This window comes from Necator americanus, chromosome V, assembly GCF_031761385.1.
Source record: "Necator americanus strain Aroian chromosome V, whole genome shotgun sequence".
NCBI lineage: Eukaryota > Metazoa > Nematoda > Chromadorea > Rhabditida > Ancylostomatidae > Necator > Necator americanus.
The window spans coordinates 12576315-12688905 of record NC_087375.1 but is presented as its reverse complement, the minus strand read 5'-3'; the positions used below and the strand labels follow the sequence as shown (position 1 = coordinate 12688905).

Genomic DNA, 112591 nt, shown 5'->3' with positions numbered 1-112591 from the left:
CAATTTTATAATTCCCAGAGTGCTATGAAAGAAAAAAGCACTAGGATTTCTGAAGAATTGGCAAATATCACTTTAGAATAAAGTTGTTCAGAAAGAAAAACTGTGCTGCAACTTTTGGGTTGCAGATACAAATTCCTGGAAATTTCAGGATCAAGTGTCGAAACCGAATTAAACAATGCTTTCCCTCCCAGAATAAGAGGGGATACGAGGAAGCGGGTGTGAGAGTGGGAAGAAGGACGCTCAAAGAAGTTGATGTTTGGTTAGGTTTGTATTTGCGGCACAATTTGTTCGTGGGCATACATCAAAGGAACCAGTTGCAGGGCATCGCCATGTGAGGACACACTTTGCCCCGAACCGAGGCTAATTTGATCGTCGAACGATTGAACCACTATGTCGCATGTTGTGTTTCCCATTCATGTGCACGTTATTCCTCACCTAATGGTTTCCGGCAAATAAAAACCCGTTAAGTAGTTGAATTCGCAAATATCTATCAGAAAATCACCAAACTTTTGATAAATAAAACACAGCGTTAGCAAGTTTGAACGGCGATGATCTGACTCCTTGATCTACTCGAAAACCCATCTCGATTTCTGGATCTCTTCCTGGCCGTCGATGAAGTTTGGATATGAAATTAGATATCGGCATCTTATTCCTGCGATTTCTCTTCAACTTCCTCATACCCTACCAGCATCTACTTGTTTACACCTTTCGTCGGGAAAACCGCCATTGACGACCTTCGTGCTAGGACCCATACCGTTAATTGTCTCGCGATTATCTTCTGCCCTATCGTCTACATGAGGTAGCAGTGTTCGTTTTTTTTTACGGCTACGGAGAAATTCATATAATTGGATGAGTTTTTCTCCTGTATGAACACAACGTTTTTATCGTACCGATTCCAGTTTGTGGTAGGATCATCGGAGTTGCGGTGCAGAAATGACGCCTAAAATGGGAATGAGGGAAAGGAATGGTGGGTGATTGACGTTAAAAGATTTAGGAGGTGAATATAAATTGCTTTGACCTATGATGACTGGCAGGTAATGACTTTCTAATTCGTTTTCCTAACATCTGTAATGCACAAATTGACAGGACACTTATAAAGAAATCTTTTGTCGTTCACTTGAATAGTCTCTGTAGGCTGGTTTCGGCACTTCCATTCACAGAGAGAAATTTTGGCAGTAATGAGCAGAACGACTGGATGAATGGCGATGACATTCTTATGGAAATTTCTCCTGTGACTCTAATTAGGTTTGCAATTTCGGTCGTTGCAGGTTTCCTCCATGAATTATAAAGCAGTTGGTCTTCTTCTGTTTCCTTTTTTTTCGTCTCTCTAACTATTATACTGTTGTCTAGGATAAGAGAACAAAATACTTTTTCATGGATTTGCTGTAATCGGTTCGTATTTCGTTTGTAATTCGTCTTGCTCTTTTCTTATTCTGTTCTCTTTTCTTTTCCTTTTTTTTCTTCTTTCTTTCCTATTGATTTTTAGAGACTTGGATTAGATTAGATTTTTATTAGATTGTTCTTCATTTCTAATCGTCACGGAATACAGCAGACATTTTTCTCTTCTAGAATTTTCTTCCCTCTCTTTTTCCTTAAGAGCTGCCTTCTTGATTGCATGAATGTTCTTTGTGTTTGTTGAGGATAGATCTCAGCGGTCCGAATGAGTCTTTTAATAGTTTGGAGGCAGCTGCTGCTCTGCAGCATTTCCATTTCAGAAAAAAGAAATTGGTCATAATTATTTCTACGTTCTGTGGCTAGCACTGAAGCCCCAAATTTATCAAAATTCTTGTTAATTCGATAATTTCTGTATTCTCTGAGATTCTGGTGGAAAGCTAAAGAAAAATTGTTTGGCTTGCGATATGTGCTCGTCAATGCCTCTGCCGCAGGTCGCAACAAGAAAACATCGGAAATCGAATCACGGCCCTCCTTGTGTGCGTATTTCTCAGTTCTGATTTGCTTGGACACCTTTCTTCGATGGAATTTATCTGTATATAAGGCAATTTATACATAAGGTTTGGGGAATTTCACTCCGTAGCTGGTAGAGATCGAGATCTATTGTGTAACGAGCACAGCGGAGATGAGAAGCCTGCACCTACGGACCCAGTGTAAACAGAATCTCGACATCCTGAAGGTTGCGTAAAAACCCGTCTTCTGATCGATTAACACCGTGCTCAACGAACTTACCATAGAAACTGTTGAGATTGTAAACTCGTCTTCTCCAACACTGCTGATGTCACGGACGAGTTGTTGCATTTGACGGAGTTCTCTGGTTCCTATGGTAGGCAATAATCCAGTATAGGAGTACTTGGGAGGATAGTCGCAATGGAAACGAAGTGAACTCTTGCCCAATTTTCCTAGCCGCGTTGTCCACTATGACTTGGAGGACGACCTTCGACACAAACTTGATGCAATACTACTTAGTGGCGGGACTTAGCCTGCGCTTTGGATAGAGGTATCGAATATTGGTGCGGTCGATTGGATGGGTTCTTCTATATCTGCCGTGTGGGGCATATGTCCGTTATTAAGAGAGGTAACGCGCTCAATGGGATTAACCAATCTGTGTGGGATACGTCAAAGCCATACTCAATCGTCAATTCAGAATCGTTTTCGCATTAGTGCATCTGTGCACAATGTGTTAGGTAACGAAGGTAACGAAACAGTGTTTTTGTCCACCCAAACAACTTTGGTACTAATTTATCGAGCCCGGAGGAATGAACGGTTCGGTCGGCCTTGGTTTCGAACAATCGACCGTGCAGTCGCAGCGGAATCTTTGACCATTGTGCTACAATGGTCTGTGTTTCATGGACATATTTTTGTTGAATACCTATGTATCCTCCACATTTCGTCTATTTAGCTAAATAAATTATACTGGGTTTGAGCTAATAGTGTGTAAAGAGGATTCCTCATCTTATAGTTACGTCAAAACCACCTGAAGCTCGATCAAGTGGCATGAGCAACTACATCTGAACGGCCGCTTTTGAGTTGGCGGTTGCGAACGACTGGGACTGTAGAGATGAAGAGTGGAACTAGTGAGGGTCCCACCTCAATCGCTAGCGCTAGCTTCGGAGCGCGGTCGCTTACGCAACTGCACCAGTTTCAGGTCGCCTTAAGGGCATCACTCCACGAATCTGAGGTGGTACGATTTTAGGCGGAGTATTCTTATAAGGGATAGTAGATTATGGAGAGGAAGGTGATTCCGTGCATTTCCTCCTAATTGCCTAAAAATGGCCCGCAAGATACGGCTTTGAGCGTTGCGGCGCGCTATTTTCCCCGGTGAGTTCGATTGGAGCGCACAAGCCGTGCACGGCCGTGCACGCCGCATCTTCCGGGCCGTTTTTTTACGCCAATTAACAAGAAATGGACGGAATCACCCACCTCTCCATAATCTACGATCCCGTATACGAATACTCCACCTGAAATCCGTACCACCTCAGATTCATGGGGTGATGCCGTTAACCCAACTATCTGTTCTTACTTCAATACTTATCCCGACCTCTGCAAGTGACTGAGAAGAACTTTCTTACTGAGGTAAGGACATGAACATCTATAAAACATCTCTGTTGTTCTTTTCAACTAATTCTGTGGGTTCTTCATTCCCCAATTTACTATGCATATCAAGTAATATAATTTATGTTCGCATATATTCACTCACTCTCACTTCAGCGACATCCATTTGGTGCTAGAAACAGGAAGAACATTGAACCAGTTGTTGTGAGCGGATTTTATTGTCATTTTCTTTACTTTTCTATTATTTCTAGTAACTTTATGACCAGTATGATGTAAACGTTGCCAATGTTTATATGGTCCGACTAATATCTTTATGGATTTATGTCATTTCTTACGTGTGCAGCAAACCTCTTAACGCACTTCATAAATAAACAACCGCCGACGTTTACGCTGGACTGCGTTAATTAGTTCGCGGCACGCAACAAACTGTGTGCGTAGACTCTATAACTCTTCGTAGCGGCATTCAGACAGCGCTGGCTGTCCAAATCACCACCTCTGGTCGTGGAATAAACGGTTTCCTGGGTTTGCTGCGGAATCAGCGGCAGCGCTGTTTACAGCTCCTCACGTAATTTCGTTATGAAACTACTAACAATCGCGGGATCGATGGCGAGTCATTCACGCCACGCCCCGCTTTTGTCCATAGAGCAAGCAGCGCATGGGGCAGCAGTGTTTTGTGCTCTGCTATGCAGTTTGACAGCTCGGTTTTTGCTTCAGTAGATCCGCGGCAGGGCGGGCGCTAGTAGCGATGAGACGCTGCGTTGCAACATCGTTAATATACTTGTTACTATGGACGACTGTGCCCATTTTTATGGTTGAGTGGTGAAATTTCTCTGCGGTTTCCCTGTGGAATACATTAAATTAGAGGTGATGAGGCTATTTAAAGTAATAAATCTGTTTTTTCTTCCGAATTCAAGTCGGAAGCGGATCTTGACTTCATTCTTCACTCTTTTATTTTCTCCTCATGCTTTTTAGAACATCAATAACAATTCTAAGAGACTAATTGGTGACCTGTGCATTTGCGAGGAATTGTGATTTTAAGCCGTGAATCACCAGTTGGGCACACAGTCATCCAGATGCCATAAAGGATTGCACATAACACCAACATATTTACATAGATGAGCGACAGCAGGTGACAGTCGAATTGTCTCTTTCTTTTTTTCTCAACGGAATGATGTACTACTTATTCAAACTACTCTAGATGCAGTATGTTTTGCTTGTTTAACTTCATAACATTGCTATAAAATGTAAGTAGCTAATCAATATATATTGTGAGATGAACAACATTGTGAGTAGCTGGTTCCACTTCGTTATAATTTCACCGAATGCCAGCGTACGATTCGTAACATTTGTCGCTTCATATGCACTTACTCGCTCTTGTTGTTTACGCCAAAAATAGAGCATTTCTTCGCAGCTCATTTCTATTTTCTCGACGACGCTGATGCTCCTTCGTATAGTTTTTCTCCACATAATTTCGTATCACTTCACTCCCACGCAAATTCATATGTCGTCCGTATGCGCTGTCGCTAAGGTCATTATTTGTGAATGCCCAATATTCAAATTGTGTCTGTGCATTTTCCTTGTCTCTTTCATTTTTCTTTTCTTTTGTGCATTAGAACTGAATTACTGTAGTGTATGTAAAATGCATGGATATCTAGGGGGAAAAAAACGAGCTGCGGTTGATGTCGGGAATCGAGAGAACTAATCCAAAACAGTTCCGATGGCAGGATTTTTCTTTCCCATAACTTCACTCGTAATCATTCAATTTTCCTTGCTATCTCCTAGTATTCCTTGAAGTACACGTAAAATTCCTGCAGTTCTCGTGGCTGAACATTCTGGATTCAACATTCTTGTGTCCTCGGCTGTACTGTTGTAGACGTTTATTCATTCAAATGCAGATAGAAGACGGGGACATACATAGTTCCCACAGTACGTGACGATTGTTGACGCATGCTAACAACGCCACACTTTCGAATGCTCCCTCTTACATTTGTGCAAACACAGACTTTTTTCTTCATATTCGTGGATGTTGTTGAACGTCAAAACAGCTCCATGCGTTTCTATAAATTCATTTCCATTTAAATCATGATAACGGCCTCCTCTGGTTGCAGCAGTGCTGTCGTGTGTTGGTTCGCGCCAGCACCTAACAAACCGAGTTAGGAGCTGTTCCCTCACCTATTATTTGTTGTTTTGTTTGCTAGCTACCCAGATTCTTAGTGTAGTTTTAATTCTTTGAATGGAATGTTCTCTCTTTTTGAAACACACTGAAAAGTGTTCTTTCCCTCTAAAGTTCAGCACAGGCTTTGCTGTCTACATTTCATGTTTCCTGTTAATTGTTCACTGCACTCTTGTGAAGACCGTCCTCTTACGGTTCCGTTGCTGAAGTATGTCACAAAAAAGCCAGTAAATTTCGACAACAAAGTTAATTGTTCGTTTTTACTAGTATGGAGCAGGTTCTCACTCTGATTGTGATTGTGCAGCAATTCCGTAGGTACTTCTTCGGCCATACATACATATATTCAAGGACAATGAACTTTCTCAGTATGCTTGTAGAGCTTCTGCAGGTAACATTCTCAATCATAAATGTTTTCGAACTGTTCCCGAGAACAGTTTGTTGCGAAAAATCATCCAGCTTTTTTTGAGCTCGTCCTGTTTTTTCGATGTCAAACATTGATATCGGTGAAGTGCACTTTCTGTTTCATACATATTGACCCTATGAGTCAGTGTTTTTCTTTTCGAATTCCACTGTGTTTTTTTTTCTTGGAAATAGATCCAGTCTCGAAGAAAGACAAGTCGAAAATCATCAAAAATGTATACTTATTGGGTTATTTTTTCAGTCAGTGAGCTCTATAAAGTTGAGTTATTCAATAAATTGACTAAGGAAACGGTACCCGCAACTGTTCATTATTCGTACAGGTCCGGTCCCATGGGCGGGGTACGCGTTCGCTCGAGGAAGGGCGGAACATGAGAATGGTAACCTCGTGACAAGTATAAACACAGCTGAGGTGGAATCAGTGTTCGAAAGGTCCTGAAGAGTTCTGGTAAACAATGGAAGCATTTGATTTAGTAGAACACATAAGCAAATAAAGCTCTTTTTGTCGTCTGACAGCAGTTTCTCTCGACGACTGCATGATTTACCTCGTCTGGAATAGTTAGCTGAGCCAAGCTCATCGATGGTATAGGAGCCTTCTATTTCACTTTCTCCTTCCTCCGAGAAATGTATTAATTTTTTCTCATCGCTTCATTACTTGACAGACATTTTGCTAATATATTCTGTCAGAAGCCAAAGGATTAAAAACTTTACTACATTTCGTAGGAGCAAATTGCAAAAAAAAATGCTCCACGTGCGAAGCGCATGCCTTATAAATTTTGAATTGTTTTATTGACAAGGAATGGTCGTATAGTGGAACTTTTCTAGGAATAAAACTTTATACGAGAAGAATTTTTTCTACTTCTTCTTCCTCTTTATGCTGTTGTTCCATCGTACATTTCTCTTAACTCGTGGGGCACTTCAAACCCTACCATTGAATTAGCTGTGTGAGAGCCCTATTCAATTGGGTTGTTTTCGAGTAAATGGTTGCCATTCTCCTTGTATGGGCGTAAGTTCCAATCCACATCCAAGCCAAAACTTTCTGGATGCAAAACTTCGGCGAATTTCTCCAGATTTTCATATGTCTAGCGTTACCATTGTGGGAAGTCGTATTTCGATAATTGTTTTGCAGATGAAAGCGCATTTATTTACGGCTTGACGCTGACGGCGGCAATTAGGATGTTTTGACGATAGGAGTGTGAATTTCCTGAGCTTTAGAAAGCTGAAGAGAAACATGGCAATGTAAAAAAAATCAATAAATTTAAACGCGATTCTCTAGGAGCTCTGCGTTCGTTGTCTCATCATTCTAACTTTTATTCTTTTTTATTTGTTTTATGGGAACGATTAGATCGAAAAGTTAAGTTTCAGCATGAATTGCAGTTTGCCAAACGGGCTACTCGCTTATTTCCTAGTTATCTTCGGACGAGGTGGACAAAGAGGCGGATCGTCATAACTCTGAATGGAACCAGTTATTCACCTTCATATGCTACTGAGCAGAACTTTATGGACTAAGAGTGGAAGCGGAAACCCTTTCCATTTCCGGGTGTACGTCAAGACCCGCCAAGATCCATAGAGTAAGCTCATTGGTAGTAGCTGTGCATCCGTCTATTCTGTTCTTTTTTCTAGGAAAAATTTGAGGAAGTTTCAGGAATCTCTTGCGTGAAGGGATTCTAATTTGGGAAAAGAAAATCTTGTCTGCGTTCGCACTAACACTCACTGGGAATTAATCGTTAACATCTTTTTTTTCTACATTAATTACGGATTTTTCCTATTAGTCATTCAGTTTTCGTGACCTTCATCAATCATTCGCACGTCAATCGTCATGGGCTCACTTATAATCCAGCCGTTTGTCCAAGTTTTAGGTCTGTGTTGGTTTCTTGCTGACGCCAATCTTTTACGATGTTTTCCATGGTTTAGTGGACCTGTAGGTCGTAAATAGAATGGGACCGAAAATACTGAGCATTTCTTTTTGTTGATGTTTCCAGCTTCATTTGCAGTGCAGCATGTTCTTTGAAGTGCTCATATGTTTTCAGCGGTTTCATTTGCTGTGGGGCATTTTCTTTGGAATTTTCATGCACTTGTGCAATATTGGGTTCTAGAAGGCTTGCAGTCCATGGCATCAAGTGCAGTTTTCCCGCTTCGCAGCTTCCGGGAAACTTACCCCAGTCTTCTTCTTCTAGCTCTAGTTTATTCAGAAGAAAACCATGATCTATCACCAAAATATCATCTCTGCTTCTTCACGAGCCCTTTAGAGGAAATCATAAAAACGGCAAGCAGTTCTTCCTTCCGTTCTTTCTTTAATTTGTTTTCGTTGGTACATGCATGCAAGGGATATATAATCTGCTCGAATTAATTGCTTGTCCTCGGTGTTGGTTGGCCCTCTTGTGTTTATTGTGTCTTGAGGCGCTCAACGCTGGATTAATTAGATGGATTCTCTCATGCTTCGTAGCTTTTACACAAATCACCACTGACTGTCCTCTATATAGCCTGCAGACTGTGTACAATAATTACTGTGGCGAAACGTATATACATTTAGATCTATAACTTTTCTCCTTCACGAATCCTGTCGTCGATGGAATCCAGGGAGCTTAAGTTGCCTAGAATTTAAATGTTTTGGTTGTTATTTTCATTTCGTAGAGTTCTTGACTTCCTTTTTTTTAATTATAAAATCTTTAAACTAACACCTACGTTGTTTTCTTCGGGGAATTACTATGACCTCTTCGTAGATGTGTTGTCCGGGAAATGCAGCTTTCGCTGCCATTTTTATTCACTGCCTGCGATAACGACTAATATTGCTTTCTTTCCATTTATCATAAATAAGAGGATCTCTTCTTTACTTCTGGTTACGGTCATGTGCTTGGCAAAGACGTTTCTATCTTCATATCTACTACAAAAAGTGAGTGATAAAGAGGTACTCAGGATTACTGCTCTCATCTCGGAGCTAACTCATTTTCTACTCTTTACCACATTCCATTTTCATGTCTCTCAACATTTTCGCCTTCAGTTGAATTTCTGAAAAGAGTCTTCATTAACTGCTAACAGGATTTTGTATTCCTATCCCTTGATATTTCTTTTATACATATATTTTTTTGATAACTCCACTGTATGTGCGGAATTGGTTTTCTTTTTTTTTCTTTTTTTTCTGCTATTTTTCATCAGTGGTTGTATATACTGTAGAAGACTATATGTGGTACTAGAAAGGAGTCTTTCTTGAAAAAAAAAACCCATCACCTCATCAATTTCTGGGCCGATGCGCACTAATCGAAAATGCTGCGAAGCGCCGCTCGGATACGTTTTCTCCTGAGCCGGACAATTGTTTCTTCGTAGGAAACGCTCAGCTGAACGTGGTTTTTTTTAGGCGAGAGTGGCATGTGTTTGGTTTTTGTTGGATTTGTGCACTTGTAGTTTCGAGAAGATTTAGTGTTTGTTTTTTTTCAGTCTCTTTCGCGAAAAAGGTATAGTGAACGTAATTCAGACTTTAACAGAAGTTTTCAAGAGCTCAGGGGATTTGGTTATTTTGATAGCTTGATTATGAAATATCTTTATCCGAATATATTTCATATTTCTTCGGATTTCTTGACAACACCTTGAAGATGCTTTGTTTCCTCGTTCCTCGCTATTGATTTCTCCCCTTTTTCCCCTAATATCTAGTAGATCTTTACTTACATGACTGATGAAATGTTTTTATGACACTAGATTGCGTGATTGTGTGGATTATTTCTATAGATTTGATGAGCTGTCTTTTATCCTCATACCTTAGAAGTCATTTCCAAGTTCAATTTATTGCCATAAAGACTAAATCGATGGAATTTTATTGTGAGCTGTAGATCTCCAGTTTCCAAAATCATTCTTTCGTAATCTCAGATCCTCAAGATCTAGCCGGCTCTCTTTCTTTTTCTCTCTCTCTCTCTCCCTCTCTCTAGTATTTCCCCGATTGTTAAGGGTCATTTCCGCTAAGCCTTTGAGAAAACCTGACTTGAACTGAGAATCCGGTTCTTTTTATGAATCAAAATTGCGCTAAATTCCATCTAACGGCAGAACGTCTCAAGGGATTTCAATACGTTTTCGTTGGAATTACTCTCCGGAATTTTCATAATTCATGATCAATTAATTTAACTTCATGATTTAATTCATAATTCAATAGATAATCTATTCTTCCATATGAACTCTGCCAATAACAACAATTCAATCTATAATCTCCGATAGTTATGCCAATTGCTTAGGTCCGAGTATGAGCAAGGCAACTTTTTTTCCTCCTTCTTGTCTTCAAGTAGGGTATGTTATATTATATAGTATATTTCTGGAAATCAGGAGATATACTTCCTTTTTTCCCGAATTTGTAGCCATCCAGCTATGCCTGTTGCTCATCCCATCCGATTTTTTGTTGTTATTTTTTGCAGCCGTCTCGAATTGCACGACTCTTAGTCATCTTCGAGGTGTTTCCGTCCGATGTCACAGCACAGCTGTCGTTTTGGCTCGACGCCTCGTTGCTTTGACGTCTCTGCCGTTGATCTGACGGATACGTCGTCGACGACGTGAAGATCTCTCTTAAGGATTCCCTGTCTGAATTGTTTGTTTTCGTCTTTTCAGTTCTGCACATAAATCTCTTGTTTTTTTTCTTCCTTTGTCGTTCACAGATTTTCAATGGCCCAATCCTAACGTCGTAAACAATTTTCTGGGAAATTCTACAATGTCTCCTGGTATTTTCGCAATTAATACTTGTAAGCGTGAAAAATCAGAAGTCAAGGGCCATTACGCGCTCACAAAACGTCTCAACTCCAACGCCTCGGGTCATTCATCATAATCTGAGCGTTGTGATGGAAATGTTACACTCTGGGGGGTGGGATGGAGTTGATTGAGTTTGTGCATGTGATCGAAGATTTCGTAGATAATCTCTGAGATGAGATCACTCGGCTGTTGTTGAGAGCTGACATGCTCGCCTCAGTTTTCTGTTCTTAAATCAGGTATTCCCAGGATGTACAAAGGCAGCTGCTCTACAAACATTTGAATTATTGATTTTTCCTCTTCCTTCCCAGAATTTTTCTTCTCCAATCTTCCATTTTTCAGCATTTCTTTTCCACTTTTCATTATATGCACCTTTGTTGATTTGCAGAGATCACTGTAGCGTTACATCATGAAATTGAAACAAAAGACCCACAAAAGCAGACTATTGAGTTATTTTGAATCAGTTTTTCAAAAGCAGTGCAAAATAAGTAAGTAACAGTCACAGCTTTTTTTCCACATGTCGCCACCGAGCTTATTTTCGCTGGATTGGAGGATAATAATACATGTGCATATACTTGTCAAAATCGAGAATAGTATAATAATCGAAATGTGAAAACTGCGTTAAAGGTGGTTACTATGTGCACTTTTTCAACACAAAAATTTGCAACCACATCGCAATGTGCCAGCTGTAATGTAGCTCCTTTCCTTGCCTCCAACACCTGTGTGTTCTGTGCAAGATGCAATCAAGTAATATGGAGTCGTATGGATAAACATAGTAGCAGTGCCTATAAGTTCACCCTCGGAAAACGGCCGTTTGCAGCTAGACATGTTGCTCGATAACATGCTGATAAGAGGCAAACTTGGTGGCTTATTCATAGGCTATTAGATTTGTTTACTTCTATTGTCAACTGACTTGGACTGCCTGTGCGTCGTTCTTCATTTTTGCAACAGAGAGCCTCATAACGGTTAATATGATGGTAAAAATGTTTGCGTGCTTAGCTACTTAGAGGTTTTATTGTAAATGTTTTTTGGTTACATTTTGGGATGATATTACATGCGATAATTCAAGAAAAACTCTCTCTGCAGCTTCTAGCAATCGAGTCTACGCCAAAAAACAATTTGGGAAACCCTTTAAAAAGTCGAGATCCTGCTCGACTCTTTAATTCACCTTCGCTATATTTTTTTCGACTTGAGAAGTTTTTCTCGTAATCACATTCCGCAAATTTTACGATCATATGTACGAGCGGGCTCACGGCCAAGCGCTGTGCTCATTGAGTTCTACGACTACCGCTTATTGAACTCATAACGACCAGCGGAAGCGTCCCGTGCACCTTTAGCTACTAAAACTAGTTGTTTCTGGAGTCAGCCGGATTTTCTATCTTTTTTGTGATTCTCTAAGAAAAAAGAGCCACGATTCTTTGTGTTTTGATTCTTTATGGATGGAAGAAATCCACAAATGATGTTTGATCCGTCATTCTGATGTGTTATTTGTTGTTGTGGTTCAGATGCTGTTTTCCAACTTACGAACATCGACTATTTTGAGTAAGGTTTGAACACTTCCATGCCCAAGCAAAGTGGTCTTGAATTGCATTTCTAGAGCTTTTTTTTTTTTGTTCTTCTTTATGATAAATAGTATTTGAGACTTATAAAACGATTGTCAGACTTCCCCCTCCTCTCCCGCTCCTCCCCTCTCTTCCCCTCTCCCCCCAGCTGATGGGTTTTCTTGTTTTTTTTTTTCTTTGCAAACACAAAAGAACATCTTATGATCCATCCGCAACTTTTAAATATGCTTGATTTTTCTTTGATTCGTCAGTGATTCAATAATTTCACAACATTAGTGCCCCTACCCACTGATGAGTTGTTTTCCGTGTCAATGATTCCCTGATCTCCAAGGATTATACACATATATTCCGCTATCTCATCCGTTCATCCAACGATCGGACTAACATAACTTTTTCTTTCGAAAATGTTTATTTGCAAGCTATGTCTATAGTCCTCTATACATTGGAACTTATGGAAACAAATTCCTGCTTTAAATAACTTGCAAACACCTTTTTTGTCGTAACTTCTCGAATTTCTTCGATAGCCCTTCGTGTTCCTCACGTTTTCGGTTTTGTTCGCTCATAAGAAATGTTCTTCTCAGAAGCAGTTGTAACGTACATACCAAGTAGAAGAGGCATTCTCGTTCGTATCGTTAATATCTTCTCGAATTCTCTGGAAAATACGGTGTACTTAATTTTTTGTTTAGTTTCTAGAAAATGTGCAAGCATTCACTCTTATTTTTTTCTTAACACAGTTTATTTATTTCTTGTTTTGCTCGTTCATACCTACTTCAAGCAGTTCCCACACTAATGGCTGTTTTGCTCTTTGCTTCTTTCCTTTTTCAATGGTCTTCACGACCAATCGAATGAATGTGCAATGTTCTTGCACAAAACATTTCCCTGCAGTTTTTCCTTTTTTTTATACAACGAATAACTGCCATGAAGAGGAGAACTCGACCATTCACCAAATTATTCTCTTTCATCCTGAATTAACTTCGTAAGAAACATAGATAAGGTTTTTCACTGCATGTGTTTATAAGAAAATATTAAGAAAGTAACACAAATACAATAAGAAACACAGAATTATTGCTTCTGCTTTCTTATTTCTCTCTCCCGTGCATTTTTAATTCTTTTAAATTTCTCTTCGTTTCAACTTTTTCTCTCTGTGGTTACTGGATTACAACAAAGCGTGAAGAACTCATAATTCCGAATCCGCAGCTGTAAAAAATTGCGTTCTCTTTTACATTTCAGCGTTGCCACATTTTTCCCTCTTCGAGAACTTTCACATTCATTTCTTATTAAGAGTAGTTCCCCTCTTTCTGGAAAGTGATTCAGTTGTCCTTTTTTCGGCAAAACGATGCGCACTTCCGTTGTTGCTTTTCCTTTGAAATTTCTCTGAAATTTTCTTGGATTTTACCTTTTTCATATATTGTTCTGTATGTTATACCTCTTTTTAATGTTTTTAAGCGTACAGCTGTTATTCTCGTCGCACCTTTCTCGCCTTTCGAGTTGTTTTCCAATTTCAACAGTTGCCGTGGAAACTGTTCAGCATGTTGTATTACAGGATTCTAATCATGTTTTCTCCGTCACATAATCTCCCACTTGTCACTTGCAGTTCTAAGAAATCCTAGTTAAGAAAAATCCATTAAACTGATTAAAACAGAAGAGAACGTCATGTGAAGCTCTTCTAAAGTGCACCCTTTCAAACACTAAGAATTTTCCCCCTTCTCTTTCTTTTTTCTCCTATCTCGGTACACCACTGAATCTGTGTTCTTTCTTCATACAACTTCCTCTACGTGAAAATTGCATTCTTGTCCTATCTCGGAAGCTGCGATTCTACGCGCCACTGAACTCTTACCACTAAGTCTCAGTTGTTTGCAGGTACTAATGCCCCCGTTACTAGGTTCAATATCACTACTACCACCGACACACGAGACCAAATATGAGGAATATTTTTTGCCGAAGGTGAGTATACGGAAGTATAAAGGGACTTGTGGCGGATAAAAAAAGTGGTAGGTCAAACCGTAGCGACCCAATGATTAGTCTGCAAAGTGGTAACGGTTGAGCATTTTTGTAAGCTACAGAACGAGGATCGCTATTAGCGGACCAGGAGTTTTTTTGTTATGTCTATGGCAGGACTTCTATATGGTAGGGTCAAAACGATATGACTTACGGCCCGGTTGCGTAAGCGAATGCGGTCGAAGCGGTGCATCCTGCGCAGTGGTTAGGATCGAGTAGGACCCATACTAGCACCTCTCATGGCTGCAGTTCGCGATGGTCCCACCTCAATTCGAACCGCTGTCTCCACCTCTTTCGAAGGCAGCCGCTTACGCAACTGCACTGTTCTTCATGTCATTTTAAGAGTACAATAATCATCACAGTTCGGCCATTCCTTACAACAAAATGTGAGGCTCCCTCTATTCTTGGTGCACCAGGAACTGTAGATTACAGTAACTAAGGGTTGTAAGACCTTAAATATCTTTTATTCTTCTCCCAGCTGGCTTCATTTCAGGCCGTGTCAAAAACATCACAAGTATCTCGGCGACAAATATGCTATTTACTCGTTTCCCTAGGGATCTTTGCCGTCTTGCTCAAGATATTGATATGGAATAGACCAACAACACATTATGACAGGTGAGGCACTCCAGAAGACAGGTCACAAGGAAGTGGTGAATGTGGTGTGAACACTTCTGTGAACTTTCAGTTGTGCTGAAAATTGAGGAAATCACTTTCATTTCAGAAACAGTGATCCCTTATTACTACAGTATGTCTACACGTCTCCAGCTGCACGGCGGTTGCCAAAATCTGGTCAATTGTTTTGTTGGGTTCAAACTGCCAAAATCTACCATGAAACTAGGGTGAGTCCCATCGAAAAAGCCTACTTTTCTTTCTGAAAATCAGAAAAGATCTCTTTGAAGAGTTATAAAATGAAATTATACTTAGAAATGAAGATGTGAAGAATCAGAGCCTTGTAGTTCTAACTTTAAAGCAGATCACTTATGTTCGAGACTTTTTAGCCATTTTGGCACTAAATTCTCCGTTTTAACTCGTTCTCAGCGTAATTCTCAACGCTGCACTCGGTTTCTCAGCGCTTGTCAGGATAACAAATATTCTCAACGCTTGTCAGGATAACAAATAATAGAAAACTTTGCGATCGAATCGAGCCAGCACCGGAAGGTGTTGTCGGAATCACGAATTTTTTTTTTAGCTATTCTCAAATGCAATCGGTTGATTTGTGTAGAAAGGTCAAAAAAAGTCAACCCCCTACTGACCAGTAGATAGGAGAGGTGGGTTTATTATGTGTTCACATAGCAAGCGTGTGAACAAAAGAAGAGTAGCGGCACTTTTTCTGAAAAATAAAAGGACAGCATGGAGTTACCTTGAGTTGTACGAGTTATGTTGAAGATGCTTCGCTTTTTCTCAAACGCAAAAGAAGGCAAAGTACCATGAAACTGACGTAAAAAAAAACTGTGGAAACTTGATGGGGAATATAGAGTTCGGGATGCAGATTGCTCCACTCAGTTCCCTCTAATCGTCCCCAAAAACAGCGTGGGAAGCGCCTTTCCGCAAGGTAGGTTAGAACGCCTCACCTCTGTACATGTTCCATTTTCCTTAGAAACCTATTGGTTGAATAGGCTGCTGATGATACCTCATTGATTCGCGACCGCTCGCTCGTGAATGCGGCGCGCTCACAAAGGTGTCGCGTTCCCACGTAGGAATAAACGCCTTTCCCATGCCATTTTTCAGGACGGTTTAAGGAAAATGAGCGGAGTCATGCTCATCTACATCCCAAATTCTACATTTTCCATCAGGTTCCTGCACTGTTTCAATTTCGTAGTACGCTGGTTTCGAGTCAAAACAAAAACAAAAAAACACAAAAACCAGCGCTAGAGAATGTTTTGCTTGGGAACAGTCATCCGTGTCCCTGGATATTTTCAGTTGTTTCAAGTAAACTGCAGTAATAGCCTTCACTTGATGATATTTCTCATTTTTATAGGCCCTGGCCATCAACGAAACCTGGTTGTCCAGATGTGACCATGGACAATTGTTCACGGGCGATTTCTTTTCTTCTAGTGATATACCGTATTCCACAATATTCGCCGGCATTCCTGATTCTTATTATAATCTTTTCTATAAGAGTCGTTATGCATTTTACTACATTTACCACTATATTTCGAAAAATTTCGACTGGTATATGAAGGTACGTATGCGCCACTTGTAGGTGTAGATACGGCAGCAACGTCTGCTGTTGTGCTGCAGTAGAAAGTTGCCTATGACAAGCTTGATGTGTTGCTACTTTCAGGCTGACGACGATACTTACGTTATTGTGGAACATCTTAGAGAATATTTGTCTACCCTTGATCCTAGTAAACCCTACTATCTCGGTTATATACTGAAACCATATTTGGTAAGAAGCTGACGTTTTCTGGGACAAGCTTTGATTTGGATGAATTTGAATTTTTCAGAAACACGGTTATAATGCTGGCGGGGCCGGGTACGTACTTTCACGGGCAGCTGTACAGATTTTCAACGAACTTCTCTATCATAATGAAACATTATGTCCTGATGATATTCACGAAGATGTTGGAATAGGGCGGTTAGTAGTTTTTAAGGTTCTTCTTTCTACCACAGTACGTACCCCTTTTGTCTTGTATGTTCCTTCACGTTTCATAGAATTTTCTCCCTTACAGTTGCCAATTGTGTTTCCAATCGCCTTTGAGACACTGTAGCTCTGCATGAATTTTGCTCTTTTAGCATTATGTTGTTGATGAGCGCTGCGCGGATCTGAGGGAATTTCCTGAATTATCAATAATAACCCATTACCTGCGAAGAGTGGTCTTTTTGCTGCGTTATGACATTTTTATCGACTTCACTCTCTATCGATTACGAAATCTTTAGAGAATTTAGTGAGCGCAATGTACTAGAGAGTAGCAACGTTAGGGAAGGCGCAGGAAAGAAGAGAGTATGTCTTTTTGCGGATTGCACGAAATACGTGTAGTAGGGTCAAAACGACGTGAAGCACGGTGCAGTTCCGTAAGCGGTTGCGCTCGAAGCATCGGGATGCGACCATCGCGAGGTCCAACGTAGATGGTACTGGCGAATTTCCTCCCTCGATTGTAACTGCTACGCTCCACCGCATCGCTCCGAGCCCAACCGCCTACGCAACTGCATCGTTCTTCACCTTTTTCTTGACACTACTATAATTTTAAAATATTCAGAGCGAATAGTTCCTTCTAGAGTTCCTTTTGCACTAATGGGAAAAGACAGCATACTACTGTATACTAGCATACTGTAATCAAAGATGTATTTCTTCATCGAAGTAATCATACGATAGTGAAGAAAATCGAATATTTCAAGGTGCTTAGCAAGCGTTGGAATTTTTCCGCACGACACAAGGAATGTGTATGGTCAGAACCGATTCAATACCTACACTCCAAGTGACATATTTCATGCGAAGAAGAATCATCCAAATTGGACCTACTTCAAAGAAAAGAAGGTAAAATTTTAGAAATCCAGACGGAACCAGGTCTGTACATCACAGGTCTACATTTTCAGGGATATGAAGCGTTTGCTAAGGATTCCATCAGCTTTCATCATTTAGCCCCGGATGATATCCGTTTGTTCGAGATACTTCTTTATAAAACGAAGCCGCCCACAAACAAAACATCCAGGAAGTTCTGATCAAAGGGAATTAGGACTCTGAACAAATCGTTTGAGAACCATCACTTTTTTCAAAACAAAGTGTATGAAATGTATAATGTATGAAAAAATTGTCTGTCGAATACGCTAGCTTTAATTCCTTATCGCAATTTTTACCCGTGAATGTCAAATATTGTTTTGGGTTAATTCGAGCCTTGTTCGACTCCTCATCTTTTTTTTCTTACCGTTACTAGCATATCTGCGAGCTTTTATAGGTGAGATCTAGCCACTCCCTGAATTCTTCAAAACGCTCTCGCTCAGGATACATAACCCCTATGCTCTTTCATTGATCTCGCAGTTCCTTGTATATTCTGTTCTTATGTTTTAAAAGAAACGGACACTTTCCATCATTGACGGGTAATTTCAATGAGATTAACAAACATATGTTTATGGATTGTTGTGTGGTCGCATCTGTGATACTTTTACTTTTTGTTGTTTCATTTCATTCCTTCTTGATTTTTTCGAAGAAAAGAATTTGATGAGAATGTCAGATGGTGTACGAGTTTTCATTATTTCTACTACTATATACACATAGAAGGTCGTTTTGTGGTAACTATTGGGGGAAAACAGGAGGAAAACCCAAACAAACCTCGAGCAATGTTTTCAAATTGGCTTGAAGCTGAAGTTTGAATGTTCTCCAAATGTAGAACTGACGCGTTTAGAAGGAAACCTCTGTAATCTTTCGTTTTAATTTATAATAAAAAAAAAGAAAGTGTTGTTAGGAAAACACAATTCTAATTTCACAGAAAACACCACTGCTATTAATTTTCATTAGTCAGTGAAGGCGAGCGAAGCGAACACCACAGAAAGTCTGAAGTCCGGTTTTAGCCGGACGTTCAGACTGGTATATACATATATCGTATACATGTCCATGAGTATGCGTATTGAATCATCGTGGAGTGCTAACTCGTCCACATAAGTTGAAATTGATCTACCTGATTCTAGTTTGAGAGTTTTTCTATTTTTGAGTGTTTCTGAGTATTCCATTCCACAGTGTTACTTGTTGTGGTTATGCTTAAAGGCATCACCCCACGAATCTGGGGTGGTGCTTGTTTCATGTGGGTTACGCCTATACGGAGAAGTGGATTATGGAAAGAAAGGTGATTTCGTCCATTTCTTCCTAATTACCAGAAAAATAAGGAATACGACCCAGAAGATACGGCTTCGAGCGTTCGAATTCGACTGGAGCGCGCCAGCCTTGTGCACGCACCGCATCTTCCGGGCCGTTTTTTTACGGCAGTTAGAAAGAAATGGACGGAATCACCCTTCTCTCCATAATCTATGACCCCGTATATGAGTACTCCACCTGAAATCCGTACCAGCTCAGATTCGTGGGGTGATGCCTTTGAGGTAGTATGTAATCATAAATAACAAGGAGTTTCGAATAATCTGGAAAAATCAAGAATAATAAGAATAGTGTTGAAAAATAAATTAATGATAATAAATATAGTAAAAAAGTGAAATGAATACAAGTACATGTAAATAAATAACAAATAATACAATAGTAGATTTTGATGTACATAGTCGATATTCGGAACCATGACTATTTAGCCAGTCAAACATGCGGCTACCTAGAATAACTCATCTAGCTATGGATTTCGAGAAAGACGACTGGTTGCGTTTTTCTACGATATGTTAAAGATTAAAATTTCATTTGTATCCCAAAATAAATGGACAGCGTGGAGGAGAGCTGGTCAAGCAAAGAAGAACGAGGAAAAGTTCAGTTGAAGGGCACTTCGGATCGGGATCGGACACTGATAAAAGAGTGAGTGAATACTACGTATGCAAACTTGTATCATTTTTTTTTGTCATTTTCTCATTTGCGCTTACTTATTTTGGTCCTATCCAAACAGAAGAATTATGTGACTATGGTTACCGGAGCGTGCGCCGAGAAACGAGTTCCTAGCGATGGGAAGTAGCGGTACGGGTTTCGCCTTCCCAAACATTATGCGCCTCGGAATCGAGTTCTCTTATAGCTTCTATAAGCGTTCCTCAGACAGTTCCTTCTAGGAAAGCGAGACCAAGGAGGATGGCTTGGAACTGTTCACTTCAAAATTCCTAGAAATTTCTGTAACAAAACTAGGCAGGGACAGCTACTCAACAATTCATACAGTGCATCATTTGGTTTTCCAGTATTAACTTCATAAACTGATAAAGTACCCTATTGAAGGAATAGAAAAACTACTAGGAAAACGTCAAAGAAGCTTAAGCACACCCCAAATGAGATCCGGTCCAGGATGAAGGAGCGATAATTGAACGCGAAGGCGTTACCGGTAATCGCCGCTGCACCTGATCGAGAAGCGGAACGGGTACGGTAACTGGGTCACATATAACTTGCTATAACTTATAAATCTCCCCAACGCCGACCTTTAGCTCATAATGTGTGTTTCGCGTAGACACGAGTAGCTCTGCTACACACACTTCAGAGATCACTTTTCAGGATCCAAGATTATAGAAAACGTTTGAGAATTCCTTCTTCTTTCTCGTTTACGCATATGCTCAGATACGTTATGAACCAGAAATTCTTGTCTGCGCCTTCTGAAAAAGTCCACCAGCGTGCACATAAAGTTCCCGTTCTTTTAGATATATTCACTTCGTTGACCCTAATTAAGTCAGTGATGCGACTAGACAGTCCTCGTCCCGCTTGTCTATGTTTTTGTTACGCTAGAATTTCCTACAGTTTCGTACAGGAGCATGTTCTACTAGGGGCCTCGTCGTTTCAGACTATGCTCTTAATCGCGGGGCTGATGCTGTTATTCACTGGAACACACGCGATCTTCTTCGGCGGCGGTGGTGGTGGAGGAGGAGGTTGTTGTTGCGGTTGTGGAACTCCTCAGCCGGCTAGTTGTGGATGTCAGCCGGCTGCGCAGGTAAATTTCAATTCGCTGAGTTTGTACAGACTGAATGTTCACTTCTGAAAACCAGAGCCCGATTTCTCTTCTAAACGGTTTGGAATATCTATTGTTTTCTAGTTTATTTGAATTAAATGTCAGTAATCCTATAATTTCAGTGTCCACCTCCAGCACCATGCCCCGTGTGTGTCCAACAATCGTGTCCACCACCACCTACGGCTTACTGTCCTCAAGTTCAACCCGTCTACGTACCTTGTAGTGGCGGTGGATGCGGTAGTGGAGGAGGAGGATGTTCGGGCGGTGGTTGTGGAGGAGGAGGAGGATGTTCAGGAGGTGGTTGTGGAGGTGGAGGAGGGGGATGTTCAGGAAGTGGTTGCGGAGGTGGAGGAGGATGCTCAGGAGGTGGTTGTGGAGGAGGAAGTTACTCAGGTATCGCATCCGTTGTGTTTTTTTCTCATTATGTTTCAATCGAAGAAAGTTACATTTCCGTATTTTTATAAGCCTAAAAATTCATTTCATTTCATTATAGGAGGAGGAGGATATGCAACAGGTCCAGCTTCGGGAGGAGGTGGATATGCAACAGCCCCAGCAGTTGGAAGTTACGGACTTGGAAACTTTGCAGCTCCGCCACTTCCAGCTGCCAATAGTTATCTTGCTGGTGAGATTTGTACCCTTTTCAAATTTCGTGAAAAACTAGTTTAGTTGAGCAATGGTTTATTGTTCAGGCCCCAGTCTAGCGGCCCCAGTCCCAGCACCCAGCGTAGCCAGTTACGCTACCGGTGGTGGTTACGGTGGTGGTGGATCCTATGTTACAGGAGGAGGAGGCGGAGGAGGTGGTGGTGGAGGTGGTGGTAGTGGCGGATCTTATAACACAGGCGGAGTCCAGTCGAGTGGGAGTGGAGCTCAGCAGTCCATTGCACCTAGCGCTGTCACCTCTGAGCGTAGGTCTAACGTTACAGATTTCAACAGCGACATTTCACATTACAATATTTTTCAGAATACTTACCACAATCCGATGAACCAAATGCAGAAGCTTCGCTTCCCGCTTCCTCTTCTTCGTCCTCATCAACGTCAAGTAACTATGCACCACCGCTGAATGCCAAGCTTCGATCTCCAGAGCTGCACGCTTGCGAACCGGCGAGAATCAAGTACATCATATTGAAATCGAAGAAGGCTCGTGATGCCGGAAACGAAGAAGTGATGGAAGAAGCTGAAGAGGTGCGATTCGGAAGATAAAATAAGCGTTCAGTGTTTATTTCGAGAAAAATTGGTAAATAAGGTGGACCATCCCGCACCAGTCGAGGCTACAGCATCGCCGTTGGAGGCAAGGGAGATTGCTGATGACATTTCACGAAATGTGGCCGCAGAAAATGAGGAAGAAGGTAAGCTTTACGATCAGCAAGAGTTTTTTTTCCCGCGAAAAAATTTTTAAATAAAAAAGGCTTGGCAATTTCAGAAACGCGAGCAGATGGAACGCCAACGTTCTCAGATGCGAAGTGTAACAGCAAACAGTTGCAACAACTGATTTTGGACGTGAGATTTCCTCTCTAACAAAGCTAATAACGATTCTGTTACAGTGTCGACAGCATAAAACTTCAAAAAAAAAAGATTCATTTGTAGAACATCGTGAGAGAAGATGCTCTGGCTTCAAAACGAGCTATACACGAATCATCGCTGAAGAGGTTCCCTGAAGCTACAGTAGATGTGATCTGCTCAGGGACAGGTAATACTGTTGAGGAGAAACTCTCCATTTAGTTTCCAGTAGTAGACTCAAGGGACCTTATTATTACCTTGTTGCTAAATTCCGCGTACGAAACTGAATAGTCACCGCCACTCCGACAAATTCTTACGATTATTCGAGAATTTGACTCATTTCTGTGTCACTGATAAGGTTTGCACGAAAAAAGACAAATATTCTTCATCCGAGTAAAAGCGGATGAGATGAAACGTGATCCCTAGAAATAGTACACTAAATAGACATGCTACCACCAAAATGTTTGCAATAAGACGGCATCTACCTTCTCCCCATTAGAAAATAGTCCAGCCGTAGTTGTTCCAACAAATAACTATGGTTGGATTCCAAAGAATATGGAACACATTATTTCTTTATGGTAATCTCTGGGTAACAGCAACATAAATAGAGGATTGAGAGGACAGACAGAGAATGCCAGGATAGTAAAAGATAAAGTTCCTGTGCGGATGCGCTTACAGTTGGGTTAAAGGCATCACCCCACGAATCTGACGTGGTGCAGATTTCAGGTGGAGTATTCGTATACAGTATGGGAGACTACGGAGAGGGGGGTGATTTCGTCCATTTCTTCCTAAATGCCGTAAAAAAACGGCCCGGAAGATACGGCTTCATTTGTTTTGGCGCACCATTTTGTACAAGAGGTTCGATTGGAGCGCGCCAGTCTTGTGCAGCGCCGCATCTTCCGGGCCGTTTTTAACGTCAATTAGCAAGAAATGGATGGAATCACCCCCTCTCCGTAGTCTCCCATCCCGTATACGAATACTCCACCTGAAATCTGCACCACCTCAGATTCGTGGGGTGATGCCTTTAAAAGCGGTTATAGTCGGGAGAGGACACTTACTAGCACCATTCTTCGCTGCAGTTTGCGATGGTCCCACCCGGACTGCAACCGCTTTCTTCAGCGCACTGCTTCGAGCGCAGCCGGTTACGGAACTGCACCGTGCATCATGTCGTTTTGACACGATTATGATCCGTTTGACTTCAATTCCGAATCATTTGGGGCGGATTAACGCGTTGCTGAATGACGATGATTTCGGGAAGCGAGCCGATGTGCCAAGCTAGTGTACACTACACTATGTCTGTTATGTTATACTCCTAGACAAATTGGATAGCAATTTATCGACCTTAGCAGGATGAAAGGCAGGCTTGGTTGACACTAAGTTCCGACATACAACGGCAGCCGAACCTCTCAACCATTGCTTCTGTCAGTCCCTTAGGACAGCAGAAGTAAAAAAGAGAGGAAGAGAAGACAGGGCAACGCTACAAATCTTTCTACAGATCTGTAGCGTTCATCTACATATCTACATCTATAGATCTTAATCATACTCAATTAATGTGCTTCAAAAATTTTGCTTGATGCCAGGAAAAGCAACAAGAAGGGGACAGTTCTCCTCGAATTTCATTCTTCTCGTTTGTACATAATTTTGCGGCATAACACACTATACGATTTCAGTGCCTTTTTAGGAACCAGTATACTAAACCACTGTATGTTGTAACGCTAATTTCTTTTGTTAACGCAAACTACAATCTTTTCCAGGATTTACGTACTTGGTTTCAACGACAGAGCACTGTGAAGCACAAAAAGACAGCGTGATTTGTTTCGTCTACAAACGACCTCTTCTACGACATTAGAGCAAGCACTTTATGCTTCAAATGTATATACCAGTAATAATAAGATTTGCGACATGACAGGAAATCTGATAAAGCTATATAAATACAAGTTTGATGTAATCCATCTCGTATTAATACAACAATGTTGCATGATACAGAAAATCAGAAGTTAACATACGAGTTATCTAACAACCTCTATAAGGAGAAGTAAGACAGTAGAAATGCATCACTTCATCGTACATTGCTCTCTTGTATTCGCTATTATATTACCGGTACTGTTTGATCCCTTCACGTCAGAGTGCCCCCAACTACATTTTACTCCAAATCTACCGCTTCGCAAGAATAGAACACGGTTTAAAGAAGGTTGCACATATTGCAGTTGAAGACTTACTAGAAGGGCAGAAATATAGCCGAAAAGGAATAGGAATAACTATGTTTCGCGATAAGCGAATTCTGTCAATAATCGTGCAAAAGTACTGAATCTCTAGCTATCGAATGTAACGTACAATGCTTGTGAGAAGTAAATCGTATTAAATGTGCAGTCCTTATACTAAGATAGGAATAAGGACCCAAAACAAGCACGAACAAGAGCCAGTTACCCGTAATTAGATAATAAAACTATTGTGAAGCAAAACAAAGATCCAAGTGCTCGTTAATATAAAATTCGATTACCCTATCACCACATGAAGGACAGTACACACATCGGTTCAGGTCTACCTGATCGATGTTGTCTCGATCAAAGGCATTAGCAGTAGAAGTACCCGGACAACTTGAGTCATCTTCAATTTCTATAGGGCTGTCAGCAGTGCCTAAGGCATTAGAAGATACACCACTAGATGATGGGGTCCTGGAAGATCCGGCAGATATCTTGATGCCGATTATTTTGACCGATGGCCATGAGATTGATTCTTTTTGAATGCTCGGCACTGTTTTGTTCTCGGCCTGTGTTGAAGCACTACCAGAAGCACCTGTAAGTGCAACGACTTCAGTAATCTTTCAGTAAAGGAGGCCTCAAAAATCTACATCCACTGCAGTACTACGAGAAGAGCACCACAGAAAGTGGAAATTGAACAGAATTAACGATAAACAAATCATAAGAAATCGAAACCGAACAGTATGAGAATCGCACCGCTACTTGCTGTAGAGCCGGAACCGGAATCGCTAGAGTAGAGCTCCAGCAGTCTAGAACTTTTTGGAGTGCTGGGGGTTTGACTGGTGGTCCCTAAAGTTTGTCCGCTTCCGACAACAGAGATCGAGAAATATCGATCAAGCGTATTTTTGGGTGAAAGTTTCTTCTCGGGCACAGCCTTCTAAATGCGATTACTTTCATAGAATCTTATGCCTTTGTGAATAAAAAATCTGAGCTGGTACAATCAGAAACTAGCCTCTCCGTTTGCTTTCCTCTTCCTTTGACCATAGCCTTCTGGTTCTTTGATCTTCTGGAAAGTTCCTGCAAGTCTCCAAAAAGTAGTAAATTCCTCTACAAAACAAAAATTATATATTACCATTGCAGCTTGACTTGTGTGAATTCCACCAAAGATCATTAGGACCTGGAGCACGATTCGAGGATCGTTTCACATACCCATAGAAAGGCTTCCGATCGCGACATGGGCCATCACATCTAAAGATCTAGCATGAACGCAACAGATTCATGAGAATGTCTATATCCAAAATCAGCTGCATACACATCATATACAATCGCCGACGGCTATCGCTGTCTGCTAATTCATGTGACTATGGTGGGGCCAAAGCGACGGTTGAGATTCAGGTGAGACCACCGCAAACTACAGCGGTGAGTGGTACTAGCAAAGATCCTCACCTATCCTAACCGCTACACTCAATCGCGCCGCCTCGAGCACAGCCGCTTACACAACTGTACTGAGCTTCATGACGTTTTGACCCAACTATAGCAAAGCACAGATCGACAAAAAAGAAATGGATGTCGAGGCCGCATCGCTATGAATAGTGTGATGCCCAAGAGTTAAACCTACTAAATATGCTTACATCTGCGATATACTGCCGTCAAATATCCTTTAAAATCGCTCGAAAAATGGGCATGAAATAAAAGCAGCATCTCGAAAAATTAAATCCATTGAAGATTGAAAATCCATTGAGACAAACAGCAAGTTGAAAACTTACCTCCAAACGTGTTGTTTGTACACGGCCACCTCATCATGGAAAGAGTGATAGATAGTAATCTTTGTATTCGCCATTTGATTGATTCTAAACAAAGATGAGAAGAACGATATTGAGCTAAGCTAAGCTTTGAAGTAATAGCACCTGTACATATGATATTGAAAATCCGGACCATGACCATCCCTATCGCGATTTCGTTTAGTGACAAATAAGAAGGCGTGGATCATTTCATGCTAAAGGAAGTCATTCTAACACGATGATTTGCACTATTTCAAACTATTGACTTCGTTTTCTCCGAAATTTGGTTGTTTATTACTTGTTATAAATCATAATTTTATTATGGATATTTGCGAGATTTTATTTATTTGAGGGGTAGCCATCAACATAGTCAGGTCAAATCGACACGAAGTGCCTTGGCGTAGACGGCTGCGCTCGAAGCGTCGCAGTGAAGCGTAGCGGTTAGGATCGAGGTGGAACCTGCTAGCATCACCCAGTTCTCGATTATGCAATTCGCGATGGTTCCATTTCAATTAGAACCGCTGTCTCCACCGCGCCTCTTCGAGCACAACCGTTCACGCGACTGCACCGTGCTTCGTGTCGTTTTGACCCGACAATATCTTGTCCGTTTTGCAGCGTAACCAAATTCTGGAAGGTTAACATACAATAAAATGATGGGAATTTCTTATCCCTTAGAAACCGCTCAGATCTTATATTGAGAAGAAATCCGTAATGCTAGTAACGAGTCCATTTCGCACCTAAACACCATTTTATACTCAGAATTTGCGTGAGTCAACGTTTCCAATTTCTAAAGTTTCAAAGTCTAATGACAAAATTAACCTCTTGCTGCAAAGAGATGTCATTTTAAAGAGAAGAAGAGAACAATGATGCAGCAGTTCTTTCCCAGAAGAACTTCATCTTCGTTAATGGACCTCCGCACATAAGTTCAGCGAAAACTTCAACCGTTGGGGAAATAAAAAAAGATTCCGGAAGCTAACACTTAGGCAACAGGCCTTTCCTTGAGATTTTCAGGTACTTTTCGTACGACGGTTTCGTCGTACAGAACTAGCAATCGTACTTTCGAGGTGCAGTCCTCGAGTGTTGAGCATAATCGTAAGCAAATAATAATTATTTATTGTTAGTTAGTACGAATTCCCACTCAAATTCCAAATAAGATTAATCTAGCCTTAAGACATGTAACTGGTAAGGGCAAGCATACGGTCATCTTTCTTGGGAAATGATAGTAATCAGCACAAACCCGTCGATATAATCGAAGTTCACTTACCAGCAAAGTTTCGATAAGATCTTTCCTTGGCCTAAGCTTCAAAAGTGGGAGACTTAATCGAATTGAACACAATCCACTGCGACCTTCATAGGAACACACTCCAGCACACCTAAAATGAGCTCCAAAATTCACTATAACAGCGATATGTTATAGTTAGGCTGAAGTGACTAACGAATACATCCTCGGGCTCCATTTGACCTCACATCCTGCCAGCGTTCCTTCAAAGAACCGGTCATTAAAATCTATGAAAAGCACGTGGATATCCGGACAAGGATCCGCCAACTCAAGCGCCGGATCCACAAGGTCGTATGACATTGCATGCGCAGTTCGAAGGCAAAATCACAGCGAGCCCTTAAAGGATTAAAGCGGCGGTCGTTTGCCATATATTTACTGATAGTGAACATTTCCAAAAGCCTACAAATCAAGAGCTATCAAATACCGAAATCAATACGGCAGCGAAAATGAGGAGGAATCGTCATCTCAACAAGTAAAAGTTGATTGAGCTCTAGCGGAAATATCTGCTCCAATGATGATTTGATTTGACTTTTTGAGGAATCAACTCAGTAGATGTTTTCCTTTTTCCTGCTCTAGAACTCCAATCAGCCGCTTAACTTCCGATTATTGTATTTCGTAGCTCATTTGACAATAAACACAGTAATGCTGGCGATAGGTGGTGTAGAACAGCGGTGAGAGGTCGTATAACGTGTGTCTGGACGGTCGTTGCTTTTGAAACCGCTCTAGGCCAACCAACCCATTCATCCCTCTGTGTTTCATAGATCGGTGGTAAGATGTAATTGGGGAGGGAGGATCCAACTGCGCTCTCATTTCTTGGGGCTACATCTTCCTTTTTCTCTTAGCAGCTTTAACCTACATGTCTTAGATCCTCCAGGACTAATTCTTAGGTTTTAGGACTGACTCCGACTGACTTAGTTATTCGCTTTCACAAATAAGAGAGCAGTTGAGTGCCCCTTAAACTCCACTTTACTCTAGACTCGTCTGGGACGAAAAAAAAAACAACAGATTGGTACGTCCCCCCACCCACAAAATATTTCGTGAGCTACACGTGCTCATGTGCACTCATCAACCTCAAACGATTCTGAGTCAGTGTCGAAGCCGATAGCGCATCACAAAAAGATTGATCAATGCCAAGAACCATCGATATTACGGTAGTAGGAGGGGAAAGGTGCACTTTGATTTTTTTTCAACTTTCGAGAACTCCGAACTGCCTTCGGAGTTCTACAATTTCAAGCATTGAGAACGAATATTGCATCCATTCGTATTATTATTAAATCCGGTTATGCACTGTCTTCGGAAGAAAATCTGAATAAGCCTAAGCTAACATAAGCCTTTGTTTCACGAAAGTTATACGAAAACAGCGTTCAAATTACCATCTTACAATTTTTAAGTGTTGTATTCATGTTCTAAGTGTATCTGAAATTATCTCGAGGGAAGCATCAGTTACTTTATGTGTGTCATCGTGTCCTGACCACAGTCCTCCACCCTCCCCCCTCCCAACTATCTTAGCATAGGATTTTGCCCACATCCTTTATATTAGTGAAATCGCACAAGAATATACGAAATGCTTTTAGAGATATCTTGAAGGCAGTACGAATCCTGGCTTCCTTTCATGGCGTCAGGAACAGCGAAATCGCTCGAAAATCATCCACTATTGGGAGCAGCGAAGCTACGACAATCACTTACAAAAACGAGGAAATTGAATACATTACTCAATGCTGTGAAGAAATTTCAAGATGAGAATGGCATCAAGGTAAGTGGTTCAATCCCTTGCTCTAATGTACATCCTCCAAATGCTTTGAGACAGGTGATTTTACTAGAAATCCGTAATATCGGTTGGATGCTTAAGTTTTCTTGCACCTTCAAATCTTTTTATCTTGAAGTTTTGTTGTGATGGCTGAAATGATTGCGCATATGTGGACGTTATTACCGCATTACTTTTAATATTATATGATAGGGGTTGTAAATCATACATATATAGGATGAAATTTACCTTCATTTTTTAATGTGTGCTTGTGTTTTGATTCAGGGATATACATTTAGATGGATACGCTACCACCAGCATTACAGCTGCTAGATCTACACAAAATAAAACGCCACGATTTGTACGAACAGGTAAATTAAAGCTCCACACCTTATTATTATTATATTTACTCAGAAATAGTAAAGTGGAATAAGCACTTAGTCTTATACTCATTTCTTGTTTCTACAGGACCTTAGGACTAAAACGGTATGCCAAGGCGATTTAACACCGGGTTAGAGAGTTTGAATTGGCACAAAAGTTCCAAAGAATTTGTCGCAATTTGTCATTGTTTCTGTCGCTCTCCATCGCACAGAATTACTACCAATGTAAAGAGTTATTCTAGGAGAATTGTTGACTCATTTTTAAAACAGAAAAGTTACTTATAAAGCGTAGTTTTTAATTTCAGGCTGCGATGGATATTTCTGAGCATGTAGTCGCTCGAATTCGTGAGCTAGGTGAAAATGGTTCATTTGAATCAGTCAAGAAACTTGAAGAACAGTTGGGAAAATGTTTCGACATGTTCCCACTTCCGCAGTTTCGTCCAATTGTGTTGGAAAATCTCAAACAGCTACCGAAAATACCAGACAAGTGCTCATTGATTCTTTTTTACCTCTAATTTTTGAAATGTGTTACCTTCCTTTATTCACGTCATACGATGATACTTCCGCCCTTCTCCAAAGTCTCGTTTTTAGTTATCTTAATACAATAATGGGCGACAGGGATTTCTATGATGCTTGTCCGCTAACAGTGCAGCAGCAGATTTGGCTGCGTAACAACGATCTATTCGTGGAAGCGTTTAGTCCTCTCATTGAGTGCTATTTGAAGTAAGTCTGAATAAAAATGTCTTTTTGTTTCTTCAGAACTCTTTGTATTCAAAAACAGCTGTAACCGCTTTCACTCGGAAACTGAAGACCTCTCACCGCTCACCACCATTCAGCCTTTTCTCTTTGTTTTCTTATCATGGTATTTGTTTCCCCTCATCTATCAGTGCCTGAATTCTGCCACATTCTGTAGTGGAGAAAACTCGTGGGTTATAAGCGTTCTGTTGTTTAGAAGAAAACAAGATCTCTTATTATCTGTGGAGCCATCAAATACTAACTTCTTTACGTTCGAAACAACCAAAGCACGTCGCCAATGGAGTGAGATCAAAGGTTCATATTTGAAGATATGAGCACAAACTTGCTTCTATAGATATCTAATTCAGTTCTCTCACGTTTCTCTTTTTCGCCTTGTTACATCACCCGCACAGTCGATTATCTTAAGCAGTATCTGGTTTGATTTAGATTTGATCAAGTTTTGTGGCAGTCACGAAGAACTGTTCAAGTCAATGACTTCATACATTCGAGATCTTTTTGCTGCAACTGGCGATGCAATGTTGTGTTCATTGAGGTCCGTTCTTAATCACTAGTGACTGGTGGGACAATTTTGCTCAACTGATTAACCCTAACGTTTAGGTACGAGTTGATCATGGCTGCACATGATGCTGGTATTGAATGTTTGGTGAAGTCGGGTCAGTTTGAGTTTCATCCGTATTTCACACTCTATCAGAAAACATCAAACTTTAGATCCATGCCATGATTTCGCTTGGTGTCTCGAAGCGTGCATACGAGACAAGCATTTAGAAAGCCACCAAACGACGCGACTGCGGCACATGCTGGACATGTTTCCAAAGTCTTACCATGAGGTGAAATTCTTGACATCAGATAGTGCATGTGAAATGGTGCTATTCTTCAGAGTGTAACTGACCTTGCAATGATAGCCGGTGACGTTCATGTCATTCACTTCCTGTGTTCTATGACTGTGAAAAAGTTGCGAGATTCGGTGAGGGCTGAGTATTTCTAAAATCGCAAGCATATTTGTGCTTTTTTGTTTCTTTTTCTTTGGAGTGTTGGTTTTCCAACTCTTGTTGTTTTTAACAGCATGTTTCTCGCAACAATGAGGCTAAGGGCATGCATTTAAAGGCATCACCCTACGAATCTGGGGTGGAACGGGTTTCAAGTGGATAATGTCTATACGGTGTCGCAGATTGTGGGCGAAGAATGTTCCATTTATCTCTCCCTCTATCAGTGTAATTGGAAGGTTCCGTTCGTCTCTCCCTGCATCGCTGTAAACAGACGGCTTGGGAACGCTGTTTCTTACGACGTCCTCTAGTGCAATGCGCCATCCTTGAGCTCCGCCGTCGCCTGTGATTCGTCGAATGGAATGAATTGCCCATCGTGGCGTCCGAATGAAATCAAGTGAACGAATCTTCCACGAATCGCAGTCGGGGGCGGGGCGCAGGAGTGGCGCGTTGCAATAAAATAAGTCGTAAGAAGCAGCATTCCGGAACCGTCTTCTTACAGGGATACAGGGAGAAAAGAGCGGAACCTCCTCTGTATACATACTCTGCGATCCGATATAGGTATACTCCAACGAAAATCCATCCCAGATTCGTGGGGTGATGCCTGTAAGGCATAGATGCGGAAGGGAGAAGCTTCGCCAACTGTCGAAAAGTGAGGGTGGAGGGTCACTTCGAAAAACGTCGAAAAGTGAAGGGGGTCCTTTCGCCTACTGTCCGAAAGCGAAAGGGGTCTGAGCACTGGCTTCGGCTATCGCATCTATGGCTTAGAGAGTTATCTCGCATTTGTAGCAGTAATTGAAGTTGATGAATTTTATCTTGTCAAAGGTTCTTGTACCATGTGATCTGGCCTATGTTGTCTAATATCTACGTTTATGCGATTTGTCAAGTGATGACATTAAAAGTTTCAAATTGACTTCAGGGAGGGACTCATTTACCCCGTGATATGCCGTCAGTCGTCGTTATGGTGAGGGTGTTGTCCTTCGGATGTGCTGCGAAAGTATGTTTTGCCTTTTGTATCTCTATCACAGTAACACTGTAATTGCTTCCCAGAAGGACTTTTTGTGGGTTTAATTGGTGATGACTGAATCTTCACCACGTGAATTGGCTTTTTTTAGGATTTGGTTTCTAAGAAAGTACAACCCGGTGAGGTTCTGGATTCAGTGTTTTTGAACCGCTTCTTGCCAGAGTTCCAAACGCTCATGGTTGAGGATTGCACTAGAGCCGAAATAATGCGCAACAAAAGTAATATTTGATGAGTTTGTGATAAAACTGATTTTAGCTTCCACTTTATTCCTCTCTTTGTTGACTTCACTTTTTTGTAGCACCCTTGTTTTTTATTACACCTTTTTTTCTTCAGAAGATCTTGAGGAAGAAGTGGATCTAAGCAATTTGCTGAGCAAGCCATCAGATCAAATGATAACTTTTCTAAAGGTTGGCTACAACTAAAACGTTTTTTTTTTTCATTTTAGTACTGTTGAAGTATTAAGGCAAGTCGACTGGCTGCTCTACTTTGGTATCACTGTTGTCTTGATATGCTGCCCAGCAAGAAAAGGATCGGTGATTTGCGCGGACTTGCTCGATATGTGGAAGTTCTTCCCTTGCTTAAAGATAATGTGAGCGCTTTAGTATACATTATAATGAATCGAAGGTTTCAGTAATTTAGCACTTGTTGTTGCAGATAGTTTGCTCCGGAGTTTGGTGTCACCTTATTTTTCATCGCCTTATTCATTCAAACCAGTACGAAGCCGCCCTAGCAGATCAGGCCATCTACGCCGCCTTAATCGACCAGCTTTTGCTGAAGAATCTGTTGGTGAGTTGTGCACCAGTAAGATATTTAGTGCTCTCCTGTGCAGAAATTGTATCTCTAAATTGTCTGAAACATAATTAAATTAATACTGTAACTCTTATGGTTGCGTTTTTTTACTTCTTTCATATTTTTCTACAAAGTTATCACAAGTGATAGATGTATGACTTCGACGTTTTGGTTTCAGACGGATCGCTGTGTGAAGTATCAGCTGTTCAAGCTAATCAGCCAGATTGGCTTTATTTGGGGACAGCCACACTGCATGACTATCATGAGGGATTTTGATGTTGAAGTGAGGTTCATTTATTTCCCAATGTACATTATTAGTATTTCTGCTCATTGTTATTATTCCTTTTTGTGTATGAAGTCCTTTTCAGTTCTTCAAGAGCTCTAATCACCCAGATATGGACTACTTCATAGAAGAATATAATAAATTGCGTGAAAGAATAATTCCAAAACCAATCGAAGGGATTTTAGAGGCGGACCTTGAACAGGTATGACAAAAATATCAGATGACGCACTTTGATTTTGAAGACGTTTTAATGTACTATTCCGGGTATTATTACTGTGGGTACATTTCTTATATCTATGATCTTGCTTCTTCACGATTCAGCCGTCTTCATCAAAGCCAACACCAACGGTACCACCGGTGGCGCCTATGGGATCTGCTTCACCAGCACCTGGCATTCACTACAATATGTTCGCTGGTAGTACTCCACATCATCCAATTTGAAAGATGTAAAATCTTTGACTACAATACTTCTCACTCCCTCTTGATATTCTCTTGATAGCGCATTTAATGACCTTTCCTTCTGCTGCTACCGGCATATCCAAAATCTTTAGACAAGGCAGACAGACTTGCATAAAAACTACATTTCTCGTACACAAGTCCTTAATGTTACCTGTTCTCCCCACGTGTAACTCCGTTTTTTTTTTTTTTTTTTGATTTTCCGGTTTCTTGTTTTTTTTTTGCAAAATATATCTTAATTTTTAAACGAATCAACGGGTACACTCATTACTATCGTTGTAATTGTGATGCACAATTTAAAATGTACATAGTTGTGGTTATCCTATTTCATGCACATCTTTAGCAAACATTTCTGGAAGTTCCAAATGTAGCTATTGCTATGAAATGAACTTTTTCTCTCAATAACCCATTCCACTGAATATACGATTGTACGTTTATATTTTTCTTCTGGTTTGTGTTTGCTACGTTATTCGCTGCATATATGGCGAAGTGACACTCTTCACTTTTGGAAGATTGTCGAAGGGATCTTCATCAGTTGACCTGCACCTCATGAGCCAAACCTCCTTCACCTTCAGGAGGGTCCGGCTCCTCACTATCGAACCTATGATTCTCTGTAGATATGCTTAAATTCAGTGCAAAAGTGTATGTCAAATTCAAATCTGGAGCCGTTGCCATACAGGAGACCTTTCGGAGGGCCTGGTTCTTCTAGTAGCCGTACACTTGCCGAATTGGCGGCATCGGTAACTACACCACATGATGAGGATGCTTTCATAGGTAAATGTAAACGTCTACCTTAAAAATTCTATCAAACGCAGCGAGGGAATATTATGGTCATAAATGATCTCGAATTTAAATGCAGATATGATGAATTCATTTTAAAAAAATGGGAGTTATACAAAACATTGGAATTTTGAGTGTCTTTAATCCATCAAGAAAAACTCCTATGAACATTTGTGCGTATTCTATGAAAATGTTTGATTAATCACATTTAGGAATATGTTTCTCTCGTTTTTTTTCTTTTGCATTTTCTCCGAAGTCCCACTTTTGGAAAGAGTCCGTACTCCATGGACATTTATTAGAATTTGCTCATATTTCAGATGTAACAGGTCTAGCTAAAGTCAGACAAGCAGTGACAGGCGCTTGCCGAAAATGTGGTTATCCAGGACATCTTCCATTTCAGGTAGCACTACTTAGCTAATGGCCTTTTTCTCATCAATCAACACATTTCTGAAAGTCTCAAAACAATTTAGTGTAGAAATTACATTCAATTGAAGCCTGGACAATCAACTGTCATTGACGTTAGCTCGACAAGTAGCGAAAGCAGTGATAAAGAAACTCCACTAGGTATGAGATTTATCCTCTGCTTATAAATCGGTCTTTAATAGCAATCACAGTCACTTTGAAGTGGAAAAGACCAGAAAGAAGCTAAGGAAAAAGGACAAAAAGGAGAAGAAGAAAAAGAAGAAGAAAAGACATAGGAAACACAGCAGGTGAGATCATATTTAAAAGCAGCATACCACGAATCTGGGGTGGTACGGATTTCAGGTGGAGTATCCGTATACGGGATCGTAGATTACGGACACCGGGGTGCTTCCGCTCATCTCTTCCTGACTCACTACAAGCAGCCGGCCCCTGAATGCTGTTTTGCACGATGCCTTCTATTGCAGCGCGCCACCCTTGTACGCGTAGCGTCCCTTACTACCTATGGGAGCAGCCCGAATTGATTTTCGACGAATCGCAGGGCGGAGGCGGCACAAGGGGTGGAGCGTTGCAATAGATGGCGTCGTACAAAACAGCATTCTGGAGGCGGTTGTTTGCAGTGATGCAGGGAGAGATGAAGCGGAACCACCCCCGTCTCCATAATCTACGACCAAGTATACGGATACTCCACCTGAAATCCGGCCACCTCAGATTCGTGGTAGGCTGCCTTTAACAGCAATTCCTACCATTGTAGAAGATAAAGCAATCGAAATTTCCAGCAGCTCTTCTGACTCTGATGGATCTAACCATGAAAAGAAAAGCAAAAAGAAGAGGAGACATTCAAGCAGTTCATCTGATGAGCATCGAAAATCTAAAAAGAAGAAAAAGCATCAAGAAGGACGTCAGAACAGGAAATAATTTTGTCAAAAATTCTTCAGCTATGCGACATTCATTCGTCTTTGTCTTCGGAAAATCTCGATTTGCATTGTTTTTCGACTGAAAAGCTCATTTTGTGATGTGATTGTAACACTCTAGGCGATGTAATGTTACCTTCAGTGTATATTTGTGGGTATGTTGTTGATAGATTGCTTTTGAGAAGTCGGATCTTCCTGAATATAAACTCGAGGTCTGTTTTCATCTGAAATTGCTTATATTCGATTATTTGGATTGAATTCCTTCAGAAATGGTCCTCCTTTAATAAAGCACCCGCAACCTTCCTTTGCCAAACAATTCAGCCTGTACAACCTGCATAATCGTCTCCTTATGTACGCTTGCGTCCTTCCGTGCTCTTTCAAGGCGTCGTTCACTCAGCTGAGTGCAGTTCGATAGCATTTCATTGGTTTTCTCAAATCGCCGAAGACTTAAAAGTGTTGTTTTAGCAGGATAACGAATATTAGTGAAAAGGTATGAATCTGTTTATTTTCTTGGTAGGAATTCCGAATTAAAACCAGTTTGTGAATGATTTATTATTTCTATGAGCGGTGAAAATGGAACCTCATAATGTTAGCGATTTAACATCACAATTTCGCTAAATCCTCATTGCTTTAAGTAGGCCTGGAAACATAGGAAGAATTCGAAACAGGAAGGAGATTGCGTTGTTTATTTATTTGCTTTACGCTGCAATCGAGGGCTTTAAATTTTGGTAAGGAGGAGTGAAAATAGGGCGATTGACAAGAATAGTAAAAGTGATTAATCAACAAGGATCTCGTTATTTGCTAGGAAATAATAGAGGGTGGGACTTTGAAAGAGTGCCGATATAATATCATGCAAGCACACCTTTGAACTATCTACACAGATCTAAATAGAATGGTAATCTTTCTGTCGAACAGACCTTTTCCTTTGCGTGTCGATTATGTTATTAACAGTTTGATGATCAACTTGCGATGAAATGGCGTCAATAAAGTGATCCTGGCCATTGTCATATTCTTGTGAAGGCTCTCGTCGGAACATCAGTGAAATCTGAAGCAGCATTTTTCTTTCATTCGGGAGAAAAGCATGAGGTAGGACGCAGCAAACTACAAACAAGATCAAAGAGACAACACAGGAGCTGCGATAGAAACGATCGCCGACTGGCGCGCTCCATTCCGAATTTCGCGGCAGAGTGGGAAGTGTCGGTGACGTTTGTGGCTGCATTTGCGGGATTCTCTCTGTGAGTCCTGTGGGATCGGATTGCATAGTTATTGGTTTTCAGTGTAAACAGGGGATGAAGGACGAGTTCTACTTACATGATATCTCTTACTACAGTAGACTAGTGATCCACGGAGGATGGAGTTTTTCTCCCGAGTCATACTAGGACTTTGTTGATGGCTACTCTTGTATCCAAATAGTGACATTCATTGGAAGCTTTCTCCGCATCCATCGTTCTCATCTTTACCTAATAGCCTACTTTTATTCGTTGCGTATAGGTTCCAATGAGCTCTCGGAGAGCTAGCTAGTAGTAACACAGTGCTTTGTCCTCACGTCACAGCAGCACATTTTTGCCGATATTTCAAAGGTTTTATACGTCATACAACACATGCGTTGACGAAAGTTATTATTTCTCTGCTTTAAAATCCCCAGACTTCGACATGTTGAAGTTAATGCGGTACAGGCTATTGTTCAGTTAGGATTCAATTAGTGGAACATGTCATAGATCCTTTAAGATTAATGCTTAGATCTTTGTATCCCGATTGATTCAGTTGTTTTCTTCGAGAAACAAGGACGCCACTGAGTTGACCCCCCCCCCCGGACTGCTCAGTTCCCAAAATAAGGATTCATTTCTCGCATCATGAATCAATTTCATTTCAGTGTTTATGAACGAAGGCACCAGTAGGAGGACTGCTGATATTCCTCAAATCAATTGTCTCTTCGTCCATGCTGAATTTTCCTATCAAGGTGAGTTGCAAAAGTCTTGAGTTCTTTCTTTGTGAGGTAGTTTTACCAACAGTTATTTTCTTGAAAAGGATGACAGAGCCAACACAAGTTATCATTCGCCTGCAGATGCACTCGCTGAACGTATGGAAACTGCAGCGATTTGCGAACGGAAACGCAAAGACGCTGCCACTGAAAGGGCCATTTCTTTGGTATACAATAATGATCTGCTTATGCGTCATATCATAAGCTTCGTAACGAATATGAACGTAAGTCACGTTTATTTCTATTTCCTTTTCCATTTTTCGTTTGACATGATATACGGATTTTCAATTTTTTTTAGGACAGAGTGAATGTAGAGCTAAGTTCGTCAAGACTTCGGAACATAAGCAGGACGGCCATGTGGAGGTTTAGGTCAGGAGGTCATACCCTCTCACTAACATATAAGGTGATGTCTAATTTCTTTCGGCTTCTATCAAGTACATGTAGAGTTGAAAGCTTTGTCGGTACAGACATTCCTTTTGTTGGTCACTGAAGGATTCCTAGCATGATTCTTTTTTAATTCGCAACTACTCACACCTTTATATTCCGTTAACTGGGGACCAACTCTAGAATTTGTATGGTTTAGCTGTAAGCGGAAAATGTCATTGGCATTTACTAGTGGTTAACGTTTCGGTGTCATCTCTTCCGTCAGAACTTGGGGAAAAGACAAAGCTAGGAGTTATTTATTTCGGTTACGCTTTGACCGTAAATCCGTTCACGTGCTTTGCCAACAAGAATTTCAACCTACTGGACACTCTAAGCGTGCTCATTTATTGTTATTTGACATCTAATAAGCTTTTGTTCGCACATCCTTGATTGAAAACTTAACGCTTTTCATCATTATGATGTTCAGGAGCCGCTACAGGTACAGTGAATATACGCATTTCTCATGTATTCAGATTTTCAGACTTTTAACGATTACGTCTCGGTTGAAATTGGTGACGTTTGGTTCGTATTACCATCCACTACCATGGAAAGTAGAACACAGGGAACCACCTGTAAGACAGCCCAGCCTCCGAAGTTAAGTGAGTTCTAATCAGTCCCTTTTTCTTCGAAAACCAAGAAAAACATGGAAAAAAACTATGAGCTCATTTCAGTAAACACGTTATATGGAATGGCCGAGAGGTTTGCACTAGAAATACGGAACATTATCTTGGGAGGTGTCGATATGGAAAGCCGAAGTAGAGGAGTTCAAAATCACCAGGTAGAATAGGTATTTTATTGCAGAGTATCACTAGTTTGCAAAACCCCTTTTTTGATTTATGAGCGTTTTGTTTAGCTGATTGTGACATCGGATTTGTTACGGTTTATCAACGACAGGCTCAAAAATCTAAAAACGATCTCATTTGCACATTGTGGTTTTGACGGCGGAGCTGTTGCATATCGTAACTCATTTTAAATATTTTTTTTTTCCGCAGCATGACGTGGAGAATCAGTTTGATTCAATCACAAATGTCGTGCTAAACTTTCTCACTTTTTTTTTATCAAAGACAATCTTCGGTAGCATATTACAATTTTCCCCTTTGACTGAATAGTTCAGTCCTTTTTCGTTTTCATTTTCTTTTTAGCTTCCACAATTTGCAGTGAGTTCCCATGCATGTTCCTTGCCTCTGCGTATCAGCGAGCTCATGTTGGATAGCATTTGGTTTGACTCCAGCAGGTTAATGAGAGAGTTCACGGTAAGTCTTTTAAACAGTACTTCAAACTTCCTGGATTCGTCCGCTACGGTTTTCAAAAAGGAGTGCTTTCTTACTATATTACTAGTCTATGCTCTAACTGGACTCTAGGTTTATATGGAAAAAAGGAAAAGAAGGTTCCAGTTAACAGCAACAAAGAATTCAACATTTGATCAGATAACGTCGGCTTTGTCTTTTATGAATTATCAAAACACTGCCTTTAAATTGGTGCTTGATAGGTGATCCTTTATTCTTTTTAGTTATTGCTGTCACCCAGTTTACGCGTACTACACCTGGAAGGATTTTCTATTCATAATCTTGGAGTTGAGCTTCTCAATCGAATACGGGAACTAAACACGATATTGGATGACTTTCACATACGGCTCAGTACATCGACTGTTCAGTGGGTTTTTCTTCGGTTATTTTTTGTACAGAAATGTGATTGGTTTGTTGTTTTTTTTTGTTTGAGTTCTCTATTTTTTTCAGTGGTTTAACATTGCAAGATATAAGATCGTTTCTGGATACATCTTCTGCCATCACGCACAAACTCGGCATTGACATACTGTGTTCACATAGCAAAAGAAGAGACAGATTTTTCCTTGCTCTTCGAATACTTCCGAAACTTTGTAATGTTAGTTTGGTTCCTTTTCTTTTTTAGTATTGCGACGATGATACATGCAGTGCGGTCAAAAATCCCTAGTTACCGTTCAGCATTCTGAATCTACAGTGGACTTTGGTGTCGTGGAAGCAGCGCATAACCTCGGTTAAAACCAGCCTGTTACAGCAGAAGGGTGGTATGCTCGCACCCACATGGGTTTAGTTTAAAACGGCACCGTCTTCTGCGCATCTTAAATGTTGACCATACGAGTGATTAAGCGTCTTGACCGAACTGTATTTGTCTGGAATAATAGTAAATAATAGTAATAGATTGATTTCCAGATATCTGAATTACAACTCTTGGTTCAGCCAACAAATCGTCGAGAACTGGAAGATTTGGCTCATATTCTCAGTAGTAGGTTGTTTAGCAGTTTCGTTATTTTCGGAGGTTTTTTCTACTATTGTTAGTACTACACTTATTCTAATATTTCATTCCGTATTCAAGATTGTTTAGAGAAAACATGTTCTTGTATGTAACTGCTAAAAGGCATGAAACATTGTTTTAAAATAGAACTTTTCTCTCATACAATTCAAGAATTTAATTGGATCGGATGAACTTCTGTTCTGACCAGTGTTTTTTTTAGACTTCTTTTAATTTCCGTCCATTTTCTTGAAGTCATCTTGACAGGTGCAATAATTTTGCATTTTGAAAATCCATCTTCTAGACCTCTGGAAACTTCCTCTTTTGCAAAAGATCTCCTGTGGTGACTGGAGAAGCTATGAAATGTCCATTGCGCTATACAACGGATTATTACATTGTGAATCACTCAAAGCAATTACTATAAGGTTGGTGTCACCAGTTGCAGATTTGAAAGGGGAACTGTAGAAGGTAAACATCAAGATCATATTTTGAAATTTTGAATTCCATATAACATATAATATAAATCGCCGACAGGTTTGAATACTTAGGACGGCTAGCGACATTCAGAAGGTGCGCTGGACTTCTTTCTCGTTGAGGTTTATGCATACGGAGGAGCAGCTGCTACATTTCGAACACCAGCCGGATGTACAGCATCGTTTGATTAAAAAGAGCAAGACAAGGGGTGATGGTGGGACCTCTCCTGTTCAGATTCGCTCTCGATGACATCGTTCGAAGAACAGTTGAATATTTTCTTGCCGATATCAGCATAGCATAAGGACGGCCCTTGACCAATCTCGAGTGCGCCGATGATGTTATTATATTCGCGAAAAGTACAAAGCTTCAACTTGTTGCCAACGTTGTATCGAAGGTCCTTGGTATGTGTGAGAAGATGTGGGTCTCTTCAAATCGCACACGAAGTCAAGCTGCGAGTCTGCCTGTCCGCCATTCGTCCTATCATGATGTTAGTTAGGATTGGAGACTTGGACAGTACCGTTCGCAATGATGGTGAAAATAGACTGCATGAAAAGGAAGCCGCTTGGGCAGTACATCCTTTCTTTCCTAGAGCATGCCACAATGAAGACCTTAGCGCGTAAGTGAATATACCTTACCTGTGTATGACACTTGGAAAGCGTCAATATCTAACACCAGAACCAGCAATTAGGCAGTTTAGGCGAGACATCAGGTTGCGCAGGATGTGAAATAGTGAGGTTGAGCAGAGCTATCCTTGAAAATGGCGCAACTCGGCAAAGATGCGGGCATTCGCTTCATGCGATAGTATCAGCCCCACAGCCAGGTACTCACTATCCGGTTGGGTAAGTATGAAAGTCGTTGCTAACCAATCCCCAACCTGCGCTAAGCGCCGCATGTGGCATCGAACATGAGGTGAAGCGAAAGATAGTAGGACTTGTGCGCGATCTCATTTAGTTCACCTTCTTGAGTACGTAGGAGACGTGCATGTCCATGCACTGTACAAATACCACAAGCGTTTTTTTTTCATTCGAAAATCTTTTAGAAATGCAAAATCGTAAACCTGCAACGATATTTTATGATCGTTCAGTATCTTTTCATATTGTATGACGGTAGCACTTTATTTAGTTGCAAGAGTTAAGACTAAGAAAAGTGAAAAGTCAAATTTCACCTTCTTTCGGTTTTTTCCATTCCAGTAACAAGATTACAGCAGAAGACATCTGTGTTCAGTTTGAGTTCTGCTCGAAAGCTTTGTCTTTCCTTGCTAAGTAAACATCGATTGGAGGCAACGCAACCTGCTGTGAGAAATAAGCTGGGAACATACCTTTGGCCGTTGTATCTTATCCAAGAGTAGACATTTGATAAGTAGGTATACGGTGCCCGAGGTTTTTCAGTCTCCTAGATTTGTGAGATGAGTGGATTTTGCTTTATGGAATATCGCAACAAAAATATCGCTTGCATAGTCTGTCCCATTCAAGAACCCCGCTTGAGGTTCCATTAATACTACTGCAAATACGTTCTACAGAACACGCTCAAGTGTCAATTCTCTCTTTATAGATACAAATGGAGTGCATTACTCAAGATAAGAGATTAAAATCTAGAGACGTCTTCAAACCCCTATCTTTAACATGCACTCCTATTTGTTAGACGATAGATGAAGTTCCCTTCAGTTATGCAGATGACAAAAGAAGATAAAAAAGGAAAAACCGAGCCGAACAGGATCAGATACCTCGAGGAGGCGGAATGCAAGAACCGACACAAGACGAGAATAGAACCAGTTCTGAAGACAGTCATTGCAGTCACGCCAGCTATTTCTGGATCAGGAGGAAACGAAAAGTCACAGACACGGTGCACTAACTGCTGCGGTGAGTGGCGTAGCATCCCAAATACGAGTTGCGTCTCAGAGGTAGCGCGCCAACGGCTGCGGGTAGCGATACAACGTCCCGTGCGCGGCTTGTGTCTTAGAGACGGTGCGTCATCGACTTTTATGCAATGCTTGTCATATCTCTTATATATCACAGGCAAGCTTTGCTATTCATGTCTTTGAAAAGTAGAGCATCACTACAAGGTTAACAACGTCTTACACTTTAGATGAGGCTTTGGATTTAGGTGAGTCTATAATCGCTTCTCAAATCCTCAAATTTTTTTTGAATGTTCCAAAGCGTTACCAGAATGTATAGAAGGTTACTATGTAACGCTCGCATGATGACAATTAAAGGCAGCATACCATGAAATTTGCTATCTAGGGATCTCAACACGAGTAGATATTGGTTGGTAGTGGTGTAGTTCAAGAATATAAGAAATATCACACTCAGTTCTCACCACAATTCAGGAAAAGTGTATATATTAGCTCTGTGTGCTTTCGCCTTCTCAACCTTGTTCTCAAATATATTGCGCGATAGAACGCGGCAGCAGTGTCATCGTCGAACATCCGTGACGCAGTCGATACAACCCAAATGAGCAACAGAAGCTGTTTTAGAAGCAAAATCGCTCACGCGTTGCGTATTGTCCGCGATCGTTCACATTTTGCATCGTTAGAAACAGGGGCCCAACCATAGCACTTCCTCATGCCTTCTTCTGTATTACTGAGAGGAGTTCAACGTGGTCATGCTTATACTCATGAACTACACCTCCACCACCATCTATTCGCTTTGGTATCCCAGTTTTGTCAGTTCTGCCATGTACAGCTGCCTTTAACTCGATGATTATACCACTTAGTACTGCTTGTGATTTCTGATTAATCAGATCTTTTTCCAGTAACATTGTGGAATGCAATCCTGATGAAATGGCGACATTGCTTTCTGGCATTCCGCGTCAAGTTCAATCACTCAGCCTCAAACATCTCTCCATAATAGACATGAATTTAGTAGACACTTGTGAGGTGCTTTTTTTTCTGAAAAAGTCATCTTTCCTCTTGGATTCGAATTCAAAAATCTCCTTCTGCCAGCACTAACAAATCACGGAATTCAAATGTACGAAAAGTTTGGGGTGCGTATCTTTAGGTACCCGGCGATCATTAATTATGCAGCGCAGCAGTTAAAAGCGTCTGCATCAAGTGATGGGCGGGGCATAAGGCAAACGCAGCGCAGTGCATCTGCGGGTACACCTAACGACCGTCCCCCGCCAAAGTTGTGGGACGCATTGTGGATCTTTATATTGGAAAAAGGACGTGTAGCATATTTTGTGCTGATGAGAGAGAGGTAAGGTGCTGTGCGCATAGAATACGCTGCTGAGCTATACTGAGATAGTCAGTATCACCTTGATCACCTTGACTTCCGTTCTCTCCGAAATGGTCGAGCGGGATCCAGTAATCCTTCCATTTGTCCTAATCGCGAGCCAGAGTCGCAAAATGGTTTCTCCTTTTACGTAGGACACGAAGAACACTGAATTTTTCTTTTAAGCACTTCGTGAAGAAGTCTGTGTCATCGGGTCGGCGGTCTTCCTGTAGTGCGCTTAATATCGCTTAGAATCCAGTCGCTCACGGCTCTGGTCCAAAGGTTGTGGTTGAAGCGCATCACGTGTCCGGCTCACCTAATCTTACTTTCGTTGGCATATGCGGCATCATTTATGATCTTCGATCGGTGACGTAGGAGTGAACTTCGAATCCCTTCTTTCACCCTAACATTACAATTTCCGCGTTCTATGACGCTGGTCGCATTTTCCTCCCGCTTTCACGTTTCTGAAGCGTAAGTCAAAGCAGGAAGTACGGTGGTGTTGGAGAGGTGAGCACAGAGCCGGATGTTCTTAGTCCTCTTCACTCATCCTCGATGCTCTTGTATGCTCTCCGAGCCGCTCGTTTCCTTCTGCCCAGCTCGGAAGTCAGGTCGTTCTTCATGTTTATTTCCCGACCTAGATAAACATAGCTACTGCATTCGGATATATTAGTTTCGTTGAGCATGAGTGGGGCATCCGAAACCGATCCGTTCCTCATAAATATCATCTTGTTTTGGTTCAGCTTAAGACCGTGTTTCATCTTTTCACGTGTTTCATCAAACTCTCCCAGCATCCGTTCCGCCTGGTTGATGGTTGATGTTATTAGAACGATGTCATCAGCGAAACAAAGATGATGTGAATGCCAGCCATCAACCTTCACTAAGACGTCGTCCCATTCCACCTTTTGCGTTCTCGAAAGTGGGCATGAATATTTTAGGTGAGATTGTATCATCCTGTCGGACCCCTCTCCATCAAATAACATCCGTCAATGATGATATTCTTGTAGACTGGTGGAATTCTTGTCGTGAAGTTACTGTGCAACTGAATTACCTTTATGTACTGAGTAGGGACACCTTTGGTTGTCCGCAGCTTCCAAGACCGTTTCCTTCTCATCCGAGCCTTCTTTGAGTCGACAAAGGTGAGAGACATAAGAATTTTGTGCTCTTGCGCTACCTCAATGAGTTTCTAAACAGTCTTGGTGGTTTTAGAACATTGAACACTCCTCGTGCAGTCGTAAAGATGTTCAACAAGCCGGTCGATGCTTGATGCGATGGTCGATTTCATTGCGGAGTCTTGCTAAGAGCCGACTAGCGTAGCGAAAAGATCCACTAATGATAGTTCTGGGAGTTCGCCTTATTAACTGCATGGCTCTTATCTTCACCGTGTGAAAGAAAATCTTCCTCGCAGAAGGTGGAGGTCCGATCCCCTGTAAAACTTTGGTACGACAGCTACATCCGTCGGACAAAACCTTTTACTGACGATGATCTGGTCAGTTTCATTATGATACCCTCCATCGGGTGACTCCCATTTCCAGCGTAGAAAGGAGGGCTCCTGGAATTGCAAGTTCCTATTGATGGTCTTAGTCGTCATGATAAACTCCGAAACTCTGGGGCCAATTTTGGCGTTGAAATCACCAATTATGACCATGTAGGAGATATGATCGTCTCTGTAGAACTTCTCCAAGTCCATACAGAAATCTTCGACTTTCTCCTCGTAGCTTGATGTTGGAGCGTAAGTGACGAAAATTGTCAAAGGCGGCGTTGGATCACATCTTCTCATCTGTACACCTCCGACTCCGGTTGTAAGTTGTTCGTTGGTTGGAAGTTCGTAATTAAACATCCTGGCTTGTATCATCAGATCTTCAAAGGCCGTTTCAAGTAAGTGTACGGGCAAGTGTACGGGCACTATAAGTACAGATCGTCATCCTAGCCCTACTCCGTTTCAGTAACCTACATGACGTCTTTTCTATTCAATCGTACTATAAAAATTGTCTTTATTCAATCGTAAAAATAAAACACTGGACATATATCTTGACAATGTTATGATATCATTTTTAGACATGTCTTTCCTGGCGCTACCGTACCAGACTTTCCTCCGGAATAAGGAGACTCTTTCTTATTACTGTGATATGCATATTGTTTTGAAACCCATGGGCAGGTTGCGGGCTTCTAGTCCCATGAGTTTTTGGGAGACGTTGCGTTCTCATGTAGTGGACAGGTGGAGATTGTTTGTTGACGACTCCAAACCGCTTCCTATGCAGCTCCCAGTCACTTGAATGCAGGCTTTTTGGCGGACCGACGTGCGGGTTACAAGGATGTTATGAGTCTGTCCTGGCACAGCAGAAAAAAACAGTCCGTCCCCTGAATCCACCTGCGTCTCGGTGCAGGTGCTTTTGGTCCGCGATTATCCATAGGTTTTAGTCTGTGCTAGGGCCTGAGATTGACTCTCCAACTTGATTCTGCGTACAGCGTTAGTACGAATAACGAATGGAGACACAGACGGAACGATTACAAAGCTGATTTCCTTTGAGCACATATTGAAGGTTTTCGAAATTATTCGAATACCTACTTGGTGACTTTCTGAAGTGTTTTTCTCACATAACTAGAGAAACTGTTTTTCGGTGACTTTTTTGACTGAGTGTTTGAAGACAGCATAACCCGAAATTGACGATGTTGGGATCTTCGGACAAGAAGATAAACATACATGAACACGTACGCGTGCGCAGACATACGCGCTTGTCTGTCAGGGAACGTAGGAGGCAGGATCAATAGTCAATTGGTGCTCAGTTTGTTCGCAGACGCGGCGCGTTTGCGTGCTCACGCATGCATGGCGCCCGCTTTTAGGTGCCCCGTAGACGCTAATTTTCACGACAGTTAGGAGGAAATGAGCGTGGTCGCACTCATACTCGTGATCTCACCCCTAATCCTATCTTTTTGTGGTGTGTTGCTAATATCGTCAGTTTCATGTTACGCTGCCTTTCGAATTGCGCATGCTTTCTTTTACCTTTGAGCGAAATCCGTATTGATCTAAATGTTTAGCGGCTAAGTTCGCTCCGAGATCTCAAATTAGTCAAACTTCCTAGGATCTCTTCTCGTGGCATTTTACAGGTGGGAATAGTTTTATTGCTGTTTTCATTCCTGCATGGTGGACTGTTGGCAAAGTTTGCAGGCGATTTCGCTTCTCCGTGGGCTCGAATTTTTTTATTGTTCGTGTCCTACAAGTGCGGTATTGTTGCGATCTATCATCAACAGCGGAAATTATGAACATTTGCGGAAAATTACCTTAGTTGTCACCTCAGGATACCCACAGGATTATGAGGAATTGGTAATTATTTTGTGAAATGATTCCCTGCTGTGCTACCTACCGATTATTCTAGTTATCGAAATATTTTTTCAATGTCTGCTGTTCAAAATATCGGTCCAAGCCTCGATGGTGCCATATTGAAGTCGAAGGGCGGCGCCTACGTCCTTAAATGCCAACAAGAATTGGATACCATTCCTGCCTGTGAATTTGATTTTTTGTGACAGGTAAGTCATTTGATGAAATCTACAAACCTAGAAGACACTCGTAATTCGTTTGTACTTATGTGTGCTTCAGGTTAGCAGATGAGTCCCGGACACGATTGTCCTGTGTGACTAAGCTTTCGTTTTTAAGTCTCTATTACAGCCTGGCCTGTCGGAGCCATATACATCATTAGCACAGATGTAGTAGCCATATCTTCGCTGGCCTCATCTTTAGATTCGTAGTATTGCCATTAATGATGTCCTATCTCATGAATCTAATTCTGAAATCAGTAGAGCGTAGTAAATGTGAAGAAATGAGCAGCATATAAAGTCTAGTAAAAACAAGCGCTGCAACTGCATGAGCCACTCTATTCGAACTAATGCGGATCATCGCTGAGCTCCACAGCCCGACAACAATTGACGAAAACAAATTCAAATGCTGGAAAAAGTAGCTTCACAAGATGCGACTGCGCAAAGTATTGAGTGCCGTAGTGAGGGTGAGACCAGTCGGGTGGACATTTAACAGAAAAGAGGGGTTTCAAGGGAAGGCAGTCGTAAGGGAGTGTGCGGCGGTCAGTAGTGAATGAAGGATAAGATGATAACTAGTAAAAATAAAATAAACAGTGCAATAATCAATAAATAACAACAATATAAAACAATAAATAGCATCAATGGTTACATAAAAAGAAACCATTATCTTTGGTTTCAGGAGCGGGACAATATGGAAGCTCTAACATTTTTTTTTTTGAAAATGTATGAGGTGACAGTATAACAGTGGGACGACCCAAGTTAGACACCCCACTGAGGCAAATTTTTGCAAGAGAGTTAGAAACTTGGAACTTCACCTAGAAGATGGAGAGTTCAATTGTAAGTAGTTTTTATAAGTCTAAAAGTGGATGTGATGGAATTTATTGGGAGTGTAAATAAGTTTATCCGTCCTGGTGCTCACCATGCCTTTCATCCCTCCGAGGTCGATAAATTGGTGCCCGACTTGTCTAGGAGAATAAAAACACTGACTTTGAGACATCGGCTAACCACCGCAAATCATTCCATAATCCAGTTACACCTTCGTCAACCTAGAAGGATTCTGAATTGAAGTGAACGTGGGACGCATCCCAAGCGGATTGATTAACGCCAGACACTTTATCCTTTATCCACTTTTACAAATATGTTTTGAGGGATTTAGAAAAGATGGCGTAACTAGCTTTAAATCGCATCGGACCATCTCGTAGCTATATTCATGTTAAGCCGTCATCATTTCCCTCAAAAAATCAGTGTATGCATGTTTGCTGAAGTGTAAATAATCTACTTTTCTTCTGCTCTAAAAATGTCAACGTTTGTGCAAGCAAAACACAATTTGCGGGAAACGCTGCTTTTTTTTAATTCGGAGAAAATACAGCTGATGGACATCAATTTCTGTGTGAAGAATATAGGAATATGCTTCATCAAGAAAACATGTGAGTAGCGATTCCGGACTTTTAAAGGTGATTTAGACACTAGCGACATAAAACAGAAAGGGAGCCTGTAACTTGTTTAAAGTTAAGTTTAAATTTTGTAGTTTAAAGGCGCTGAGATGGAGCCGTTATTAGACCAAGATTCAGGTCAAACTCAAGAGGAGCACGCTGAAACCTTGGGAATGAATCAGCAGGCAATTTCAGGCTTTCTCAAGGTCTTGGGTTTGGTGCAACAACAAGAAAGTTGGGTATCGTTGAACTCCAGCCACGAAACGTCGAACGCCGTTTCGTCACGTGCGAACAAATGCTCCAAAGGCAAAATCGAAAGGGTTTCTTTGCATCGAATCTTGACAGATGACGAAAAATGGATACACACCGACAACCCAAAGCGCAGGAAATTCTGGGGTCAGCCCAGCCATGCATCAATTTCAATGGCCATACTGAATATTCATGGCAAGAAGTTGATGGTGTGGATGTGGTGGGACCAGCTCGGAGTGATCTGCCATGAGGTATTCCAATCTGACGAAACCATCATTGACAAACGTTAGCAGCAACACATACAATTAACCCGAGCGTTAAAGCTCAAACGTCCATAATATGCCAAAAGGCATGACAAAGTGATATTACAGCACGACAATAATCGGCCATATATAGCAAAAATCGTCGAGGATACTATGGAGGCACTTCAATAGGATGTCCTATCCTGCCAGCTGTGTTCACCAGACATTGCTCCTTCTTCTGACTACCACTTGTTCCGGTTGATGACCAATGGCCTGGCTGAGCTGCACTTTACTTCTTACGAAGATGCCAAAAACTCGGAACCTAAATGCGGCCTGAAAGATGAAGAAAAGTCATAGCTAACTGTAGACAAATATTCGAATAAAATACATTGCATCAGCTTCCGTCAAAGCATCAAAGTTAAAAACCCCTCAAAACTTATTTGTGCCCCAATGATTATCAAAAAAGCTCAGATTCTCTGCGCATTGTTAAGTCTGGAAGATCGCCAATAACTTCATCTTAAGAGGACCAAAAGAAAAATCTTAGGTAGTCCTTCAGAGAAGAAGGTTTGCCCTAAAGACAGTCATGTCGTATTTTTCCTCACCTGCTAGTATTTTTGGAATTTCAATGGAAGGATGGCTTTTTTCCCACACTTATTGAACCAAAAATTTGGAAAAATGCGAGGCCCAAGAAATCGAATGATGTAGCACATGAAAAAATCTTTGGCTTCACAGAGAAAATATTCGGCTACAACATACTGGAATATCATATACTGTGCACTATGTTACTCTGAGTTATTGAATTTTTTTCCAAGACCACACATTTTTCGGCTCGCTAGCGAAAATTGAGATTTGGCAAGTTTTGCTATCCCAGGAGAATCGGACAGCGCTTTAAAAAATCACCCATGTACTTGAATAGAGAAGCTAAGAAAATGTGCAAAATTTTCCCTTCACGAACTGTCTGATTCCCTCAAAAATTATATGGTACAAATGCAAAAAAGTCGGAAAATGTTAAATTTTGTCCCATCAAAATTCTAAAAAGACTAGGACTTGGGGAAAACAGCGACATAACTGCTTTAAGTGCAAGCCTTCTTCTTTGAAAAAGAAGGTTTTTTTCCTTTTGGTCCTCTTATGACGAAGTTGTTTGCGATCTCCCAGACTTAGCAATGTGCACAGAATCTGAGCTTTTTTTTTGATAATTTAGCTCTATTAAATCCACTTTTAAACTCCTGAAAACTACGGTGTAATGTATTGTCCATCTTTTAGAAGTTGTTTCAAGTTTCTAACTCTTGCAAAAATTTGACTCTTCCTCTGCCGGATGTTATTCCTGGATGAATCGAAAATTGTCGCTTTTTCAATTGTCACTGTCATTGTCATTGTTACAGTCATACCATTGTTTTTGCAGGAGTTTGGATGGGGAAAATAGAATTTTTCGACTTTTTTTTAAAGATTTTTCTTTTCTAAAGTTTGAGTTAGGTTGAGTTCACTACTATTAATTTTCATTTATCAGCGAAGGCGAGCGAAGCGAACACCACAAAAAGGCTTTAGCCGGACGTTCAGGCTGGTATTAAAATATGCACCAAAAATTTAATCCGTGCAAACGAAGATGCTTCGTAAGAGGCGAAACAACCTATAGAAATAGTGGAAAAGGACTTTGACGTGATAAGACTACGTGGGCCCATCCAAGCAGCACATATATACGAAAAAATAGTGAACAAAGCATGAAAAGCAAAAAGAAAGGAAGTGCGAGAGTTTTTCGCGTAGTTGCATGAAGTCCAAGGCACACCTTCACTGAAAACGCTTCTGATCGTCGTTGTACAACACATTTTATCCTGACTCTGTATGTTATGCTAGTCCTTCACAGGTAATCAGTTTCTTTTCTGAAGATGTTACTGTCCCCAGCACAACAGTGACACTTTTCTCATCGGTGGAAAAATGTCTGTTTTTCAAATTGATGTTTTATTGTTTTCCTGTTCATCTGTCCGCTTGTTCTCATAAAAAAAGCTTAGTGGAAGGGGTTCGTATGTGTCAGGGCTTAATTTTTAGCTGGAATTCTGAACTTTTTTGTTTTTCGTCTTATAAATTGTTTTTAGGTGAACTGTAGAAAAGTTCAGCACTCAGGTGTTCAAGTTTGGGTCACTCGTCTCCAGTTTTTATGGAAAGCAGTCGAACGATTTATTAGAAAATTCTTTTCGTTTAGGAAAATATTTTTATTGATCATATTATGTTTTCTTTTTGTACTAATCGAGGTATCTTCTTGTGTCTTTTCTTGGACATCCTTTCACTGTTTGTTATAGCAATTTTTATGCTTTTGTCACTCCATTTTTGATAACGATTTTTTCAATGTAGTATTAGTATGCTCCGTGCGTTGTTGCGGTCATATATAATTTAGAGATTCTCGGTCAGGATTTGTTTATCTATCATAATGACGGGTTCTACGTTTCTTGCACGATTGAATTTCCCTCTTTTGCTTTAAGATTTTCCAGTTACGTCGTTCCTGGTTTTACCGCCAAAGATTGTTCTTGTTTAGCGTTTTTTTGGAACTCAGAGTGATCATATCTAGAAAACAGAGTTGTTTGTTCGTCCCATCGCAGTTGTAAAATTATCCTTGTTTAGAATATACACTCAGACTTGCTGCCGCTATTGAGGCGGCTGCCAGCAGAGTTCTTGAAACTTGCTGGCAGCCGAACACGCGAAAATTCATGTATACATTGTAAATATTCAGAAAAGTTTACGTCTTTTCAATATCAATGCTACACTTTGTGAGAAGTTAATTTAAGGATAGTGCAAATCGCCAGTCCGTTTTTGAAGAGAAGAGATTGGTTGCTCTAGAATTCGTCATCATTACAAGTTCTCAACTTTTATTCAACACAGCGCAGAAGGATTATCATGCTCTGATCAGGGACAGAATGAAGTCGTCATTGTATTCCCAACTAGAAAGGAAATTTAGAATATTTCTATAGACATAAACTCATATGATTGTGAATATTCACGGCTGAGTCGGACGGAAGTACAATATGAAACCAACCGTATGCTCTCTTCGTTCACTTCGAAATTTTAACCTTTCAAAATAACCCTTGTCGCGATTGATGACAGAAAATCCTCAGTCCATCGAAGTAGGAATCTTGTCTACTACATATGACAAATGAAGATTCGTTGAAATAGCTATAATATTGTGGATTGCAAGAACGTGAAGGCGTAATCATTCTACTTGCAATGGTACTGGTTGTGGTGATCGAATTTCGGAAATATAGGATCCAGAATCGATCCTTACCACAATGAATTGGCATTTGGTCTCTGACACTTTTGAGCGCCATTCACTAAAGATTTTTGATTTCCAGGGAGGTATAGTCATTGACGATCCGTAACGTCCGCTACATCTTTCCATTTGAGATTTGAGCAATCTGACAAGTGATTTAGTGTACAAGTGTTCGTTTGAGTGGTAGGGTCAAAACGACATGGAGCATAAGCACTTGGAAGCGGTGCCGTAGAGCAAGCGGTTCGGTTCTAGGAAGGATCCATGCCAACGCCGATCATCGTTGCAGTTCGCGATAGTTCACGTCATCTCCACTCCGCCGCTTCGATCCAGTCGCTTACGTCAGTGCACCGAGTTTCATGTCCTTTTAAAATGGATGAAGGATAAAGAGTGTGGCGTGAACGCATCCCCTTGGGATGCACCACCACGTTTACTTCAATTCAGAATCGTTTGAGTTTTACCAAACGTATATCTGTAAAAACGTGTATCTGGCATATACAATGACGGTGGCTAGCTGATGTGTCAATTCAGTGTTTTTATCCTCCCAGACAAGTCTGGTACCAATTTATCGACCTCGGAGGAATGAAAGGCGTTTAAGCACTAGGGCGAATTCGATCATCCGATCGATCGTACAGACAGTTTTCAGTTCGGATTGATGGTTAGGAGCAATCCAGACAATTCTAGCCGGGAATTTGTTTATAATGTCAACAAGAAAGCGTCCAGTTGCAGCCGCAATACTTGAAGTTTATACTGAAGTTACTTTTCTTTGAAAGCATCTTTGTTTCCAGCCGAAGGAAGAACCACAGTTCATCACCCCATCTTCGCAAGCCAAGAACTGTTGAAGGATAATTTTCGCTACAAGAACCTTAAAATGTGCAGTAACTTCCAACCAATGCAGGTTTTTCTTTTGAGCAAAGAAGTTAAACGATGCATCTTTAGTTGCATCGGATTGTTTTATTATGTTTTAAATAGTTCAAATTTGTTTTCGTGTTGTACCTACTATTGCTATAGGTGTGAAAACGACATGAAGTACGATGCAGTTGTGTAAGCGACTGCGCTAGAAGCGGTGCGGCGGAGCATGGGTGTTAGGACCGAGTGGAACCCATAGTAGCTCCACTCGTCGCTGCAGTTTGCAGTGCTTCCACATCCATTCCCACCGCGACCCTTCGAGCGCATCCGCTTACGCAACTGCACCGTGCTTGATGTCGTTTTGACCCATCCTTACCTCCAATCAGGCAGGAGCAGGTGGAGGAGGGAATGTCCCTAGCACAGAAAAGGCGTACGCTGTGAAGAAAGAAAAAACGCGCCACGCTCGCTTTCTTCAACGTTTTCGGCGCCGATAATATAACTATTTGCTTGTAAAGTATTTGGAATCAATATCATTTTCCCGGAGCGGGTGTAGTGTAGCGGTTAGAGGTTCCGCTTCCTGCTATCGTTCGATCGGAGGTTCGAATCCGCCCTAGTGCTCACCAAGCCTTTCATCCCTCCGATGTCGATAAATTGGTACCACACAAGTCTGGTAGTCTTACAATTTAACACTGACTTGACACATCGGCTAGTCACCGCAAGTCATTGTAAGGCCAGTTACACGTTCGTAAACCTCAAACGATTGTCAATTGAAGTGAGCATGAGGGCGCATCCAAAGCGGATTGATTAACGCCAGGAACTTTATCCTGCACCTTTTATCACTTTCCCAGGCAGAGTGATGGGATACTTGATGTTGAGTCATTTCTTGTTCCTGCCTCGGAATATAGTGAATTGTAGTGTTTATGTTATCATCTGTCCTCTCCTTGTTGGATCATATAACAAGGAGCCACTTTTGGCCGCAGTTGCTCTTTTGTATACGCCGGAGAAAGCCCACAATTGCAACATTTCTTTTTGTAGTTGGTACGAGTAATCGCAGAATTGTTCAATTAAATGCTTTTTTTTGTGGTTTCGCATGCTTTCTTGTTAACTTTTCCTTGCTTATTATCACTGGGCAGGTCTCATTTTCTTTCATTCATGATCCCTACCGCACACTTTATTCCATGTCTTCTCTTAATATTTAGCACTACCGTGGGCTCTCTCAAGTGTAATTATGTAAGCTTTTTCTGACAGTTTTGTCATACTTTCTTAGTAGCTACTTCTCGTAGTTCTCTTCGCTAAGTACTTATAACCAGGATCAAGCGTGCGTTGAGAATTTCTCAACATGAAGGTCGTAAGAAGGGAGTCAGAGCAGGAGGGGGGTCGTAAAGCTTGACAGAAAAGGAGAGAAAATGAAGAGAGCAAGGAGAAAGAGATGAGGGGATAGTCGGTTTTAAATACACATGTATTAAGGGATGCGAAATGTTAGAAAAATAGATGGCGTGAGGAATTTTTTAAAAGATTTTGTGGGTGTAATTCCACATGTTTTGGTTCGTGCCCATCCTTTAGTTTGAGAAAATACTAAACAAAGAAGGGCATTGAAATTAGGATAAATACGAGGGGTCGTGAGTGCGAACGCGATCTTGCCTTAAAGGCATCACCCCAGGAATCTGAGGTGACACGGATTTCAGGTGGAGTATTCGGATACGGGATCGTAGATTAAGGAAGGGGGTAGATTCCGTCCATTTCTTCCTAATTGCCGTAAAAAATGGACCGGAGGACGCGGCTTCGAGCGTTCCGGCGCGCTATTTTCTGCAAGTTTACAGTTTAGTTCGATTGGAGCGCGCCAGCCGTGCGCTCACGCCGCATCTTATAGGGCCGTTTTTTACGCCAATTAGCAAGAAATGGACGGAATCACCCACCACCCACTCAATCTCCATAATCTACGATCCCGTATACGAATACTCCACCTGAAATCCGCAACCCCTCAGATTCGTGGGGTGGTGTCTCTCAAGTGACTTGGTCAAGAAAATTTCGCCAAGAATTAAAAAATATTGAGAAAAAATATGAGAGGAGGAATCAAAACGAGTGAATATCTGATATCTACAGTCAGTTATCAATTTGAGGACAAACCGTCGAATAATGAATTAAATATATCGCATTATAAAAAATATAATAGAAGTTGTGAAAATAATGAAATAGAAAGTAAAGTGTTTTAATTGCACGTGGCTAAATAAAAACCTTGATCCTCTTAAGAATTTAGCATGCTTTCATAACCATCAAATCTAAGCATTACAAATTTCTGTGTTATTATTTTATTTCAAGAAATGGAACTAGCCAGAGATAACTTCGTATTGAGTACTAAGAGGCCGTAGGAGACAAACTTCATTTCTTTCATTGTTCAATTATTGCTTCGGAACTCCTTCGTTACAACCAATGAAATTTATTACATACTTTACGGAAAAGCGCATTGCACAGCGCCAGTATTAGAAGGTGCAATGTAACGTTTCGCTGTTCTTATTGCAGCGACCAGAAATCAATCCTCGAGAAAAATTGGATCTTTGCATTTAGTGTACGAAAGTTAAAAGAGCACATTTCTCATCTGACAGTGACGGATTTATTATTAAAGTTAAGTCAAAGTTTTTGGCGTTAATCAATCCGCTTGGGTTGCGCGCCCCCACGTTCACTTCAATTCAGAACCGTTTGAGGTTCACGAACGTGTAACTTGCCTACACAATCACTTGTGGTGGCTAGCCGATGTGCCAAGTCAGCGTTTTTATCCTCCCAGACAAGCCAAATTTATCGACCCCCGGAGGGACGAAAGACTTGGTGAGCACTAGGGCGGATTCGAACCTCCAATCGATCGTGCAGGAAGCGGAACCTCTAACCGCTACACTACACCCGCCCTGAGTTTATTATTATCATTTGAAAAAACGATTTCGATACTGTTACTGAGGGAAAAAAGACATCTACAGGCAAAACTAGAGATAAAATTAGCACAAAGTAGGCTCAATGAGTTGAAAAAAAAACGCTCAAAGTAAATTTCAACCAATATAGCTGGCTGCGATTTGTAGAAAGTGATTTCTTTTATAATTTTACAAAGTTGATGTTTCTCTAGCTTCCCTAGTTTTTTTTTTGAAACCTACTTGAGAAAAATTCTAAATTTTGCCTTAAATTTTTGAGTTTCTCTCAATTGGCTTTTGAGAGAACTATAACATCTACAGAGACCAAGATTTGCAGTTAAGAGTTCTCTTTGATGCTCTATCAAAATATCGCATCGGATTTTTCAGCCGCGCTGCCGTAATTTCGCAACGGAAAAAAGTGGGAAATCTCAGATTTTCGGCAACGTGTCAAAATCTGCGCGACTTCCAACAAAGTCCAGTAAATCAGCTCGTAGTTAATAGAGACAAATTTGTTTTGAAGTATGTTGTAAAGGAAGATTTTTTCAATCAAAATCCTCTAAATTTTTACTCTCTTCCAAACAGTTTTTGTTCTCCCGAAAGCTAGTTGAAAAAAGTTGAGAAAAATGCTAAATTTCTCAACTTTCTCTCAATTAGCCTTCAAAAAAACCAGAGGTTCCTTGAAAAAGATATTTCAGCACCTTCATAGTGCAAATCTTCCTTTCCAGAGAGCAGCCACCTTTGTCTTCCTCTGCCTTTTCTGTAGTCTGTTATTCATATTTATTTCAAGCTACTAAATTCCGTCCAGTCAAGCAGTAATTTCCGAACAGACCCTGGTTCTAATCGCTGAAATAACCTCTAAATAACATCTATATATCCGGTGGGCAGTGCTCTAAATACAATTTTAGAGAAACTGCCGGTGAAATGCTCTTCTCAGTAATTTTTTCCAGTCTAGCAAAAATCAAGATTCCAGCGGCAATCGAACTATTCATTGTTTATAATCACTGTCAATGAGTACGATTGTGTGTAGGAAGTAGAAAATAGTGAAAAATGCTTTTAGAATGCTGCCTCGGTACTAGTTGTTTTTCCATTTTGAAAAAAAAAATGGAAAAAGTCTGGCGAGGATCGAACTCACAACCGTTCTCTTTAACGATGTCTAGAATTGTGAGGAAATAGTAAGAAAGTGGTGTGAAAATCGTTTTACAATGTTTTCTCTGCTGTTCTCACTCGCAGCACTTTATATTAACATCCATTATAGTGGTATTTAATAATATTTGTTATATTATATTATTTTTGATTTATTACTAAACGTCCAGTCTTTAATTCTGTTTATTTTAACTAATTTTTCATTGCTGAGAGCGCCCATATTAGGAAGAACGATATGAGGGGGTCGTTTTCTGGAGAGTCTTCTATCGGGGTCATTTTCTGGAGGGTTTTTTTACCAGCTTCACGCCTGACTCTGCTTATAACTGCTAAAATCAGGGAATTCGCGGGGAAAGTTAACTTTTCAGATCGAGACAGTGACTGCAGAAACTACCAAGCCTGAAATGGTGGGATTAGAGCACTGCAAGAACGATGTGAGTAGCCGTTATAAGCTGAATACTTGAGTTTTCTACAAAACTTCATGGTTTCCCAACGTCTTTCTCGATGTCTCCACTTTCACTTTCATCTGTTTCTTAGCTACAGAATTTCAGCCCATTGTTGCTCAGATTCCAAATGTCATAGTTGTCTTCAGTTCTTGTAAGTTTCTAACACTTATAGAGTGCCTGCGTCACACAAGTACAGGATGGTTGGCTTACTATGGGCTGCTTGGATTCAGTGAAACATTGGAGACATATTTCACTCTGCTTCAGAGTCCCCAGTCGCGAAACCGCCTGTTCCTACAATCAGAACGTAAGTCATTTTCTGGAAAAGGAAGGAGTTCTGTCACGGCCCTACCGGTCGCGCCTTCGTCCTCAGAAAAACCTCGGGGAAAGCGGAAATTTTGGTTGAGATGAAAATGGTCTTAGTGTTGTTGACTCTTTTGGACGCTCTAATCTTTCCAGACACGAATGGGTTTCAGTCGCTGGGGCACTGGATTTTGCTGCTGTCGTAGCGAAGTGTGCAACCAGCTTCCTCCTGAATGGGTATGTTTTTCGCATCGAGTCGAATCCATCTATCACGCCATCCGCTCGAAATTCAGCTCGCACTGTCACGATGGCGCTTTCGATGGAGAGTGTTCTCTAATTTTCTTATTGTGACCACGATTTTCTCTCTTTCTTACTTTATCTATGGGATTTCCGAGGCGAGAAATGTGAAAATTCAGGAGAAAAGGGTAGGTGATTCTTGTAAATTAGTTGTATCCGCTACTTTATTTTGTTGTAGTTTGTTAATGTTGTACTGTAAACCATTCTTGAAAACAATGTATAGAAGATTGGGCACATCATTGGTTTTTAGGCATGTATGGACCACCTTTCTTTTTTCGAAATCTCTCTGTTTTACATCCGTCAAAAAGTTATTTCTCCTCTCAGTCACTCAGTTGATATTCTTTTCAGAAAGTGCAGCAACGTAAAGAAGACAAAGTGCAGTCTGTTCGATGAACAGCGGTTGTATACCATCAAAATGGGTATGTCCCGTTTCTTTTCCTATAACATTTATTATTTTCCAAAGAAAAAATGCTAGAACTAGTCGAACCATATGCATGTGGAATACTTCCGAAGGTACCATTAATTTTATGCCATGTTGCGAAAAAATCCTTTTACGGACAGCACTTTGACGTCTCAGACTGATTGTAGTATCCACATTTCCTACTAACCAAGAGAGTTTGCTGAAGAATTGCAGTTGAGAAATATTAATAGGTGCCTGATCCTACACTTCCCCGACGATCCTCATGTGGGTTCCACTGGGGCGATAGAGGGACTGGATCCTTGCGTTGCAATAAACGCATTGTCCCCGCAGAATATGTTGCCGAAGATCGTCTCATCGATTGATTTGGAGGGATAGGGCATCCACTGCCTTTGTCAACGTACTTAACCCTACGCACGTAATGGTGACAGCTGCAAGTGCGGACGACTGTAACAGTTTGTGGCTGCACATGAAACTTTGCCGTTGAATCTCTTCACGAGAAATGATTAAACACTGAGAAAAAATAAAGCAAATAATGAGACGAACCTCCATGCTAACTACATCCAGAGCAAATCCTTGAAATGATCCTTGGCTGCTATAATCGGCCCAGTTGCGTAACAGGCTGTGTTCGAAGCGTTACAGTAGAGCTGGCGGTTGAGATCGAGTTCTTACTGAAGGTCGCAACAGTGCCACCTCGGTCCGACCGAGAGAAGCTGACCATGCTGCTTGTGCAACTGCACAGGGCTTCAGGTCATTTTCACTCAAATATGACTGCGTTGCATTCTCCGCCTTGTGGATCACAATAGCACAGCGTAAAGGGATCTAACGGACCATAACAGCTTCAGATAAGCACTTTTGCTGCACCATTATTCCGGGAGAATGCTAAGCAGAGTCAGATCATAGCGGACTGTTGCGGACCTTCCCTAGGCCATGTAGTGAGTAGTGCTATCCGTCCGTGAAACATCTGAGTCCTTCAGAATTCTGTAGTTTCCGAAGAGATAATTGGAACTTTTTATGATTGAAAACTTCTGTTCCTTTTAAATTTTCTTCTATGGTGGTCTTCTGATTTCAGGTATTCTCTTCCACTTATTCTAAGAATGTATTCCAAATAGAACGAAATTGATACAAGTCAATGAATATTGATTAACTTCGAAATATTATATGCAGTTCAAATACATAAATGTATAGCAAGATCACATGAAATTTACACATTTGCTCACTATATATAGATCATTTCAATCATCTTTCGCTTGGAGGGACTCTTTAGCAGTCTACGTTTGCTAAAACTAACTTCGTTTGAAATCAGCTCAATCGGCAAGATTTTTTTTTAAAATTCGTCTCGACACCTGTTGTTTTGTCGTATTTGTCGCAACACTTTCGCCTCTTCAAACTGGAGAAGATTGGAATAAACTACATATATCTAAGCTCCTATCACAGTAATACGTGTATTCCAATAAAATTGATACCTTGGAGAACGTAAGGAAATGTTTTTTTTTTTTTACAAATAAGAGAAATATGTACAGGAGTATGTGGAGGTAGAGAAGATTCAACTTCAGCTCGATGCGTTCTCAGCCATTCTTCTCATTTCTCGCAGTGATTCGATTATGGTGTTTCGAAAGCGACGGGCATCCTGTAGTACGAAATTTCATTATTTTTGACAAATAGTCCTTCTTATTCTTCCAGCCTCTTCGGACGAAGGCGATAACGCCGAAACGTTAGTCGTTCTTTAATAAAGACAATCAATACCAATCTTGGTTACAGCTCAAGAAAATCAATTAAAAACTACGTTTCAACTTGCTGAGATTCAAAGACAGTCGAATATTGGCAATAGTCCTTCTTATATTCAAATTAAGTGCAAAATAAAAGGAGTTTTCGTTCAAGTAATAGTAATGATAACGTAGTGATAGTAGTGATAGTCACAGTAAGTATGTTGCATTCGTGTTTTGTGGAGTGATTTCTTTCAGTAGTCTGTGGCGAGCACTTCATGCACGCAGTCACCACAGAGGTATTCGATTTGGAACAGTCGGTTTAAAAAAGACTACAAGGAATGCCCCTTGCTCATGTGGTTATCTATGCCATATCTGCTATATATTATATCAAACTTGTCAATATGCATAGTAGGGTCAAAACGAAATGAAGTAGGCGCGATTGCGTAAGCGGCTGCGCTTGAGGCGAGGCGATAGAGTATCGAGCTGGGGCCCTTTTTAGCACTACCCATCGCTGCAGTTCCCGATGGTCTCATCTCGATTCCAGAAACTGTCTCCACCGCATCGCTTCCAGTGCAGCTGCTTACGTAACTTCACCGACCTTCACGTCGTTTTGACTCGACTGCACCCGTGCATTGTGTGCGCCTTGTCACGGGAACTATACCAAGTAGATCGATATTACAATTTTTAACACATTATCTTCGCAGAAAAATATTTGTAGGCGGCTCTTCAAAGCGACATTCCTGAACAGAACTAATGTTCATCTATGCTAATGAGGACTAAGCAGAGCACTTTTCTTCGAAATTGAATAGATTCTGTTTGTGTTTAGAGTACGCAGTGTGCTTTTTACTAACTTCCGTAATGAGATATTGGAGTTACAGCAATAGCTGGATATTGAGCAGAAATCCACTTTCTGCGACTGATAGAGAATAAGATCTTGCGATGAACGGCGCTGTTAGTTCATACCTTTAGCAACACATTATCTTCGCAGAAAAATATTTTTAGGTGGCTCTAAATTGTTGTGCACAATGACCGAGATCGGCTGAGATCATGCTTATTGTTAAGTCCACGAAAAGAAGAAGTGTAAAAGCCTAGCAGGAAAGAAATCCCAGATAATAAGCTCCACCTATTGCCAAATATAATATTTCGGACTTTCGTATAAAGGAATGTATCGTCGAAGCAGAGTCAGATGTGGGAAGAAGGAGGTTATCAATGTCTGTCTCTCTATCGCCAATAACTGACCGTGTGTTCAAGTGATCTCCATGATGTTACATGAAAACTCAGAAGATCTCCTGTAGCGCCGAGAGTGTAGCAAACTCCTGAAAACTCAAAACATAATGTGCTCAAAGTATCACATAAAACAGTATCCTTGCCATAGTTTGATCCTTCCGGGCAGTTGAAACCACCAGCCGGCCAGAATAGATCACGCTCTTTGTTAAGGGCTTTTGTGAATTCGCTCATTTGATGTTGTGGTGTCTGGAAAAGTACGTAATTAGGATTCAGAACCCTAAAAATATAATGGGGATGGAGTTTCGTTAGTGTTCCGAGTGAGGGCAATATTTATCGATTTAGTGGGATTGACCATATTTTCCAAGTTGCTAACCTTTATCTTTCTTCTAACTTTCACTTGGGTCTCTCTATTCCGTATTCTATATAGCGAATTCTGGATTCCATGAAATCCGAACAGGACGAAGTTGGGGACAGCTCATTTCGTTGTCTAGTGACAAAAGTGGCAAAAGTGCTCACCTGACTGGTCGACAGAGCATAATTCATGCCAAACACACTGTCTAAGAACGGTGATGACATCCCGTAGTATTTCGATACCACATACATCGCGAACAAATGTCTATCGACACCATGCCCAGCCATTGCGTTACGGTAGTAGGCTTGATGACGATCACAGGCTTTTCTTAGAAGCAGCATCCTTTTCTGATCCTGCAAATTTAACGAATGGAAGCAGAACAGTAAGAAAAAGTAGTGGCCACGTTCTCCTACACTTTCATTTTCGTCAATCATTGATCGGACGAAATCGCATGACTCCATACTGCATGATCTTACAGTTTCCGTTCTTCCGTCACGGTATAGGCGCATAACCGCAGGCTCATAAGTAAGCTCGAATTTTTCCTGATCCTATAAAAATCTATCATACAGCCGAAAAGCCGGTACGAGGAAGTAAACATTGTTCTTACCTTGTAGTATGCTAGTTGCATTGCCATTTGGATGAAAGCATCGGGTGAAACGCCAATCGTCTTCATGAAATCCTTCCCATACTCGGTGAACACACAGTGCCCATTTTCGAAATCGTCGGCGATTTGTTTGGAGACAGAGTAAGCCTCAGTGATTGCGTCCAGCGTCTGAAGTATCTAGCAAACTGGATCCTTTTTGGTTAGATTTAAAAACATGTGTTTTTCACCTCGGAATCCAATTGCCAACGCAATCGTTCCGGCTTCGGGACCACCTGAATTTCGCCGATACAATTTCCATCCGGTCCGTAAGGTTTATCAAAAGCCTCGTGATACTTGAGATATTCACGAACGTGGACGTAAATCATCGCATCGACGACGGAGTGCTCAGCATTGGAAATGAACTATAAACACACCACTCGCAAAATATCAACTGTTTTCCGGATTCAATGTTATTTCATGCGTAGAGAAACCACCCACCCTTCCGTTTTTTGTGAAACTATAAACGCTTGGTTTGTCGCACCATAGTTTGTAGCCGTCGCCAGTGAGTGCGAGTTCATATTCTCTATCGTAGTAAGCGGGATCATTCTGAAATCATCGGTACTGTTTATGACAAGAAAGATTTTCTATATGGTTTGCGCGAAGGATTCAATGCATCGCTTGATGGAGAACCTAGAAAGCCCTAGTCGCGATCCATTTAAGTGAACTCATTTCTTCAAATACACTCCTCACTAAATGAAAGGTGCAGGAATATGAGAATGTACAGGGATTGCCATGCCCAGCAGTGTCCAAACCAAAATTCCTGACCAAACTTCTCCCACCTCGTCATAACCAGTTTCTCCGTCGTCTAAGAAGACAATTTCCAAGGCATTCTCAATGAACGACAGCGACTCTTTGTTTATTCCTGAAAATGAAAGGGTCATAGGGGGTTCTATATAAGACTTCATCATAACTGTGGCTTCTACAATTTCGTTCAGGCTCCCATACATCCGTATCGAAAGTGTCTCTACAGTCTCCCACCTTCCGAGAACTTATTGTTTCGAATTTTGGCCCAAAGATCTCTAGGGCCAGCTGTGAGTGCCGCTAAGTGTTCCTCTCCTTTTTGTGGTGTATCGTTGAGATCCAGGATTTGTTGTAAGGACCTATAGAAAGTACTTTATGTGATCCAAGCAACGTTATCGTTAATTTTGCAACTTTTTTATTTTGAGAAACACTAAATGAAGCAACGGGAAATACGATATCCTTAAAATCGAAAAATCTAAATGATTTAATTAAATTTGAAAGTTACAACCGATAATTAGTTGTTTCGCAAATCAGGAGTGGACCAAAGACGCCTGAACTAGAGTTTTTTTTTAGGAATTAGGGAAAATTGACGTGAAGTTGATTTGGAAGACGTGCTACGAATGCAAAAACGAAAAAGGAGAGCTTCAAGTACCAACGTTTTTCAAATAAATTTCTCCATCTATTTTTCACCTCTGCAGCTCAACTGGTCGCAGCATCCTTTTTCCATGAAATATGTTCACCTTGTACCAACACCCTTTGGAGTAAACGGCTATATGACGAGCATCGGGTAAGCGGATCATTACATCTATAAACACAAGCCCATGCTCCGTCTAGGACCACGATAAACTACCAGTTTTCTAGCCTTCTCACCACTTGTTTCTCGAGGGACCCTAAGCGATCGGTGATAGTCCGAGTACTGTGTCGCACACATCGGTATAATACCCAAAGAGATCTAAATGCAATCGATCGATTTTGGTTAGAGATCTTCTGTCTTCCTATAGTTACCGGCTTCATGGTGTTCTTCACAAAAATATCTCTGCAGAAATGCTGTCGATTTAGGGTTACGTACGCAGCTCGAGCAGCCTGGTTGGTGGTTGTTTTCTGAAGATTTTAAGGAATAGGAAAACCAATCAGCAATTTTAAAGGCATCACTCCACGAATCTGAGGTGGTACGGATTTCAGGTGGAGTATTCGTATACGGGATGGGAGACTGCGGAGATGGGGATGATTCCGTCCGTTTCTTCCTAATTGCCGTAAAAAATGGCCCGGAAAATGCGGCTTCAGGCGTTTTGGCGCACTATTTTCTACAGGGAGTTCGACTGGAGCGCGCCAGCCTCGTGCGGCGCCGCATCTTCAGGGCCGTTTTTACGGCAATTACGAAGAAATGGACGGAATCACCCCCCTCTCCATAGTCTCCCATCCCGTATACGAATACTCCACCTGAAATCTGCATCACCTCAGATTCGTGGGATGATGCCTTTAAGACCAATTAAATTTACTTGGTAGATCACATCTGCACAAGCGACGTTTGTATAAATTAGTGAATTGCGATGACGCATGTAGACGACTTCTTTCCACCAATCAGAAACCTACAACAATGAAGGCAGTGTGATTGGATTGCCAAATTCATGAACAAATGAGAAAAACACATCCTAAGTTTCTTGGATCGGCAACAAACAACTCACATAATTTCTAGAAATAAGCCATTTCATCCAGAGTTTCCGTTGTATCTCGTTTGCAACGGATTTTTGGAACTCATCTGCTTGATCTTTGACAACAGCGAACTGCTCATCGCTCAGCAGCGGTCGTACAGTATCCAGGTATTGCTTGACAGTATTGTGTACTGCAGGAGGCATCATCCATGGTAGAAGGTCTTGGAACGAAAAGAAGCGAGCCCTAGCGGAGAGTACTTTCATCGTTATCTAAGAAGAGTGCATACATTGAGAGAAGTTACTTTATAAATTGGCAGAAGACTGACCATGAAAAGCTTTGTTGAAAGACTCGGCGGTTTTCCAACAGTTTCATATAACCATCCATGATAATAAAGTATCATAGTGATTGTCAGTCGGACAACTAGCACAAGAGCAATAGTGAACAGCGTGGATGTCAATGACACACATGTCAAATGGAGAAGAAAGCAAGGGCTAGAATCAGAGGAATTTTAGGGTTTGAATTAGAGTTGTCTAATTTGATATAGCAACTATCAAAAGGGGCATAAGTCAGCAAAAATTTACCTTAACACCAGGTGTGCGAGATTCTCAAATGTCTTTGAAATGGCGATGAAAGCAGAGAACTCGAATACGTTGAACAATGAGAAGAAAACAATCGAGTAGATCAACTCATGCGGTAGAAAAGGAAACGCGGAATCGGTCACAAAATACTGGAATATGTATTTCAGTGAAAACTTACTGCAGAATATAGTTGCCTAACTCGAATCGATATTTTCAAGTTTTTAAGAGATTAATACTTATGCAACCTCTATGATTCCAACATGGAAGGTGAAGGAATAAAGGATAAAATGCACGGTGTTGATCAATCCCAATGTCAATGTTTTTATCCTCCCAAACACGTCTGGCACCAATTTATAGACCCCGAAAGGATGAAAGGCTTAGTTGGCACTAGCGCGGATTCGAACTTTCGATAGTTCGTGCAACAACAGCGGAACCTCTAACCGTCTGCGCTACACCGCTCCGATGGAGGGTTAGTGCCTATGAGAGGTTTTTCTTTCAATCTTCAGACATTTTCTTTTGGTTTCAGTATGTTGGTTTTGAAAAAACTTTTACGAACTTTTTTGTGTGATCCCTCTAAAATATTGTCGATGAAATCGATATGAAATGAAATTTTCATCTAACTCATCACTATTTCCTTCCTCAAGCCACAATCTACGAATGTGCATGCATGTCACATGAAATGTTGTGTATTTTCGAAATTGCACTGCGCTATAATATTCTTGTGTACAATAGCCACGAGACGAACTCGATGACGACGACGATGACGGGAACACTATAAGTGCTTCCTTTACAAGAATTAAGAATTAATGGAGTTAGTTAATTTCCCAAGAATCAAGCAAAAGTTCCATGGAGTATTAGATGAACATTTATAATTTTGCGAGTGAAACAAGCTGTGATGAGTTGAGGAAAAAGAGACCAACTGAGAACAGTATGCTAATGTTTCCCTTAGTAATCGCATATTATCAGCGAATTCAAAAGAATAACCCTTTAAATGTTTTTTGTGAAGACTCATTTCTCCAAGCGTAGTATAAGACGTCCATCTCATCTTCCTCATCGGAATCCTCTCCTCTTGCACACATCGCTGCACCCCTACTACTATGTTTTCTGTTTATGCATTAGCAATGAGTGTGTGTGTGTGTTAGTGATCGATTCTATGCTGGAATTGCAAAAACACAGCGAATTGTTTTCTTCTGCTATCGCTAGCTCCGCCCTCGAAAACATGTTTTTCCATTAAAATAGCGAAATTATGGAAAAACTGTTTTTTGGCGGAATTTTGTTGAGAAAACAAGTTATACAAGAGCCCTTCAATATGGACAATATTGGGAAAATTAATTCTGGGAGTGATGGGCCAACGCAAAAAAAATGAAGGAAGCAGATCTCTCCTAAAATGACAGCGAAAGTTTGTCTCAGAAGTGCAGAAAAGTTCTAAAAATCTTAGGAAATAAGCAACATTTGTGAGACTTTGGATATTTTGTAAACAAAATATTTTTCATGCCCATATTCCATGCTGAACTTAACCTTTTACTAGTAATCTACGTCTAAGAGCTACTTCAAGGACCAAAAATTTGTGAAAGTGAAAGCCTTACTTTGATTTGATGCGCTGTTCGTGTGTACTTCTTAAGTAGATTATGTCCTTCGGATGGGACTTTTCCGTTCGCCATCCTAAAAGCAACAATAAAAACATTTCTTGGAACTGTTTTAAGAACGACTTCATTCAAACCGATATTCTGGATCCATTCGAGAAAAAGCAGAAAAAGATACTTTTGGATAGTTGTGATCGCGAATATGAGACTTTTAGTTGGTAACTGGTAACTAAATCAAAATATCTCAGGAAGTCTCCGAAATTCTTCCGTAGATATAGTTGTATGCCAGCCATTAGTGCTGGGTCTTAATAAAAATTACGTTGAGCACATGCATTCGTATCTTTTGTGCCTTACATCATCAGAAAAAAATTCCTACTTCTTCCCATGATTTTGAACTTTTCGTACACTCGTGGATGGTATAAGAGACCCTGTGTTCCCAATAGTTCCATAATTTTGCAGAGAATTAGCTATAAGTGGCATGAGAAAATGAAAAATGGTCTACAAGTGATCAACACCATCGCATCTCTCGACGTCTACAAAACAGAGGCGGAGAACTTGCGTAGTGATTTAAGAACAACCCGGTTACCGCCATTAGCAGGGCAAAGTCCGTCCGGTAGAGAAACGAGGGCGGACACGTTGTGGAATACACGCAGAGTGGGAGGCGGATGCCTTCGAGTTTACTCCATTCTGGTTATTTTCAGCTCAATGCGACAACGTCAACATGTGCAACATCCTGCTGATTAAGAATCAGGGAGATTTTATTAATGAACGAAATTCTCGTGGGGCATAACAACCTCAGCGTAAATGAGGACGGAAAAAAGAAAGGAAAAGACATGAAATTTGTTCTTTTACAGTACGGATGGACTTTCTCAACCCTTGCTTTTTTTGCTACAGATAGAAGAAAGACAGTATGATACCTTTTCTTTTCTTAGGAAGCGTGGATGATTAGGAAAGGTAACCGTTGTATGGTGTAGGGGAAGCCAAATAATAAGAAGAATTTTAAGATCTCTAAAATTTTTAAGGTCTTCAGTAGTAGCTTGCCCTAATGATTGAGCGCGACAAAAAAAAAAAGAGTTTCGTCTAATTGGTAGTCAAACTTTCCAACTTTAAGTCTTCCGTATTCCTAGAAACAAGGAGGAATTGAAATGAAGCGATTATTTTTCAGAAGGAAAACTTGGAAAACAGAATTTAAAGGCATCACTCCACGAATCTGGGATAGTGCGAGTTTCAGGTGGGTTTTGCCTATACGGAGTCGTAGATTATTATGAAAAGGGTGATTCCGTCCATTTCTTCCTAATTGCCGTAAAAAACTGCCCTGAAGATACGACTTTGAGCGTTCCGGCGCGCTATTTTCTACGAGGAGTTCGATTGGAGCGCGCCAGCCTTGTGCACTCGCCGCATCTTCCGGGTCGTTTTTTACGGCAATTAGGAAGAAATGAATCACCCTCTTCTCCATAATATACGACCCCGTATAGAAACTCTCCATCTGAAATCCACACCACTCCAGATTCGTGGGGTGATACCTTCAGTTCAGGGGGAATAGGTGGACAAGTTGTCCGATCTTGGGTTGCCCATAAGAATCAGAAAAGACAAAAGATATTGATACAGAATGAAATTGCGCTCAAGTGTCAACACCGGAGTTTAATCTTGCTGGACATCCTGGTTTTGACAATCTAACTGGAAAACATCTTCAGATAAGTCTATTTAATAAATGACTTAAAATTCTGACTTATTTATTTGGTGGCACTATTTCTCATCATGCATGATTTATCACTTGTTAATTATTCAGAAAACCAGTTCCTGCTCCCAAATTAGCTTCTCCAACGTAATTCTTAGGAGCAAACGTTTCCCAGGAAGGTTTTCTGGGACAATTAGGCGCAATTAAGCGGAACTCATACTCGTGATCTACACTCTGAACTCTATATTTGCGTACTACGAACCCAATATCGTCATTTTATTGATACGCTGCTTTTAAATTAAAACTTTAGAAGTACGTTTCGATTCTTTTCAAAGGGCAAATAAGGTCTTATCTTCTGCCTTAACTCCTTAACTACAACTTAATCTTTGCTGCTGCTTTCACCTTTCCACTTTCTGTTCTGTCGCTCTTATCAGCAAGTTCGTTATCAATGAAAGGTGCAACCAAGAAGTTGATAGAATCGGAGACCATTGCGACTCACGTGGTGATTAGTAAAAAGGCCAACAAACTCCGAATATGAACTCGTGCACGGAAGTTTGAAAGAACGATTCATTTCGAGAAGGAATTCAATTTAGTTCCCAGTAAGGCTGATTTGTTTTCGAAATCTCTCATCTCCCAGATATCTCTCAAAGAAACAACATTGAAAATACGCTAGGCAGTAGTTAAACTAGTAACAATTGTGCACTGCTCGAAAATTCTTCTGTTGAGGAATTGTGTTCCTAATTTCTGCTTAATTATCCAATTGATCTTCACATCAAACTTTCTCTGTTATAGCCGAAAAAAATCAAGCACGCAGCTCTCTCTCTCTCTCTGTCTGTCGCATGGTCACGTGGTCGTGGAGATGTGACCAGTTCTAGCGCAGCAGATCTGGGGCAGCTATGACATCACTCATATCTCGACTCAACATATTTATTTATTTATCGATGTACGGGAATAAACGGATGTATTTAAAACAAAACAATAATATTGACAATAATATATGATATAAATGACATAACAATAATATAAAAATGTAATATTTGGAAAAAAATCAAGCACGCAAAGGTGATCTTCGTGAAAAAGGTAAATTTATTGTAACCACTGAATTAAAAAGTAAGTATAAGAAATATAAATAGTAACTTGTTTGATCAATCCTTGGTGAGATGAGGAAATGCGTTCGATCTCAATTCTTCGCTGTTTTTTTCAATTGTTCCAATGCTTCGAGGTTTACAAACGTATATGCGGTAATTACTTGCAACAGAATTATTAGCAGGACCAGCCGATGTATCAGGTCACTGCTTTCATCCTCCTCGACAAGCTTGGCACCGATTTATCGCTCCTGAAAGAATGAAAGGCTTAGTTGGCATGGGACAGCTTCGATCCGTTCACTGTGCAGACGTTGTGGTATTTGCTGCCACTACATGACACTCATCCACAAAACAAGAAAATAAATAGGATTGAACATCGGAACCAGTAGTGTAGTTACATCAGTGAAAGTAAATAAAAACACTAATCGGCATTTTAAAGGAAGAATTGAAGTACTAATTTGAAGTGAATGCTACATTTGGACAACCTACCCGTCAGGATATTTTGTGGAGTGTCACTATTATGTTACTGGTAATCGTCAAAGAGAAATTGAAGGGAGTACAGTATTAGTGAGGCGAAATAAAATGGGGTAAATCCAAAACCTAGCGGTACATTTTCGTAGAAGTATCACTCCAAAAATATGATTTCTTGAAAATGTATCAATAGGTTTTGGATAACTCTACACCTTCCCTCTTCCTAAATCTAGACAAACATCTGCAGCACTGTTCCATATTCTCCGGGATGAAATTCAGAGGATTTTTTTCTCGTCGGAGTGTTGCCCAGTGGAGTTAGCATAGCAAATTCGTTTCGTTTCGTACCCTGACATTATTTTAGCACTCTTACATAATTACTCCTAATACTGTATGACACAAAATTTCTACAAGATTTACATTTATCATAATTTTTCATCGGTAGTAGAATTACGGTCCAAAGTACACGTATTGATCTAATAATTAAATGTACACTCTAAAAGAAAACACATTTTAGCGGTATTCATTTTCAGAATAGAATTCACTCTTTTCTAATTCGTCAAAGAATTGAGAAATTGATGTGATTACACTATGAAGTCGCACTCGTTATTTCTCCTGAGCCGAGTTTCAAAGAAAATCCAAATGTGTCCTATCCCACATACCATGACTGGATGCAAACTTTCCAACCAAACCAAGATCGTTCTTTTTAAAACCTCTTGCCGTTAATTTAAAGGCATCACCCTACGAATCTGAGGTGGTACGGATTTCCGGTGGGATATTCGTATACGGGATCGTAGATTATGGAGAGGGGTGTGATTCCGTCTATTTCTTCCTAATTGCCGCAGAAAGCGGCCCGAAAGATGCCGCACCGCACTGGGCTGGCGCGCTCCAATCGAACTCCTTGTAGAAAATAGTGCGCCGGAACGCTCGAAGCCGTATCCTCCGGGCCGTTTTCTACGACAATTAGGAAGAAATGGACGGAATCGCCCTCCTCCCCATAATCTACGACCCCGTATACGAATACTCAACCGGAAATCCGTACCACTCCAGATTCGTGGGGTGATGCCTTTAATGATGTAATCGATTTGAAATAACACATAACAGGAAAAATGCATTTATTACCTCTAATATATTCACAAGAAACAATACATATAGCCATCTTCAAACATGAAAATGCAATGAAAATGCAGACAGACGTCAAATCCTTAATAAATCTACATTATATTATAAGATTATATTGTTTATAGAGATTATAGAGACCATCGTCACCAACATGAACAAAATACGCAATAAACATCTATCTACAATCGTTTCATGGAAACTAACAGTTTTACTGTAATTGTTACTTCTCGGCAGCCGACGCTTCACGAAAAGCCCGTTCTCGTTCTTCTGGAATATTGATGTCCTTTTTCTTTTTTTAATACACAAGATCTCTCCTACTTCTTTTCTCAGCCCTCTTTCGTCTTCTTCTTTCCATTAAAAGTAGTTCTGCTCTTGAGTTATGATAAATTTCTCGGAGTTCGTTTAATCGCTTATCCAGAACCTCAATGGCATCTTCGGTCATAAGTGTTAGATCCCCTAAAATCAGCCCGTTGATGATATCTTTTCAAAAGAAGTGTGGTTCATTCAGCATACCAAGAGGTGCCAGACCAAGAATATCAAAATTGTCTAAAGAATGCTCCTGCTCCATCATTCGATATGTTTTGTTCTTCATAGATATGAAGGTATCTCGAGTAACTAAATAAATGAAGAGTTCGAAATATGCATGAAACAACTTGTATTAAATCTCCACAAAATCTCACCTTCTTCTTCCTCTTCTTCCCCATAAGAATCATCCTCTTTTCGGTCCTCCTTATTAGTTGCCTTTGCTCGAACGTACTTCCGATCAACCACCATGATGCTGTGTCGGTTGTACGGAGCTCTAAATAATCGTCAATGAACCGGTAGATGACAATAGCTCTATCATTAACTTTACCGTTTCCGCTTGTTTCCGCGACCTCTTCCTGGTGACATCATTCGTCCTCCAGCCGATTGATTATCCGATGTTGACCATTTGTCATTGTCTAGAAACCGAAACCCTCACTTAAAATTGTCGAAACTCCTATAAAACTGAAGCACGGATTCACCTTCTCCATCAGTTCTCATCGGTGTCCCTGAACCAGATGGCTCTGCATCTGAATCTTCTTGAGCGGCAGCTTGTGATATAGCAGCAGCTTCTATAAGTCACAAACCCAGTCCGAAAAAACCTTGTCTTGCTCCATAAATCGACTGGAGTCAACTTACCGGTTTCCACCTTCATTTCCGGCTCTTCTTTCTTTACTTCCATATGTGAACATGTGTGAGTAACAGTATCAAGATTTTTCCTGAGATGCTCATCAGAAGCCATCAGTGCTTCACTTCCTCTTCTTCCAGCAATTTTCCCGCACATTGGGCTTTTTGCAACGAGTTCAAAGTCGCAGTAGGCGCTTACAATGACTCCAACATCTCCGCCATCATCCATTGGAGTTTTCTCTTTCGCTGACGAAACTTCAAAAGAGGAAACCATAGCATAACAGTCGTACTTAATAGCAGAAAAACAGTAGCACCTCGTGGCGGCCTTTTCTTTTCTTTTGGAGGTGGTTCATTGCATGTTAATGCAGCACTGTCTTTAACAGACGTTTTGAACACCAACAAGGGAGATGCTGAATAAGTCATTTTGAACCTAACAAGGACGACGGAGGTTCAATCATCGGGTTATCTAGATTTATCCATATTAACCGCTTAACGGCGAGCTACAAAACGAGAGGAGTTAGCTACAAGCTGAGTGACCCCAAACAGTACTAGTATAGTTAAAATTCTAAAAGCTAAAGGTAGGAGAAATCAAACGACCAAATTAACTGCAACGCTTGAGCTAGTCGAAATGACCGAAATGAATTCAAACGTTGATTCTAAAAAAACCCACGTTGTTTTGCTCGTTCTACGTCATACATGGAGGCGAACTCGAAACTTCTGGAGATCTCTTCAGGAACTGGCTAAAAAACGGAACTGTCAAAAACCCAAATGAATCACTCCACAATAGAATGAAAAAGTAAAGTGGATGAAGTATCTGGCGTTATTCAATCCGCATGGGATGCCCCAACGCGTTCATTTCAATTCAAAATCGTTTGAGGTATACGAGTTTGAGGGTTACGAACGCGTGTCTCACCTACACAATGACTTCCGGGGCTCCGGTTCATGTTACAATGAAGAACACCTCCGCAGTGCACCGTAACAGTTCCCTAATTGACAAACGTTGTCTTCCCACGTCCCTTCATATCTCTCGTCTTGTGGGACCCCATTTCGCGCTATAGTCACGCTTACCTTACGCCATGTAACGTCGAACCTCCTGTGCCGGACTGGGAGACCTCTGTCAACATCTCCCGCCTTTTTATTCATTTCACCCGAGTTATGTTGCTAGTATTATACGTTGTGATACTTCACCTTTCTTGTTCTTACGTTTTGTACATCAATATATATATATATATATCATGATATATAATAACGGGTTTATTCTGTCACGTGTGTGTGTATGTGTGTGAGTGTGTGTGTGTGTGTGTGTCAGTCACGAAATTCAAAAAAGGGGGGTGCGACGGGTGCACCGGCGTCGAGTTGGTGCCCCGACGCTAGAAAGCTATAAAATAGGGTGAGAAAGGTCCAACGGCGTCAGATTGGTGCGCAGGCGACAGAAACTTATAGAAGGGGGTATGACGGGTCCACTGACGCCAGATACCTATAGAAGGAGGTGCGGCGGGTCCATCGGCGCCAGATACCCATGGAAAGGGTTGCGACGAGTCCACCAGCGTCGCATTGGTGCGCCGGCGCCAGATACCTATAGAAGGGGGTGCGACGGGTCCACCGGCGCCAGATACCTATGAAAGGGGGCGCGGCGTGTCCAACGGCGTCAGATATCCATAATATGGGGTGCGCTCTTCTTTCGCTTTAATTTATAATATGAAGAAGAGAAGGAAAGCGCTGTTAAAAAAACACACATACAACACAAATTTACAGAAAACACCACTACTATTAACCTTCATTGATTAGTGAAGTAGAGCGAAGCTAAAACCACCGAAAGTCTGAAGTCCGGCTTTAGCCATTCAGACTGGTATATATATATATATATATATATATATATATATATATAAGGGCGGGTGTGGCGCAGTCGGTTAGAGGTCCTTTGTAGCCACACGGTCGAGCGTTCGAAACCGTCCTAGTGCAAACCAAGCCTTTCATCCCTCCGGGGTCGATAGGTTGGTACCATACTTGTCTGGGAGGATAAAAACACTGACTTGATCATCGGCTGGCCCCCGCAAGTCATTGTATAGGCCAACACGCGTTCCAAAACCTCAACGAATACGAATTCCAGTAGAACGCGTTGGCGCATCCCGAGTGGATTGAGACGCCAGTGACTTTATCCTTTATCTTATATATATATATATATATATATATATATATATATATATGTACATATATACATATATATACATATATATATATATATATATATATATATATATATACCCGATCTGCCGACTTCGCCGAATCTCTTTTCCTAGCACTTTTTTTTAAACGCAAGTTCTAGCATAACAAAATTAAGAGGACATCTATAAATTATCCTAAAAAGTTCGAAAGTTTTCTAAAGCATATAAATGTAATGATCAGAATATGTAAAAACCCACTTTGTCAATTGCTTTTCGCAGGCGAATAATCCACAAACTAGTTAAATAAACAATAGTTTTATCCATAAGCTGATAAAGAATAGAAAATCGAAAAGAATCGATAAATCCCTTCAAGATGCGCCTACGTATTCATCTTAAACTCAGAATAGCTTCGGATTTATGAACGCTTATGCGGCCTTACAGTGACTTGCATGGGCGAACCGATGTGTGAAGACAGTGTTTTAATCCTCCCAAACAAGTCTCATATTAATTTATCGACCCGGCGGGATGAAAGGCTTGATTGGTACTAGCGCGGTTTCGAACCATCCATCGACCGTGCAGTCACCAAGAAACCTCTTATTCACTGCGCTACACATGCTCCGGCAATGAAATACATCTCACAAATTTATATATAACAAACAGAAACACATGTTCTAGCTAAATTCAACTTGAAAAAATAAAGAAACACACAGAGATACACCTACCGGTAGTGGTGGTGGTGGAGGTGGCGGTGGCGACAGTATCTTCTGCGGTGGAGTTACTATCATCTTTTCATGTGAGGTAGCAATATAAATTGTTGTCGGTAGAGAAGAGGAAGGACCAGGTAACCCTGCAGCTACTATGCTCTCCTTTCCAGCGAAAGACATCGTTCGCGGACGCTTTACTTGTACTGCAGACGGTGGGGAAGAAACACGTTGTGCATGATGCGAGACTGCTGCTGCAGGTTCATGGCCTCGTGTTGGAGATCGTAAAGGAGGAGATACGCCAACACTTGGCGGGGAGATCATGGAATGCTGAATGAAAAGAATGCTGATAGATCAAAAACGGGCAACAACTGTAAAGTTGGAGAAAACGAGGAAGCAAGCTTCAAAAAATCTATACTTCAACTTTGGAGGTTCCTGCAGTTGGAGTTTTGGCTCGCAGGGGAGTTGCAACTTTCAGAGGTATGCCAATAGAAGACTTGGAGGACTAAAGTATAGAAGAAGCGTTATAATTTAAAAGGCATAAGGATAAGCATTGAACTACGAAATTTTGGAAGATATGAGTTATAAATACCTCTCTTTTCAGCCCCTCTGCTGCAGCAGCTGTTAACTGTTCGTATTGAGAGATCGAAACTCGTCGAGGACGATAACCACCCTACAATTAAAAAATTCTAGAAACAGATGTCCTTGTGCACAATCTTGTTCAAAATTAAGTGGAATAAAGAGTCAGAGATAGAAACAAGTAAAATTAAAGAATTCCAGCTATCGCTATTTAGAAGAAAAACGTATGAGAGCTTCTCACCATGCTAAACAAATGAGTAGGCGCAGCATCATCCTCCCTTGTCAAACTCTCCACGCCATCTGTGGAATTCGACCAACGCAACAAAAAATCAAGGCGCGATTTCGGAATTCGTTCACCCATTTCACGTTTGATCGCATCCATAGAGGTCTGATCATCCTAAGTATGAAACTTAATGGAAAATCACATATTGAACAAATACATACAATATGTAAGAATTCCAACCAACCTTTTCGCTAAGACGAATTTTGTTCAGAGTTATGGATTCGTCGTACCTAGAGTTCCAACCAAGATAATGCACAAAACACCGCGTTGAAGACAAAACAACGCGGAGGCGAGCAACAGCTTGCGAGGAAAGTCCAATACCCTGAATTTTTACAGTAGATCAGACCTAATTTTATTACCCTTTTCAGCACTAATCTATTATATACAATCCAGAGGTTAACGAGGATGCTGCTGAAGATCAAACTAACCTCCTCATCGTGCATTTCCATTATTTCAGCCATTTCTTTGACAGAAGGCTGATCAACAGTAACCACACGAGCGTCATACCATCGTCCATGGTGATAAGCTCGCACTTTTTGACCCAGGTAGAATCGTGAAACACTGAAATGATATTCATCCCAAGTGACACGAAGCAAAACTGGTTAATTTAATTAAACCGGAGTGAAGAAGACTTACATGTTAGAGGGCCGGTATCCTTCATCAGGATCTTTAGATTTCGTAGGATCCGTGGGATCTTTCTTGTCTGACTTACTTAATTTCTTTCTTTCCTTCTTCTTTTTGCCTATAAATTGGAAAAAAATAATTTGTAAAAATTTGTTCATACTGTTACTAAGCACATAAGAACTTAAAGTGATGAAGTAAGAAGGGAATTATTTCTTTTTTTTTGTAATAACAAAATGCAATAAAGATGCATAAGAGATGCAACAAAGATGTATGCAGGAATACGTTAGTTCACAATTAAATAGTTATACACGATGGTTGCATACAAAATACATCGGAATCTATAAGCGAAAAAGACATTTCGACGATCGTCCCGCTGAGGGTTTCTTGACGATTCACTAAATTACCGATATTTTTTGAGCCGAAGATTGCAACCAAACGCCAGCTGAAGTTGGAAAGTACTTTCAAAGCTGTGTTTCAAAGTAATCTAGCATCCAAAGCCGCCTATTCTAAACATTCCAAACCAATTCCATGCCTTAAATCATATTATTGACCAATTATCTTTTTGTAGCATGATCCCAAGTTTTCCGTATGATTCCTATCGAATCTGGCTGACTGCATCCTATTGCTCTCAAATCCAAATCTACTTCTCGTTATGCTTAAAAAAAAAGTACGCGCAGCGAACAAAGATAGGGTAAATTAACAAAAAAGACTAGAAGACAAATTCTTCGGCAATTACCGGGTGTCAAATACAAGGAAAAAATCCAGAAAAAAAATTCTAACCATCACCATCCTCATCGCTCATATCATGGTCCTTCTTCTCTACTGGAACATCTTTATCCATGACAGCAGCAATCTTCTCACGTTCGCTATCCCGTCGTTCTGTCCTTTCGGTTCTGGCGATTACTTCAAGCTCAGCTTTCGATGGGGACGCTTTTACTTTAACGGTTGCAGCTTCCTCCCTAACTTCTTCTTTGGCGATGGTAGCTTTCTCTGGACGTTTCTCTTCAACTTCCTTTACTTCTTCTTCTCGTTTTAACTTCACTTTCGCCTCCTTTTCTTTAGCCTTCTCTTCTTTCTCCTTCTCTTTCGTTTTTTCTTTCTTTTCCTTTTTCTGAACCTAAAAACGCTTGGCTTTACGAATATTGTTTTTTAAACCAAGCATTAGACGACCTTCTCTTTTAGTTCCTCATCTTTCTGCTTTCGATCCACCTTCTTCTCCTCTTCTTCTTTATCAAGTTTTTTTGGTTTCTCCGAGCTGGTGGACGTAGAAGGAGAACAACTAAGGCTGAAAAAGGTTGACATGAACAAATAAAGGATAATCGAGTTTTGTGTTATCATCTCTTTTGAATGTGCTTGAACTAGACTTACGTGGATCTTTCCCGTTGGTTCCTAGATTCAGGATCCCGAGACGTTTCCTTCGAGTCTCTTCCATCAGTTTTACTCTTCTTGGTCACCTTCTCTTTGGCTTCGGCGGCGCTGGACTTTCTTCGCTTTACTGGCTAGAAATAAATATTTAAAAGAGGCACGAATACGAAAGAGGAATTCTTACCCTTTGATTAAGTAGTTCAGCAGGTCGAATGAGACGACGTTCTCTTGGACTGTTGATGGTGGATGTAATGGATAACTCATCGAGCGACCACCCTAGCCTTTTATAGAATGAATTGAAGTGTGCTAAATACCTGGAAGAAAATTAACCAATATAACTTACTGAACAATTGTAGATCTTACCTAATCAGAAGAAAAGGTATCGCTTCTCTTCTCTTCTCCAATTTAGTTTTTTTTTTAATGGACGTCTACTAAAAGAGAAAAAAAAACTCATTCAAAGAATTCAGACTGGGGAAGAGAAGAGCTCTTAAAAATTGGGTGAAAAGTAGCAAGCCCAAATTAGCGTGATTCATTTCTAAAACAGAAGCAGAGATCTAGTGTACCTACCTAATGTATGCCTTTCTTACAGTAACGGGGGTTGCACCAGGACATCCCTCTAGATGAAGTTTGATAAGAACCTGAATGAATTAGTATAGCTACTTTGTAAGTCATATACAAATTAAAATGGAAAGAACTAAAGCTATATGTCATTTGCCTTTCGCCACAACTGGTTCGTTGTTACTCTTTTACAGCCACCATAGTCTTGAACTACGCGATAAAACCGATACAAATCTATATCCTTTCCGCCAAGAATAGGAGCACGATTAATAGGGGTACCTAAAAGCGGGATATATGAGTAACCTCACGTATTCGTAGTAATGATCTCATAGAAGAACGGTGGTACAAAATAGCAAAGGAAAAGCACAAATGAGAACCTCTTTCCTCTTGGAATTTATAAAGCTGTGCCACAAACAAATCTCTCTCTTCTCCATACTCCTCTTCGTCGCTGCCTTCGGAGATCTCCGAACTGCTTTCTACTCTGCAGTATTAGGAACATTCAACCAACATGAGAATAAATAAAAATAGACAGATAATAAGCTGGCAGAAAATAACATTATAGTAGGTTTTATTTTTAAATGAGAAAAAAGAGTGCTCACTTCTTCTCGACAGTTTTCTTTTTCTTTGCATTTTCTTCCTTCTTTGCTGCTTCAGCCTCCTTTTTAGCCGTTTTTGCGTCTTCAGCTCTTGTAGGTTCTTTCTTCTTAGGTATACTTGTTTCGGCGTAAATTTCTTTCGCAGTCCAATTATTCGGGAGTGTACCTGGAAAGAGTTGTCTGCTTCACTTCAAAGCAGAACCTAATCCACAGCACTTATCATAAATGCTCTAAACAAAACTATTATCACTTTGATGTGGAAAACGAAGTCAGGGAACACTAGCACCAGAAGGAAGAAAGTAGAGCAAAGTTACATAAATATATCTAAAGAAAATGAAACACTAGAAATAGGAACGTACATCAAGCGGTCAGGTTGAAGGGAGTAGTGATTGATTCATTTCAAGTTGAAAAAAGGATGAAGAGGGAAGATTTTGGAAGCATCATCTCACCTTTACTATTGAATGCATTCGCTCTATCGACCGCTGTGCGTTGCGGATTACTCATCGCATCGAGGGTTTTTTTGCTCACAGGCTGATCGTCCAACAGAACTAGGTTCGCAAGTGAGGCGACGAAACTAGAACACAAGAACGGATTAAAATTGTCCTCTATGCTAAAAATCTATAAAGGGGTTACTATTTTCCATTTTGGAAACTTCGAATAGGTACTTCATTCCTTCCAAGAGTTTTCGGTTTGTTATTTCCATCTCTAAAAAGACTAAGCATAGTTATGAACGTTAGGTGCAATTCTCAAACAAAAACATACCTATAGGCTTTTTGAGCAACCACAACTGCAGGGTACCATTTTCCACGAAGTTGTGCATCTTCGTAAACACATACGACGCTACCAGCACGAAGCTTGAAACGTCAACAATGATATATATACAAAGAAAACTGAAAGAGATGTTGCTTTACCTTCTCACGCTTCTCTTCTAGTTGCTCAGCTTCGCTTTTCTGGGTTTGTTGCGCCTTTCGACTGAATTCTTCCTCTTTTTCGTCTTCTCTTTCTTTTTTCTTCCTTTCTTCCCTCTCAGTCTCCGCTTCTGCTTCACTGGATTCTTCTTCGCTGCTGCTCATGTCACCATCCCCACTTTCTTCTGTATCTCCCTAAATTACATATAAATTAAAGAAAATGAAATACTGATTTTATGGTGAGCGAATGAAATATACAAAGCCGGGATCAGACAAAGTCAGCATACTTGTATACTCTCCGCTTGTCAATTTCTCTTGCTTTAAACAACAAAAAATTATACAGACCGCTTAAAAAACGCAAAATCTGGCCTTCACACGCAAGATGCTTTTGCCTGATGCTGGCTACGTTTTTTCTTTTTTTTTGCGACCGTACAAAATTGAAATGACCAAGAGAGCGATTAAGAGAGTTCGCGGGTGAACAATACTTCACGATCCTAGACGCTAAAAAGTGTCGACGCGCGCCTACACTATTTAGCTGAAAACCATAAAAACACATGTACGTCCTGTGCGACATAAAACAACCTCTGAGCGACTGAAATATACAAAGCTGGGATAAGTCAGGGTGAATGAAATATACTTTGCCACAAAGACTAGCTCATGAACTCTGACTTATGTATCTATTCAAAAGAAGTCCTTTTCGATAATTTATAAACGAATCGTAGTTTATTTCTCAACTTTTCGTTGTTTAGGTGGTAATCTGATTATCAAAAAACACACAAGTACGAAACAAAAGAGTTCAGATAGGATTACAGAAGGAAACATAGCCCGATAAGGATTCCAGCTGAGAATGTAAGACAAGAAAATGGAAAGAAGCAAATAAATAAACTCACTTGATCCATTTCACCAATCGCAACGGAAGCAGCCGAAGCAGCTGCTCGCTTTTTCCTTTTCTTCCCATCGTCATCTTCGCTGTCTTCTTCTCTACGACGTTTCGACCTGCTAATGTAAATGATTAAGCATGATTTTTGAGAGGAGCATAAATCATTGTTGAACCTTACTTCTTTGACTTTTTAGTTTTCGCTTGAGGCTTTGGAGGAGCACAGAACTGTTCTGGATTATAGAGCGGCATCTGATCCAGATTTGATTCACTGTCAAAATGTCTAGCTCCTTTCAAACACATCTGAGTACGCCGAAGTACTTTTTCATCACCATCATTAAAGACTGCAAATGATCAAATCCACCAGCGATAAAAACAATAAGTAAAGGGTAAAGAAGCTGGGTATTTCAAAAGAAAAAACCTTACAAGCAAAACAGGAAAAAAAAACTTACCAACGTGGTATGTACTACAGTCTTTTATGTGTTGGATAACACCTTTCAGCAGATGTTTTCCATGTGAAACATCTACAGTTTGGTTCACTTCTAAAGTACCTCTGACTAAGTGCTCTTCCACAACTATAGTTCCGAAAGGTGCTTCCTTAAGTGCAACCTAAACCAATTATGTTAAACTTTTTTTCTCGAAAAATCGCCAACAGAGTACTAGAATTTGATCAAAGTGATAACTAGCCTTGCACTTAACAGATTTGCACAACTTCTTAATTTTTGCTTCACAGAATGCTCCTTTAAATTTTGCGCTAACTTCAGTACCAGGTGACAGAAATGCAGGATCATCTGACTAAAAATAAAGCAATCCTCGTAAAAAGTGATAAATGCGTCCAAAAAAGTCCAAGAACAGTTCAATGACACCACTTCTGACCTGCATTTTGACCAGTGCTCCTCCTATCCAGCATCAAAGACAAGCATAGGCCATAACCAATGCCTTGAATTTGATACCTTAGTGATTTGACCACAAAGTGAAGTGCACTAGACAATCTCAAGAAAGCAGATCACCGTTTGCCTGAAAACTGACTAAGATATGTTCTGTTATCAATGTGAACGGACAAAACGGAGGACTAAAGAGCCGCGGGAAGTGAGAAGCAGCTGGCTCCGAATCCGAAAAATAACCGTTAGAACGGTGCGTAACGCCGCAATCAGAGCGCGGCAATGCACTACCGGATATTCGCCCTGTACGCAGTCCTATGTCTTACATATTCATGTTGAAATAAAATATATGTAAATACATGTGCAGTATGAGATTTTATTTCTATCCTTGATTTCTCTGTTAATAGATGATGATAAAGTAGTAGAGAAACTAAAACTATTCATGGACAACATTTACGCACAGCAACTGTTGTTCCATCATGGTTGATGTAAAAACGATAAGGACTTTTTCCCCGATGTACCTGTCCAAGCAACAACATAGTTTAGGGCAGCAAAATGATCTCTGGAGAGAAACTTTACATTTTCTTATGGATCCTATGAAAGCTTAGCAATCAATAGCACCGTGAAAAGTTCCAAGTTTTGAATATTCTCGAAGCTCCTACCTAACTATGAAAGTTCCCAACAACATTGTTCTCTCGAAAGTCTTTTTTTAATCAAATATTACACGACTTTCACGCCACTTTTTTTTATGACCATGCACTAGAGTTGCAACCGGGTTGTCACCTTTGACGTTTTAGCGCTCGATCGATCTTAAAGGAACTTGGGTACGGTACGTAAAGGTAAACAGTCAGCAGATAGTTCAATGCACTTGCAACAACCACACGGCACTTCACTATGCTGTGTCCGTGGAGTTCTGCATGGTTCGAGACTACTTTCTTTTTCATTTGTCTGTGATTTTGATTATAGAAATGGTTTTGTGGAGGGCTGCAGGGATCAACTACGTTCGTTTTTCACAAATTGCTGCTGAAGTTACTAAGCAATGCACAAAATCAGCGAAAGGAGCTGCAAGCAAGGCATCTACCCAAGATTACTTAAAAGTGCGTTCTTTTCTTTATTTAGTGTTGTATGTGATTGGTGTAATATCAGCTTATCTAGGTTTTCAACCTCTCATTTTAACCGTTTCCAGACTATCACATTTATGATTTGTGCCACGTAAAGTGCAGTAGGTTTGATATGCTTCGTAATATTGCTGGTTTTATAGTGTTTCTTCCCGGATTTTTCTTCGCTCTTTGTTTTTCGTTCATCTCGCCAGCTAAAATGAGTACTTTATAGCGGTTTCTTTTCATTTTACGGCAACCACGAAGGCTTTTCACAGAGTGGAAGGCAACTTGTGAAGAAACAGAAACAGATGAAAAAATATTCGTTTTCAAAGCAGAAAAAGAAAGAAATTCGACCATTACCGCTCCAAGTCAAGCAATACAAACTTCAGGGCAAAAAGTACTTATTTCTACTGGTTTTGTGGTGCAATGGTGTAGCTAGAATAATTATTTCTGCTTGCTGTTGAGTGCGAAACAGAAGATGCTGCTTATGTCTATGGCTTTGTTAGATTTCATGGGAGGAAATAACCAGTGTTCTTCTTCTTATATGTACAACTCTTCAATTACAGATGACTGCTTGGGAAAACGGCAAAGCTGTCAAGAAGCTCAAGTAGAAGTCTAGGACGTGCAAGAAGACAGAACCCCAAAAATAGTCCAATTAGATCAGAACAATGTTGAACTTTCAGACGTCTTTCAATAAATTCTTCTGAGACTTGACATTTGTTCACAGTTCACAAAGACAATAGAATAACTGTTCACCAGACATTGCGCAGTACAGAAATAGATCGCATAAGTCACATCGAAAACGGACTATTAAGTGAAACTGAAATGGAAGCTAGAGCAGTTCACGTGTTATGGGCAATACTCTACATTTCTATGCAACTATCTTGGCGTATTCTTCACTGCCCTTAGTGCAATTTCGTACACCTTTTTGAAAAGCGCCAAGTGTTATTTTCATTGCTTCCGTATGTAATTCTCAGTTCGTTACAGTGGTGTTGGTTTTGGTAGTGTTTCGAATGGTTTCTTCTTTGTTGTGCGGTAGAGTTTACAAGTAACTCAATAACATCTTTAGAACTAGTTGGTATGGGGCATTGTACTCGCCCGGAAGCATTGTTCTTTTCATCAGCTAATTAAAAACAAAAATTTGAATCAAACAACACCAATCTGTTCAGATTTTTGCTGTCTTCCTCTTCTGTTGGATAGAAAAAAATCGAATGTTGGGAGAGACATTGCGCTGAAATGTCCTCCCATCTATTTCTCTTTGCGTATGATAGTCTGCTGCATATTTTTTGCTTTGGAATGTCTCTTGGATTAGAGCAGCCAGTCACTGTCTAGATGTTGGTTGTTCATTGAGCTTTGTTCTGGTTTAAGTTGCGGACAACAATAGCAATGATAGTCTAGTAATTACACATAAATTGCATGCATGAGCATATTTGTATACGTTCATGGGCTTTCATTTACCATTCACGGCATTCTGCTTGGCAGTGAACATTCTGTTCGTGCTCAGTGTGTAGTTATTCAGCTGGATTTCAAATTTCCCTGCAGTTATTTTCTTGGAGAAAATACAGAGTCCACCTATGACTGCACAATATGCAGTCATAGGTGGACTCTGTAGCCAGGCATATCGCAGTACACGATTGTCTATGTCAATACCTTTTTTCTTCTGTAACCCAGTCCTCCGCTTCCCCTTTGTTTAACATCAAATTCATTGTTCTGATGACTAGCGAAATAAACAGAGGGAATATCATTGATAATAGACAAGAACTATTGAACTCACCATTTTCTTTTAGTATCAGATATTTAGTAGTTTCCAGTTTGATCCAAACATTAGTACTGTTTGTTGTTCTTGGCTGCTTCTCCTTGTTGTTTTATGGGTGGTTGCTGCAAAAACTCATCATACTACAATTTATTACTTATGAACATCCGCAACACTGACGATAAACATTCATTTCAGTTCTAGTGTTTTGCTTCCCAAATCTTATTCTCGAAACAAAAAATAACGCTTGACATAGAAGAGACAGAAGGAGGTATTTAAAAAATTCGGTACGATTTAGAAGACTTCGGAATCATTCCCCTGATTACCATGTTTTCATTACAACGTAATACTTTGACCTTTGTTTCTTGGAGAAAAATGAAGAAGAAACTATTATTAAAGAGATTGCTACTTATTAGCTAGTGAATGTTGGTTTGTTGTCAAAAGCTTCCATTATCTCATGGATTAAGGTTGTCGATGTATCTTACACGCTTTTAGTTTACTGGGTTTCACTTCAAAACTATACATTGGGTCAGGGATGGATTTTAAACGAATTACCTGAGCAGAACTTAAAATATGGGAGTTGTATATGGATTAAAATATAAGAGTAGTTCTTTGAAAAAGGAAGACATCTCTGGAAGTTTCCATATGAAATGAACTTGTTCGTACGAGTATCACTGCAAATTACGTGCGAAATGCATGTCTCCAACCAAAGAAAACCGCTCAAATCTAACTTGTGAAAACAAGTCCAGACAGGATTGAACGTGTTTTTTGTGTCGTGCTCCAAAGTGAATTGAGGGTTGACCAACAGGGAAATAAGGCCAACTTGAGGTGTTTGTATTAAACTACTAGTTCTCAAGTTTCTACCTACGATAAATAATGTCTTTTTAGTTTACACCTATAACCTACGGCTTAACCCTTACTCTTTTATCTTCTGTAGGTTCATTTTTTTTTTTTTTTAAAGAAGTGTTCGTGTTACTGTTGCTTCTGAAAGAACTGTGCAGAGGAACTCTTCATCAAACAATTGTCTCAACATTTCATAAGTAGAAACAGTAACAACAGACTACGTGTAAAGCTGAGTTGTCTTTGTTTAGTGTGAGCTATGCTTCAAATCAATCTATTTTTCGCTGACTTAATGTTTCGAACAGCTTCAAGTTAGGTATTTGGGTTTCAGGTTCTATGGCGCCTCCATTTAAGAAAAACGGAGTTGGCGAGTTTTACCCGCCTTCAAAATTTGCAATAGATGCGAGCAGCCCATATTTCATTGGTAAGCATAAGTCCGCTCGAAGAAGGATAGAAAAAGGTGAGAATTTACCCGCCAAGAAGGCGACACTTGCTGGACATGGATTTGGTGGTGACGGTTTCTCTTCAGGCATTCATACCGAGGTAATTTCTATTGGTGCGTTTTTTCAATTAGAAACTGACCGAATAAAAAAATGGATTTAGTGCAGTAGAGAGGAGAAAGTTAGGAGAGAGTCTTCGATCACTCGAGCATCGTCACTGTCATCAGGAAGTTCGGTGAATGCATGTAATGGCTTAGCGTTTGACTTCAGCAGCGATCCCAAGCTGAGAAGAGTTCGTGAAGTAATCGTCTCCATAGTTGATTCAGTGAGTCCTTAAGTTTTATTGTGTTTCAGTTGCAAATGAGGATCAAACTACTCTCTTTAATTGCATCGAAATTGTGCTGGGTAATTTTAGCAAGGGTGCCACCAATGCACTTGTATGGTGGTATTTTTGTAAAATATTTTGTCGTAATAATTGCGAGCACTTGTGGCTGCAACAGCTCATATTTAAATCCAACTTTGCTCCAAATGTGGAGTCCTCTCGATGTTGCTATAGTCGAAACGACATCAAGCACGGACAGTTGCGTGAGCGGCTGCGCTCGAAGCAGTGCGCTGAAGACAGCGGACAAAGACGTTTGGATCGAGGTGGGATCATGGCGAGCTGCTGTGATAGGTGGCGGTAGCGAGAATCCTCACACGATTCCAACTGCTACGTTCCACCGTTTCGAGCACAGGCGCTTACGCAACTGTCCGTGCTTCATGCCTTTTTGACCGAAGTATACGGTTGTTTTTGTCTACCACACCCTATCTGGACCCTGATAGCGGGCTAAAGATTTTAAGCTCTAATTAAAACTTTCTTTTAGATTAGTCATTGAGGTGGAGCTTTTGTGACTTGAAATAAAGACAATAAAACTATATTCAAAAATAGAAACAACTGTGATGTCTATGTATTTGTTTTGCTTACAAGAAAAATCAAAACTTGTTCAATCTATAGCAGCGGACGAAGACGGAGTGTTTCAAGATTGTACGACTCCTACATGAAATTACAAGAGTTTCAAAGTCGTTTTTTGAAGAGATAATTGATTGCTAGTAATTGAGCACTGAAGTAGGTACTCTCAATGAATATCTCTTGGTGGTTGGCGGTAGCTCTTGTTAGTACCTTCCACAACTTTAAAATTAAAGAACCAGTTTACGTAACCCTCATTAAACTTCATCAAACGGTGATTCTGCCTGCATTATGTTTCATCTTATAAATTGAGTCATGCAAGCAAAAGAATTTTAAGATTCTTGCACCTTGTTGCATTGCGCCCTTCAAACATGTGTCATTTTTTTTCCAAAAGAATGGAGATGGCACTCTCATTATTGTGTAACAAAATATAGGAGAGAAGCGAAAACTTATGAGAAATAAATTAAGGTTTATTCGAAGAGTAATTAGATGGGAGAGCATCGACTGCTGGAGTAGCACTAACGTTTTTTAAAGCGCGGCTTATATGGATGCCTGGCAATCAGCGTTTATGGCCAAATGAGAGCTGGGAGTGACTCCAGTCTTCTTTTCAGAAAGAATGAGAGGCAGGAAGTTTTGTTACGTTCAGCTACAAACACATTATATCCGCAGAAACAAATTTAAAAAGTTACAACAAAAACAAATAAAAGAACGGCAAATGTTAGCGGATGAAGGGTTCTTGAGATTCCATAGTGGGACACCATTGTTACTCCTTCTCTCTCTTGAACCATCTGCGGCAAGTGATTCCATTGTTTTCCATTTTCTGAAAGTAGGAAAGCTTGGATATCAAAATGAAAATGTAGTAGGTCATTTTTAGTTTTAACAGAGTATTCGCTTGTAAATTAGCTTGCAGTCCATAATCTGTTCCCTTTCATTTCCTCTCTCGTGTAAAAGTAAAGTAAAAGTGTAAAAGTGTAAAAGGAGTGATTGGAAGGAAGTTATAAACTTAATTTTGTATTTCAATGAACATACATATAACTTTAGATTCATATTAGCTAATGGGTTACGTTTTGTTGTACAAAATGTTTAAATGCGGCATACGATGAAATTCACGATGTTGGGATCTCTTCACGAAAAGATAGTTATAGAGATAAACTCTAATTGTTCTTAAAAACTGTTTGAGAAATGGCCTTATTGATCGACTGTTCTTACGAGCAACCTGAAGTGTCGCGTATGTGAATGGAAGCACACGAACTGCATTTGCGAGTGAGCGTACAATCTATGGGTTACTGGCATTGTCCCTCCCGGTCACTGACAGAAGTAATAGGAAAATCCGAGCGACAGTACCGGGTCCCGCGCGGTTTTCCAGGAGTTTCGGACGGAATTCAGCGTAGCGACTCATACTCTTAATCTGCCCCCTCAACCTATATATTCTTGAAGAGATCTTAACATCGTCAATTTTGTTCTAATTTGGCTTTAAGAAGAGTATGACTGTATTCCTTTCACGAATTTAGTGGTGTTATTTTAATATGTATTGCAAACAGATTTGTATTATATATTATATTAATAGCATACCAGGACTAATTTATCATCAGCGTCAATATTAAAGTAGTAGACCTCTCCTTTGTCGTTTGGCTCATTCAGTCGAATGTGCTTCTCCATCAAAGTATCGTCCGCAAAGGTGAACGTAACCTAAAGGTCTGATGATGTTAAGGAGAGCGGTTTGTAATGGGTTACCAAACGTAAACGTATAAAGACAGTTTGGATATAAAAATTAGCGCACACGACAAATTGATACGTTAACTAGGAAACCATAAGATGCCTACATTATGGCGATTACCATCGAGACCATCTGCTTCAAACGTCTCACCGAGCTTCCATCCATGGTAGAGCGTGTTCTTTTTCGAAGTCAGATTTTCCATGTTATATCTACAAATATTTATCCTCACGTGCAAAAATAATTGCAATTGCTAGAAAATTGCTTTGAAAGAAAATTCATCACCAGTGAACAGTTACTAATTAGTTTATTCAATTTCTAACTGCAGAAGTTTCATTCTAAGAAAGGCACACACCCCGCAACTTTGTTTTTAGCGATGACCTTGGTAACACTAGCAAACTGAATCATTTTTCGTACAAACCAATTCACGCCTGAAAGCATTTCATTATGTATAATAAGAGAAAAAGTATCACAAAGACATACCTTTTGCTGCCAGGAATTCATCGAAATTTTCACTTTTTTCCAAAGTGAATCGCCCAAAAAATTTATCTGGTATGGCAGTTTCATTCATCTGAAGCGAAATGGTGATGCATAATGTAAGGATGAGTGTACGACGGCGCATTATTCAGGATAATTGAGTGAATCTTCCGAAAGGTCCCGATCGACCTCCTCATCAATCAAGGAGACCTCGCAACTGACACATTATGCATTTGAGTTTCGCAAAGATCAGGTCAAAACATTAGTATTCTGCGACATACTCAACGATAGCATCATTACTGGATGACTAACTACTCTAATCTACTAATCTCTAAACTGTGAGCACTTATCCAGTGTACGAATTCGATGGATTACTGAGAATTTGTCAACATATTTGTGCGCTCATTCCTTTAATGAAGGCGTGGCCAAGGCAATAAACAGATGGACGAGCGCAGTCTAGACAGACTGCTACGGTTTGAATTCTTTGAACTATCCTTTTTGATTGAAATTACATGTTTCGGAGGATAAGGGAACTCGATCTCAACATCCCCTCCACCGCACGTAAATAGAATACCCTTCATAAATGCGTTTGAAAAGTTCGAAATTATACTGCCTCGATCATTCGTTGCTTTAAGGACGTCAGTTTTAGTTCTCAGTAAAAGAGGTTAGTTCACCGATATAATAAAATTATAGTTATAGTAGAAACAGATTCCCGAATATGCTTGACTATAGGAGAGAAAGGAGAATGTTCGGTAGCCATACCCAGATTATCATGAAGAAAAGGATGTAGAGTGGAATTTTGAAATACAAAACAGAGAAGGCACCAGGAAACCATGCGCTTTTGGTTAGAACGTCATAAGCTTTCAAATTCTTATTTTCTTAACTGCAGCAGCGTCGAATAAAGCACCGCTGATGACAAGAGAAATGAAATAGTAGATTGTTGCACCCAAATAAGCCAAGCATGACCTTTATTGGCAACAAATGATAAGGAAAGAAAACACTGTCCTTCCTTATCATGTCTTGCATAAACAACTCCACTGTACTACGATAAATACTTTGCAACAGTTAACATGTTCTTCAAAATGGTCAGAAAAAAGAAAGACCCAAAAGAAACGCGTAAGATGATGCTGTAGTTGATTTGCTGGTAGGATATACATTGGTAGTACTACTGTGAGATCGTCAATCTAGATCTATTCAATCATGAAAGCGTCCAAAATGATTCCAGGAAGTTAGTCGTGGTCTGCTAAGGTAGTGATATTTTTGTAGGTGAGAAGGATAGTTTTATGCGCAATGTCGCAGACTTTGCGCCCAATCGGACGACATGACCATTTGAATTCGTAGTTACTTGTATTGGAATTGCTTTCGGACAAAGAGAAATGCTTGGAGGCTGATGTGATGTATTCCAAGACGGAATCACGCCAACAATTATTGGCTGATGTGCTGTTCTCTGTTATGAGGCAAAATCGAGCACACTAAATTGATATCCTGTCACATCGATATGTGTAGGGGTTGTACTTGTTCTGCTTGTCTTCTATACGATATTTCAGGAGAGGAAACGAGATAATGATAAGGAACTACAGGAAGCGATTGCGTCAACTGCTTGCAGAGCAGTGGAAGTTGTAAATAGCAACGAAAAACCCAAGAAACTTAAACGGTATTCATTTGTTCGATATGTGTCCAATATTCTAATTACGATGATGTATGGAAATCAAGATGGGACAGGAAAGGCCTCGCATCGCTGAGTGATTTCAAAATGGCATCTGGAAGCCAAGTTGTTAAGGAAATGAAGCAAGTGATTTGTGAAAGCCAGAATCCTAACGTAGGTGTTGTGATGGCCTATAGCAGGAACAACTTCCTTAGAGCTATGTGATTCAGAGTTTTGGAAACGATGTTCACGAGAAGGAAACAGATGTAGACAGTGCCCAAGCGCCGAAGCGATATCTAGGAAACAAGTAATACCAGACCTCCAACTAGAAATTCCATACATTTGGTTAGTCATGTATTGGTGAAATTGTTTCAGAAAGATCACTCCCGCTTTCTCTGTCCCTCCTTTTGTTCGAAAAGGATTGGAAATGATGCATGTTAACGGTGGCAGTGGAGGTAATTTGTTGCAGTGATTGGTTTTGTTGGTATTTCCTTGTCCTTACTATGTGATATTCTAAGCTCAAACAGTTGGTGATGGACTCCGCAGCGAACCAACTCTCAAACACTTTGACGAAAATATTATTTCGCTAATTGAATCCGAGGTCACGTTTGGATTTGATCTTATTCTTTTTATGTTGAGATTTCTCTTTTTTACTTCTAGCTACAATAAGAAATACAATCAGGTTGATTTGTCGTTTCATCCCTTCTCTTCATTAAATTATTGAATTGGGTTCAGATAATGTCTGTAACCCTTGAAACAGGATGGGCAGACGTAGCCGGACTTGAAGGAGCAAAGAAAGCTTTGAGAGAGATAGTGGTTCTACCATTCAAAAGACCGTAAGCTGTTTTATTCCAGGGTTATCTGTTGCCTCTTTTTGTATTTCCTTTCTCGGTGTTTCTATCTTCCCCTCAAAGTTCCACTTTTTGTACAAATAAGAAGGTTTCTGCTTTGATGAGATGGATAAAAAAAATGACATTTCAGAGACATGTTCAAAGGTATACGAGCACCTCCAAAGGGAGTTTTATTATTTGGTCCTCCGGGTACCGGAAAGACGATGATCGGTGAGTGGTCTTTTCACTCCTTTAAACTTTCCATCTATTTCTGTTTTTTCTTTCACATCTAAGAATTTTACAAGTTCTGCTTCGCTTTAGGACGATGTGTTGCTTCGCAGTGTAAAGCTACTTTTTTCAACATTTCTGCGAGCTCTTTGACGTCAAAATGGGTGGGCGAAGGCGAAAAACTTGTGCGAGCTCTCTTTTCTGTTGCTCGTTTGAAGTTGCCTAGCGTCATTTTTATCGACGAAGTAAGCTTTTGACGTCCCCATTTTAAAACCTTGGATTCTTTCTAATTACATTTGTATCGTCCTATGGCCGTATGAGTTCACTTGTAGGTCGACTCGCTTCTATCGGCGCGGTCCGAAACTGAACACGAGTCTTCTCGCCGTATTAAGACTGAGTTTTTGGTGCAGTTGGATGGTGTGGCGACAAGTTCTGATGAAAGACTTTTAGTTTTGGCTGCTACGAACAGGTTAGTTTTTTTCAAAGGGGTTAAGGAGTTTCGAGTAAGAAAAGTTCTTTTAATCACCTTGCATATTGTTGCCATAATTAGTGAATAGAAATGAAGAGCGTAGAACAGTGGAGTGTAAGTTGTCGTTCACTTAATCTTTATTTGGTCTTTTATTTAATCGTTCAGACCGCAAGAATTGGATGAAGCTGCACGGCGACGTTTCGTGAAACGTCTTTACATCGCTCTGCCAGAAACCGAAGCTAGATTGACAATCGTAAAGAATCTACTCGTTGACATGAAACATAATCTTGAAGAGGGAGATTTTAATGAAGTGGCGAAGCTGACAGAAGGTGAGCATTTTTAGCGCTGTGTTTTTGAATGTTTTTTTTTTCATTTTGTGATTTTCAGGTTATTCGGGCGCCGATATGCGGCAGCTGTGCGCGGAGGCTGCTATGGGTCCTATTCGTGATATTGATAATTGTTCATCTATGGACATTGAAACCATAGAAACTGAAGATGTATGTTCTGCAGAAGTTTGGTGTTTTTCAAAGTGATTTGTACACTCAATTAATTTATTTTTGCTTCCAGGTTCGTCCTATTTCCCTCGCAGATTTTATCTCCGCCGCTCACGTAGTCCGTCCTACAGTTGTCAGCGAAGATTTGGAGGCGTACAAGATTTGGGACAGTAAATTTGGCTGCCTTCTTTGAAGTGGAAGTTTCCTGCTAACATCAGAAATTTGTTCTTATTTTTGTTTTGAGATGTATTAAGCGATCTCTTCAGTTTTCCTGCCGCGTTTAAGTCAGTCATGGCATCAAAAAGCAGCCATGTCATTAGTCCATTATCTCATGGTTCTCGTAATATGTTAGAGACGCATTTCTTTATGCTAGCCTTTTTATCAACGCTTTCTTTTACTACTGACTGCTTTTTTATTAGGAAGAATTCTTGTATCTAAGATATTTCTTCTGTTCAGTTTACCGAGTTTGTTTGGGTCATCGAATTGGTTGCAAATTTCTGTATATAATGATTTTATTTGGATTTTTGGAGAAATATAATTTGAGTTGGTAAATTAGTATAGGAGCGTGTATAGTATTGTGAATAAATGCTTTTCTCATGTTCTCTCTACTATTGTGGAAAATACTGGTGAAGAATTGTTATACATGGGTGATTAGTTATTCCTCTATACTGCTGAAACATGTTTGCTCCTGATTGTGCCTAGTATTACAACTACGATGAAGTGATTTAATGTTGAGAATGGTTACAGATTTCCCTCCCAACATTTCTCTACAGAGGCAACATCCCTTTTTTTAATGGAAGGACGCACTAGGATTTGCACTCCCCCACCTATGATTGCTAAGCCTAAGTCACAACAGAACTGTCAATTGGTCAATCATTACGATTATGCAAAAGGAGGTGATTATCTTGCTGCGTAGTTTCACATGTACAGGAACTACTGGTGCTTTTTTTATTCGATCAGCTAATTTTTGATCGATTTTCAGCGCTGAAACTGCTTGCTGATCTGCGTCTTGAAGCCAATAAGTTCTGGAACTCTTTCTATAAAGCCGGTCCCACGACTGTCAGTGAGATGACCGAAAAGGACGTGACAAAGCGGTGAGTTGCGTGAAGAAAAGACGCGAAGATTTTTCGTTCGTTCATTCCCATATTTCACGTAGTAGATGTTTCTGTCTGTTTTCCAGATCTTTTTTGATTGTGTATTATGTCAATTTTCTCATGAAGGTTCTTCAAGCCGCAAATATTTCACATCTTGTTTGAATTGCTCAAATGGTTTTCACTCCATTTCCTTTAACTTGTGCAAGATCTGCTGATTGCTTTCCTGTTCACTCTTTCCACGAGGATAAGCCTATTGAAAATGATACGTAACCTCAATCAATGCGGGAGCGGCGGACAGCCTGCGACAGCATGTGAACCGTTAACGACCAGTTGTTCCGGTGACTATGGGATAGGAAATAAAAGTATTTTCTCTTTGTTAGGAGTTTCACCTTCTTCTCGTAATGCCTGAAATAATATAAAGCTAAGTAGTACTAACATGGTGAACACTTTGAGTAGCTGCTTGCAAATAAGAGATCGCAAAATGATGGTGTAACCAATGAGTCTTTTTGCTTTTCTCGTTTCTCTTATTTCTATTACGAGGAAACCGTCCTTATTTCGATTTGTTCTTCACTTTTCCTATTTCATCATTTTATTACATTGAAAATATGACTCTGGTGTTTCTCAGGAATGCTGTTCTGAACCTTTCGTAGGTGTCCACTTTACGAATAACTGCTGTTTTTGTCTTGTCGCGTTGGGAAAGATTCTCGCTCAAATGTGCATTTTTGTAGACTCACTTCAATTTACAATGACCTCGAAAAATTAGTGAAATCTGTCGATGTACGACGACCTGATTCTCTTCCTTTACACACAATTTCAAACATCCATGATGGAGTAAGTAGAATTTGCCAATAAAGAGGAATGAAAATCAACTGGGAGATATTTGAGGAAATTAGTCTGCCTATTGCTGGTTGCTTAGTGGATGAACAAAGCTATCGTGAATGCGTTGAAAGGGCAGCTGCGTTTCAGGTACGTCGAAACTTGACCGCAAGTTGAAAATTTGGGTTCAAATAGATTGCAGGAGTTCGCACAAGGTTACTTTGACAGCTCACAGAGGCAAGAGGTTGCGCACTCTCTTCGAAATATGAATTTTCTGGGCCCTGAAAAGTTACGAGTTTTCTCTGTGGAGAAGGTAGTTTATTTGATGCGACTGTTTTTCGAACATATTGTTTCTGTAGTTCAGTTTTAGATGCATTCTCAATTCCTCGCTGTTCTCAAGACACTGAGAGTTAATGCGGAGAGGCTTGTTATTTTACACAAATGGCGTGTGTCTTCAGTGGTTGAGATGCCATTCCTGGAGACTATGATTGAGGTTTGTCATTGATTGCCGTGCATTCTTTAAATAATCTTGGAATCATAAGGATCTACATCTTTGGAGGTAGAATTCGGTCGACTTCGTGATGCTTTGTTTGTGTCTCAGTTAAAAGCAGTACTTGTTATACGTCAAGGAGAACTAGTTTCCGTTTCCATTGGATCACCTAATGAAACACTTTGGAAAAAGGTGAAGCTGTAATTTATGTATGCTATGTTTAAGAAATAGCGTTTCTTTTTTCAAAATAGTAAAAATATTGACACACTTCTTCGTATCTCTTCATTTGCAAAAGGCAAGGTCCCGGGGAGATTTGAACTCCCGTCGCAGGATTCAGAGTCCTGAGTGCTAACCGCTACACCACGGGACCATGGTAGCCGACCTCTAACTATCTTTCACAACTCTGTTTTGAACGATCGTTTTCATTTCGTACGCAGGAAAATTGAATACTATATAATACACATGGATTTGGATTTCTTTTTGATTTCATTTTTCGCCATAATCTGTGGTCTTTCGAATCCAAAGAAAATGTAGCGTCGTCTCTGCAGATCTGATAGAAGTTTTTTTTTTTTTTTACGTTTTTCTTAAATATTGACGGAGTATTGTTTGTATCAATTTATTTTATCTAATCATGTATTCATTGTCATGCCACTTTTTCGTTAAATAGTGGTGCGTCTCCAGAAGTTTTTGTTGAGGACGATGATGTCAGCTCGCAACATGAGGTGTTCCAGAAGATGACCAGCCTTGCTTTTCATCGATTATTTTCAACGTATTCGCACACAAAAATGATGTAGGTTCTAAAGACTTAGTCACTAATACAAGTATGCTCTTGTCCATATTATTCTTTTCAATTTTCAGCTCGTTTCAAACTGTTTCCATGGTCTTCAGCTTTTTACAGTTGTACACACTGTCATTTTCATTGCCTTGCTGCGGTTGTCAGTAAGTGTCATAGTCCTAATGTTGAGTCAACCATATTCTTGCATACTATCGAATGTACGTAATATGTTACAGTAAGGTCATGCGTGACTACCTTCCTCCTATGGTCCTTACTGACTTTAACCAGATTCGTCCTAGATTCTTTCATGAAAACTGTCTTGTTTGAGAGGTGCACCGAAAAAGTTGGTAGGATTTATCAGCTTTTTGTTGCAACTGAATTGAACTGATACATAAATTTTTATCCTCGTTGAAGAAATAAAGTTAAGTTAGTTCTTTAGTAATTAGTTAATTCGTTAAGATTAAAGAAATTTCATTTAGCTGAAGTTGTTCTGCAGTTACTTTTTGTTGATTATTCCAGATGATGTTATGAAACTTTCTTGTAATAGAAAGTATTGTTTCGTAGTTTGTTCTTAGAATTGATTGTTTTGCATGTTAAAACATGGTTTTATTTTTGTTTTGATATCACTTAGTGATTTTAACTGAGGTTTAATTGCGCACTTACATGTCACTTTAGCCTTACTCATACAGATCTGCCTAGTTTTCAGATGTTATCTCCACCTTTTATTGCATTTTTTGTTCTGCTAGATTGAAATACTCACATCTAAGATGTATGATTAAACTGTATGTTGTGTTTCTTCAAAACAAATCACTGTTTCCCCGGTTTTCTGTTCCTTTTTCTCCTTCTTTGTATTGGTATTTCTTTGTTCAGCTGCTTACTTATGTGTATAAAGTTTTGTGTACTCGCACTGTTTGCGCTAAATCTGGTCTGTTATAGCCAGCAAGTTTTTTTTTTCTTTTTGTCGATCGTGCAATATACCTATCAATCATTCACTTTCGCATGCCGTACCTGCATTACTCTCTACCTCCACGAGCTGGATAGAGATATGGAGAAGTAGGCGCTGTCATGGAAATTTGCTATATGTGTCCTATATTTTCCAATTAGAAGGCTATTAGTTTGCGTTGTTTCGCAACAACAAAAGAACAATCAGACTCCATGAAAAGCGGATTAAGAGTTGAGAGGACTCAAATTAAAAGGAGGTTGTCACGATGTTGTCAAAATGCACCTTTTTTACTGCGCTTATTTGGTTGCACTGTCCATTCGGATCGCATCCAGGATGCAGGATTAAACTTTTTAGAAAAGTATTTTTTGATTAATTTTGTAGTTGGAGGTATGGTTGCAGTCTAAGAAAGGACCTATTTCAGGAGTAATCATACCTAAACCTCCGATTCAGGATAGATATTCAATTGTTCGCTGATGAGTGCTGATTCAAAGATTTGGAGTGAACATATATTGGAGATTTTTGATCCATATAGCAGATGTCGATGAATTTCATAACCATATGGTGTTTTATGAATTGGAGATCAATCTGTTTTTATATTTTCTATATAAGCTCGGCAAGGAAAGAAGAGTTTGGTGTGATATGCATAGGATCAAAAGAATTCGAACCATTTTCAAGCTTTTGATAAAGACGAGTTCCTCGAAACGTCTGACCATTTATAAAGTTTCACCGAAACTTCGTCAGCATTACAGCAAAACATAAATGCAATCCCCAATGGCGAGGTCTCAAGGAGAGTGCACTTGGAGATTGTTGAGCGATCAATGAATTAATTTCGAAGAAGCCATCTTTTCGGAAGGTTGTCTTGAGTACTAGTCTAGTTATAGGTAATTTGGGGCTTTACGGCATGTTTTATTCACATAGCATCCTATGCCTTTTTTTTCACAAAATGGCTTCAATTTGAATCGATACGTTCGCTCGTTGCGATCCAGAGACCGACGGGATGTGCACAGCTGCATGCTCTTTGTATTAGACACAAAAGTCGGAGCGTTTTATCATGTTTCCACATTTCAATAGAGCTATTTTTCCTGTTTGCATTCTGTGAGCTTTGTTCACCGTGCTTGTCGCAAATCTAGCTCTCCCTTGGAGCAAATTTATATATCTGTTGCCTCTTAAAAGTGAATCAGCAGGAAACATTCCATTCTTCAGCTTTGTGACAGTTTCTATCCACGTGTGGATTGGTAGAGGAAAGTTTTGTTTTGGTCTCCTTAGATTAGTAAGTAATTTTAAATGGCTCTGGGACAAAATGTCAGCCTATGGAGTGCGTCGGACTTAGTACGATCGTAATTCGCAAATCGATCCTCACGCGAAGCCGGTGAGCTTTAAGAATTAGACCGTTTGCATATCCAGATGCATATGTGCGCCTGTAAAAACTGTTATCAATGTTACTTTGCACACTTACTTCCACTTTTGCTGATGTGTTTTCGTATTTTTCTTCATGAAAGACATGAGAAAGGTGACTAACAATTTCCGGGTAGCGAGTTGCTATAAGCATAGTGTTCGGTTTGGTCCCACCTGCTTCACATGTAGTTAGTTGGTAACTTAGCCGGTGAATACATTTAGTCTCCAGCTAATCGCTGTTTGACTCGCATTTTGTGGTATTCGTATTTGATATATTTAAAAAAAAATAAATGTCCTTTGCAGTTTTAAATTTAGTAGAAAAGTAACAAATAATAGATAATTTTATCCATGAATCTGTCGCTCTCCAACGCACCCACTACTATCCACTTTGGTAGCCGCTTCAGTACCCCCGCTGATTTTCTACTGCTTTTTTGTTCCCTCTACTTGGTGATTCTAATTTCGCTGAGCACAAATGGTCCAGTGAAGTAAGTGATTCCCATCTCTTTACTTTCTCTAGGTTTTCTTTTTTAAATCTCGATGAAATCAGATAATCAATCAGATTAAGTTAAACTATGTTTGTTTCGCGTTATTTATGTTTATGCTTCAGCAATTATGAAAAGAATTGCAAACAAGAGTGGAATGTCTAATATATGGTTGGGCTAATAATATCGTTCTGGTTTTCGAATCCCTGTAATCTTTGCATTGAAGCTTGAGCAGTCTGTACTTTCGAACCGCCAGATTTTCAGAATTGTCTCTTCATTTTGCTGGTTTTGAACATATTATTGTCAAGTTTTTCACAATCACAATTATATGTTTATTTGTTTAATTTTATACTCGCTATGTTCAAAGTGTAAATTGTTTGGAACGACAGCCGCCAAAGTTTCTGCGGTCGTGCCACGAAAACCCCACCTACTGCAGCGTTTCATTCCATTGGATGGCGAATATTGCAGGTGCATGATAGAATAGTGTCAAAAAAAAAACTTTTCAAAATGTAAAGCGTTGCAAGATCAATTCGTGAAATGATGATCGGTCAAATAGAAGCAGAACCGGAATTGAGGCTCTTTTTTTCGAAAGCAAACAGTGCAGTATGGAGTCTCGAATGCGTGCGTAATCGCGCCTACCAATGACCATTTTTGCAGAGGTGTTAAATATTCGAATGTTTGAACACATCAAAGTGCTTTCATATTGATTTTGGTGATGACGCGAAAATTGAAAATCCGTTGACTTTGTTTTGTGGGCAGGAGTATTCACTATTATTGTATTTTGTGTTGCCTCCAGAAAGTGAACTTTCTGCTCATGGTATCTAGTACTTTTACGCATTTCTCATTATTACTAAGGTGTTCTTCATTGAAACGATCGTTCAGCTCACCGTACGAAATAGAAATAATTCTATAAGTTTGCAATAATGGTAATTGTAATGGGTGGAGCTTTTTTCTGATACTGCAGAAAAAGCCATGAAATGTTCTTAAAATATAAGGCGCGCACCGTTGCCTTCAGGTACCGACGTCTTAAACTCTTTTTGCTAAATTACAGTGAGTTTCAAAACGATACTGTAACATTTTGTCATAGCTATGTGCCTCATTTATTCAATATTCATCCATTATTTATTTCATTTCCTAGGATAAAAAAGGTCTTAGACAAAGTTGTGGGTCTTTTTCAATTATTTGGAGTTAAAACAAATCAAAAAAAAGGACTGATTCTTGGCTTTATCTGAAAATCTACATAAATGGACTTTTTTTCTTGATGTGCAATAACGGGCATCAAAACAGTATAAATGCGCACCATTTAGCACGATTTATCGAATATTACCCGTGACGCTGAAAGATGTGCACAACTGTGAAGTCCTTGAAGAGTTTGCACGTTTTCTTTAAAGTGACTGTGATTAATGCACACATTTCTGAGGTTGGATACGAGAGTTTGACTTCCGCAGTGGAGAGACGGACATGTTTTTAATATTTTCTTTGGGATCTTCTACTGGTACATTCTATTTGCTGCATCATCGTCTAAATAGTAAAGATGCAGTAAAGGTGACAATAACCTGTGAAGTTGAATGAAAATAGAAGTGTTTCATCAAGCTAAGGTTTTCGGTTGTCGTACGTGTGCGTGGAAAGAGATAGTGTGCAAAGTTCCTCTACAGGTAACATAGGTGAACATCTGGGTGCTAGATAGCTAGACCCCTTTTCACGTTAGTTTTCCTGGCTCATGAAAACTATTAAGAATTGGAGGTAAAACGTCATTCTTTTTCCTTTTTGTTTATTAATTAATCTAGTGTGAAATAATTCATCTAAGCTTTTGTTTACTAATTAATGTGTCTCATGCGTTCACTTTCTTTGTAGTCATATGTCCTGTATCTCATCGCGCATGACCGCATTCGAAGCACTATTGTAGTTTCTATTGCTAAGTAGCGTTTAAGAGTAAGTGACTCCCTCAATAGTTTGATTTCTGCACAGTGATGTCGCGGGTGGGAACGACTATACAAGATACAGTATAAGTGCACTCACGAAGTGTTTTATGCTAATATGATGTTTCGCTCGTGTCTGTCACCGCCCTACAAACATACATGCTTTGAATGGGTTTCCGGGCACGCCGTATTGTTGTAATATCACTTGCACTTCAGTACCAACGTTGAAATGCTAGTGTTCTGCAAAGATGCTGTGGTTTGTTACCTTATTATATTAGAAGCAGTGTGTCGCGTCCTCTGAACCACAGAAACTACGTACATGGCTGGATGAGGCTTCTCACTCTAAAGTGTACTTTTCGAATTAAATCGTCTTGGCGTAGAGTAAGTCGGCTTTGAGTCTTCCGCGAATTCCGTTCTGTTTGACTAACGACGACAAACAGTAGTGAGAGGCGGAGAAAGGCGACGAGGAGGTGACAAGCCGTTGTTTTGCTTTTCCGGAGATGATTCATGTATTGTATTCGTTCTGTGCGGGAACAACCATTATTGACAGCTCGACTGTTGCATTCTGTTCCTGCTTCGGTCCAGATGCATTTAATGGTCTTGTTTTGCCCAAGAAATAGGTAGTTTGGCAATCTCCGTTAAAAAAAAAACAGAACAAGGTAGATACACTTGCATGCAAGCTTTCTCATTGTATTCCCCGTCAGTGTTTGCCTACTGTTTGGTAGATATGGCTCTTCCGTTGTCAAAGGTTTTCTAGGATTTTTATTTGTCTAATCATTTTATTTGCTTTTGGCATTTGCGATGTTAACATCTTTGCTGAACGAACCATTTGATTTTATAGCATTAATGCTTTCATCTAGCGTTACGTTTTCGTGCTTCCGAGAGAATGCACTGAAGGTGGTCCTCTGTTGTTTTTCTCAGTTCACCTCCAATTTGCTCATTTGTGCAACGCTCATTAGTCCCTGATTGGATGGATTCAACCTTTAACTAAAATGTATTTTGGCCTTGTGCTTGATTTTAAAGAATCAGTGAAGAATTCAATATATGTTTACGAGAAGTCGTTCTGCCAGAACTTTATCCTTTTTTCTCACCCTGCCTAAGCACCAGTCAGGTGTAATGTTTGCCCGAACGACCATGGTGCATGCTTGGCTGTAAGAGTTCGAAGGAGGAAGAGAGTTTGTGGGGAGTTGCTTGATCAAAATAACTCTGGTAGGAGCGAGGGTAACGATGTTTTGTGTGCTCGTATTGTTCTGTTTACTTCGACTTTCATTTCAAACTCTCGCTTTTAGTGTTTCCGAGGAGTTCGTACACGGTATTTCTAGTTGTTTCCTTACTTTCTCATTTGTGGAAATTGGCAAAATGACCGTAACAACTCGAAAAAGTTCGCGTCAACAAATAGATGCCTGTCTTAACAGTCAAGTATATATTTTGCGTGTTCTTATTTTCCTAACTCAAAATTGTAAACTGATAATAGCTGATAATAGCACATTCAGATTTCCAGCTGATGTGGGTTTCAACGAAATCTTGTAACATCTTCTACCAGTGTTTCAGTTGAATATTAAAATCACTGTGCATTGATGAACGAATGTGAACTTACGTGTTTGACTCAGATGAATTCAGCAATCTGTGCATGCGTTTTAAAAACATTTTTGTTTTTACTTGAATTTATCCTATCTAAATCCGATTTGAGCCGATTAGTTATTGTTACAGCCATTATTGTCATGATTCGTTGTTTTACTTTTGAAGTTGTTTTTTGTATTGTAAATTGCGAAATACACGGCTTGTTTTCATGAGAACCGCGCTCTTTGACTGTTACCGCCAATATCAAACTTTCAGATGAGTACTTCTCTCCAAAGGAGAAAGTGTCTGATTATTGGTTTTTGACGGTTGATTGACTGTCTTCATCTGCTGAATTCTAATTTGTGGTGAGAAATTAGGATAAAGATAAAATTATGGTCCTGGGAGCCGTACTGTCTATGCTCCGCTATGTAGCGGGAAGTGAAGACAGAGATTTTGTGGATAGACTGCACTCCTACTTCACTTGCAACATTTTGATTGGATTGGCCGTTTTAGTTAGTTTTAAGGTTAGTTTATTCCCAGTTTTTTTTAGCTGGAGTATTATCTTACTTCTTGTTGCAGTACTTCCAGACTTCCGTATGGATAATTCCCACTTTTTTTTTTAGCAATTCGGAGGGAAACCGATAGAATGTCTGGTGCCTGATATGTTTAGCAGTTCTTGGGAACAAGTAGGCGTGACTTTATGGTCTTTTTTTCAATATTTTCTGTTCGATGAGTTTTATCTGAACTGTTTTCAGTATGCCGAAAATTACTGCTGGGCACAAGATACATACTATGTGCCAATGGGTGAAGCTGTCGCAGGACTAGCCGATGCTGAACGACGTCAGCGAAGAATTAGTTACTATCAGGTATTATTTAGGTACAGTTTTTCTGGTGAAAATGTGCTTTAAAATACTGCTTTTAGTGGGTGCCATTTTTCTTGCTTCTGGAGGCTGCATGCTTCCGACTTCCAAGCCTTTTGTGGCAGTATCTGGCTGGTCATTCCGGCAAGTTTTTGTGTATATGATGAGATTAACAATCATTTCCTAACAATATTTCCGATTCAGGGATTTCTGTTCATTTTTGTTCTTTTTTTTTGAAATTTTCACGCTCTATTTGATTTTTTCCTATAGTCCTTCTTCAATATACCAACGAGTTTTTTTTTGTTGTGAATCCTCATGCTTCAGTTGAATTTTTCAGGGATTAAGATCCACGAGGTTGTGAAACTGTCTTCAGATCCAAACAACATCAAGCCAGAAATTAAAAGAGCAAATATAAAATCACTGACGACACATCTGCAGGTTATTATTTCGAACTATATCTTAAAGAGAAGTCCAAATTTTTAAGTGATTTCTTTACATCTCTCATTACGTTTATTTTTATTAATGGTGTCATTGTTGATAAAGACGTTTTTTAATGCGAGATCAATCCAGGGTGCTCTTCGATTCCATCGGCGGTTACAGAAGAAACAAATTCGTCCGCATCGCTTTCTCTGGATGTTTAATTTGCCTTATTCTGCATTCTTCGTTACATCAATGTATTTGTGTACAAAATTCTTCTATCTATCCAATGTGTGCCTTCAGCTACTGCTTATGAACAAGTGAGTTCAGTAGACGAATTCTGATTCTACAAGTACCTCGATCGCCGCCGGTTTGTGCTTGGCAACCTCCTGAAATTGAGGTTTCTGGAAACGGACAAATACGCTTGGTATGGGCTCGGAGCAATGGTTGACCTCATAAATGGCACTACGTGGGAGGTGTCTGGTGTTTTCCCTCGTGTTTCCCTTTGTGATTTCGACGTGAGTTTTCCAAGTTTCCGTATAACCGATCTAGGCAGTAGACAAAACAGTAAGCCGTTCAATGAGTTTAATCAATTAAGGTACGTGTTATGGGGAACGTGCAGGAGCATACCGTACAATGCGTTTTGGTCATCAACATATTCAATGAGAAGATCTTTATCTTCCTGTGGTTTTGGTAAGAAAAAAGTGGCGTGTTCGCTAAAGTAACAACCTCAGATTTTATTAGGTACTTGATGTTGGTTGTTTTCACATTGGGATCATTTCTTTATTGGTTATTTGTCGCTGTCATACCGTATCCAAACCGGAGATTCATCAAGAGGCACTTGGAAATCAGCGAAATGCCGTTTGATCCCATTGGTGACTCTCATGCCATTTCTTGCATCTTTTTATTCGATTTCTCGAAGTCGCCTTTTTATTTTGTGTTTAGAAAGCGATAAAGATGTCAGACGGTTCATTGATTCTTATCTGAAGAGTGACGGCGTCTTTGTGATTAGAATGCTTACACTTCAAGCGGGGGTGAGATTGTTGTACACAAAGGGTCCTGGAATATTTATTTCGCGAGTTGTACAGCTTCACGCGGCTTCACCTGTGTTTAGTTTAATCCTCCCTATTTTAGGTGATTTTTGGTACAGATCTTGTCTTAGCTCTGTGGAAGTCCTTTTTCGGCATTGAGGAACAGCTGAAGAGGAGTAATTCCATGCCGGATGTTCAAAAATGTAGTGAAGATGAACCACATTTTTGGCCCCCACCTCCAGGTTTGTGACCAGGTTACTGTTTGTTTCTTTTTCTAAACCGTGTTGGTTTTGTTTAGATGCGTTCCTCGACAATGAAAAAATCCGAATGCGGAAGGCTTTGGGACAGAATATTGACAACTCCGAAATTACTCAAGATTTCCTACAGAAACTCATCACGCCATATCCGGAGAGACCGTAAGTTTAGAGTTTGAGTTTTATAGTAGTAGTTTTATAGTAGTAGTAGAATGTATGGGTAAGTAGTTGTAGGGCTCCGCGCTACGTTGCCGCCGTTTCTGTCCCAGTCGTTGAGGACGAGACGAAGGAAGCACTTATCAGAAGCTTGGAATCGAGTCCAGTGAAAGGAAAAACTGTGCCATCGGCCCCGTCCAGTAACGTGGTTAACAGGTTAGTTGTAGCGTTTTTTTTTTTGATCATAGTTTTCCTTTTATAATTTTGTACTAAAATTTGCCATGAGTGCTAATGTTATCTATTTTCTCCTATGGGACTGTGAAGTGAATTTGGAATTTCTAGGAGAGCTCATTAGAACCGGTGAAAGCGTCTGAACGATCCACCTTTTTATTTCTATTGCCTTAACAGTGTGCTTTAAGAGTGATTCACTGATTTCGTGCAAATATCTCTACTTGCTGCAGGAAATAATATTGTTGATGGGTTTCATGTTACACTAAAAGTTTCTAGAACGTGTTCGATCTCAGCATAATATTAAATGAATTTCGTCTAACTTTTGTGAGCAAATTATTGTTACTTGTTGATGTTTTGACGTATCGATAAAAAAATTCTATGCGTTTCGTGTTTTCGAATGTGTGGAACTCCTGTTTTGGTCAAAGACAAGAATGGAAACAGCTACCGGTAACGAAGTCGTGAGTGCAATCCTGGTTGTTAGCGTTATTTTAAAGAAATCTGTACGTGCAAATAATCTGTCAACGTCGATAATGTTTTTTTGTGGAATTAACGTGGAACCTGAACAGAGAAATTGGAGACTGTGATCAAACCAAAAGCTATGGTGAGTTCGGAATGGCCCTGAGTTTTCCTACTTGTACTCTTTCTCATGTGTTTCTTATCTTCCCAGATAGTTGTTAGAAAATCCGGAAAATGAGCCGGTTTACTGGGATTCTTTTTTCTAGTATTCTAAGATTGGGTTCGTGTTTAAAGACATCACCCCGACGAATCTGATGTGCTGCAGATTTCAAGTGGAGTATTCTTATAAGGGATAGTAGATTATGGAGAGGAGGGTGATTCCGTCCATTTCTTCCTAATTGCCGTAAAAAACGGCCCGGAAGATGCGGCGTGTGCGCACGGCTGGCGCGCTCCAATCGAACTCGTAGGAAATGGCGCGCCGGGACGCTCGAAACTGTATATTCCGGGCTGTTGTTTCAGGGCAATTATGAAGAAATAGACCGAATCATTCCCTCTCCTTAATCTACGATTTTCCCTGGGGTGATGCTTTTAAGTACCAAGTGTTTGCAAACTTTTGGGTCATCCGTCGATTTTTCAACGGTACTGGACAAGTATCTCTTGCCATAAACAAGCGAACTTTTTGAAGCGCTGTATTGAAAGTCCTCCAGAAAGATGGAGGAGGACTACAGTAAAAAAATCCGTCTATTTCAATTTTAGAACAACGCTTTGTTTATAGGATGATCCAATACAAAAGAATTGAGAAAAATGGTGAAAAAAGAAAATCTAAGGTGATGTCAGAGAAAAAAAAAAAACGACCGGGATAGTGCTGTCGATGAAAAAAAAGAAAGAAAAAAAAAGAAAAAAAAAAGAACGTGATGAGTCTACTACGTATCAGTGAGCATGTCTCCAATAAATTATTGTCTCCAAAGAAGAAATAAATATGGCAATGAATACGGTGTTGAAGATAATAATTAAGCAAAGAATGTCTGGAGGTGTGCAGTCACATTCGGATGAGGGCAGCCTTAGTAGCATTCGCATCCGTCAGGGAAGTTACGGACCGATAGCTCCGTGGCCATTTGTTAGACGCGACAGTTCCTTCAGCGCCTCTGGTTATGCAGAGGAAACGTGGGCAGACACCACTGTCATGCATAAGAAGCTGCTTACTATTGACAGAGCCCTTGAGAAATGTGTTTTGAAGTTTAACCTACGCACACGTGTCTTCGCAGCTCTGACTTATGAGAAGTGTCCCATCTTCGCAACTCAGCGGAATATATGTATATCGAGAGCTAAGCAGAGATGTGCCGGTCACATTTTGAAGAGACGAGAGATGGACTAAAAGGATGTTAGAATTGATCTCAATAGATGTTACTAACAGTCAAAGGAGAACACCAATAATATGGACTGAAAAGGAAAGTGTTCACTCTACGGACGGACCAGTTGAAATCTCATCTGGGTAAGGCTTAAGGAATTTGTCAACGTCACTCACAAAACTTGCGAAAATCGTGGATGACGATTGCGAGGGAAAGGAACTGTTGAAAGAGAGGCTGGGTTCTGCATTTCCAGTGAAGACGGGCCATCTATGTATCTAATTCGAAGTGTAGTTGGGTCAAAACGACACGAAGCACGGACAGTTGCGTAAGGGGCTGCACTCGAAGTTGTGCGGTGGAGACAGCGGTTGGAATCGAGGTGGGATCATGGCAAATTGCAGAGATGGGTGGCGGTAGCGAGGATCCTTACACGATCCCAACCGCAAAGCTCCACCGCTCCGCCTCGAGTGCAGCTATCCGAGGTTCATGTCGTTTTGACCCGACTATAAGACTTTATTGATCTGGTGCAAGTTAGCAGTTGCTAGGCCCATGCACGGTATCTGCTTCAGCCAGCTTACCACCTCCACAGAAGATGATGGCAAAAAGGAGCTGGACCAGGTGCTATCTCTAAAGCACTGCATTTGATCGGCAATTGGTGCGGTTCACTTAGGATCAAGGATAAGTTTAAAGCAACGTTGCCACCGCCATATTGCGAGTGTGTGACCTCGTTACTCCATTGTCATTGGAAGATATACTAATAGTAATATTATTGATTATTGAAAATCGTCCGGTACGGGACTTTTTAGTGCAGACAGTGAAATTTGTGTCTAAATTGTGAATTGAGCTTATTTGGGATACTGTTTCTTTGGATATGTGGCCATTCTTCAAGTACTGAATAAAGTAGACAAAGTATAATGATGAAGATGTGTCAAGTCAGTGTTTCTATCCTCCAAGACTGGTACCAATTTAGCGACTCCGGAGGGATGGAGGGGTTGGTTGGCACTGAAGCAGCATCGAACCTCTGATCGATCGTCCAGACGCGGCGGAACCTCTTACCAACTGCACTGCACCCGGCCACAGGATTTCAAGGAAAACCTTAGAGACAAATGAAGAAATCAGATTTGGGTGAGTGCGAGGAGAATCCATTATGGGCGATTTGTATCATTTGATCAGATTCTCTTGAGTTACAGAAATTCTTCGGAGACTAACGCTTGACTTCTTAGAGATCTTATTAGGATCAACTTATCATGTTGATCCTAATAAGATCTCTAAGAAGTCAATCGTTAGTCTGATCTTGTTGGTTGTCTATATCCTATATCTTTCCCGCGTTTTTTTTTTTCGGAAACATTTTTTTTTCAAACAGGTCCTTGTTTCTACTTTGCTTTTGCAGAAGGTTTGAATTTCACACATGTCCTTTGCGTTTCGGTGATCTAATGTTACGCTCTTTTGTTTATGAAAAAAGAGAGCTACAAGTAGCGGAAATCAATTAGAGAGGCTATCATTCGATTGCCAGATTTTCAAACCAACACATATTGCGCTAATTTTTGAGCATTCTATGTTCTGATCTTCCTACTCTCACTAACTCTTCTCGATTAATTTCTATGGTTGTTCCAGTTTTTAACTGAAAAAAAGACCATAAGAGCTTTCTTTCAGCGAGAACTGCTCCTCAGACGTATTAATGAGCATTTTAAATTCTGCTGAGGTGATTGATGGAGGACAGTATCATCGAGAAGTTAAAGATGCTATCTTCTACATAACGAACCTCTTTTTGAGATATAATTGTAGAGCAAAATAGTACTGTGGATGATTTTTTTTGAAGAAACTGGTAATGATTGCATGAAAACTTCATCTGTTTCCGTCAGCGGTGGCTAGGTTTTCTGTGTTTTTCAAATGTTTTCTTCGTCTGTAAGGTGTCACGGAAGTGAAGAAGTCTGTAAACGTGGCCATCGCAGAAAATTTTTCCCAGCAGTCTACAAATGATCAATTTGCCCTGTTCGTTTTTTTTCATAGTTCGACTTGACTATTCCCTGAGCATCGGTTGTTGTTCCGGGCACGGAGAACGTTCAAGATATCGGCTTGAAACCCGCAAAGATCGACTACTCGCTCCTGGACAGTGTGGCTGACTATTGCGATTCTTCGTAGGATAGTAATGTTCTAATAGAGCAGCATAAACCATTCTAGGTTTCGAAAACATTGGAAACAAAGTTTTTTGATCGATCGCAAACGACTGATCTATCGGCTTGATCCAATAATCATTCATTGATGTTGTTCCGGAGTAATTCTTCCCAGTAGTTTGTATAATCCTGAAAGGAAACTGCTTTCTCATTTCAAATTGAATTAAATTAAACTAATTTTTTGACTGTTATAGGGACTTGACAACAAGACTGTCATAATATGAGGACGATCAAAAATTATGCTGGGCTTTAAGAGGGACATTGAATGGGACTGAAACGAAAGAATAAAGATAATATATGTTCAGGGAACATTTCTCGCACATGTACAATCCATAAGTGCTGAAAAGGAACACTCTCATAGTTAAATCTTGAACAAAACCTCACTCAAAAGTATTTGAAAATGTTGACAAGACAGAATAGGTGCTGGTTCTGTAATCTTCTGTATATAACACCCTTGAAAAACAGAAGGCAAAAAGGGAAGAACAGAGAATTTCGAAGGGGAAAATTTCTTGGATACATCAACAAATCTTAAACGATTCTCTATTCTATGTCATGAGAAAACCGGTCATCTGTCACTACAGTAATTAATCCTATGGTTTCCAGCGTGTGGGAGTGTTGTAAAGATTATTTCTGCTCAAAACGTCAGGCACATGTATGTTCCGCAGCAGCTGTGAAGTTGTTGGGCCTAGTTTTGTGCCAGATGTCCACGGTTAGCGTATTTCTCAATTTTACCGAAATGGTGATTGTCAAGAATCGGCTGCCAACCCAGGATGCGTGGGGATTTTGAGGTCATAAGAGTTCCTACGAGGAATTCGGATGATGTCTTGTCGATGTGTGAGCGAGTGTGTTTGACTGAGATCGTTGGCGGCGACACAAGCTCCGCCGCGATAGCTCTGGGGAGGATAGTTGCTTTACAACGGGGCGGCCGAGAGAGGTCAGATATTTGCCTCAGCCGATCGTCTGCACGTCTTTGCTCTATGAATTTTCGGATTTCCCCATAGGATATTCGCGACTCATAGCTGTTCCCCTCATTCTTGCCCCTATTTTCGTTTTCCTTTCCCTTTAGGTCGCTCTTGCTCAACTTTTTCGGCTGCTAACACGTTTTCACTCAGTAGAAAATCTTGAAGAAGGTGCAAATCTGCAGGGCCTCATTCCAATGTAAATATTCTTCCAGTCAATCCACTTCCTGAGCTGATCTCGCTTTCCACTATCGATTGTTTGCTTTTGAGGATCTGTGCTCCGTCGCCTCTTACAACCCACCATCTCAATGTACTTGAAATACGCTGCTCGAGTACGTCCAGCGGTTTTTTATCGCTTCAATCCTTGCATTCACAGTCTGTTAAACCGCTAATAGTTCTTCGAAAGCGCGTTTTTTCGAACGTGAAAAAGCATAGGATGAGATGAAATGCTGGTAGAGACCAAGGTTATCGCATGATGTGCCCGCGCACCTCATTTTGGAAAGGAAACACTCAACGAGTAGAAGATTCTCTATTTTCGAAATGTTTGGAAAAAAAAAACTTGGCACTCCCATCTCACTCTGAAAAACCGATGCGAATCCTGTAGAACGACTTTCTTTTAATAATAAATTTACATGTACAAGTGTTCCCATTGTTTCTCGAAAAACTATAAACTATACTATTCCTTCGTTTTCAAGAAAGATTCCAAAAATTATCGAGAGAACAGTATTATTTTGCATTTAGGACTACATTTATTCTATTATTATTTTTATTACAAATGCAATTTTGTTTACTCATTTTTACGAATCTTCTTTCGAGAAAAACAACTGCTAAGGAGTTTTTTTTCTAAAGTAGTCCTTACACTTAAATACAAAGTGTTTTTAACCATAATTGTTGTTTTTCTATTTTGTTACAGTACCTTTAGCAAGGTGAAATAAAAAATTTAAGTGAAAGCTCTCGCTATTTTTAAAACTAGCTTCTCAAAAATGATGTTGACGTGGCAACGCTTTCAAAATTTCTATAGTACTTTTTTTTGCTACGGGTAATCTTCCAAGGTTCCAGAATCTTCCACATCCACGTTTCGCATCGTTTTTCTGCTTCTATTTCACAGCCAAACCTGCTATACCAAA

General features: G+C 40.3%; 17 protein-coding genes across 26 annotated transcripts in view; 12 read left to right on the top strand and 5 right to left on the bottom strand.

The window, feature by feature from the left end:
• Window positions 1–364, top strand: part of RB195_013678 (uncharacterized protein) — a gene marked incomplete at both ends in the record, with an annotated part of 11520 nt that extends 11156 nt beyond the window's left edge. The window contains 2 exons of the mRNA XM_064203611.1: window positions 149–264; window positions 321–364. Of these exons, the coding sequence (XP_064059491.1) occupies window positions 149–264; window positions 321–364 (160 nt within the window). The remainder of the gene's footprint in view (window positions 1–148; window positions 265–320) is intronic.
• Window positions 365–14247: 13883 nt separating this feature from the next.
• On the top strand, window positions 14248–18042 carry RB195_013677 (uncharacterized protein; the record flags this gene model as incomplete). The annotated part of the gene is made up of 8 exons (XM_013453889.2): window positions 14248–14325; window positions 14873–14994; window positions 15101–15218; window positions 16358–16561; window positions 16664–16768; window positions 16827–16957; window positions 17719–17857; window positions 17917–18042. 8 exons carry the CDS (start codon window positions 14248–14250, stop codon window positions 18040–18042), a joined length of 1023 nt encoding a protein of 340 aa, XP_013309343.1.
• A 2744-nt stretch (window positions 18043–20786) lies between these two features.
• Window positions 20787–24294, top strand: RB195_013676 (uncharacterized protein; the record flags this gene model as incomplete). The annotated part of the gene is made up of 9 exons (XM_064203609.1): window positions 20787–20930; window positions 21071–21341; window positions 21442–21570; window positions 21638–21853; window positions 21910–22130; window positions 22192–22294; window positions 22369–22445; window positions 22533–22635; window positions 24200–24294. The coding sequence occupies 9 exons, from the start codon at window positions 20787–20789 to the stop codon at window positions 24292–24294; spliced, it is 1359 nt and encodes a 452-aa protein (XP_064059490.1).
• A 597-nt stretch (window positions 24295–24891) lies between these two features.
• Window positions 24892–28006, bottom strand: RB195_013675 (uncharacterized protein; the record flags this gene model as incomplete). The annotated part of the gene is made up of 8 exons (XM_013453887.2): window positions 24892–25241; window positions 25403–25583; window positions 25659–25723; window positions 25779–25894; window positions 26413–26496; window positions 26554–26642; window positions 27692–27800; window positions 27864–28006. The coding sequence occupies 8 exons, from the start codon at window positions 28004–28006 to the stop codon at window positions 24892–24894; spliced, it is 1137 nt and encodes a 378-aa protein (XP_013309341.2).
• Window positions 28007–29318: 1312 nt separating this feature from the next.
• On the top strand, window positions 29319–36239 carry RB195_013674 (uncharacterized protein; the record flags this gene model as incomplete). 3 transcript variants are annotated; one of them, XM_064203608.1, is made up of 22 exons in its annotated part: window positions 29319–29459; window positions 29750–29821; window positions 30136–30317; window positions 30422–30553; window positions 30783–30880; window positions 31013–31118; window positions 31184–31239; window positions 31295–31413; window positions 31464–31550; window positions 32489–32566; window positions 32685–32811; window positions 32927–33000; window positions 33057–33182; window positions 33248–33379; window positions 33561–33665; window positions 33751–33867; window positions 33987–34080; window positions 34755–34895; window positions 35219–35301; window positions 35372–35465; window positions 35527–35611; window positions 36101–36239. In XM_064203608.1, 22 exons carry the CDS (start codon window positions 29319–29321, stop codon window positions 36237–36239), a joined length of 2388 nt encoding a protein of 795 aa, XP_064059489.1. The 3 variants fall into 3 exon arrangements, with proteins under 3 accessions (XP_064059489.1, XP_013309339.2, XP_013309338.2); XM_013453885.2 differs by lacking the exons at window positions 34755–34895; window positions 35219–35301; window positions 35372–35465; window positions 35527–35611; window positions 36101–36239 and having other exon boundaries at window positions 33987–34106; XM_013453884.2 differs by lacking the exons at window positions 29319–29459; window positions 29750–29821; window positions 30136–30317; ... (12 more) ...; window positions 33751–33867; window positions 33987–34080 and having other exon boundaries at window positions 34766–34895.
• Window positions 36240–36270: 31 nt separating this feature from the next.
• On the bottom strand, window positions 36271–37271 carry RB195_013673 (uncharacterized protein; the record flags this gene model as incomplete). Its single annotated transcript, XM_064203607.1, has 4 exons — window positions 36271–36317; window positions 36372–36459; window positions 36567–36681; window positions 37153–37271. The coding sequence occupies 4 exons, from the start codon at window positions 37269–37271 to the stop codon at window positions 36271–36273; spliced, it is 369 nt and encodes a 122-aa protein (XP_064059488.1).
• Window positions 37272–38113: 842 nt separating this feature from the next.
• RB195_013672 (uncharacterized protein) lies at window positions 38114–52139 on the top strand (the record flags this gene model as incomplete). 2 transcript variants are annotated; one of them, XM_064203606.1, is made up of 17 exons in its annotated part: window positions 38114–38195; window positions 38301–38440; window positions 38515–38619; window positions 39121–39238; window positions 39311–39417; window positions 39493–39598; window positions 39798–39892; window positions 40150–40292; window positions 40376–40520; window positions 40829–40901; window positions 41212–41332; window positions 44133–44256; window positions 47627–47695; window positions 47757–47912; window positions 47965–48005; window positions 48035–48115; window positions 52136–52139. In XM_064203606.1, 17 exons carry the CDS (start codon window positions 38114–38116, stop codon window positions 52137–52139), a joined length of 1710 nt encoding a protein of 569 aa, XP_064059486.1. The 2 variants fall into 2 exon arrangements, with proteins under 2 accessions (XP_064059486.1, XP_064059487.1); XM_064203605.1 differs by lacking the exon at window positions 52136–52139 and having other exon boundaries at window positions 47965–48060.
• On the top strand, window positions 49494–52146 carry RB195_013671 (uncharacterized protein; the record flags this gene model as incomplete). Its single annotated transcript, XM_064203604.1, has 4 exons — window positions 49494–49548; window positions 49657–50054; window positions 51907–51979; window positions 52136–52146. The coding sequence occupies 4 exons, from the start codon at window positions 49494–49496 to the stop codon at window positions 52144–52146; spliced, it is 537 nt and encodes a 178-aa protein (XP_064059485.1).
• A 1174-nt stretch (window positions 52147–53320) lies between these two features.
• On the top strand, window positions 53321–60740 carry RB195_013670 (uncharacterized protein; the record flags this gene model as incomplete). 2 transcript variants are annotated; one of them, XM_064203603.1, is made up of 12 exons in its annotated part: window positions 53321–53387; window positions 53436–53484; window positions 53554–53688; window positions 55347–55377; window positions 58553–58618; window positions 58803–58830; window positions 58895–58934; window positions 59087–59167; window positions 59224–59256; window positions 59347–59355; window positions 59576–59646; window positions 60718–60740. In XM_064203603.1, 12 exons carry the CDS (start codon window positions 53321–53323, stop codon window positions 60738–60740), a joined length of 633 nt encoding a protein of 210 aa, XP_064059483.1. The 2 variants fall into 2 exon arrangements, with proteins under 2 accessions (XP_064059483.1, XP_064059484.1); XM_064203602.1 differs by lacking the exons at window positions 53321–53387; window positions 53436–53484; window positions 53554–53688 and adding an exon at window positions 59406–59422 and having other exon boundaries at window positions 55300–55377; window positions 58803–58934; window positions 59224–59355.
• Window positions 60741–61197: 457 nt separating this feature from the next.
• Window positions 61198–68285, bottom strand: RB195_013669 (uncharacterized protein; the record flags this gene model as incomplete). Of its 2 annotated transcripts, XM_064203601.1 has the most annotated exons (19): window positions 61198–61275; window positions 62594–62670; window positions 62725–62827; window positions 63098–63286; window positions 63347–63481; window positions 63541–63705; window positions 63765–63938; window positions 64015–64122; window positions 64356–64438; window positions 64555–64676; window positions 65008–65122; window positions 65188–65269; window positions 65323–65418; window positions 65817–65906; window positions 66003–66239; window positions 66296–66461; window positions 66552–66697; window positions 68135–68210; window positions 68269–68285. In XM_064203601.1, 19 exons carry the CDS (start codon window positions 68283–68285, stop codon window positions 61198–61200), a joined length of 2259 nt encoding a protein of 752 aa, XP_064059481.1. The 2 variants fall into 2 exon arrangements, with proteins under 2 accessions (XP_064059481.1, XP_064059482.1); XM_064203600.1 differs by lacking the exon at window positions 68269–68285 and having other exon boundaries at window positions 68135–68209.
• A 4419-nt stretch (window positions 68286–72704) lies between these two features.
• Window positions 72705–83709, bottom strand: RB195_013668 (uncharacterized protein; the record flags this gene model as incomplete). 2 transcript variants are annotated; one of them, XM_064203598.1, is made up of 33 exons in its annotated part: window positions 72705–72751; window positions 72803–72940; window positions 72998–73099; window positions 73165–73283; window positions 73338–73425; window positions 73489–73578; window positions 73646–73888; window positions 73948–74043; window positions 74304–74373; window positions 76521–76829; window positions 76918–77004; window positions 77092–77172; window positions 77320–77475; window positions 77546–77683; window positions 77790–77922; window positions 77998–78103; window positions 78766–79102; window positions 79156–79270; window positions 79354–79484; window positions 79535–79664; window positions 79918–79988; window positions 80066–80187; window positions 80286–80389; window positions 80508–80670; window positions 80954–81078; window positions 81138–81209; window positions 81267–81358; window positions 81416–81607; window positions 82303–82408; window positions 82471–82633; window positions 82742–82898; window positions 82977–83084; window positions 83692–83709. In XM_064203598.1, the coding sequence occupies 33 exons, from the start codon at window positions 83707–83709 to the stop codon at window positions 72705–72707; spliced, it is 4209 nt and encodes a 1402-aa protein (XP_064059479.1). The 2 variants fall into 2 exon arrangements, with proteins under 2 accessions (XP_064059479.1, XP_064059480.1); XM_064203599.1 differs by lacking the exon at window positions 83692–83709 and adding an exon at window positions 83166–83171.
• A 3490-nt stretch (window positions 83710–87199) lies between these two features.
• On the top strand, window positions 87200–88178 carry RB195_013667 (uncharacterized protein; the record flags this gene model as incomplete). Of its 2 annotated transcripts, none has more annotated exons than XM_064203596.1 (3): window positions 87200–87406; window positions 87467–87628; window positions 88167–88178. In XM_064203596.1, 3 exons carry the CDS (start codon window positions 87200–87202, stop codon window positions 88176–88178), a joined length of 381 nt encoding a protein of 126 aa, XP_064059477.1. The 2 variants fall into 2 exon arrangements, with proteins under 2 accessions (XP_064059477.1, XP_064059478.1); XM_064203597.1 differs by lacking the exon at window positions 88167–88178 and having other exon boundaries at window positions 87200–87323; window positions 87393–87406; window positions 87467–87640.
• An 834-nt stretch (window positions 88179–89012) lies between these two features.
• On the bottom strand, window positions 89013–90585 carry RB195_013666 (uncharacterized protein; the record flags this gene model as incomplete). 2 transcript variants are annotated; one of them, XM_064203595.1, is made up of 5 exons in its annotated part: window positions 89013–89069; window positions 89822–89938; window positions 90073–90175; window positions 90319–90394; window positions 90447–90585. In XM_064203595.1, the coding sequence occupies 5 exons, from the start codon at window positions 90583–90585 to the stop codon at window positions 89013–89015; spliced, it is 492 nt and encodes a 163-aa protein (XP_064059476.1). The 2 variants fall into 2 exon arrangements, with proteins under 2 accessions (XP_064059476.1, XP_013309330.2); XM_013453876.2 differs by having other exon boundaries at window positions 90447–90534.
• A 925-nt stretch (window positions 90586–91510) lies between these two features.
• Window positions 91511–94299, top strand: RB195_013665 (uncharacterized protein; the record flags this gene model as incomplete). Its single annotated transcript, XM_064203594.1, has 13 exons — window positions 91511–91525; window positions 91988–92094; window positions 92154–92259; window positions 92316–92392; window positions 92461–92540; window positions 92604–92686; window positions 92821–92921; window positions 93067–93146; window positions 93237–93388; window positions 93476–93612; window positions 93778–93941; window positions 94000–94109; window positions 94180–94299. 13 exons carry the CDS (start codon window positions 91511–91513, stop codon window positions 94297–94299), a joined length of 1332 nt encoding a protein of 443 aa, XP_064059475.1.
• Window positions 94300–94899: 600 nt separating this feature from the next.
• On the top strand, window positions 94900–97608 carry RB195_013664 (uncharacterized protein; the record flags this gene model as incomplete). 2 transcript variants are annotated; one of them, XM_064203592.1, is made up of 10 exons in its annotated part: window positions 94900–95002; window positions 95089–95200; window positions 95929–96031; window positions 96086–96166; window positions 96219–96329; window positions 96387–96509; window positions 96576–96698; window positions 97202–97296; window positions 97365–97445; window positions 97518–97608. In XM_064203592.1, 10 exons carry the CDS (start codon window positions 94900–94902, stop codon window positions 97606–97608), a joined length of 1023 nt encoding a protein of 340 aa, XP_064059473.1. The 2 variants fall into 2 exon arrangements, with proteins under 2 accessions (XP_064059473.1, XP_064059474.1); XM_064203593.1 differs by having other exon boundaries at window positions 94936–95002.
• Window positions 97609–103972: 6364 nt separating this feature from the next.
• RB195_013663 (uncharacterized protein) lies at window positions 103973–106653 on the top strand (the record flags this gene model as incomplete). The annotated part of the gene is made up of 14 exons (XM_064203591.1): window positions 103973–104104; window positions 104204–104266; window positions 104336–104446; window positions 104503–104584; window positions 104778–104878; window positions 105011–105177; window positions 105258–105375; window positions 105456–105550; window positions 105602–105732; window positions 105803–105891; window positions 105992–106130; window positions 106187–106304; window positions 106377–106514; window positions 106641–106653. The coding sequence occupies 14 exons, from the start codon at window positions 103973–103975 to the stop codon at window positions 106651–106653; spliced, it is 1497 nt and encodes a 498-aa protein (XP_064059472.1).
• A 1353-nt stretch (window positions 106654–108006) lies between these two features.
• Window positions 108007–108360, top strand: RB195_013662 (uncharacterized protein; the record flags this gene model as incomplete). The annotated part of the gene is made up of 1 exon (XM_064203590.1): window positions 108007–108360. The coding sequence occupies one exon, from the start codon at window positions 108007–108009 to the stop codon at window positions 108358–108360; it is 354 nt and encodes a 117-aa protein (XP_064059471.1).
• Between the last annotated feature and the right edge of the window lie 4231 nt (window positions 108361–112591).